Source organism: Tachypleus tridentatus, chromosome 8 (assembly GCF_004210375.1).
Source record: "Tachypleus tridentatus isolate NWPU-2018 chromosome 8, ASM421037v1, whole genome shotgun sequence".
NCBI classification, from domain to species: Eukaryota; Metazoa; Arthropoda; class Merostomata; order Xiphosura; family Limulidae; genus Tachypleus; species Tachypleus tridentatus.
In genome coordinates, this window is record NC_134832.1 from 144,756,010 (window position 1) to 144,890,634 (window position 134,625).

Here is a 134,625-nt window from a genome sequence, read left to right on the forward strand (position 1 = left end):
GTATTTCTACTTTATGATTTCATGTCAGTTGCTTAAACTAATTTAGTATATTTTTTGTTTCTAACAGAGAGAGCTGATTTCTATTTTATGCTGTTTATTTCTCATGTCCTATAATCTTAGCGATAATAAGGTACGTCCGGAATTCTCGTTGTTTTCGCATCAGTTCTTTACAATTCATGAACATTTTTGCTTGAAATAAAGCGTTAATATACATGTTACTACTCTTACAAAGCATAGAATTGTTAGAATTGAATTTATACATTTCTATAGATCACCTGTTTTCTATTTCTGACTTGTTTGTAAATCTTGTGTGTTGTTTAAATTCCCTATTTGTTAATCATGATTCCAATGCTGTGATGTAATGTATTCTCCTTAATTGTTCTTCTATTATGAAAAATTCCTTTTATGAATTTATTTTATCAAACACTCTCTCTCCTCTTTGATTTCGAAAATACTTTTACATTTGTAAGATACCAGTCGTTGGTGTATCATGTTGTATTACGGGAGCTTGGAGGTAAACTGACACCTTGCTCGGTTATGGGCAAATGTTTCCCAAATGAGTGTAATCTGTGTATTTAATTTTGAAATATTTTATAATCGTTTTGTTTATTTTTATGTTCAAGACAACCTCCTGATAGTATTTAATAAATTTAATAGCCTGCAACTGCCTGTTGAATGAAAGGATGCGATGCTATAGCTTCTATACTGATTCTTTCTTTAGGTCATGTAGCTACTTGTATAGTGTCCCATTAAGGTGAACGTAGCCGTGAAATGAAGCTCAGGCTGTGCAAGTTAAAAGCATGTATGGTGATTGGCTGGTGTTGTTACTAGAACTGTGATGTCATCGTATCATTGCAGAGTTTGTAGAGATGGCTAATGTACTTTGTTGAGTTCAGGCAGGTACAGGTTATAGATATATTATTTTACTTTTCTTTTTTTCCAGTGGCAAAATTTGTCTAAACTTTTATGTTGATTTCAGTTTATAATATACGTGCTGTTTTGAAGTTATGTTCAGATACGACCTATTTATCCGGAGTTATTTTAATCGCGATTTATGTTCCTTTAATATGTCTTCTATACTCCAATCAGGTTTATTCTACACGAACATAATACTTCGTAGTTGAGTTCTTTTTCTTTAGGCTTGTAGTTGGTTGTTTCACTTTAGTAAGTAGTCTTTGAAGACATTATCTGGCTTCTAACAAGCTATAATATTGAACTTTTTGAAAATGATTTAACTAATGTGGAGTCTAGTTTATAGGTGACTTTTTTAACTTTATTTATTAAGGAAATATATATTCTCTGAGGAAAGGTGTTTAGGTCTATCCTCATCATGTGTACAGTGCCTGGGAAGTTCGCTTACTAGTTCATTTTTTCTCCAATTTTTGTGAAAATAATTTTTTTGTACTATGTCTAAGTCTATCTGCTATTGATTCCATGTGTGCGTATTTATGCATGAATTCCGATGATATTGTTCTGGGTACTTTATAAGCTGTTGTAAGTAATGTATTTTGTATATTGTATTGTACTTTTGTTCGAAGTTTTTTACTTGCGTTTATCCATGCAGCGGCTGCATAGTCAATGACAGGTCTAATGTATGTTTTATATATTTTTATGATGTTATCTGCCGTTACTCCACTATTTTTACCAGTTAGACCCCAAGCATTGTTTGTTCTTCGCCAAATTTTTGTTCTAATATTATTTATGTGGTTTACCCACGTTAGTTTTGAATCGAATGTAAGTCCTAAAAATTTTACAGATGTGGCAGTCCGAAGGGGTGCTCCATTCATATAGATCCGTGGTTGTGCTTTTTTATATAGTTAACTTAGTGAATACTACTAGTTGTGTTTATTTTGATTCTATATTTTTGACAATATTGAACGATGAAACAGAAAATGTTAAACAAGTTCAGCTTAGTTGCTTATGAAGATTGTTGATGGCCTTTTATAACACGTGTTAGTGATTTACATCTTGTACCATGACTTCCTATAGACGTCCTTGTTTAAAACAATTAATAATAAAAATATTTATAAATTGAATTGGTTCATGTTAATGTCACTGTAACTTTAAACACAAAATAACATAATTTTGATTATTTCTTAGTTCTTTTAGTAATCGTATATAACACAGAAATAAGTTAAATTCAAACCTCTACCTATTATATTATGTTTGTGAAATTTCAACTTTTATTTCTCCAGTCTTATATATTTCACACTCAGAGACAAGTATTAAAGTTAAGTTGTACACTGCCGTGATTCACAAACTTCACATAATAAACTACACAAACATTTAGATTGTATACTGAGGCCAATAAAATAAATACTAAAAAATTAAAGCAATTTTTTATTATTTGTATAAAAAACATAAATAGTGAAATTAAACAATATCTTATAATAATAAAAGTTAAGAACATTTATAAAACAGCAGGACAAAAACATCATATTTAAATAGTTACTCTACTGATAAACCTTCAGTATTTTAGGTCTCCACTGCTTTAAAATTCTTGTTACTAACTAAACAAATGCAATATTACCTTCTGAAGAGAATATTTATTTCCACAGATTTACTTATAATATGACTCCTATCTGATACTAGTACTCAGTGGGTTTTACATGAAACTTTTCAACCATACCATTCTGTAAAAAGCTGCTCTAAGAGTCAAGATGGTTTGAATATGTTTCTAGTAAATATATAATAAGGACATGATTCCAGGATTCATGAACCATCTGAGTAGAAAATAATCAATGATACATTTCACAACAAAACACGCTCTCTTTCCTACAAGTAATACTTTTCAAGAGATGTCACTCGTAAACATCTTGAATGTATAAATTACCACGTACATGTAACACTGTATATCACAGATTTCTTTGTCTTTAGAAAAAATATGATTTAACACATGTGATGATAAGAAACAAGAAAAAAATTAATTACAATGGTTCTCCCTAACCATGAATACCCTGAATAATTATTATGGTTCTCCCTAACCATGGATACCCTGAATAACTGAAGACAAATATTACAATTAGTTAAGAAGGAAAGTATATACACTTACAAATTTCTTTATGCCATCAGAAACTGCAGCAGAATAATACAGAAAAAAAACAAAACAATATTTTACATCCAGTGAAATGATAACCCACAGCACAAAAACTATCATAAAAAAACCTAGGTTTTGATATAAAAATAAACACATCTAAATAGTAAACTGAATTAAATCCAAATGTGGCAAGAGCCCATATAATTGATCACTACCCATACCTTTCTAACAAGATGACCTTGGTTTGAATCAACTTGTGTCACTATATGCATTTCTTTTCAAGACTTCCTAATAAAACAGTCACAAAGCTAATTTGTAATTAGTGACTACCATAGTATAAAACTTAAAAAATGGACAATTAATGGTTAAATAAGTGATACTAACTACAATGATTTGTTTTTTGAATTTCACATGAACTACCTGTCCCTAACTTTGAAGTGATAAGACTAAATGGAAGACAGCTAGCCAACACCACTTGTCATCAGCTCTTGTTATGAATAATAAAGTCCACAGATCCACAGTCTGGAAAGCTAACTACTTGGCACCAAAATAATGATTGGTGTCAAGTTGCAATATTTTATCACAAATACTTAATTCTTGTAGATTTTACCTTACAAACAAAAATAACTACCACTTCAAAAACACTAAATCTTAAGTATATAATAGTTGCATTATGTAAAACTCACAAGATATAATTAACTCATTAAACACACACAACTCTTTAGTTTTAGGTATAAAAAATATTGTGTAAATCATTAAATTTTTTTTACTCAACAACCGATAATAATTAAATAAGATTTCATTTACATTATTTATAATGATGTTTAACTGTAAGTCCTTATGTTTTATTAAGGTGATTATAGTTTATAATTTGTTTGCTTCACACAACACACTTGAACTGTAGTCCCCCCTCTCCACTGTGTATCCTATTGCTTGCTTTCACCAAACACTTCATATTGCTAAAGTGTATCTCTAGTGTGTATTTTTTTATGTTTTCTGAAGTTTGTATCAAACACAAATTCTTTATTACACACCATACAACTGTATGGTTTCTCCCCAGTGTGTAATCTCTCATGTTTCTTCAAGTAACTCTTTGTCCCAAATTCTTTGCAACAGATTTCACAGCTGTATGGTTTCTCCCCTGTGTGTACACTCTCATGTTTCTTCAGGTAGGTACTTTTTCCAAAATTTTTCCCACAGATTTCACAGCTGTATGGTTTCTCTCCAGTGTGTATTCTTTCATGGTTTTTTACTTCACTTTTCCTTCCAAACGTTTTGCCACATACTATACAGCTGTATGGTTTCTCCCCAAAATGTATTATCTCATGGCTTTTTAGTTCATGTTTTGTTACAAATTCTTTGCCACATCTAACACAACTGTATGGTTTTTCCCCACTGTGTATCCTCCTGTGTATTTTAAGGTCACCATTTCTTGCAAATTGTTTTTTACATATTACACAAACATAAGGCTTCTCTCCAGTGTGTATTCTTTGATGCATTTTCAACTTATTATTTGTTCCAAATTGTTTTTTACATATTACACAACTGTATGGTTTCTCCCCAGTATGAATCCTGTGATGTATTTTTAGGTAACTATTTCTTCCAAATTGTTTTTGACATATTTCACAACTGTATGGTTTTTCTCCAGTGTGTATTCTCTGGTGTGTCTTCACTTGATACTTTCTTCCAAATTTTTTTCCACACACTTTACAAATGTATGGCTTCTCCCCAGTATGTATTCTCTCATGTGTTTTTAGGTCACTCTTTGTTCCAAATCTTTTGCCACAAACAAAACAACTGTTCGGTTTTTCTCCAGTATGTATTCTTTCATGTATTTTTAATTCACTATTTGTGCCAAATTTTTTTAAACATACTGTACAACTGTAAGGTTTTTCTCCAGTGTGTATCCTTTCATGCTTTTTTAGGTTACCTTTTCTTCCAAATTCCTTGCCACACACTACACAAACATATGGTTTCTCTCCAGTATGTATTTTCTGATGTATTTTTAAATTACTATTTGTTCCAAATACCTTTCCACATATTACACAACTGTATGGTTTCTCAGCATTATAAAGTATAACAAACTGTTTTAAGTTTCTTCCAGTTAAATCTGTTTTTCTAAATACATCATTATTTGGTTTTTGAGATCTACTGACTTCTGTTTCCATAAAGGAATCTTCTTGTGTTAAATCATGATCACCAGCAAACTTACTTCCACAAGAGGTACTTACATAGGTCTTTATATCTACAACAAAAAAATATGGATGTTAAATATGCAGTTATTAACCCACACACCACGCATTATTCTGATGAACTTCTGACTTAATACTGATCTAATCCAATCAACTAATAAAATTTAACAATGCAGTTATACACATAAAATAAATGAAAAAATTGAGAAATCTGGAACATAAAATTAAGATACTGCCACAGCATAAAACATTAGAAAAAGTTTTAAGTTCAATATAGCATTCAGAGCATAAAGAGGGGTGTTTATCAGATGGAGGTAACATGCCTCATTTAAAGGAATGGATGAAACTGATGGTTGAATATCACATAATATATTTCATGCTTTGACATTTTATCTTGTTGACCAATAACAATATTTTTACAGTTCAAAATACATGATCAAAAACACTGAATGTGTGAAAAAAAGGTAAGCCCAAAACATTTTTTTTCAGCTTGAAATATGATGGTGGGTCAAACAAAATATGGGGTATAGCTTATTAATGAATTAATATTTGCTGTCAACTTCTTATTAATGTTACAAATGTAGCTACCAGTTTGGTTACCAATTTTGATTTACTTAAATCTACTCATTTTTTTCAAACTCAAGGTGTTTTTGATTACATATCGTGACTTTCTGTCAATATAAACCAACAAACCACAGCCAATAAGATACTGACACTTGACATTAACCAACATTAACTTTAGGATCACAACCATATTATTCAGAACTACTTTAAAGATTCTTTAAAATATGTAGTAGTAGTTGGTAGTTTTCCTAAAGCAGTGTTAATAGCTTCCTTTATAGTAATGCCATGGAATTTAGATTGAATGTTTCTTGTCATCACCCCCATGCAATTAGTACAGCCATTTCAAGCATTATTATTTATGCCACTTGCTTAGGCTAATGCCACATGATGGTAAATGCTCTTCAATTAGAATTTCATAACATTTAGCATTTTTGTGCTTAAATGTTGGCGATGAATAATAATCATCCACCCATATAATTCTTTAGAAAACTTGAGCTAAAACCTGCTAATCTAGTTTGTGTTGCCAAACCAATATTTGCATATCTATATGTATTTTCACCCAAGAGTTTTGCTGCTCAAAATCAATTGTCTTTAATCTGAATGACAAGAAACTAAAAATTATCCCTCTTTACTTTTAGGTAAAGATGTAGTAAAAATTGTAGGTCAATAACTCACAAAACTTTTTGCATAAACATGTGCAAACATTTTGGTCAAAATTAAGCAGTTTTGTTTAATAACTTAGCACATGTGGCTTATATTTGAACCAACTGTGATATCTAATTGTAAGTTGTAAAATCTATAAGTGCACTAAATTTGAAAAGCTTCAGGAATGTTAAGTATGTTTTCCATACTCTTGGTGTGATGAAAAAATAAAATATGAAAAACTTCAATCAAAATTGGAGATTTTATATCTTGTGTATTTTTAATGGATTGCCTTGAATTTATTATGTAAATTAAGGAATCAGTAGAGTTCATCCACTAAAAATATGTGACAGTCTGGATTACCACAATCTGAGATAGAGAAAGAGTAAAATTACAAAACTATCACTCCAGTTAATAACACAGAGCATGGCCTGCAGGTTATTTTGGTAAAATTACAAAACTATCACTCCAGTTAATAACACAGAGCATGGCCTGCAGGTTATTTTGGTAAAATTACAAAACTATCACTCCAGTTAATAACACAGAGCATGGCCTGCAGGTTATTTTGGTAAAATTACAAAACTATCACTCCAGTTAATAACACAGAGCATGGCCTGCAGGTTATTTTGGTAAAATTACAAAACTATCACTCCAGTTAATAACACAGAGCATGGCCTGCAGGTTATTTTGGTAAAATTACAAAACTATCACTCCAGTTAATAACACAGAGCATGGCCTGCAGGTTATTTTGGCTGCACAAAACTCTTTGTGTGGCTTCATCTACATAAAAGTGAAATAAATATACAGAAATGTCAAGATTCTGACAAAATGAAATTGTTTATCAATATCTTATTTATGTTTAGGTCAATAAGCACTTGCATGCAATAGTGGGAGACTGGGGATACAGGATCATCTAAATCTTGGATTCTGGAGAATTGCAGGTGTTTAAAAACAACAACAATAAATTCATGGAAATCAATGGCAGAAGTACATTCTCAGCTTGAAACATTAATCTACAAGTAACTTTCAAAATATTACTCACAATATCTTTATGTAAATATCCAGAAAGATATGAAATATTTTTCAATTATACAGTTTCTTACTGTTTTATTTTGTGCTAACAATAACTATTCTCTCCCTGTCCAATTCCAGCAAAACTTAGTTTCAACTTCTTGTCAGTTTTTATATTTTTATTGTTGCTTCTACAAGGACTGTTTCATGTACTTCAAGTTGATATGAAACTTTTCATGCATGTTTATGGAGTAACAATAAATTATTATAATATTGTAATATTTATTACTCTTCTTTCAAACATGTTGTGAACTGTTCCAGTCTTAGTCTAGTACTGAAAATTACTCCTCATGAAATAAATATCTATATACTTGTATAGAAACATAAACTCTTCTGACGTGCATATTTTTATCCTTCCATGCTCTTATTGACAAAATCTGTTTTAAAAAAATGAGTTCTTACATTAAATTCTGTCTTTTGAATTTACTCTAATAATATGTAACTACTACTAAGTTCTTGAAGAAGCAACTATTTTTATTAAATTGCTTGAGTAGAAGAACAACTGTCTAAATGGCTACCAGTACTTGTATGTAAAAATAACAACATGATATCTTGTAACAGCTGTAAAGTGCTCTGGATAAGGATAATGGCATATGTTAAGAACTAAATAATTTACAGTAATTCCTTTACTTTCTTCATTTTCTTTTCTTGTTTCAACTCCACAGATTTAACATTTTTCTACTTGTTTTTAGCAATTCTTCCCACATTTGAGGATTTAGAAATTAAGTTTTGAAGTAGATTTGGCTTTTCCTTCATGCCTGTCAGCTGATTCTCAGAGGACTTGGACATCTTCCTCCATTTGTTTCATTTGGGCTTTTTTTTATTTTTAATAATTTTTCACCAAGGATCATTTTTGATGAATTTTCTTTTGAACCTCCTTTTATTTGCACTGGCTCTCCAATTTTTTTTTCTGCCTTACATGTGCTGCTGAAAGAAACAGATGTATGGAGTTACTGATGTTAAGCACATCTTCTGTACAAAAAACATGCCCATTAATGATCAGCTATGGCATCAGGAATTACACAGTAAAGTTTCCCACTACCACTGAAAACCCAAACTCAAGTTATAAGCACAATCTTCGCAGTTTCCCAAAAACTTCTACGCTCAGCTTTGTTAGCTATGCAGTCATGAAAGAATATATCTAATTGATCATACTCATGCCTGAAGCTAGATATAAAATGAATATCCATAAAGTGAAATACCATAAAAAATGGCTAAATTCCTTCTAAAGTTCATCATACTTCCTTTCTGAGATGCAGCTTGCTTCAACCAGTAGCTGCAGAACACAGGTAAGTTATTCTGTTGCATGCTTCCTTATTAAAGATGAGGACCCTAGGATCAAGAACATTTACGTTTCTCACCAGAGGGTACTAAAATAGAGACTTCTCTAGCAGTTACCATCTTCAACAAATAAGAATTATAGTTCTACTTGAACTCCAAAAGTTGTTTGTTGGATGCTTGCTTTGAATTCTAATAGAATTCATTCTTTAACAGTCAACTTTCATTTTGGATATACTGATGTGATAACAACAACTTGTAAAAGCTTAAATACAGACGTATCTCTCATTATCACAGGTTTAATGAATGTTTCCATCAGTCCCGTGATCAAAGACATCATGTCATTGTAGAGAAATAATAGCATTGATTTGTCTGTCTGGTAAAGGTTTAGAAACAATTTGACTTGTCTAGCAAACACCAAGAGAAAGAAAAACTTGGTTCTGAAAAAATATATTTAATAACCATCTGGACATGCTTAAACAATCTGTTGATTAGCTCTGTAATTTATCAGATGTTGCTACATTGATATACTATTCAACATTAGGAAGGATTTGAAGTATGCACTCAGCAACCTCAACATTTCAAGTCATCTGTGTCTGCAGAAATCCAGAGGAAAAGTTGTGCAACCTGTCACAGGTAGAAGGTTTCATGATGACCTAGTTTATCTTTAAACAGTCAATGCAGACTTGAAAGAGCATGGTCAGTTTACCAATCTGTTGCTGCACTGCCACCTCTTAATGCATTGTACAGCTGCTCACATTAAGCATATTCTCATTTGCATTTCAATGTTTTCTTACAACATGAAGTAAAGCTTACAATTATCATCAGATCAACTCATGGAGAGCTGCAAAAGATTACTGAAGCCCAAGTCCCCACAAACTACTTCAAATTTTCCAAAAATGTACTTGGGTCTATGATGACCTATGAATTAGGATGTCAAATATCTGAGTTGGACAAAATTCTCATTCCAAAATACGACGTACACATCTAGCATACTGCTTTATATCTCAATTTTCACACTCTTGTCAAACAATAAAACATATCCTGCCTGTTACTTGGCTTTGCATTTTAGCACAAATAAGAAGTAAGGTGTCATTCCACATGTTGCAAGGCATACTGACAAGTTAGCAGTTAACTGTTGCACTATCTTTAAACATAAACTTAAACATGCTGCTGATGCCTTTATATGACTTGTAAGAACAATCACTAGTGACTACTTTGTCCAATAAATTTTTTACAGCCAAAGCTGTATCTAAACTACCAGAAGACTGCTTGATGTTATTCAGGAAGTCAACAGTTTAACTGTAAAATGAGCACAACAGCTGAATGTTGATAACATTAAGAAATCATCAGTTCTTGAACTTGCTTCTTCATGCTGTTTCAGGTAGTCCTGATGGTTCTTGCCTTCAAAAAATAAATAAATGAAGTTCATTCATTCATTTATGTGTTATAAACAATGTCTGTTTGGATACAGTGCAAGAATGAAATTATTATGTCTAGTCCAGCCTTAATACATATTGAAACTTGAAATTCATTGTTATTTTTATTTAGTGGTTTATTTACCTGTGTAAAGATAAGGATTAAAAAAATACTAACGTAATACATTTAAAAGAGATATTCAAACAAACATTGAGCAAATTGGTGTTTTTTTCTTTCCTTTTCAATTTAGTAATATCTAATTAACCATTATATATATTTTTAAAGAGAATACAGCAGGTATTTAAAAAAATGTGCACCATAAAGTTGGTTTGGGCTCATTGTTTACTTTAAAAGCCCAGTGATTTTTAGGTTTGTGGTTCTAGGTATTGTTAATTTCCCCAGTAGTGATTATTGTTATTTTTCTAATCCCTTAGTTTAAGTTATTCTTTGCAGAACTTATTTTAAATAATCTGTATCACTTGTCCATACATAACAAAATAAAAATAATCACTTGCACTGGAATCTTCAGATAGTCTTTAAAAAATAAATTACAAAAAGCTAGGCTGCTTTAAAAATGGATCAAAATGTGTTATTTGTCATTAATGTTAGAACTTACCTTTAGCTTGGCTTAACAATGCAAATTTTCTCATCACAGATATGTTGATTGGTTTCTTACAAGGAATATAGTAGGCCTTGCTTCTGGTTTTTTTTATCTGATATTTGTACTTTTCTGATTCTAGCTATCTGTCACTGAATACACATTTCTGTAGCATTTTAAACCAGATCTGATTAACTCTCTTAATATGGGTGGGTCAAAGTGTGCATTTCATGATATTTCAAAGAGTTACATTCAAAATTGAATTAAAATACCAACATATACAAATAACCTAGCTATCAAAACACTTTAGGGGTTTTTTTTTTGGTTTTTTTTTAAAGCTTTGGGCCAGAGTAAAAGTATAACATCATACTCAGGTCCATTTCAGGGCTCAGTCCATGCATGGACGAACAAGGAGTTTTTTTTTTTTTTCCATTTAATTTTTTTTTTTTTTGTATTTTCATATATATATATATTTTTTTGTATTTTTTCTCCTTTTTCTCGATTGAGAGAATGCTACTACTACTTGTAGTAACACAAACACTCACACAAAGAAAGTAAGTAATAATTATTATTATTCAATACTTGAATAATAATTCAAAAAGAGAGAAGAAAAATAAAAATAATAATAATGATTAAAAAAAAAGAAAATAATAATTATAAAAATAAAAGAAACAAGGACTAAGTGTCTAGTGCATAGTGGCCAGCTTGTGTTACATTTCTTAAATATATGTTAAAGGGGAGAGGTATTTAGTACCATTTACATCATGTACGTGATATCTGTCGAGATCACACATTAAGTCATTTTGTGCCAATTCTTATTGAAATATTTTAGAGAATTATGCAAGAGTCTTTCAGCTATTGTATCTATGTTTGCATACTTGTGCATGAATGTGGTTGAGGTGCTACGTGGTACTTTGTATGCTGAAGTTAGTACAGAATTTTGTATACGTTGAAGTTTCTGTACATGTGTGGGTGCTATGTTAATCCAGGCAGGCGATGCATATTCTATTGTTGGTCTAATGTACGTTTTGTAGATTTTAAGTATGTTGTCTGGTGATGTTCCTTGGATTTTACCTGAAAGACTTCTTGCATAGTTTGCTCTTTTCCAGATTCTTATCAGTACATTTTAATATGTGGTAGCCACGTTAATTTTGAGTCATAGGTTAGACCTAGAAATTTAGCAGAAGTAGCAGTCAGTAAAAGTGATCCATTCATATAGAGTTTTGGTGGATCTTTTTCAGCTTATTCAGTCTGCTGAATACTATGACTTGGGTTTTGGAATATTAATTTTGATTCTGTATTTCTGGCAGTATTCTTCGATGTTATTTAGGACTGGTTGTAGGTTCGTTGCTGCTATTGACGGAGTGGGGCACTTTTCCAGACTGCTACATCGTCAGCGAACTGCGATGCATAACCTAAATTTAGGTCCGACAGAGGCATATTACTCACGTACATGATAAATAATATAGGCTAACAACCCCTCCCTGCGGGACTCCTGCTTCGAGTGGAAAGGACCCTGAGTGGGCCCCATTTACATTTACTTTACACATTCTGTTATCCAGGAAGTTGGACAGCCAGCGAATAGTTTCCTGGGGTAATGCCATTTCAAGCAATCTATGTCTTAAGCCGTTATGCCACACTGTGTCAAATGCTTTCTCAATGTCGAGAAAGCAAGCTACAGTGCATTCTTTTTTTGTTGAAGCTGTCGGTAATTGATTCTGTAAGTCGAATCAGGTGGTCTGTAGTTTGGCGGTTTTTTCGAAATCTGTTTTGAATTTCTGGTAATTTTGAATTTTCTTCTAAGTAAACTGACAGACGATTACTAATTATCCTCTCTAATACTTTGCCAATACAACTGGTTAAGCTAATCGGGCGGTAGTTGTTTGGTTTATTCGCTGACTTTCCTTCTTTCTGGAACATTAATACTATTGCTTCCTTCCAAGAAACGGGGATATATCCAGCTGATAGTGAGAGATTAAATAACGCTGTTAGGTGTTCATATAATCTCTGAGTGCCTTGTTTTAGGAGGATAGCTTGAATACCATCTTCTCCAGGAGCTTTGTTTTTTGTGTTTTTTAATAGCAGTTACTACTTCTGTAACAGTGATATGTTTTACCAGTTGATGAGTGCTCCAGTCTTTTGTTTTTCTTGGTGTGTAATAGTGTTGACTGGAAATTTAGGTGTAAAATGCTTCTATTTTGGTCAATAAAGTTTGTGACTGTATTATAAAAGTATCTGTTCATGTCTGGTTCATGATGTGTTTTGAACGTGTTTTCTAGGTGTTTTTTAAATATCTCGGCTTTTTCTGTGTTAGTGTATGCTGTTTCTCCATCCAGTTCCAGTGGTGGATATACTGTGTTTGTTGTTCCTGTGTTTGTAAATCTTTTCAAATGTGTCCAGAATTGTTTAGGATCAGTTTTATGATTTAGATCGGAACAGAAGGTGTCCCAGTTTTCTTGTTTCTGTTGTCTGATTAAGTTTCGTATTTTATTTCTTATTGTGTTTATCTGAGTTTTAAGTGTGGGGTTGCGATTTTGAATGTACTGTCTGCGGAGTATACGTCTGTTTTAATTAAGTGTATTATATCTTTATGTGGTTGCCATGAATGAGTTGTTGTGAAGTGTTTTTGTTTCGGTATCGAACTGTTGGCTGCATGTTTTAGACACTCAGAGATGATATGACAGTATGCATCTATATCTGATGCGTCCGCGGCAATATGTAGTGCTTCTGGAGGTAAGGTTTCATTTAATATAGTTTGGAAAACTGGCCAATTAGCTTTTGTAGTTCAGTTGGTCTCTCACTATGATTTTATTTAAGTGGGGGGTGAGATTGAAGATACACCAAACTGGAAGGTGGTCACTATCTATATCGTGACCAACATGAAAATTACGAATTTGCGACTCATATTTGACGAACACAGGCATAGGTCCAGTATTTCACTGGTGCCATGTGCGTACGAGATATGTGTCGGTGTTGCATCGTTTAATAAAGTCATGTTTGATTCGTCCAGAAATTGATAAAGTAATTTGCCATTTGCGTTTGAGCAACGACAGTTGAATGCTATATGTTTACTGTTTAGGTCGCCGATAATAATAAGATTACAGTTGCTATTATACAATATATTCAATAGATTTACATCTAACACGGTACTAGGCGAGCAGTAGATGCCCGCCACAGTAACGTCTGTCTGATTTTGCGTTTTTACATTAATAACTATAGATTCATTACTGGAAGGGATAGTAAGTTCCTGAACTATAAGTTCAGTCTTATACAATAATAAAAGACCTCCATAGTTTATATTTCATACTCCAATTCAGATTTTGAATTGTTAATTCTGACAGGGAATAATTGAACATATTCTCAAACAACATTTGATAGTTTACGTGACACGTTTTCACAGGAAAATACACATCTTTTTGCTTACTAAGCACCCTATAAGATTTATATTTTGCATACATGGTATAATTTTACGTTGTTTCATCACAGCTTTGTTGGTGCAATCACGTATTTGATGACAGGTTCATCTGTAATAAAAGTGTGTCTTTACATTATCGTCTACTTGGGGCCATGCAGAGTTGACTGATGTATACAAATTACTGCATATTTCTGTATACTCTATAAATATATAAGAATAGTGAAATAATAATATTAACTGCATCTGAGTTTCAACAATAGTCTGTTGTGACAGGCTACAAACATTAACCACACCATTACATAAATTGTGTGCTAACATCATTACTCACGATGCTCCTTCCACGAGATCTAGTAGGATGCTTCATTTTGGTATAGTTAAACATTACTGCTACTCTGAACTAAATTCTGAACAGCACAGCCTACATTTTACTTTTCAGTCATTCTTATCAAAATATACCTAAACAAAATTTTTCTTACTTCAAGCTCCCAAAGATGATTTTGCTATTGTATGGTCAGTTTCGCATCAATTTATTGTATTTCTGTACAGTGGGAAATTATGCTGGTAACGTATCAAAAAGCAGTTCCAATTAAAAGCATGTAAATTAACATCAATGAAACCAACTGCTATATTTGAAAAATCTCACAATTTGGTGAATTTTTATTTGGTTTATTTGAATATATATATATTATATATATATGTGCATATAATATTTATCATTAGAATTTCATTACTTGCTTATCTGTTACAATGTTATATTTAGTTCAGTAGCAGTATTTATTTGTTAAACGTATAATTTGTGAGTAATATCCACAATCATAATGATACACGGAATTTTGTTCAACACTAAGTGGCAGCACGATATATTGTTATAAGTGCAAGGTTTGAGGTGAATCTCACTATCTGTTAGTAATGTCATATAATAAAAGAAAGAAGTAAACAGTTTAAAAAACTTCTGAGAAGTACTTAGATTTTTTATATTTGACTTCCATATTTATAATGTTTAACAGATAAAGCAAAATTAAAAACATTTGCCAAACATTTAAACTCTAAACTATTAACACTTCTATCACATGCATGCTTATAAACATGTAAACAGATAATGAACTGTCTGAAACAACAAGTATGAAAATTATTAAAGATTTCTTTTCACCAAAGGTAAAATTTAAAATATAATCTGCTGTAGAAGGCTATCATATTCTTTGGTTTGCCATACCCTCTGCTGTGAACTGCAGTTTTGCCTCTTCAAAGCTCATTAATAAAGGCTGGGCAGCCAAACCAAAGAATACAGTAATCCAAAAGTAAAGTGTGTTATTTCTCACAATATGTTGTAAAAAGCTACTATTACAAAACTGTTTTACAGAAACATTAAAAACAAATCAAAGACAGAGGTATATCTTATTAGCAGTTAGGGTTCAATAAATATTTTAAATCATAATTATTAAAAGTTTAATTAAATGAAAATTCTTCTCTTAACAACCAACATTACTAGTTTTACAATTTATCTCAGGATACGTGTCCTTACCAAATGTACTTCCTGATTCAGAACAAATTTGTTTCAAACCTTGAAATTCCTTTTCTTTCTTCACATTTGTAACCTTGTATTTGGAACTATTCAAATCATTATCATCACTATCACTGAACTTTGAAATAACCATGTTTTGTGGTACATCACCAGGTTGCTCTGTTTTCACTCTCATAAGTATATTCTAAAATCAAATAACATATTCAAATGGTCATTGAAAGCAACAACTTGTGCTGTTATTAAAACAGACAAATATGAAAAAATGTTCTCATATAAACCACGAAGTTCTCAATCTGACATTTCAAAACTAGGAACACATTTCTGAGAAGTGTTTCCACTAACACAGATAATTTATTGACAAAGAAATTGATTTCACTGAGAAAGATTAATAAGATAAAAATTTGGCATGTTTTAAAATGTAAGTTAAATAGGAAAGTATGAAAATATTAAATATTTTTACTACAGTGAATACTAAATGCGTGTGTGAATACTGGCAGTCAACATAAAATTCAAACACCACAATACATTTCAACACTCAGAAACTATTATTCACCTTCATAAGTACATGAGTTCAGTTTTGTCTACAATTCTATAAGGTCTATCCATATACCTGGATTAAAGTGTACATCACATTTTATAAAGATTCATTAAAATTTAATTAAACAACTTTTATTATTAATGGACAACCAAAACCTTTGCCGTAAAATATAAGTTATGATTCAGATTTTCATATTATCTGAGTTTTAATTTCTCAGTTTTAAAAAGAAATATTTAAAAAGTTTTTAATCTACACTTCTTTGTGTCATCTCCTACATCAATTAATAAATATTTGACAAGAACACACCTAAAATTTAATCTTCTACCTTCTTGGTTTGCTGATATATTAATAATATTGTACAATCCACCAGAAAAACCGTCTTTTTATACTCATTGTTGAAATTAAAAGGAAACATTTAAGGAAAGGTTAACAGTCGAAACCATGAATGTAAGAAAAATGAATGTTACAATTTTCCTATACATAAAATATATATTTGACAGGTAATTGTTTCTCCTCACAAAATCACCTATTCTTATTCAGTGCTGCTCTCTATATGCACCTTTTTTCATTATGCATACCATAAGCTTTCTGTTCCCCCCCCCCATTGGAATCACTTGATTCCAGTGTGTCTCTCGTAAATATCATGAGTCACTTTTCCACCAATAGGAGTATAGTATACTCACATGACTCCCTCTATGCACCTCTACCAAACTATCACCAGAAGATGAAAAAGCCAGAAAAGTGAGTGGAGGAAAGGTGGGAAGTGTGGACAGAGGAAAGTACCTATGAAAAATACATTTGTGGTGTAGGAAAATTATAACTTTTGATACGTTACTTTCCTCACAAGATCAGCTAGAATTCCATATTGATTAGAAAGAGGGACTAGTGTGAGGGTAGCATACAAAAGATACCTCCATAGATAAGAGAGTCGGATCTGAAGAGGGGAGCTGCACTGCTTCTGATTAGTTATATTTCTTGCCCATGCAAAAACAATAGAGAAAAGAAGGGCAGAAAAAGGACAGAAGCAGATCCTAGTGGGAGAGAAATGAGGGAGGGTACGTAACTGAACCTTTAAGAGATACATGCAAGTAAATCCCACAAAGCAGAAAAGTTAGGCAAATATAGGATAATCCCCACAGTGTAGGGTAGCTGCAGCATGATGGATTATGCTTGGGAAGTCAGTTACATCCAAAACCTATAACACTGAGAACTAACAATCATGTGGGGTTGTGATAATGATCATATCATCTTCACCTCAAATGTGAGACTGGAGGAAATTTAGAACCACTCCAACCCTAATACATGACACAAGCATTATTTGAGGAATATCTCAACCTGGAACCTAACATACAATATTGAAAGGATGTCTATGTAAACAAAATCTACTCCCCCAATAGCAAAAATGACAAGAATAATTTAATAAGCAATAACATCCACAGACATGTTGGATAGCAAAAGGATAGAACTGGAATAATTCTCCTAACCTCTGCTGTGACCTACAACACAGTGGAGCACAATCAAGGGAGAATAATAGACAACCTTGAACATATGTGATAACTTATGTTAATTGGTTCAATCTAAATCCAAAATTCAGCCATTAGGTATGAACCTCCAGGGGAGCAGGATGAGGGTTGCTAAATGAAGGGGTGATTTGCAATTTGACGACTCACTCCATAATAATTGTATAATACCACTGCCCTACTTTGTACTAAATAATATTGTCTTATTTTATGTGAGTTACATTGAACATGATGCTTCCATGGGTGACCATTCCAGCAGCTTGTAACTGAAAAATGGAAATGACTCTCATATTCCACTAGAAAAAATGGGAATGAGACGGTATTGAAGAGTTTGGAGGAATGTTATGACCAAAGATTGTGTAATGGGTGATCAGGAAACCTTATTTTGGAAAGCAGACCATACCTATTTATTCAATCAAGATATAGCACAGATGGGTAGCTATCCCATTTGCTTTACTCATGAGATCAATGGGTGGTATGATCTAGAATAGGCAAGTTTATGAAGTAACACTGCAAGGTTATTCACTTTTGAGTAATCTTATAGAACAACCCATCTCAATGGTGAGCACTGCATAGCCATGGAATGGAAGGTGCAAATCAAAATAGTTGTACAGTGCAATTTTGAATTGTGGAATGCTTGGCCAGACATTACTTCCCACAGAGCAAAATCCATGTGATGAAGGTAGGAAGAATGGGGCCTAGAAATTAAAGAAAGCATTAATATAAACTTATCCAGTCTTGGAGTTATACCACAGCTTGAAGAACAGCCACATAGGGAAGGCAAATACCAGAGGAAGCCGAAACTGTAACATGATGTAAATAATAGGAGATTAATGTGTTAGATTTTGTCCAAATATCCACTTGCAGGATTTCCTTCAATAGTCAATGAAGATAAGAACCAAGAGAAAAGGTGAGGTGTTTAATTTGATAAGAAGTTACTCTTAACAAATTCCTGTGGAAAAGGGTCAAAATGAATCAAATGATGAACCTAACTGGTGAAAAAGAAATAAATTACCAGTTGAATAAGATTGCCATGGAATAAAGAGTCAGGAATGGGAACCATAGAATGAAGCTATACAGGCAATAAAGAAATGAAAGGCTTGCATTGGACATAGAAGTTTATCTGTATCAGAATGAGGGTAGAAATGAGTGACAGAGGGAAGGGAAATAAGTGAAAAGAAGGATTTACCCTCACATGCCAAGTGCTAGATCAAGACGATCGTAGGGCCTAGGCATCTTTTGTTCATAGGCCCTACCCATTGTATAAGTTAAACCAAAAGTTAGATAAGTTGTAGATATATAAATTATAAATTCTGGTTTGAAATGTAAGTATTTATATGCATATAACACACATTTGCTGTTTATGTGGTTTAATACACTGTCGTTAAATATTGGCTGTATATTTATGAGAATGTGAGTACACAAACTAATGCACATATACAAAAATACATCGTATAACTTAAAGATGTAATAAAGTTTTTACAGTAAATTGTATATTTCATATTTGTATGCTTATTATTTTTTGACCCTCTAAGATTAACTTTTAAGGAAGATTTTCATGGACACAGTTTTTTTAGACACCTAGGCACTGTGCTTATTGTGCCAAATAAATAATCCAGCCCTGCATGTGCCACTGAGGTTTTCAGGAGGAAGGAACAATATGAATAAAGGAGATGATAGGTATGGTAGTAATGTGTGCATGTAACAAGCTGACTTGTTCACCATTAATGACCACAGGCCAAAAGTAAAAGGAAATATGCTTTATGGGAAAGGTGAAACATGGAATGCAAGGAAAGAGGTTTGAACAGAGGTACAGGAAGGAAAAGAAGGAGCAAATTAACATCACACTCTAAAAGAGTAATCATTAGGGAGGATGTTGAATCCAGAAGGAATAGATTAACATAAAAATTACAGATAAAACAAAGACTTTATGGTAATGGAAAAGATGAAAGGTATGGGACAAGGTTGCCAAATAACCAGAAATTAAGCAAAGCAAATAACCACAAATGAAAAGCTATGTCAGAAACAAGGACACATCAGCCACAGTAGGTTGAACAGTTTGAAATCCCTGAGAATGGGGTTGTGTGTAAAAGACTTTCCACTTCCACTGATATACCTCCATGGAAAAATGATATACAGATTGAGCCAAATGGAAGGATATGCAACTGGAGAAACCCAATCTCTTTGCCAAGGACTGGACAAAAACCAGGCATTAAGGAGAGTATAAACTGTTGGGTGTAGAATTGGTGACTTGAGTTATTGAAGAAGACTGTGAAATAAGGGAAGCAATACAGGAGGAAATGACTGGAGTTGGTGCCAATGAAAAAAACCACAGATGAACCAGCAAATAGGGAGCTATCAGAAGGACCCAGCACGGAGTGGTGGTATGGATGAAAGAAACCATCCAATGAAGCAATGAGATAAGAGGCTAAACACAGAGGAATTTGTAAGACCAGTCTTGGCTGAAAGAAATAATAGCTAAGGCCTGAAGATGAGGCATCAGAGGCCAAAAGAGGGGTAATTTGTGATTCAGTGTGGTGGCTAATGCATTAGTGTGAGAAAAAACCTGTTAACTGTAAAGCCACTAGAAAACAAGAACATTAAGGGACCAATCCATTGGATAAATCTTATCAGTGTAGGAAAGATTATTTACTCATGAGGTTGAAAGCCCTCAGAACCTGACACACAATTAAACAAATGTTGTGCTTGTGAGCCCAATAGAGGATATCAGAAGTATGAAAACAGAGGGATCCCAACCAGATGCTACCTGAAGGCATGCATCTGTAAATAAATGTAAATATCGATTAGGAGAAGAAAGCAGGATGCCAGGTGATTTATAAATCTTGTCCAACCAACAAAGCAGACTGTCCACTAAGGAAGAGGGAAGTGTAATAGGAGTAGCAAAGGGATCCCAAACAAGGATCCACTGAACATACAGAGTCCACTGTTGGGAATGTACAACCTAGGGGAACTAGAGGTGTCATGGAAGGCCATACCCCCAAAAACAATAGAACCTTGTATGCTGAAAGAGAAGGAGCAAACAGGGCAATGCAAACTAACAATTCCATGAAATGAAGTCGAAGATGAAAAGGTTGGACCTAACTGAGGTGATTGTTGAAAAGGACACCCAGATGTCCAATATGATTAACCAGCCCACCTGACCAGCCATTCGATGAAGCTGATGAGTATGACTGATTGACTTCAATTTGGAAAGGGCCAGAAGAAGTCAATCTTCCACATAATAATGGAAATGCAGCCACAGGGTATGAAGATAAGAAGTAGATGCCTTAATAATCCAACAGAAAACATAAGATATAGAAGCAAACTTGAATGGTAGGATGTAAAACTAATACATCATTCTGTGATGAACAAACCAAAGATATGGATGAAAGGGAACTGTGTGGTAAAATGGGGAAAGTGAACAAAGTAAATGAGGCAGGGTAAATCAATGGCAAGCCTCCAGTCCCTGGTAATTTTGGAACAACAAATAGTTCAAACAGTTTGGAAAAAAACTCAGTAACTGGTTGGGAATAGGTTTGATAGTCTGTTGAATGAGCATGTCCTGAACCACCTCTGACAGATACTGACAAACAAGGTGATCCTGAGATAGAGGGAAGGAAAGAGGCACAGGAGACAAGGGAGGTGCAGGAAGTGGGATCACAAATTCTTCCAATAAAATTTGAAGAACCCAAACATCATTGATGAAAGAGTGCCAATGATAGAAAGAAAGCCAAAAGTCAAACCTCTTACTGGACCAGAGCCTACCAGAGAGTCACCAATACATATTGGCAATGTGATGTGCATCATGAAGAAAAATGACAAGGTTAGAATTGGGAAGGGAAAAATAGGAAACCACACTGGGTGCCACTCTTAGCTCTGACTGAGACAAGTAGGTTATCAAATAGAAATAGGGTAAATTGTTGTTTGAATGCCACCCAAAATTCCAGGATCTTTCACAGCTAAAACATTGGAACAAATGGGCCATATGTAAATCCCAGAGATAAAGTACAGGTTAAGGGCCCTTGATAAGACAGCATCTTGACCAAGAAGGTCCCAACAACAGAGAACCATGTATACAATGCCAGGACCAAAGACAACAAAAATAAAAAACAAAGGTGGAAATAAAAAGGGAGAGGATGTCCCTTAAAATCCCCTCAGGATTTCTGTGAAGAGCCTCAGACAGGAGATGAATAATGAGAAGATATTACCAAGGAATCATAATGGTAAGACATAAACAGGAAAATTGGACCTGGGTTAAACTGAAAGGAGATTCGAGATACACTCAGAAATAAGTAAAACAGAATCCAACAGTTTTGGTCTATATAAGAACAGTTTGTAGAATGATAAGAGAGGGCAGACTGGTCCAAAGACCATGGAGGAAAAGGCATGCTAATGCCATCATTTAACTTGAAGGCAAATTGTCCAGCATGGACTTTAATGTCAGGGGAAGTGAAAAAACAAACAGGATTGGGAAAAATGCTCAAGGAAAGATGTTAGTCATAAGAAATAGGAGTAAGGGTTAGAACATCACATACCTGAGAAACAGAGTTTGAAACAATATGGACGTCCAAACTGTATCCTCAGTAATGGTATGGGAAGGCATGGCAAAACCAGGAGGTAGAAATAAGCAACTGAAGTCTTCATTAGCCTGAACAAGTTCAACATGTTCAGGAGAAAATGAGGCTCGATCTGGAAAAGAGGTTGGCCCATGTAATGTTCAATCTCCCTGTAAATAAACAATGATAAATCTTTGATCAGGTTGCCAATACCCGAGACCTGAGATAAAGAAGCTGTTGAAGATGAAACATCAAAAGTGGTAACATTAACTTTGGAATTCATGCTTCAAAAGTTGACAAAAAGGTGACTACAATAAGATAGATTTAAGATAATTTTAAAGAGAACTGGGTGGTTTATAAAGTGTAACAACTTCATGAAGACAATGTGTCTTAAATTGAAATCAGGTAAAAAAACAAACAAACACATCCAAGCACAAGTGCTGCCAAACAAGAAGTGATAGTTCAGTAGAAGTCATACAGGAATGACTTCCAATATTTAGAACACATTTACTAAAATGAATAAAGAGAAGTGATAGTTCAGTAGAAGTCATACAGGAATGACTTCCAATATTTAGAACACATTTACTAAAATGAATAAAGAGAAGTGATAGTTCAGTAGAAGTCATACAGGAATGACTTCCAATATTTAGAACACATTTACTAAAATGAATAAAGAGAAGTGATAGTTCAGTAGAAGTCATACAGGAATGACTTCCAATATTTAGAACACATTTACTAAAATGAATAAAGAGAAGTGATAGTTCAGTAGAAGTCATACAGGAATGACTTCCAATATTTAGAACACATTTACTAAAATGAATAAAGAGAAGTGATAGTTCAGTAGAAGTCATACAGGAATGACTTCAATATTTAGGACACATTTACTAAAATGAATAAAGAGAAGTGATAGTTCAGTAGAAGTCATACAGGAATGACTTCCAATATTTAGAACACATTTACTAAAATGAATAAAGAGAAGTGATAGTTCAGTAGAAGTCATACAGGAATGACTTCAATATTTAGAACACATTTACTAAAATGAATAAAGAGAAGTGATAGTTCAGTAGAAGTCATACAGGAATGACTTCCAATATTTAGAACACATTTACTAAAATGAATAAAGAGAAGTGATAGTTCAGTAGAAGTCATACAGGAATGACTTCCAATATTTAGAACACATTTACTAAAATGAATAAAGAGAAGTGATAGTTCAGTAGAAGTCATACAGGAATGACTTCCAATATTTAGAACACATTTACTAAAATGAATAAAGAGAAGTGATAGTTCAGTAGAAGTCATACAGGAATGACTTCCAATATTTAGAACACATTTACTAAAATGAATAAAGAGAAGTGATAGTTCAGTAGAAGTCATACAGGAATGACTTCCAATATTTAGAACACATTTACTAAAATGAATAAAGAGAAGTGATAGTTCAGTAGAAGTCATACAGGAATGACTTCCAATATTTAGGACACATTTACTAAAATGAATAAAGAGAAGTGATAGTTCAGTAGAAGTCATACAGGAATGACTTCCAATATTTAGGACACATTTACTAAAATGAATAAAAGCCAGTTTCATCTCATACAAATATTAAATGGAAATTATCAATGCTGCAGATTTATGTATGTGCATATCTGTAAAAAGTGAACATCTGATATGGTAAAACGAGATCAAATAAATAGATTACTTAGGTTTAAAGGTACATTTTGTAAATGATAATTACAATCAGGTGCCCTTTAATGTTTTCAGAATATTAAAATTACATGGATAGATTATTCTATCGGCTGTAAGAATACAACTTCACTGTACACCACAAACTGGTCAACAACATGGAACAGATTACATCACCAGCTGTAAGAATAGAACTTCACTGTACACCACAACTTGGTTCAACAGCATGGAATATATTATCTTCCCAGCTGTAAGAATACAACTTCACCATACATCACAACTTGGTCAACAGTAGGGAACAGATTACCTCACAATTTGTAAAAATAAAACTCCACTGTATATCACAACTTGGTCAACAGTAGGGAACAGATTATCTCACCAGTTGTAAAAATACAACTCTACTGTACACCACAACTTGGTTCAACTGCATTCACATGGAGACCTAGAAAAATGGCAAAGACATTATATCACATGCACTAACTAAAACAGAAACTAGCCTAAACATAGAAAATACTGACAGAAATGTAAGTTCAGTCTAGAAAAGGTAATTCTCAGTAAAATATGCATTATAGTGGTCATGGTCAGACATGTTAATGAACTTGAAGCTTATATGACCATTAAATCTCTGATTATTCCTTGAACAGAAGTGGATATACAAGTCTAATGATGAAGATGCTATATCATATTATATTGAATCAGAGGGTAATACAAGCCTAACAATTTGTAAAGGGTTGAATAAGGAAACACCAGATGTAGAGTGGTATGCATATTTTGGTGATTAGCCCAGAAGCCAGCAAAGATATCCTAACCATTAGAACTGAGATTAATTAGACATTTAATTTTTAATATAATAACCAAAAGAGTACTGGACTTGAAAGATAACAAGCCTTTATTCATAGTAAAATGTCTACTGAATGTCATGGGATAACCAATTAAAATATATAAAGTTTGGACAGCCAGTTGATCAATAGTGCAAAGATGAAAGAAAACTGTGATCAGTACTTCAAGCACTATCACAGAATATTTGGTAAAGAGTTGTTGAGCTAATATATTGCCTTAACTCTTTGAATATGGTTAGGTAAAAGTATATATGTATGTAATGACCTTTTTTTACAACTATATTTAACACTTGGTGTTTTCAGTACTGATGTTTGCTATATAAAGTCATAAATCTTGACCACTGTTCATCTCATTCTTGACTTTTTATCAGCAAAGTCACTTCACACTACATTTCAAAATAGAAAACACTATTCTTCCTACAGCTGACCTGTGAAGCCTATGTGATCCACCACAAAGCTAAAAGCTTTGACCTCAGATTTCATTTTGAGCACCTTAAAACCTCCTTCAGCTTTTAGCAATCCTTAAACATTCATTATTTTTCCCTTCGTAGGTGCAGTTAATTTTGCAGTGCAACACCACCTTATTATGTGTACACAAGTCTCTCAATTTATAAAGTATATTTCGATGAAATTTGGTGAAAGCTTTAAGTAAACACTACATGTGTTTTATATTAAAAAAAGTTTTTTTACTGAATTTCTACTGAAAATTTGTCTGTGTATTTACAAATTCAAGGCAAGCAGAAGCCTCTTGTTCATAAAATGTGAGTCTGAAGACCTGGTGAGTGAAGATGATGTGCAAAAGAGCAAACCACTCTACTAAACACAAAGGGAACTGAAGAACAACACTCCAGGAGCACCCAGAACTAGAAGGCAAAACTGAAGAAAGAAATGTGATACTTGGGCAGAAAAAAAAACACAAAAGTGAGAAGTAGGACTCCATGGTGTAAGTATACATCCAGGACAGATCAAGAAAGGGACTCCAAACTCCTATATATAGGGAGACAAAGAAATATGGGAGTAAACTCCTGGTTGAATAGGCTGCACCCATTGGAGCCTACCCGTTGTGTGGTAAGACTTGAACAGATTAGGCAATATGACTGGACAAGGTGCTTTCCTGAGGATGAGGGAAGTAGATATGTAAAGTGAGCAGAGGGTGGGGAGTCAAAAACCCTCAGAGAGAACCAGTATAAATAACAGAACAGTCATGAAGTACAGCCAAAAGGTCACATACACTAAAACAGTTAAAGAAAGTACTCAGAAGTAAGAAACTAACTAAAACTTTAAAAAGTCTGTTCTATAAAGTGCATAAAATTAACAAACCTGGAAAAACAAAGAAAATCAATAGAAATCATAAAACAATCAGTAATATCCAAGATACAAAACCACTAAAGGGACTGATAAGATAAATGTCCCTCAAACACAGGACTTATAAGACAAATCAAAGAAGCCATAAGACAGAAAACATGAAGATAAAACTCAAACTAAAGAACATTAGAATAAAAAAAGAAAAGACACCCAGTTAACAAAAACATATTTTAATTCAAAATGTTTCCACAATTAATGTGACTAGAAGTAAAGAACTTGTAACTAAATAATATTAACAGTGATAAAAATGTTAAATTTTAAATAAATTTAACACAAGAAACAAATTCCAAATGCATGTTGTAAACTAAAGTAGCCTAGATCATAAAAAAAAAATTATAAAATTTAAAATTACCCCACACTGAGTGAAGGCAGGAATGACCTAAACTATGGAGTGCAAAAATTAGGGCCATATACACAAACTCATGCAAACTCATTGAATGCAAGTTTATTGACAGGGAGTAAGAAATACACACTGAAAAAAACAGATTTCCTGGCAAAAGATCAATACCTATCTTGATATGACAAAAAAAACTGCTGATCAAACGTAAGACTCAAACACCCTATGAACTAGAATCTGTGCATACTCAGTTGGCATTGTCAATTCTAAAAGTGAGGTCTAGTATTATAACTACCATCTCATTATGTGGCATACTGAATTCAAATTCATATAATGATAGTAGAATTCTGAAAATAGAAACATTTAAAAAACAAACAAGTAGAAACAATGGAACTCAAACACAAGAAGTTGAATCTTGAACATGAAACTGATATTAATTTGTCAGCAAACATAATCAAAATTGTTCAGTCACATGGAAAACAAGTAAAAACATAATACATAGGTCACATGTATACACATTTCTGAAGTGATGCAAAAAATTAAGGGTTATAAAAGATTTTTGTGCTGTTAAAAACATTTTCCAATGTCTCGAGGGTAAATGCAGGGCAAGTAGCTGTTAGAAAGAGGAGGTTGTGAAGTTTTAGAAATAATTAGCACCTCATGGATATAACCCCTCCCAGTAATTACTTCCTTTTAAGTACAACTTTTTTACCATGCACGGAACAATTTTACATTGATTTCACCTCCCATAAAAACTTCATAACAAGTGCAACCTATGACCTTGATTTTTGGGAGGAAAGTCAAATCATGACCTCTCTATAATGTCTTCTCTTCATCAATAATGTTACTTATGACAACACATGAATACAGTGTATACAGTATGTAGTAAAGAGGCCACATGACTAGAAAATAGTATTTACAGGTTGGTATGTGTATCTTGGTACCTCAGAGTGTTCAAGTCAAACTCCTTGGTACATATATATAGGTATTATGGTTCAAAACATTCAAGTCTTGAAAGGTATCCAGGAGCAGTCAAAAGCTGTTGTCTGTCTTGATCATGCTCAAAGAATTAAGGTTTATTTTTAAAGTGAATGTAGTATATTTTGAACGAGTAGCCTAGATATTAAGTAACTTGATTAGGAATTACTAGCAGGGTGTGAAGATTATCACCTTACAGTTTGTTGAATGACAGGCTCGACTAATCTGTGCAGTAAGCATGGCTAATGAAATACCTCAAGACACCCAGAAAAGTTGTAAATATCTCAGGCTGAGAACAGGAATTCATTGCGAAGAAAAAGGAGGCTCAAAGATTCACACATAGAAACATGACGTGGACACTGATATCAATCACAGTTGTGATAAAAGTAACAAGATAAATGAAACAGGAATATTAGAGAAATTTTAGTCAATTTGAAATTATTTTAACATAAGATGTTACATTTTATCTAGTATTTGCATTCAGAGAGGATTACCTTATTAGACATCAGCTAGCATCTAAAAATAATTTAGTTCAGATGTTTATTCTTATTTCTTTACAGGTTCTTTTAAATTTGTGGAATGGCCCCTTTTCAGAACTGGGATGAAAGGATCCAATTTTCAAAATCAAGTTTTGGTTCAATCAAGGTATGAAGCTTCAGATGTTTGGTTCTTTGTTTAACACTGGTAAATATGGAATATTCTTTTTTGTGTTCAGTGAATCTGGTTTCTCTTATGTAAAACAATTCTACACAGTTACTACACATTATTTAATAAACTGATATCAAAACTGTGAGCTGAAAACTAACAAACAAAATATTTCTTGATATAATAACTACCAGACCAATGACATTCAAAGAGATTCCATTATCTCTCTAAAACAAATAAAAACGGATGACATTTTATGAAATTTTGTGTCAGTTTGTAATATTTTATACATTTGAAATAAAAATATGACGTGCATATTTATGAAATGAAGGTGATAAAAGAATAGGTTATTTAAACAAACAAATCAATTTTAAATTATCTTTACTGAACTGTTATCAATCATTATCATTATACAGTGTACCAATCTGTTATGTTATCTGTAAAAACCATTATGCTCAACCCTGGAGAACAGCATCTGGCACAGCTTGAACTGTGCCATTTGTTATCTGTTTACTGATCCTTTGAATAACAACTTCCTGTCAGATGCAACTTTTTTATCAATGCAGGTAGGTTGACTGTATTTAAGAGGAACTACTGCATTACGAGGGCTGTTCAAAAAATAAGCGGACTGTTTGAATTGCGCGGCTCCAGTTGGTTCCAGGGGAATCTGCTTGGTGTCGCTAGGTTTGCACAGATCAGCTGATTACGACGCCATTTCCCGATTGCAGATATCTTCATTTGTATTTTAGCTACGCGGTTTTAAGTGAAGTGCGATTTTTTCGTTTGGCGGATTTCAGAATGAATGACCTGAAGGAGCAACGACTTGCTGTGAAATTTTGTGTTAAACTTGGAAAATCTGCGACTGAAACTTTTGCTATGCTTAACACGTCTTACGGTGATGTTGCTATGAAGCGTACGGCATGTTTCAAGTGGCATGAACGTTTTAAGGATGGTCGACAGTCCATTGAAGATGATGAGCGTCCTGGACGTCCTTCCATGTCAACTGACGACCCACACGTCGACAAAATCAACACCCTGGTGCGGGCAAATCGATGTCTGACTGTCAGGGAGCTTGCTGAAGAGTGTGGGATATCAGTTGGATCTTGTTACGAGATTTTGACCGAAAAATTGAAGATGCACCTCGTTGCTGAGAAATTCAGCCCTCAGAACTCGTGAGTTTTTTGCCAAACACTCGATCACTGTTCTTCTCCCCCCCTATTCACCTGACCTTGCTCCTTGCGATTTTTTCTTGTTCCCCAAACTCAAAATACCCTTGAAAGGAAGAAGATTTGAGACGATTCCCAAGATTAAGGCAAATGCAACGAAGGAGCTGGAGGACATTACAAAAGAAGTGTACCAGGACTGTTTCAACAAGTGGAAACACCGTTGGGATAAGTGTGTGCGTTGGGGAGGAGAGTACTTTGAAGGGGTCCCAGACCTGTAACTTCTAAATAAAGTACATTTTGTTTTATGACGTCAGTCCGCGTATTTTTTTTTAACAGACCTCATATAAAATAAACTATTAGCAGAAACCTGTGAACTACCAAAATATAGGTTATAATACGATAAATTATGAACACACAGGGTGTCCAGTGTCTTTTGTTGATGAAAATATAAAATGATTGAAAAAAACGTTTTCTTCCTCTTCCACTTGTCACTCACCATCTCTTATTTTTAATTTCAATTAACACAATGAACAGTTATATCTTTAACATCTTAAACAATGACTAGATGTATTCATGATAATAAATTTAATGACAAAAGTACAATAAATGTAGTATTGATGTCCTTTTTTAGACTTAATATATTGAGTAGTTATATCACAATATTAAACAATTACTAAATGTATGATAATAAAGCCTTTAAAAGAAACAAAATTAATGTTTCATTTCAAAAGATACATATAGTATTTTATCTAAACCATCGTGAACATGCTTAGATGTGTGAGAATATTTTAACAGACAACAATGTAAAAAATAGTTCTTTTGGAGACTTGATATGCTAAACTTACACAATTAGTAATAATATTGTAAAATTCTTAAACAGTGACTAAACATAGTAAAGGCCATCTAAAAAACAGTCACAAGTGAATCAATGATTGTCATTTTTAGGTACAGTGCAAGTCAGAATTGTGGATTTATCTTTTCCAGTTAATGGCCCAGATATCTGACTAGAAGGTCCTGTTTTTTTTTCATCTGAAAACTCTGTACTTTCATTCAACTGTATAGCAGCTGAATCATAGGTGGATGAGTTTAGGACTCTGAGAAAATTTTCAAACAAAAGTGCAACTGACAACAAAACATAAAAAACAATTTGAATTTCATGTCAGGTCACTTTATTGCTTCCCTTGTCCATTTGAAGTTGATACTGTATGGATCCCTCTCCAGTTTTGACACTTATTCCCTTATCCCTAACCACTGCACAATGAAGTACTGTAAAGATGGTCTAATGCTCAGCCAACAAACTTGTATGTGCTTTATAAAGATTTCCTATGGAAGGTCAAGATCTATCTGCATGTCTTTGTAATTCTCTATTCTTCTAAATGAGGTCTTGAATGGTCCATTTAAATCTATTGCTAATTGTTCTGTTTCCTGACCATATTCTGCTACATCCTTGCTGAACACACTGTGCATTGTATGAAGATTACATGTATCTACAACAATGAGATCATTTCATTCTCAATTTGCAGCTATAAGTAGCTTGGAAAATTCTCCAAAGATTGTTTCTTAACATTTGGACCATTGCTACTCAAAACAACAAGGGATTCCAATGGTATGTAATCATCCTCTAATATTTCCACCATGCACTTGGTAACAACTTTCCACCTGCATAACAGAAAAACAATGGGCTTGTAATGTTTGTACCAGACTTCATTACAGATTGGAGATTAGTATCTTAAGAAATCCACTTGTTTCTTTACTCTTGCTTGAGTTGTTTCATCATACTGCAATGAGGAAGAAGTATTTGAATTTCATACATAATATCAAAGAAAAAGTAAAAACAGGACCAAAATCATCTAATAGTAGGCAAGATGACTCTCTTTTGCTCCTATTTAAACTGCCATTGGGCATTTGAACATTGCTTTGAAAGTTTCGACAATACAATCACTAGCTCTGAAACATACTTTGGATGATGTACATTTTTCTGCCCAGATAACTAAAACACACAAGGTACAGGGCAAGTCACAATTGTGGATTTATGTTTTACAGTCAATGGCTCAAATATCTGACTAGAAGGTCCTGCTTTTTTTCACTTGCAAACTCTGTATTATCATTCAATTGTATAGAAGATGAATCGCAGTTTGACTAGTTTGAAACTGTTTAAAATTTTTCAAATAGAGGGATAACTGACAACAAAGAACAACATCTTGACTTTCATGTCAGGTTGCCTTATTGTTTCCCTTAACCTCTTGAAGTTGATATACTCTATGGCATTACCTTTGGGTCCTGTACTTTAGAAGTTCATATGTCATGCTACACATGCCTCTGTTCATGTGCCTACAGGGTGCATAATTCTTCCCATGATTCCTAGAATGTGCACATTTTACTGTTGTCATGACAGTAAAAACTGCAATGTTGAGCTACCCTTGTATGGCATCATTTTAATGTATACTGACTAACAGACAACACGCTACTGTATAGGGTGCAAATGGTTAAAACAGGTAACCACTCCAAATGGCCTTTGACACCCCATTTAGGGAAACAAGTAAATATTAAAATGTTAGTTTGCCATGAAAATTTTCTAAAACAGCATCAGTTGTTGGATATACTACCTGGATCCATTCAGATCAAGGAGACTGTTCTCACATTTTAATTGACTGTGTTTTTGGCAGAACATCTATAGACATGATTCTGATAATAAATTAATCATCATGGTAAAATGTAGTATTAAGAACTATTGTGCTATTAACTGAAACATTGTTAGTTTTGAAGGAAGGAATGTTCAGAATATTAATGAATGCTGGGTACATGTAAACTAGAGCAACCTATCCAAATGTTTTTCAAAGAAATGTTGGACAGTGTCTTAAAATATAAATGTAGTCTTAAAAACTTTCCTAACTTTTTTTCTGCAACATCTTTACATAACGTCACTTTTCTTTGAATATTTCTCGCTTGTCTAATTTTGTAAATATAGAAATTTCTGTAAAATACAAGGACAAATACAACATATGGGAAAGAAAAGGCATTTCTGTGAAATACAGAAGTACTTGATGACCTGAACATAAAGTGGATTTTTAACAAGATTGTTTTATGAAACTAAGTAACTTCCTTCAGCTGTCACTACAAAACCTTATCAGTGATCACATACAAAACAAGAGAGGTCCTCTAGATATTACAACCTACTCATTTTATTGTAATAAAAATTCTATACATATTGTTCATCTACAATTTACCTCAGTCTTCACTGTTACTTCACTACACTTCTCTTCTTGTTCCTCTTTTGTAACACTTGAGTTCAAAATGACACATGAAGATCTTTCTTCTAAGGATTCAGTTTCTGCTGTAGCTAGTAATATAAATAATGTATATTTGTCTGGAACAACCAGACTGAATGCTATTATTCATCACTAAGCAACAATAAAAGTTCACATAATGTAATTACACATCAAAATGTGGGAGTTTAGAGATGTTCTTGCTAAGCAAATCTCTCAAATAATCTCTAGTTCAAAGTCAATATTTCCCCTCATGACATTCCATTATACATACTCACAAACATTAAAGACGCTCGAGACTGAATACACAGGTGTCTCCTATCATAGGAAAAACTGTTACAGCGTCTGATAAAATTAGCAAGTTTCATGTATTAATTAATATCATTAATTAAAATATTTGTTTTGACCACCATAATTCTTTTACCACTGAGCATTTATAAAATTTGTACACTAATCCTTTGGAATTCATCAACATCTCTCAAAAACAAACTAAAAATGTGAAATAAGGCCATTAAAACTGTTTTTGTTGCCTATTTTAAATTTCAAAACAACATGACACAAACATGAAAATTTTTAATTTGTAAACTATTGTTCAGTCCTGTAGTTTTAATATTCGAATGACAATTATGTTAACTCATAAAAAAAATTATAAAGTGAAAATACAATGCACTTCTAATGTAAATATTATTGTATGTAAATTACTGAAATCCAAAGTTTTTATATTAACATGCCCTTCATCATGTACAAAAAACACCTATGTGTAGTAATTCTACTCGCTTGTTTGTTGTTAACTTTGTGTAACTTGTATTTAATTCACCTTGAGTTCTCTTTCTTAACAAAACTAGATAAACAGAGCTATATGAAATCTTCACACATTAATCACACTTAAGGGTACAGTGAAAATACTGTTTTTAAAATTTTGTAGGTTGTCTTTGGACTGCTAAACTTATTTATCTACTGAGTAGTAGTGCAAATGGTTAAAACATGTAACCCATCCACGTGACATTTAGCTCCCTTTGGGAGTTCACAAAATGAAGGCAGTAATACAATTCACAATGGAAATAGAACCTAACCCACTGGTAAATAAACAACTAGAAGAACATTCGATTCTTTGTGAATGTGTAATCAGCAATACAACAAAACATGCATACACTGAGCTTTGTATTACTAACCTGACAACAAATCATGCCAGGGAAGACCATACAATAAAGTGGAATGATACTAATGAATATATATACATAAATTACAAATGAGAAAAAAGCAACAAACATTTTACATTAACCTAACTGATAACATAATCATTGAGCCCAGCATAGAGATCAGCAAAACTTAGATATTCAACTTGAAAACATCCAAAGTTAGTTCGTTAAATTTCTAATCAAGAAGGCCATAAATGAGTGGATAATTCACCAGCCTCTCTATTAAGATGATCCAGAATCAAATCTTGGATATAACCAGCCCAGAAATAGTTCATTGGCGATTTATCTGTAAACAACTGCAAATTCACAAATAAAATGTTGAATAAACACTACTATTTAATAAGTTATAATAAAAACAATTTGAAAAAATCTAACTAATTAATATTATCAATAAATAGTGGTATACACTAATAACTACTTGAAACAGAATTTCTATTTTCATGGAGGAAAACATGATCTTCAAACTGACCAGATTTCAATAAAATACCAATGAAAATATTTGGTTTAACAAATTCTTCATAAATATGATGCAAGCTGGAGAAAAGCTGAAAACTTAGTGCTTTAACTAACTTGTGTTCTCGGTATGTTTACAGTATGTAATACTATAACCTTAATCAATCTGATATATGATGAACACTGTGTAAACTACTGTATACATACAATATAAAATATTAATACCTACAGTATAACACAAACTGATGAATATTTATTCAGATTACTCAAAAGTTGATAATATTAAAAAATACCATCAACTGCCAATACCTGTTTATCATAATACCTGATATAGTACTGCTATCTAGGAATCAGGAGTTATAATTTTCTGAAACTGAAAATGTATTTCCAATAGAAACTCACTTCAGGTTCACAAGATTAACTATTTTTGTTTAGTGCTACCCTCTACATGCAAACTTTTTTTTTTCACATGCCAAAATCCTTCTACTTCCCCATACTCTCATGCAAATCATCCTGTGTCACCTTCTCACTAATAGGAATGTGACACACTCACATGATGCTTGTGATTCCCCTTACACCCCTCTACTGAACTATCACTTCAAAGTTGGACAGAAGACGTCAGAACTGAAGAAACGTGGTGAGGAAAAGAGAGAAGTACGAATAGGTAAATATTTATCAAAAATACATTTTCGATATCAGAAAATTATAGCTTTCAATATGGCACTCACCTCCTCTAATAAAATTAGCTAAAAGCCCACACTGAGGAGTGACAGGTTTGAGGGAATGGTTGAAATACTCCCCATATGCATCTAAAGAATAACCTTGGAAATGAGAAATTTAGATCTAAAGATGGTAACTGCACAGCTCCTGAGTCAGGTATACTCTTTACCCAGCTGTGGAACATATAGATAAGGGTAAGATATAAGGGTGGAAAATGAGAGGTGCACATATTAAGTGATTCTAACCATAGAAATATACTGAAACTCAATTCCACAATGACAAAGGTGGATAAACAAAGGATGTACTTCTAGGTGTAAAAATAGTTAAGGCACAGCAGACCATATTCCAGAGGTCAACTACATCCAAAACACGCCTGCAGGGTACTGACATTAGCACAAGGATATGATGAAAATAATACCATCTTAGCTTTAGACCCAAGAACTGGGGGATTGAGAACCACTCCAATTCCCATGTATGACCCATGAGGATTGGCTCTGAGCTACTGATACAGGAACTTGACATCCAGCACTGAAAGAATATTTATTGCTTGCAATGAACTCCTCCAACCATGTAATAGGTTGTAACAATCTATATGACAATAACATCCCTGTAAAAAGAGAGGATAAGAGATAGCCAAGGACAGAACTAGAACAATGTAACCCACAACACAAACAGAGGAAATCAAGAGAGGATGGCATGTTTATGAAGCAAAATATTACAAGGTCATGAACCTATAAGTGATCTTGCAGAACATACTATCTTAGCAGTGAGCATACAAAGCTATGGAAGATGATAAAGCCCAAGTCAGCATGGTTAGACAGTGCAGAATTCAAGTTAAAGAACACCTGATCCATGGGGTGTAACACAAATGCAGGAAAGTACAAACTGTTCTGAAGTCCATGTGGTGCAACATGTTAATCCCCTCACTTAATTATGAGGAAAAGTGATCAGCATGAACTTGAATATCACATGAGGAAGAAAAAGAAATAAAAATGGCTGGGAAGGTTGTTCATACAATAAGGAAGGAAAAGTGCATAAGGAACAAGGTAAAGGATAAAATATGACAAACCTGAGACACAAAACCCATAAATAATGTGTTATATCTAGTAGACTTACTGGGTTGGGAATAAGAAGGAAAAGAAACTTATTTTAAAAAACAACCACTTCATAAGGAAACAAAGTTGAACATAAAGCATTAAACAAATAAATGAGTCCATCAATTCATTCAAACCCAAGTGCTACCAAACAAGAAGTGATAGTTCAGTAGAGTGTGTAGAGGGAATTATGTGAGCATGTCATACTCCTATTGTTGATAAGGTGATGAATGATGACTTGCATGAGAAACATGCTGGAATCTTCCAATTCTAATAGGGGAAGCAGAAGGTTTGTGGCATGCATAAAGAAATACCTTGCATATAAAGAATCTCACTGAACAAGAATAGGTGATCTTGTGAGGAGGATAAGTATTGTATCAGAAAACCCATTTCTATCAGTATTACAAGTAGAGCCAACCACCATTACCTTTAGCTATAGCATCTACTACAGTGCTCATATCTTGAAGTCTGACAGTCATGAAAACAGCAGAATACCAACATATGAAGCTTCTCCTCCACTATACCATCATCTGAGAGTCCCACTCATGCCAATATCACACACACAAGAACGTCAAATTCCAGAAAACAAAACATGAACTTCACCAATACAATTAAAACAGAGCATGGATTATTTTTCTTACCAGAGACTTGATTTCACACTATAGTAACAAGCAGATAAGGAAGAGGTAGTTAGACACTGCTCAACATCTGAATACCAAAAGCTATAACAACAAGTTAATAAGGAACAGTAAGATATCCCTCAACAACTGGATACAACAGTTGAATGCAACAAGTTGATAAGGCACAAACATTTAAATGACAACCAGAAAAAAATATGACAGTCAATAGTGAGAAGATGAGAAGGAAGGAGCAGATAAATGTTCCTCAGCAACTAGGTGTGATAGAATATGGTGATAAACTGATAAGATATGAACATGGTTGTATCCAACAACTGCTGCTTCTACTAAAATGAAAAAAAAATATCTGCTACTGTTCCTGTACATCTGCAAATTGTAATTCTGTGACAACAGCCTATTTATAGAAAGCTGTACAAAAGGAGAGGAACAACACTGGTATTTTCTGAAGAAGACTGGTATCATGGAAATAGTAGTGAAGATTCATTGTTCAAAAATGATGAGAAACAGAGTAATATTACAGAGAAAAAAATTGTAATGTGTCATATTCAATCATTATAATTAAACTTTGCACATTTAGCTTCATGGGAAGTAACACACGCACACAATGGCTCAAAACATCCATATTATGTAAAAATAAAGCTTCCAACAAATAAACATCTCAAAAGCACTCCCTTCACTATATACAATGTACACATGATAAAAAGCTAATATCAAAAGTGATACAGTAATATCTATCAAAGAAAATGACATATATATATATATATATATACAGCAAGATAAATAAGACACAAGAACTGCTATAAAAAGAAAAATTTGAATATAGTTCAAGATGATTACCACAATTTAAATAAGATCATAATTACTGAAACTCAAAACCTTCACACAGCTTTACTACATATCCAAATGAAAATGTAGACCTTATATTAGATAAATACAACAGATAACAGAGTATCTGCTCAAAAACACCCATTAAAGAGTAATATTGAATCTTTTATTAACTATGTAGATGTAAATTAATACAACAAGACTGGACACGAAGGTGTTAAACAAAGTTCACAAACTTTAATATACATTAAACACAAATATACCAAGTGGGTACTTTCCTGAATATTATACATGATAAACCATTAGTCTACATGAATACCTACAAGATCTTGTTAAAATTATATTCACTCAAGATGAGATTTGGACAAACTTACTAAATTTAAAATTCCTTGGTATGCAAAAAAATCTCACACTTACCCAGAGTGACTGGTACTAATCACATGACTGGTCACTCTTGCTATAATTTAGGTAGAACCATAATTTCTAGATATCACCTGAATAATCTCTGAGGGACACTGTTGTTGACATTTTTTACTCAATTTATAGTATTGGGCAATTTTCTTACAAGGGAGTAACAGTTATTATCCACTAGTTGAGTTGTTCCCATGGGTTGCACAAACATATGAATAAAATATTGAATGTCCTCAACACAACATAGAGCATGTATCAACTTATCTACAGTTCTCCAGTCTCATCTCCCACGTGACTTATTGTGCTTTTGTCACAGAAACACATGTATGCTCTACCTTCCCACCATAACCCAGACTTTCTTGTTAACAGTAATGCTGTTAACATTTCTACAAATTTGCAATCAACATCAATTATGATGCAAGTACTTCCAATAACAATAAAACTTCTCAAAGTTCTCTGAAAGCCTTATTCTAGTTTTCAGGATGATCCCATGGCTGCATTGTCAGCCCTTACTATTCAATACGTTTGGGCAATTACTGCTGACAGATTGTTTACTGGTATCCCTGAAAAGTTTTATGATTGTGCAGACTCTTTGTTTGTGAAATTGTTTCCCAAGATTTAATAAGTTTTTGTTTCTTTGCAGTTTTTAAATTTCACACAAAACTACAAGAGGGCGATCTGTCTCTAATTTAGCAGTGTAAGACTAGAGGGACGGTAGGAAGGTAGCTAGTCATTACCACCCACCACCAGCTCTTGGGCTGCTCTTTTACTAACAATTAGTGGGACTGACTTTCACATTATAACCCCCCATGGCTGAAAGGATTAGTATATTTGGTATAACAGGGATTTGAACCTGCAATCCTCAGATTACAAGTCAAGCACTCTAACAATCTAACCATGCTGGGCCACAAGTTTCAATAAGATCACTTTTTTCACAGGCATAGCAAGAACATCTCTTAGCCTTAACTGTGAAAAAGCTTCTTATAGTTTTATTTAATTTTCCTCTAAGTTAGGTTCTATTGCATAGTTTGAAACAATTTCTATCACAACTGATTCAGTACTTTAATCTGCAGTTCTTCCACATTATCCTAATAATCAGTTTATTGCTCACACTTTTTAGAAACAAGCAATATATGAACAGATACACTATTTCATTTCTTGACTCTCAGATTGGTCAATGGAGTAGGGGATTGCCATAGTCTTTAGTTTCATCCATTGTTAGTGTCTGCACTTTTGCACTGTGATTTGTCTTGTTTAAAGACTTTTGTAGAAGTGACTAACTTAGTCTGAACGTAGCTTATCGGTTATTTGTTCACATCGTAAGCAAAGTTAAATTAGTTCTACTACATTAAAACTACTGGCACGAGTGAACCAATAAATAAATTTTAAAATGCTGAATATCAGAGCATGACCTGAGTTAGTAAGATATGGATGGACACTCAAATTATTTTAAGAATTTAATAAAGGCCAATGAGAAATAAAGCTTTTGTGTCGAAGGGAGCTAGCTTACCTGTAAGCAGAAGCCACAAATTAACAATGTTAGTTAAGAAAATAAATTTATATTCATGATATTGTCCAGTGTCCTGCTTCCACATTGTTCATTAACTTTTCATAATAATGAAATGTACTTCATGATGTGAAAAACCCACTCAAAGTAAAAATGTATCTGAGGATGACTGGTATGGTTCTAAAAGCAGATAAAGGCAATGCTATGGTCATAATGAAAACAAATGAATACATTCAACATATGAACATCTTATCAGATACAAACAAATATAAATTAATACACACAAATCCAATAAAAATACATGCAAACCAATTAAACAAAATGCAACAACAAATGAAACAAAAAACCAATACAATCTCACAAACCTGATTGTCTGCTATGACCAATGTCGGCCTATGAATTATCAAACTATAACCTTGGTTAATACATAGTGTGGGTATTATCTAAATATGTAAAATCAGCCAAGCTCCTTTCTCAAAGATTCTTTTAACATTAAATCTATTCTTAATCAACTAAATCATAAAGTCTTAATAGCCAGTTTTGATGCACCCTCTCTCTTCACAGAAGTCCCAACCAGTGAAGCCTCAACCATACTAGCAATCCTGAGATACAAATGTAATGTACTAATGATAAATTGACCACTTAGTTGCCACTATGCACCATGTGCAGTTTGTGACTCCTGTATCACCTGTGGTTTCCATAATTATTACCAATATTGTCAAGATAAAATAATTAGCACAACAATCATCACAAATCAAGTAGATTTATATATGTATCTATACAAACACACACAGACACTTAAGCGCTTTAAATTGTTCACAATTCTTTAAGTATTTTTACTCCTGAAAAAAAAAAAACTACTCCAGTTTCTCAAACGTTTTAAGTTTGGCCCCTTTCCTTCTCTGTAATATACTTTGCCTATCTTTCCAAAACATTCAACTCATTTAAACTGTTATATATATTTATATATGCATCTATGTACAGCCAGTGATGACAATATAAACTTGGCTGAAAATTTTCCTGATGACTTTCACTCCTCCCCCAAATTTAGTCATGCCACTTAACAGAACACTAACTATTTGAAAGTGCTCCAGTTTCTGGTTCTTTTGAAATCTGTGTTCAATACTCTTTATACTTACATGCAAGTAATGAAAATGTCTCTTCATTTTTCATCAATTTGATATCCAACAAAGCATCTTGCTCTCCATCCAAAAAATATTCATCCTTCACCTTTAATACTTCCATGGTTTCAACATTTGTGGTTAGACTGCAAAGAAACAAGTTAGTAACTGGAACTTGCATCACATTTAAAGTTATTACAAAGCCTTTACAAAAACGAATCTAAACTTTTATTATTGTAAAACTTTCATATCAACTAACTGACTTTGTTTTTCAGCTCTAAAAGATGTTACAATCCTAGTTCTCTTATAATTTGAACTCCTTTTAAAATATAGCCCAGACAATTCTTGTAAAACTTTTAAATATGTATAAATGTGTACATCATAGCTGTTGAGTGTGGTTTTACCCTTAAAAGACATACTTTAAACATAAAAGGACACTATCAGAATTACTGATATACTATGTGTGTGTGTGTGCACCAACATAATTTAAAAAATACAATGTAACAGCTGCCACAACTTCTATATTGGAGACAAGCAGAAAAATGGAAACTAGATTCCAAGAAAAAAACCAAAAAACTTCACACATTTATAAACACTGCAAACCAAATAAACACAACATAACCATATAAAATTGCCAGATACTAAGTATGGAAACAAACAAACAAATGCAAAATCAATGAAGCCCTACTTATAAAACAACTAAAACCAAAATTAAACCAATGCAAGGGAACACCTTTACATCTACAATAATTAATAACCTAACATCCACCTACAACATCTCCTACAATCCCATACCCACTTATACTCTCATCCATACTGCATGTGTCTGGCAAGAGCCACTTTCAAACTCTCTCTTTCTTAATCTGAAGAAATGTCAAAATGTTGTTCTGCTCTTATCAATAAAAGTGTTAATATCCATACCAGCTGTTCTGAGATACAATTTTATTTCAAGTGGGTTTCTTGTTATCAAGAAGATGTATCTGACTGCTCTAGGTCTCAAATGATGTAGCATATTTATTAAACATAAAGGAAACAAATACAAATATCTATCAACTTTATAATACCATAAAAAGCTGTGGTCACTCTAGCTAATCTTACTAATTTCTCCATGTTTCATTCCTCATGTTCAGATTAATGATGCAAATTTAAAAAAGAAATAGAGAAACTAGAGCAAAGGAAAATACTTTGATATCCACTTTTCAAGGTACATATACAACAATTCTTACTGAAACACTGCCCAAAACAGATTATTCTGGGGAAGTTTTAATTATTCTGAACTACATACACAATTTATGAAGAGTAATATGGTCTATTTATCAGAATTCTTAATAAACTATGATTCATATGACTAAATATGCAGTTTCATATGCAAATCTTCCTGCATACAATAAAGCATAACAATAATTCTAGCTTACAAGTCTAATAAATCTGTTTCAACTAAAATTAAAGGTATGATTTTTCACTGATATGGAAGGCTAACAAAATGTTTATACAAACCAGAAAAAAAAATCATTTTATTTGTCTAACCGTTTTAAAGATAGCTAAACAAACTCTACCATAACTTCTAGTGCTAAAATGTTATAATTATTAATAATTCATCCTGTTTTAATTGTTAAATATTTTACATTCACACCATTGAAATATCACATGTTAAAAGAAGTATTATATAGCCAATTATTATAACACTTTACACAACTTACAAGTTTGTAACTTACAATGGCTACAAAATTGTCAGTTAGTGATTTTTTTGCACGAGGCTATAAGGTAGAAAAGTGTCTTGAAATATAAAATATAATGACTTAATTATTAGAAGCAAGATATAATATTATGGAAAAGGAATAAACTAAGCTGTAAATATCTTATAAAATTTTTCTTAGATTTTTCTACATCCACAAATGTGTTAATGAAGTTACGCATAACAACAGCATCCAATACCCATGATAAATATATAAGTCAAGTTAACAGATCAATAGTGTTTAGGCTCATAACAACTGATTTCTTATGACATAGCAATAAATAGTAACATCATATTTTATCTCTCTGACATACAACTAGTTCTGAAATAACACAGTTCTACACAATGACTTTATTTTACCTTTAGTAAACTGTTTACCTATCACAGAACAAGATAATGATCTGATAACACTTGAAATACAACAATGAAGCTCTTTCCATGAAAAAAACCAAAATAGTAAAATTAATTGGATTAGACATCAGAAATTACTAAGTAATAACAGTAACAACTATCATATGAAAATAAATTTTGTTTATGGATAGGGAATCATAAAATAATTGTAATCAATGTAGTATTAGTACTTACTTTGTTTTTTACATTTATTTACAAACCCTACAAGTAAATGACTTAATCTTCATTCATTTTACGTACGACAATTTGGTCTTAGTTTCTGGATAGTGTTCACTCATACAAGTTATACAGTAGCAATGAACTAACAACACACTAATTTAATCACACGGTCCAAATTACCAACAAGCCCATTTAATACAACTGGGTAGAAACCGATATAACTTCAGTCAACTACTTCTTTACTTCATATGCGTATAAATGTTTATAAAGCCAGCACCTATAATTTATACACGTTATTAACGCTGTAACTTGTAAGTACTACTTACAATTATGCAAGTGCTTTCAAACCAACAGTAAGGTAACAACAGATTCATGTATAATTTTGTGAGGTGGCGAATTCCACTTTTATTTCTTTTATAGTTTTGTTTAATATTCATTTATTATTCCTTCTATCCTTTGGTTCAACTATAAAGTTCTGATTATATTAAAGCGCTAACTCACCTTCGAACATCTGTCTATTCTTTTGCATAACAATTGTCATTGTGAAATTTAAGGTCCAGTTTGTCACTATGTAAACGAAGTTGCAGTTTCGGTAACATTTGTTACAAATGTTATCGGAAATAATAATATTTGTTTCACCAATCGAACTGTCTAATTCACTTTGCATGAAATCGCATGTTTCTCCACACTGATTGCCAATGCAGCTTGCCAATTTGCTATTTTTAACAGTTGAACTTTCTGAATGTTTTAAGAATTTCTGCGGACCGGTTGTTGCTTGAGTTTCATAGCCTAATTTTTCTTTTGGTGGGGGTTTATCTCTGTAGGCATTCCATCGGAACAAACGTGCACTTTTTTCGGTTAATAGCTTTAATCCATTAAGTTTTGTTGCTTCATCTGATGGCATAGAATAAAATTTAAACGGGATTAAAAAAGCACAATCTTTATGTAATTGTCTGTGTATTTCACAGTTAGACTCCTTTCATATGTTCAGTTTGCGGCGATTATTTGAACAACCACTAACTGGACAAGAACTACCTCCTTCTTTTTTATATTTTACAGCAGTATCCATATTGATTATAAAAACAAAAACGTAAGAATAAAAGTGTTTTAATTACAACACGTAAGTTATCTTTCACTCTTACTATGGCTGACGCACCAGGTGTTAGATTAATGGCAACGCTCATGTAAATTAATCATACGTGAATAAATGTATCGATGCAACTCTGGGATACTCCCGGCAAATTCGAGAGGATTGGTAAGTCTAGTGTTGCATGCCAATTAATGAAATGTAAAAAATATCAGTTTTGAATGATATAAATGGCGAAAAGAGAAAATCCTGTTCTTTCAAAGTATTCGTTGTGAATTTGTTTAAAGGGTGCTCTTAAATTTAGTATTGAAGTTTGGCAGGCATGTGACCCAAATCACGTGATACGTTTTGAACATGATACTAGAGTCTATATTCCATAGTACCCTGATATATCACATATTAAATAAACTCATGAGTTGAAAGTGCGATAAACTGTCAATTACCTTTTCACTAGCATTAACTGAGAATGTTAAGAATCTGCAGGGCGAACATCGACTGTGATAACTGCATAAGCAGAACTAGCAGGGTTGCAAAGCGACCAGTATATTTTGCCAGCCGGATTATTTTCCGACGTCATAAGAGGTGCAGCCACATTTCTACCTTCACGACTTCCTTTTTTCGATTACTTGGGGTGTCTGAAATTTGCCAGTGTTTGTTGTCGCCCGTCTCTTCTGTGGTGATATGATATGAGAAAACGTAGCAGGAATATTTGGCTTGTTTGTTTTGAATTTCGCGCAAAGCTACACGAGGGCTATCTGCGCTAGCCGTCCTTAATTTAGAAGTGTAAGACTAGAGGGAAGGCAGCTAATCATCACCATCCACTGCCAACTCTTGGGCTACTCCTTTACCAATGAATTGTGGAATTGACCATCATATTATAACGCCCCCATGGCTAAAAGGGTGAACATGTTTGGTGCAACAAGGATTTGAACCCACGACCCTCAGATTACTTGTCGAATGCTTTAACCACCTGGCCGAAAATACAGTGAAATGTGCAATGCATATTTAAGTCATATACTCGTGATCATCAGAATGCAAAATCTTTACAATGAAGATAAAATACTTTGTATTTGAAGGATTTTCATCAATACTTTTCTGATAGAGAGTTCATTGTTCGAATGGATAATACATTACTGAAATTGTTTGACAAACCTTAAAAACTCCAAAGCAACGTTTAATAGCTCAGGTTGAAAATACATAAATGCAGATGACTTGACTTACCAAACAGTGAGACCCTTCCATTCATTGAATGTTCTAATAATACATATAGTAGGATAGTTGAAACCAATTCTGCCAGAATAAGTTACACAATAAGAAATTCAATTGGCAGATGTATGCCATAAATAACATTTTGGGAGCAATAAAGAAGAGCATTATTATGACCTAGGTCTAGCATAGGTGCTCCTTGATGTACAACAATGTAAAACATTATCCAGACTGACAAATATAGCTTGAATTTATGGAATCTATGGCTCTTGCATGAGCAGTTATGAATGTAGGAAAGTGCATTGTATGATTGTTATTAACAACAACAAAGAAAAGTTTTCAGCCTGATTTACAATTAGTGGTTTTCAGAATTCTGATGTATGAGATTCTCTGAATTTTACATAACAAAGACTGCAGAGCACCAAAGTGTAACCCTTACTTGTTCTTATGTTTGATGGTGGTTCTTTTAGCCTCTTTCAATTTGATTATTTTATTGCTGGTGTGAACAGTATGACATGTTTCACTGCAAAAAAAAAATGCTGGCTCTGTTTAGTTAAATTTTAAAAATGAATATTGGTTCTTTGCAGCAACAGCCCTGTAAATGTTTAGTGCACTCCCAGGGACATAATTATACAACCTTTGTTGAATATACTTGTAATCAATATTTAGCTCACAAAGGTGGCTGAGACTTACCTGTTCTCTGTAGTAATGGTGTATTACCTTCCACACATAGCTAATATCACACAGTTTCCATAAAAATATGTGAAATGGTTAAAGTCTTGAATAATTACGGCATATAGGTTTTACACATCAACAGTGAAAGGCTACCATATCACGGAAGAGGTAAAAAACTAAAATAGTGTGTTTTTGGTATGTGCGAACAGCATGAAAGGCTCTTGGCAATAGCTGGAATACAACTACTCTTGTGTTCTGAGGAGTTCGTCTATTAACATAGAAGTTACAGCAGTTAATATGCATGCTAAAGTACACCACACATATCAACCAGTTGCACCTGTACATCACCAATAAACTTCTGGTGAGCTGACATGAACAATAAACAATAGACAATGTAGTGGAGTTATATGAGGTCTAAGTAACTGTTTCATTCCAATCCAACTCTAAATATGAGAAGAAAAGAGATGAGAGTATTTATCTCACTTCTTGGTCTTCATGGTTGGTTCATCATATCATTATGTGGATTGTGGCTTGAACAGTGTCAAGAGTATTATGTATATGGGCTTGCGATTCTTCTACAGTAGGTGTCTTGACATGTTAGAAATAAGTTTGAGTAATTAATAGACAGCACGCGCAATCCACTTGTTTTAAAATAATATATTTAAAACAAGTGAAATGTATGCACAAAAACTCTTTATACTATAGGATATCACAGTGATATCAAAAACTTTAAATAATTCTTTTTTTGCCAAAAGTCCACACAGGCTAGTTCAGTTAGTTTAGAACCCAATTGAAAAGACGAGTTATTATTTTCTATCTCTTATTCTCACTATACAATTTGTAATAGCTTTACTAATGTCACCCTATAGGTGACACTAGTTATACCTCGAACTTTAAATACTTGTCTCCTTTTCGTCGAAGTCTGCACAAACGAGTTCAATTACTGTAGAACACCTTTTTACGAGACAAATTATTTTCCTTCTCTCTGTTAAACAGTGAAAGTTACTTTAAAACATCACCTGTAACAGTTAATCACTCATGTGTCGGCTAACTTCGTGTTTTATATCCTTTCTGACTGAATTTCACTTTACCTTTTCTCTACATACTTGTACTCACAAGTGAGTTAATATAGCAAATTTACTGAGACCTTGAACTTTCTATAAACTATGTGAGTGGTGCTATAGTGTAATAATACTCATAAAAATAACAAGAAAAATAATGAGGATTCGAGTAACTTGGTGTCAACACTACTACATCAACTGAACCGTATACACAACATACGACTCTTTCTGAGTTTCACACCAAAACTTCAAGCAACTATTGCCTTTAAAATAATTATCTCCAACTCTCTTGCTATGAAAAGTAAATAATCATTAAACATTAAATAACCTAATAACTTAATATTTGCAATGTACAGTCTTGTATATCCAAGAAACAGGTGCATTTATTCAGATGTCAAATTAAACCACTTTGATTATATACAGACTGATACCATTACACTAACTTTATAAACTTTCAAACTAATATTTTGCATCTGAATTGATTTAGGGTTGTTGCTGCAGTAAGAGGGTGAAATACTTATGCAGTTGAGAATGTTAAAATTATATTTGAAAATTTAACCTACTTATATAATGTCAGCATTTTCTACGTTTTTCAGTTTGGAGTACATTATATAGATTCTAAATATAAATTCCCATTTGCAAATTTCATTATTGCAAGCTGAGATAAATAGATAAAAGTGAAATTTTTGCAGGGGTGAATACTTTTGCAAGGCAGTGTATAATTTTTTCCTGGTATTTGGTATATTTTATGTTAAAAGACAGTCTGGTATAATAATATATTGAATTCTTTGTTGAAATGTTGGATGACTGTGTAGCTTAAAAATTTTTGAGAGCAAGAGAAAGTTGCAGTCCTTGGAGAGAGTTAGAATTTTAAATTTATGGGTTTTCAAGTTAAATTGGTTATTGCTTGCTATCGAGTCAGAAGTAGGAAGTGGCAGAATGTGGTGTATGAATATAATATATTTGTATTTATTTGTGACATTACATTATTTTATATATGCACATCATAACTCAGATAACAGTAAGAAAAAGAAAAGTTAGGCCCAATGACAACACAAGAGTCACGGACCTTGATGTGCATTTCACACTGCGTTGAAGTAGATATGTTGCAAGAACTAGACCAGATACAAGTTTATACAAATAACAAATATTTAAAATAATTGTCACAAGCTATACTGCAAATAAAAATACATTACCATATAAAACCCAATGGGCAAGTAATTATGTGTTTATGACTGATAATTGGTAAAGAAGACTACTAGAAAATAAGATGCTCTTGTCAGTGCATGTAAGTCTTCTAGTAAGTTCAACTGAATGAGATAAAACAAAAGATAACAGAAACTAACCCAAAGTTACATATAACATTAGTTTGAACTATACAAATACTAGTGTGAGATGGAAGATCTTACCCAGATTGCAGCCATAAAGCTTCCAAAACACTTCAACCTTAATCAATGGAGTCAGTGCTACACTTTAAATTCATCCATGTTTAATGTGTACAAATGCTACGTTCTAAGGTGTATGTTGGAAGAATAAAAACAACTTGAAATAAAATGTACTTTCATGTGTTGCTCAAACTCTTAACCTAACATTGAAAATAAAGGTATAAAGAAAATATCTTCAGTTTATGTCAAATACTAGAACACAACTATAACTGCACCATATAAGTAAAAACAAGCACACAAACTGTATTTGTAGTACATCTGCCATGATTAGAACTGTTTGTTTCATGTCCAGTCTTTATTTCATTCATTTTCATGACTCTGTTATTCAGAGTTATAACATTACTTCATGATAGGCACCTTCATTGAATATAACTGTTTACTTCTAATTCCCTTTATTCATCTTCACATGTCTGTATACATTATAAGCATGAATTTCTAGTTCTAGTACTGTCTTTATTACAGGTACTTCTGAAACTTTGCCCCACTAATTTTAACTGCACCCTTCATCAATTTAAGTACAATGATGAAATTACCTGTTTGGTCCTGTGTAAGCATTGTCTTGCTTCCAGTCATCTTTGAGCTTCAGCACTGTCACAAGTAAGACAAATTTGTTTTCACCAATTTGGACAAAACGTTTTTGTTCTCTCCATCATTCATCTTGCTTTGTAAACTTTTGTATCAGTAATGATCCACTGTAAGTTTCTAAAATTTTTCTTTCAGCTTTCAGGATTATGTTTTAACCAATATATTATTCCATTCATCCATGAAGCATTCACTCACTATTCCTCAGCTACCTGAAAAGTTTTCAGTACAATGTTTCCAGATTTAAAGTATAATCATTTTTTTTCTGCATTAAAGGTCAAATGCATGAACTACTTCTCAGTAAAGTATTATTAAGAGGCAGATTCTTCTGAAGCTACTTTGTAACAGTCTGTAAATTTTACCTCTGTAATGCATATTAGTGTATAGAAAACGTACTAATACTAGAAATAAATGGCCTTATAACACCAAAAATGTTTTTTTTTAATTAGATACTCAACATTTTGCTTTACAACTCCTTCGGGAACATTAATTAATTAATTAAATATAAACTAAAGAAGTTCTAAAGTGAAATGTTGAGTGTCTTACGAAATAAACATATTTTGGTGTTATAAGGTTATTTATTTCTAGCACAAATATTACCTCCTTTTTGTAGCAATATGTTTTTGAAGTTCAGACTACTTTTGTGGCCATGAATGAGAAGATTTTAACATTTTAATGTCAGCTAATTATTCAACAGAAGTTTCTTCCCACATTTTGTTGTGACTAGACTGTTCTTCAGAAATCTAAGCTGGAATAAATTGAGTATACCTGACATTTCTGAATAAATACTATGGAGTTAGAGGTCCTTTTGATGACACCTTTTAAGAGTTCTATCAAACAGAATGGAGACTCAGAAAAAGTGATTTTGTTCCGATACTGATGGTGTCTTTAGCTACCAACAGATATGAAGGTATCATTCATAAATGTGAGTAAATGTAGGTGTGTTGTTGCTTTGAGTTGTCTTTGACAAATGTCAAAAACTGTTCAACCACTGATTCTTTACAATCTACTGCAGTGCAGGTAACATTGTCAGTTATCTCTATTGCATGTATCTAATGAAAAAGTCTTCATCAGCTCCATCTTCCTCTTCCAACTTCTATGAAAATCTCCTCTTTTCCAAAGTGATGATATAAAAAAGTTTTGATCCCAAACTAAGCAGTTTACTAAGAGGAATTTGGAATTTATTTTCTTGCAATGTGTGTTTGATTCTTTTAGAAACAACTGCATATCTTATATGATAGAACATCATTACCTTCAAGAATTGTGCCTACTCTCATCTTATCTGGCCAGTGTCTAATAAGGAAATCACATTGTTTAAACAACTCCATCTTTCTGTTGTGACCATTACCTAACAAAGAGAACAACCTTTTTTCCACAATCTGACCAGTATATGGAAAGATTACATTGTTTGAAGACTTGAGAGTTACTAATTACAACCTATTGTGGCACAAATTTTAGAGCATTCAAAATTCTTTCATACAAAACCTTTCAACACTAGTATCCTAAGTCATCTGATATATCTTAGTTCTACACTTTATAGAGTTCTCTGTAACATTTCCTAGAAACATTTTTTCTTAGCAGCTCTGGATTGTTTGTTTTGTTTTTGAATTTTGCACAAAGCTACTCGAGGGATATCTGCACCAGAAGCTCTGAAATGCCATCAAATGAAAAGTAAGAATAATTGTTGTGAGAAACCTTCATGATGCAAAAAACTTTTGTTTGTGTGTAACATACTATTTGTTTGTTTCATCCATAGTTACCAAAATTGCCTCCTTCTTTTGAGATACCTGATGAAAAGTATGCTTCATTATAATACTGATACTTGCTGGGAGCATCAGATAGAGTTTTCACAACAAAATGTTTCTGTGTTGTGCCACATTTAGTCATGATTTGCTGTTTAAGTTAAGAGTTTAAAAACAACTCACTTAAATCCAGAGTACACAGCAAGAAATGAATTTTGTAAATATTGTAATATCATTTTACAAAACTAATGTCAGTTTGCACCAACACTTAAATGTAAAGCTCCATGAATAATTCTCCTTCAGCCAAATACCATAAAGCTTAGTCTATGTTATTTTACATGAATATAATACTATACTCAAACTACAATTAAAAGTCTCCAATATCACCTGAAAAAGAGCATTTTAGTCAATATACAGTTAAATATCTCTAAACAGTCCCACAGAAACCAGCAAACCTCAATAAACCAAACAGGTATTCAGTGTATGAAGAAAAGTTCAGAAAAATACACATCAAAGACAAAGATGTAATGGGCACAGTGAATCATGTGAACAATGGTGCAAGCAAAAAAGGTCCATACATGAACCAGCATGGGTGATTACAACAGTGTATTTGTTGGAGCGTCACTTGAGAAAGTTATAAATGTATTGGTTTTTCTGCCATAAAGTGAGGGTAGAGAATAAATATATCATGATTGTGATATACTCTTTCAAGATACTCTTAGGATCTAACCAGGAAGCACAAACTCTAGCAAGGAAACTCATCAAGAAATTTGTTTCAAAATCTGAAGCACTTCACTCAAATCAGAGACAAATTTTTGAGTATACCCTATTTGGGAAAATGTATCAGATCATTGGAATAATAATAAAAAAAGTATAAAAACAACCCTCTATGTATCTTCCCAGTAGCATGGTATAAAGATATAACCAAATACTTTTATGTCAATTATGTACTTATGTGGATGAACATCAGGAAATTTTGGATCAATATTTTCCATTCTTACTAATGTGTTATTGAATGGCAGTACATAAAGCTACAGGTAACATACTGTAACCATTGATGTTTGGGCCAAAGGGCCTTCTGTGATCACATATGGAAGTATCTTAAAGATAATACACAGAGAGGTTAAAAAATACAATTAATATTACAAATGACTAACCAGGAATGATTTAAATCAACACTGATAGATTGGTTGATAAAATTGGATTTCATCAAAGTGACATAATACAGCTGTACAAATCCCTGCCATAATAGAAGACAAACCCCAAAGTTAAGTGGGTGTTAAGAAGGATAATATGTTGTACTGAAAAGAATAAATGATGTGGTTTACATAATCCAGAAAAAACGTTGTTAAAGTCAAAGGTCATACACTGTGTCTTCAAACAGAATGGTAAACTGGATAATTTCAGAGAAATATTTGACAGTGTAAAGTCAAACTGCTGAAGATTCCAGAGGTCAATAAAGTATTCTTTCATCAGTGGTTCCACTCAGTCACCTACCAAAGGAGAAATCCCTCAATGGCAGGACAGCAACTAAACATTAAGGACAAAAAAAAAATCCCATATAGCATTCCTAACCACCAAAAAGACTTGGGCAGTCTAAAGTATTATTTTATTAGTGTTAATATATTTTTTGAGAGCCTTCTTAATCCAATAAGAGGCAGTATTGTAGGCTATATTTTTAGTATTTTAGAGGTTTATTTGCTAGAAGGAATTAGTCATTATGTCATGAAAAAGTGAGTTAGTTAATCAGTAAATCATTGAGATATTCAGTTTAGTCTCAATAAAAGGGTTAGACATTGACAGTTAATGTCTCCATTATTTTGATTTTATTACCCAAACAGGACTTGGTTATTTTCCCCATAAATATCTGGGTCCATATTCTCAGCCAGTACCAACTTCTAATTATTTGCTGTAACCTGTAATGAAGAAGACTTCTGTCAAATAGCATATATATATTTTTGTTATACTTAGTCCAAATATATATGGATCATTTTGTGGTTAACATAAAGATGTACTCGACATAACTGATGTAATATGTTTATTAAAAGAAATATACCTTAAAGGTTATGAACTATGTAATATCTTATAAAATTGTGGTTTCTACAACTTCACATTTCATTATTTTTAACAAAAGTATTTCAGTTATTGTAAAACTAAAAAAAAAGTATAACAAAAAGAGTTAGGTGTTTACAAAGCAATATATGAAATACGTAAAAATTCAATACTTAACAACTGCCCAAGACAGATTAAACACAAAACAAGTTCCAGTGATGCAGCAAAATGATTTTAATGTAATCTATTCAGCCTGTATATTTGATAGAAACTGTGGTATAGAACCACATATCCAAAAGTTCAGTATCAAAATACCATGTTTTCATAGTACCACTATTACAGTTTCTACCTAACTCTTGCTAACAATACAGGCTAATTAATATCATGTTAAACAATGTAAATATTTATTTTTTCTAAAGTATGAATTTAATATGAAAACATGAACTGTGTTACTTTATCTACTTTTTTCACAGATTATTTAAAAGTAAACAGAATAAATTATATGCACATATATATATTTGTATATTATTTAAAGACAGTAAGGGATCTGTTAATCCACTTAGGCAGTCTCACCCAGTTAACTAAATTTTAAAATAAAACATTCAAAACCAACCCATATCATTCCAATATTCATCAAGCCCTCCCTTATGGCTTAAATTAATTGCATCCATGGCACGTGAAGGCACCTTGTCTTAGCTGAAGATAGCTCCTACCTTGAAAAACTATATTTGTGCCCCTGAGTCTTATTATTAAGTCCAAAAACAAATATTCCAATAATACCATTTCCCTCAAAAGTTTCAAAACATCAAAATCAGATCCTCTCTCTTTTTTTCAAGAGAACACAATTTTAAAAACTCTCCCCATTACAAATACCATCCTAGCAGCCAATGTTTTTTTTTTTCAAGTGTATGAAAAATCTTTAAATTGTACAAATCCTATTTTAATTACTTTGTACATCAAATACTGCTTAGTTCCTTACATAAATCTATATATTTGTACATATCTATTAGACAAAACGTCAGTTTTGCGATTCATTTTTATATTTCAATGATCATAAAAACAGAAAATGAATTTAACTCAGTGCAATTAACATCTTTATTCACTCAGTTTAAAATCTGAAAACACTTTATTGTAAAGGCTGTTGCAAATGAAAAATGCTGGGCAAATTACAATCTCCTAATTTATTACAAGTTTCACATTCATAATGATACATGAATAAACTGAATATACTGCGTCACGTATTCCATAGGGCCCTGGTTCACTTTTTCGTTAAAGTGTGGGATTCGATTCCTCTCGGTAGGCTCAGCAGATAGCTCGATGTGGCTTTGTTATAAAAAAAACAAACACACAGAGACTTTTTCGTACTTGTTGTACTACCTAAAAACTGGAATGAAATAAAGAGTGTTTGTGTGTGTTTTCTTATAGCAAAGCTACGTCGAGCTGTCTGCTGAGCCCACCGAGGGGAATCGAACCCCTGATTTTGTGTTGTAAATCCGAAGACATACCGCTGTACTAGCGGGGGCACATGAAATAGCGAACTTAAGAAGAAAGTATGCCAGACTATACCTGCAAATACACAAGTATATAAAATAAAATTTAAAAACAATAAATAGTTATGTTTTGTTTTTTGAATTTCGCACAAAGCTACTCGAGGGCTATCTGTGCTAGCCGTCCCTAATTTAGCAGTGTAAGACTAGAGGGCAGGCAGCTAGTCATCACCACCCACCGCCAACTCTTGGGCTACTCTTTTACCGACTAATAGTGGGATTGACCGTACATTATAACGCCCCCACGGCTGGGAGGGCGAGCATGTTTGGCGCGACTCGGGCGCGAACCCGCGACCCTCAGATTACTAAGTGCACGCCTTAACGCGCTAGGCCATGACAGGCCCCCAAATTTTATCTACTTCTAGAGTTTAAGTTTTGGATTTGTGACAAATGTACAAACAAAAGACACGAGATTCTGAAGTGACCAATTTTTGTGATGAACAAAGGCAAATAAAATATTTTTGGGAAGTTCGAATAAAATAATACATGAAAGCCTTCAGTTTTAGAAGTTTATAATTTTGTAAATTAAAAAAATAAATAAATAAAGTCGTACGAAAAAAAGAGAATATAAGTGAATAGTTAAATATATTAGTACTATTACTAACAATAAGTTACTACTTGTAGGGCCTGGCATGGCCAAACGCGTAAGGCGTGCGACTCGTAATCCGAGTCGCGCTGAACATACTCGCCCTCCCAGCCGTGGGGACGTATAATGTTACGGTCAATCCCACTATTCGTTGGTAAAAGAGTAGCCCAAGAGTTGGCGGTGGGTGGTGATGACTAGCTGCCTGCCCTCTAGTCTTACACTGCTAAATTAGGGACGGCTAGCACAGATAGCCCTCGAGTAGCTTTGTGCGAAATTCTAAAACAAACAAACAAACTACTTGTAGGCAACGCCTACTAACTTTTGCTATGTAGCCTCGATGCGTATGAGGAAAAGGTAATGTGTTTTTTATTGTGTTTTTTTTTTTTTTTTTTTGTAACGCCCAAGTGACAGAGCGGTAGTTTGTGGATCACAATGCTACAAACCGGTTTTCAGTAGTAGTGCCGTACATAGTACAAATAACTCTTGGTGTAGCATTGCGCTTAACTATAAAAATAAAAAAAAATTGTGCGTTGTCTTCTTAACATTCTTGTATATAACATTAAATAGTGAGTTTTAATTTTAATGTAATAAATAACCAAATGTTAAAGTATATTTATAATAAATGAAAATTTTGCTTGATAAATTCACTTAACATGAACTCCCAGTGGAGCACCGGTATATCTGTAGACTTACAACTCTGGAAACCCGGTTTCGATATCCGTAGTGGGTAAAGCCTAAATGTGTGTGTTTGTGTTGTTTATAGCGTGTGTGTGTTTTCTTATAGCAAAGCCACATCGAGTTATCTGCTGTGTCCACAGAGAGAAATCGAACACCTGATTTTATTGTTGAAAATCAGTAGAGTTACTGTTGTCCCAGAGCGGGACAGAGGCCAGGTAGCTCATTATATATCTTTGTGCTTAATTTAACCATGCATAATATTGGTGCTATTACAAACATAATTGTTTAATTTAGTTTCGCTTGTTTGTTTGTTTGTTTTGAAATTTTGAGCAAAGCTCCTAGAGGGCTATCTGCGCTAGCCATCTCTAATTTAGCAGAGTAAGACTAGAGGGAAGGCAGCTAGTCATCACCACCCACCGCCAACTCTGGGTTACTCTTTTACCAATGAATAATGGGATTTACCATCACATTATAACGCCCCCATGGCTGATAGAGCGAACATGTTTAGTGTGACCAGAATTCGAACCCGCGACTCTCAGATTACGAGTCGAACACCTTAACCCACCTGGGCATGCCGGGCCGCAATTTAGTTTCGCAATAACAAATTTAGTAAATAATATAAAATTAAACAGTTTATACAATATATAATATAATATTTAAATACTTATGATATATGTTTATTGGTAACAAAAAATTAAATAAATAAAAATTTGAAAAAAAAATATGTTTACTGCAAATTAAAATGGTGCAGAAATTGGCAAGTATAACTGTCAAAATCCGAAACTACGGTTGGAATTTCGAACAGGGATAGATGGGCGATTTGATAGCACACTGTTCTTTCCAGTATTGACCCACACAGCCGTCGAGAGTTGCCATGGGCTCCAAGACAGGATTGGTTATATAAACATCGATTATTTGTCATGATACACGAAAAGTTATCTCCCCTATGGAAAGAACGTGATATATAATCTTGTTTAGAATATCTTTCCATTTAGTTGCTTTTGAAAGAATATTCAGTTTGCTAAAAAATGTCTCACGAGTTCGCGCTACTCAGTATAGCATTTCTTACGAAGGCACTTCTCTCATGCACCTTTGAGCATGTCATAAAGTTTCTTCCAACCTACTGTTAGTATCCAACCTCTTGCAGTTTTAATTATAGAAAGTAATGCAACTGCGGTCTTGGCGAGAAGTGAACATAGAAAACAGTGAAAAACTCACCTAATATTACTTCAAATTAGTCAGTCACGTTTACTGTATTTACCTATTTGTAGCAAATACTTTAAAAGACAAATTGAAAAATATTTAGGGTGTTGTAAAGGCCTAACTCAATGTTTTCAGCTGATACACTCTTACCAGTTGAGGTACCAACATCAAAACCATTGAGCATTTGTGGATTTTCGGGTACGTTTTTTGAGCATGTCCCTTCAGTAGTATTTAAGTTTGGCTGTAAGTAGTCAACTTTTCTATAACGTGATACGCCATGAGATTGTAATTGCCTTTCGTATTATTATCATTTGACATTTTATGTCAAGTGATTTGTTTGAAGTAACAACACTTGCTTTTTGTTGATTACTGAGAACAGACCTTGAATGCCAATCGTTGGGCTGATCTTCGCTTTTTGTTTCAAGACGAATAATAAAAAAAGAGTTTATCTTTCTCTATTTTTGGCATATTCTTTCTGCTGTTTAAATTTCTTCTTTTGTCCATTGTATTTATGCTTATATTATTTGTGATATTTCTCAATTGGAAAAGTATTTTAAGCTAAAGCAAAATAAAAAATATTTGAGATATTTAAGTCTTTAGTATATATTCAAACAGGAAACTGAAGTCTAGATTAATATACCTAGAAATACTATTCATAAAACTTCACAAGAGAAAAATAACAAAATCTGTATCAAAGATTCAAGCATTTTCACTCTTTTTTTTGTGTGTGGCAAGAATAAATAATGAAATGGCTCAAAGAAAACAAAATACAATAAAGATATGCATATATATATATATATATATATTACTGTGTGAAATTTTCATATATAATAAATCATACCTTTCTGGCTATTTTAACAAGAATATCGAAAATCTACCAATGAAATGAAAGTCCATTTTATGTACAGTTCAACCAGTTTCTCTTGTTCAAGTGACAGACGACCTGTCATTCGGTTAGAGCGCAAAGTATATGTATCACCTTTTGTAGACTTACATTCAAAATCAAATCTAATTTCATTATCATTGACTTGTATAAACAAGCTTCGTGTTAAAATGTAGATGATAAACCAATATTTTACAAGTTTTAATATCTTAATTTACTAAAAAAAATATTCAAATAAAATTTTAAATTTTTCTTATATGCCAGTCGTGACGTAAGTTCTCTAAATCTTCTGTCTTTGACAACTTACCTACTACCACTTTTTAAGCACAGTCTAACGTAAATTGATAACAGCATATTATGGACATTCCCAGAGAAGTATAATTTTCACACACTTGACCTTCTTTGCCTATGCAGCTATCAGTTAGAAAGCGAGATGCATTTGCCACATAGATCTCTGACATACTCTATTTCAAAACTAACCAATAAATTATGTTGATGTTTTATCTTATCTTATTTCTATCTAACAAAAAGTCAAAGTTTAAAATCTATGTCCCCCATATGGTGTAAAAGACTATCATCTATATGAGCAAAATTTTCACTCAACACTAGCCTTGAATTTGCCACTTACCTTACATTTAACGTGATTCAACTACATCTTCACATGAAGCAAACTTACACCAGTAGGAGCATGACACACTTCTGATGAAAGTTTCTCCCTATATGTTATTCAGCCTTTCCCTCATCTCTTCTTTAGGCATTCTCATGTTCAAATGTTATTGTTCTCTTCCCCTCACCCCCCTCTGGATATAAGGGCTGATGCTAATCAGTTCCAGACACAATTACGTGCATGATCGAGCATCTCCAATCCCAGTAGATTTTAGAATATTTTTGCTTTGGCTTATCACCAAGCAGACTTTCCTGTTCTAGACTCCCAACACTTTGTGTCTTTGATGTAAGTGTGGACATTAATTTGGATTCTCCAGTTAGGTTTTCCCGGGACCAAATTTCAAAACTCCAGCTATCCCTAACCTTTATCCTTAGGTATCTTTGTACCATGCACCTTCTAGATGAGGTTTTTCACCATACTCCTGTTGGATGTTAGGAGGAGATCCATGTTGGTGCATCTATCTTTTTGTCCTTTCGTTCCAAATGTGGTTCCTTTGCTGCTGAGATCTTTTAGGTAGGGATGCATTTTTTGTCTCAAGTTTGCCTACTCATTATCGATCTATGTAGCCTCAAAATGACATCAGGAGGTTTCAGAATGTTGGCTTCTGGTTGAAGTCACTTTACTTATCAACATCCTAGAACTATTGTCCATTTATTGAACTTTGAATTATTTCCTTCTCTCAATTTATGGCAAAATAACCATGATCCATTCCAAAGTGACATGGTGGTATCAGTTCCTATTCCATATATTTATAAACATCAGAACCATTATTTCGGAGACATATTTTTCGCACTTTCCTCATTGTGTGTCATGTTCTTGGTGCCTTCAATCTGGCAACATATCATCTTTCTTGTACAGATCAGATATTCTCCACAGAGTGGTTCCTTGAGGATCAGGTTATCCAGTAGCTGTGCACACAATAGCATTACTCCTCATGTAGATGCATTTGTCACTCAACACAATTTTCAATTACCTCTGTTCTAGTCTTAGGCCCTCACCCCAACATTTGGCTGTGGATCCTCTCAGTCAGGATTAGATCAATCAGTACCGATATGCCTATCCTTCAATCCAACTTCTACTTAGGTTGCTGTTCATCATCTAGCCCACGTCTTGTTGGATACTTCTCATTGCACTTTTCTGGCCAGCAAAGCCCTGGTTTTCTCTTGTCACACTCTCTTCCAACTTTATCCCTGATTCTCTCTTTCTCTCTCCCCACATCTGTCAACCTGTCACTGGTTATACATTTTGTACTTTGCACACACCCCATATTCACGCGTGGCTTTTATTTGGTCCCTTGCAAGGATATTCAGATTATCCACACATGTACTATCCACGTTATTCCATTCCATCAGCCCCTTCCTCACTCATGATTTATCATAAAAAAAATAGTCTTTGTATCATGCGTTCTACCCTTTATAATTAAATGTACCTCATGTCGCAGAATTCCTTATCTGGCTGTTTGATCGAAACTATTCAGTATCTTCTATTGTAGGATATCAGGCAGCCTTATTTAACACTTTTCAATTTATGAGGTATCACAAAGCGCTTTCTTTTTCACTATTTCTCTTATGTTACATTCCTTCCAAACTGAATGATCTCTTCACTATACTATACTGTCAGATTGGGTTCTTAATGTTATTTCCCACACCCTTACTCTTTCTCACTTTAGTCACTTGACTACATGTTTCTCTTACCATCTCTCCCTTAACCATATAAGACTTGGTGCTGTTCTTATATTCGAGTGCTATTAGATCAGACTACACACATCATACATAGATAATCTTGCTCTCATCACACTTCATTCCAATTATACGGTTGAAATTGTTTAAAATTTGAGACGAACTTTTCCAAAAGTATGTAGTTTCAGAAAAATAAAATATTTAATTTTGAATTTTTTCTACTATTTCTAATAGAAATTTGTTATTTAATGTAGTTATTTGCACTTAGACTCTGAATAGTTCACCTGCAAGGTAATTTTCATGTTATGTATGAAGATAGTGTTCTTCATACAGTTTTCACAATTCATGTACATAATCCATAAAACCTAATAAATGAATATCAGAAGTTTTTTAAAGAAATATTCATATTTAATTTTTCCTTTTACTCTACCATATCACTAATTATAGCTATTAACATTAACGTAGTAATGAAATGAAATGATTAAAGTTAAGAAAAAATATAATACCTTTTATCTCTTTGTTCAATAATCTTAAAATACTTTCTATGGGTCATGTGCATAATTTCACATCTTTACGTTTTCACTTATAATTTGTTTCTAGTGTTTTATTTTCCTAGTTTATAGGCCTGGCATGGCCTAGCGCGTTAAGGCGTGCGCTTCGTAATCTGAGGGTCGCGGGTTCGCGCTCGAGTCGCGCCAAACTTGCTCGCCCTCCCAGCCGTGGGGGCGTTATAATGTGACGGTCAATCCCACTATTCGTTGGTAAAAGAGTAGCCCAAGAGTTGGCGGTGGGTGGTGATGACTAGCTGCTTTCCCTCTAGTCATACACTGCTAAATTAGGGACGGCTAGCACAGATAGCCCTCGAGTAGCTTTGTGCGAATTTCCAAAAACCAACCAGAAAACCAATTCTAGTTTATTATTTATCTTTAATGATTTATGTTGACAAATATCAGTTCATGCCTGCAGGCAACATAAGTTTATGATAAACAGAGATACTTTAGCTTCCAGCAAAGTTTTGCATTTGTCTATTTCTTAGACATCAAGAAGTGAGGTGAAGATGAGAAATATTTTAAAAACCATCAATCCTTTCAAATATGAGCATTACATCTAAATAATATGCAATTAACTGAATATAAAAGTAAAACTTAAGTGCAATTTAACTTCAATCAAATTAATATGTGCAAGGTAAGAGAAAATAACCACGTGCTAAAGACACTTATCTCAACAATGGAAGTTGTGGAAATTTGCTTTTCAATTGTAAACTAAGTTATCATTTACATTTCCTGCTAAACTTGAGACATTACATTAAGAAATCTGCTCTTTTTATTGGTTATAAGCATTCCATTCAAGTTAAAGCTGTCACTTAGCAACACTGCTTCTACTTAAAAAATGGGCATGGCTTATATTGAACTTGAGAATTGTTACAAAAGTTTTTCATTGACAATTCCTTGGAATTTGGCTCAAGTTATTAGTAAACAACCTCCATACATTTACTTTGAACGTCTGCATGAAATTTTATCAACATTACACACATTTGTGTCTTCTATATCAACTCTAAGGTTGAAATATTACCACAATGGCATCAAGTGACAACAAAACTAAAGTTTTAATTATTGTTTTAGAAGTTTTTTTTAGAAATAAAGCCTAGATAACATAAAACTATGAATTTTAACATACTATAGTCCCTTGCTGGTACAGCGGTAAGTCTACGGATTTACCACACTAAAATCATGGGTTCGATCTCCTCAGCATATAGCGCGATGTGGCTTTGTTATAAGAAAAACCCAGATCCTAACATGCTAAATAATGCTAATTTCATTAAAATACATTGATAGTAAAGATGTTTAGTTACATTTTGAAAGTAACTCAGTCACATTTTGTGACAGTAAAGGAGGGAATTTAAAAATAGAATCTGGTGTTATAGGTTTTTATACATAGTGTGCACTGTCGGGTTACTAGAGCTAAAACTTACTTTTGGTCTATGAATGTCAGAGTTTCGACATATTCACCACTGACGTTTCATGTACCATTTACCACCATTCTCCTTTATCCAGATCATACCTTTCTTCCTTGAACATTGGTGGCTTATGTGGGGAATAATTCCTTTAAACCCATGTCCCTTCCATCTTTTTCAAATTTATGCACCAGCTCTGATCTCGACAAACTTCATGTCCAGTTCATGCTCTTTATTACAATATCCCTTACAAGGTTTCATTCCATGGTTTTCATTCCCTGAAATCCATCTTCCATCCATTATCATTTTCGTCTTCTACCTTCATGGGTTAAACTTATAAATGTATCAGGCTGGTATGCACCTCTATAATTTAACCATAGTGGGTAGATGCTAGCCAGCGTGAGTGGATGTTCGAATAATTTGACCACCTTGTCAGGTACTGATCAAATAATAGAGTAATACTTGTTCACACAATGTGACCATATTGTCAAAGACAGGTCAGATAATAAAGTAGTAGTTGTTCACAAAACGTGACCTTGTCAAATACTGGTCAGATAATAAAGTAGTAGTTGTTCACAAAACGTGACCTTGTCAAAGACAGGTCAGATAATAAAGTAGTAGTTGTTCACAAAACGTGACCTTGTTAAAGACAGGTCAGATAATAAAGTAGTAGTTGTTCACAAAACGTGACCTTGTCAAAAACTGATCAGATAATAAAGTAGTAGTTGTTCACAAAACGTGACTTTGTCAAAAACTGGTCAGATAATAAAGTAGTAGTTTTTCAAACAATGCGTCCTTGTCAAATACTGGTCAAGTCAAAGAGTAGAAGTTCTAACTTTGAAGGATGTGATATTATCAGATCACAGAGAAGAAATAGTACATCTTTTTAAGACATTGATATTTTAACATACAAAGTGTACAGATTTTTCTAAGAAGATCATAGACATATTTTAGGAAAGTGGTTTCCAGCTCTGATTTGTTAAATTACTTAAACTTGGATCAGATAGTTCACATCTGAATAAAACAATTTGGATTCAGGTCATCAAAGAAATAAACTCATCAGGTGTACGAGGTTCAGTACCATTCATTTATTGTAACTTGCAGTACACATTTTAAACATTAAGATCTGTAAATATATGATAGAAACACAGACTGATTCTTAATTTCATTCTACTTATTTGTGTAATAATAATGCAAAACAGAAGGTCTTCATAAAAATTGCAAGAGAAACTTAGATTTTAAGAAGAATTGTTCATTATAATCATGAAGAACAGACAGTTGTTAGTGTTACTAACTCTACAATGTATTGTAAAGAATTAGGAACTTATATGTGAATATTTTTTTACACTCCTATAGAAGACAATTCAGACGAACAACACAACTACAATTAGTAACATGAATTAATGTTACTTTCGTATTTGTTAGTAGCTGAAGACACTATCAGCATTGGTGCAATTTCACTTTCTCTTGAACTTACAATTTGTTTATAAAACTCTTAAATTGTTTCTTAAAAGAATCCTTTAGTCCACATTTTATATTCAAAAATATTAGGTATGTTCAAGTTGTTCGTGTTTATATTTTTTGAAAAGTAAAATAAACTTATGTTGATTAATTAGCTGTCATGGAAACTTTAGACTCTACTTAATCATTTTTGCAAAAGAAGCCTAAACTTCAGTAATATGCCACCAAAAGCATGCATACACTTGTAAACTGTGTGTAAGTTTTTTTTAGAGGAAGCTGTCTTTTGATAATGACCTGATGAGAAATAGCATCTTTATCCTTTATTATAGTATGAGAATAGTTTAAAAATTAGGATGAATACACTGAAAATGCCTTAAGTCAGTGGTTCTTAACCTTTTTCAGTGTTTGCACCCCTTTCAAATCAGTAATCATTTCTCGCACCCCCTGGAAACTTAAATATAAAAAAAGCTAAAAATACAAAGTTGATGTAATCAAAAAAAATTTTTTTTAATCTTCATACATACAGCATACCTTTTTTCAAGACAAAAATTCAGGGTACATAATGAAAAATTAATTTCAATTTTGTTGATGATGTTTTTATTTAGCCTGTAATGCACAGTAAACTTAGTGACTTCGTTGCTGCTGTTTTTTCTCTATGATGGCATCAAATCTTGGCGTCTTTGTACTGAGTGCCACTCGCATGTCATGTTCAGAATTCAGCCGATGTGAAGTAGACAAGAAAATCCTTGTTCACACAAGTAAGTAGTTGCAAATGGTACCAGCACTTCAAGAGCTTTCTTCGCTAATGCAGGGTATGCTTCCAGCTGAGAAGCCCAGAAGTGTTCCAGCTGACTATTGGTGAACTCCATTTGGATTTCACGATTGTGTCTAAGGTCGATGAGATCTTCCTTGATGCCGCTGACATCTTCCAAATTCTGCATGAAAGGATTCAGGATCCAGTTGTCATAGGTTTGCAGCTCTCCACACGAGAAGTAACCCTCAAATGAAGTACGCAGCATCTGCATATGTTCAACAACTTTTGCAACAAAGTCTGGATGCAGGGTAGAATTTTCTGTGACTGTCTCTTCCAGGCAGGGGAAATTTGCCAAATTCCCCATCTTCACACGCTTTATCCACAAGACAAGTTTTTCTTTGAATGCAGCCAATTTCGCGCTTGCAGTCACAATGTTGAGTCCCCTTCCTTGCAGAGAGAGATTGAGTTCATTGAGAGCTAAAAACACATCAGCCAAATAGGCAAGCATCTGAACAAAACTAGGTTCTTTGAAATATATAGCCAGTTCTTGTACCCTTTCACGGAAAAACTGATGAATTTCTCCTCTCAGTTCAAACACACGAAACAGCACACGACCACATGACAACCACCTCACTTCAGTGTGGTACAAAAGAACAGTGTGTTCCTGACCCATTTCCTCACAAAGTGACTGAAACAATCGATGATTCAAAGCTCGGCTGCGAATAAAGTTTACAACCTTGACACAAATATCCAGAGTTTTCTTGAGATCTGGGGGCAATGTCTTTGCTGCAAGAGAGTGACGATGAAGAAAGCAGTGAGTGATTTTCAGATTAGGAACTTCTTTCCTCATTAATGCAGCAAACCCAGAACGATTGCCCAGCATTGCTGGTGCACCATCTGTACATATTGAACCAATTTTGTCAAGGTGAAGTTCGTTTCTTGAGAAAAATTCTTGTATTTTGTTAAGCACATCTATAGCTTGTGCAGTTGTCTTTAAGGACTGACAGAAAAGGAAACTTTCTTTTTTTTTCTCCTTCACGTAACGAACTACTGCCAATAGCTGACAACAGTTGGATACATCTGTTGATTCATCCACTTGTAGGCTAATCTTAACTGGACTAGCCTTGATGTCAGCTACAACTTGTTCCAGGATGTCAACACTCATGTCGATGATTCGGTTATGGATTACATCATTTGACAAAGACACTTGTTGGAGTTTCTTCTCAGCTTCCTTGCCGAGAACAATCTTTGCCATTTCAAGGGCACATGGCTTGATCAGTTCCTCACCAATTGTATGGGGTTTCTTTGATTTAGCAATCTGGTATGCAACTTCATAAGAAGCACGCAGTAAAGGTTTCTCTGTTGGCGAAAATCCATAAGTCGGCAATGTGCCAACCTGATCAAACCTAGCTCTTTTGACCCTTAATGTCACAATGTCATTTCCTGCATCCCTGCCACCATATTTGTTCTTGAAATGTTCATCAAGCTTTGATGGCTTCAAGTTCGCATTGGAGAAGAGTGTGCTGCACAGGATACACTGTGGACGTTGTGTCCCATCCTTCTCTGTAGTACAGGTGAAACCAAACTTGACATATTCGTCATTCCACTTTCGTTTCTTCGACATACTGCAGACAAATCTGGAAAAGAAACACATTCATGTGTAGGTGTTTTCTTTTTTTTTTATGAATTATCTCTAAAATATGTGATGAAGAGACTGAAATACCTGGTTTAATCAGTAGATTTGTAGGCATGACAATACATTCTATGAAAATATTGTAACGGCTACACTGCTACAGTGATGATGTATGTTATGTAAACAACCCATCGCTCATTTAAATAAATGTGTAGAAAGCAAAATCTGAAATAATACATAACCAATCTTCCACCCTACTGTTATGCATCAGAAAAAACAACAACATTGAAACAGGGAGACCATAACTCACGTGTTGATGGCACAGATGGGTGGTGTGGACTGAGACGTGATGATAACCTCCCTCTCTCTCCGTGTTGCGCACGTGTCCTGTACGCGTCCCTTTCTCGTCTATCCAAATGACATACCCGTTTGTTTACCCTGTATTGGAATCTGATGCAACTTTACCATTTCATTAGGAAATCAGGTTTAGGTTTAACTTTATCTCGGAACACTGCTGAAGCAAAAATGTTTCTTCTTAGGAGAAATATAAAGCATACTCTTATGTAAAAATATAGATTTGCTTTAATTATTCATGGGCATCCTCGCACTCACTATTCTCACTGCCAAGTATGAAAAAGATTATGAGAGCTCTTATTTTTTAAGAGAAAACAATGAAATATTGTAACATTTTCTCGAACGACGACTACTTTATTACACACAGCTTTCTAATAGCCTTCCTCCCAACCATTTCCAAAAATTCAGTGTCCTTCCTAAGGTAAGGAGGCAATGACTGAACACAATACTCTAAATGTAGCATAACAAGTGATATCTACAATGAAATTATAACTACTTCGGACTTGTAAATATATGATATCAGAGACGTTTTCGGAATAAATGCTTCTTTGACAACAAATTTACCAAGTCGAAAATCATGTGAAAGTGAATCCTCTGATTCTATTTATAAAGCAAGTAATATATGTAACCTTCAGCATTTCAATATTAAAGAAAATATGCTCTGCAATCTTACTTAATGATGCTGACCAATTATTGCTTAATTAATATAGGAAACAAACTGTAAAATGTAAAAGAGAAAAGTACACCATACTGAGTAACAAGTTAAAGAAAAATATAATTGAATTATAACAAAATTTGTACTGCATACTGTCCAATATTTGTTTGTTTCTTTTGAATTTCGCGCAAAACTACACGAGAACTATATGCGCTAACCGTCCCTAATTTAGCAGTGTAAGACTAGAGGGAAGGCAGCTAGTCATCACCACCCACCTTGGTCTACTCTTTTATCAACGAATAGTGGGATTGACCGTAACATTATAACGCCCCGACGGCTGAAAGGGCGAGCATGTTTGGTGTAACGGGGATCTGAACTCTCGCCTGTCCAATGAATGATATTATTAACTCATTGTATACTTTTTTACAAAACGACGAAGTTTTCAGTTTGAATAAAATCGACAGTAAAACCCAATACACTGCTTGATATTTCAGCTCGATACCATATACTGTAAACGCGCTCCAAAGTAGTCTGTTTACAATTGCAAACTCCTCGGGTGGACCAGTGATATGTTTATTGACTTACAACGCTAAAATACGAGCCTGGATTCTCCATGTGGACACAGAAGATAATCAAATGTGGTTTTGCTCTCAAACAAACAAATGCAATGCAGTACTAGTTTTCTAACACTCCTATTATACAGCCAGTATTTGTTAATATATCGAACTTTATTCAACTATGTTCTAAAAAACATCTGTGAAATCCTTATCAAAAGTAAATTCATTTATAATCATTTCCGCAATCGAATTTCAAGATCAGTGTTTGGTTGTCATACCCCCTAGTACAAAATGTTATTGAAGTCGCCAGTTCGATAAGTGTTAATGAATTATTAGTTGAATAGTGTCCTGTCTCTAATAAATTTTATTGTGCTAGTGTTTAAATTTGTGAATGTTTTATGAATACACAAATGACGTTTAATTAATTTATTTAAATGACATTATTTTCATAAAGATACAGAGTGTGTTTAAATTTTGTTAGAAATGATTTTCAACTTCCATTGCTTGAAAAAATTAAAATAGTTTTTAAATGAAGTGTACGAGGTCTGTTAAAAAATACGCGGACTGTTTGAATTGCGCGGCTCCAGTTGGTTCCAGGAAAATCCGCTTCGTGCGATTTTTTCGTTTGGCGGATTTCAGAATGAATGACCTGAAGGAGCAACGATTTGCTGCGAAATTTTGTGTTAAACTTGGAAAATCTGCGACTGGAACATTTGCTATGCTTGACACGGCTTACGGTGATGTTGCTATGAATCGTACGGCATGTTTCAAGTGGCATGAACGTTTTAAGGATGGTCGACAGTCCATTGAAGATGATGAGCGTCCTGGACTCCTTTCACGTTAACTGACGACCCACACGTCGACAAAATCAACACTCTGGTGCGGGCAAATCGACGTCTGACTGTCAGGGAGCTTGCTGAAGAGTGTGGGATATCAGTTGAATCTTGTTACGAAATTTTGACCGAAAAATTGAAGATGCACCGCGTTGCTGCGAAATTTGTGCCTCAGAACTCGTGAGTTTTTGGCCAAACACTCGATCACTGTTCTTCCCCACCCCCCTACGCACCTGACCTTGCTCCTTGCAAGGAAGAAGATTTGAGATGATTCCCGAGATTAAGGCAAATGCGACGAAGGAGCTGGAGGACATTACAAAAGAAGCGTACCAGGACTGTTTCAACAAGTGGAAACACCTTTGGGATAAGTGTGTGCGTTGGGGAGGAGAGTACTTTGAAGGGGTCCCAGACCTGTAACTTCTAAATAAAGTACATTTTGTTTTATGACGTCAGTCCGCGTATTTTTTGAACAGCCCTCGTACATCAGCCATAAAATATTTTCATGAATCCAAGTTCTCATTGTTATTATGATTGACAGTTTTTTTTATTTTCGGTTGAAACCCTTGTAACGTATGGGAACAACCAGAGAATATTAGTCCATGTTGGCTGTTTCATTCTCAAAGCTAAACTAAAAACTATTAAATAATAAATAAAAATGTTAAAGCCATTCCTTATCATTCATATAATGATCAAGCTGCGTTGGCGAAAGAAATGAAAAGTATCTCGAAATTAATCTCTCCAAACACTGCATGCAATAAAGTCAGAATTAAGAACTTTTTTATTGTACAGAACAAAATCAACAAACTTTTAACGCTTCCACTTTCCGTATTGACATGTTTTGATAATTGTTTGGGAAGCAAGTTATGCTAATACTGACGTCGACTAACAAATAGCTATTTATAAGCTTAATAAAGTGGTTTTATACTGCGTAGGCTGTTCCCTAAAATAAAACCACGTTATTATTGTTGTTATCGCTGTTTGCCAGTTCACCGTAAAATGTTTGTTCTCGAGGTGGACGGGAAAATGTGGTATGAAATTCCGCAAAGCGTAGACCAGAATACCATTTGAAATATGCGCTAGTTATTCTGCGAATATATATATAAATACACGTAAAGTAGGAATAAACAAATGGATTTAACTATTGAAGGAAAGAACGAAGATGTCAGAATAAAAGAAAATGGTGATTAGATCTCAAACCAATATTTGAATATATATGATAAGGGCTGAGGTTTAAGTTCTTATTCTTTATAAGTTTGTTGGAGATGACGGATTACTGAAAAGAAACATATTAATTATTTAAATGTTATTAATTTAAATAGGAACCATGGCAACAAAATAAAAAGCAAAATGAGGCCTAACTCATATTTGAAGTTGAAACCTATACAGTTCTCTCGTTGTATAATGTTTTTTTTTTTTTTGTGTGTGTTATAATTTATATTTGGCTATGGTAATAATTTAACCAAATATAAGATGTGTATCTATTCCCATAAATGTAACAATGTTTTATCAAACATATAGAAAGTCTAACATTTAATATTGTTAAAACGTAACTCACCTTAATAGCAATACAGTTTTAAAGGTGTTTTACAAATTGTGTTTCATCTGTAAAAGTTACATATTTGATAAGGAAGCACATTATGCTGACAAAATAAAATTAGGCAAACAACAATTTATAAGCATAATGAAGTGATTTAATAATGGCATAACATAATGTTTTAACAAAACATTCATTTTTACTTGTTCAACGTACAGTTGATGAACTGTTTGCTTTATGTCGTGTTTATCAATTTGTTAATAAGTTAAAATGGTATGAAGTCATGTGGTTTGGATTGTACTGTACAAAAGGTTATGCACAGTAATGTAAATATGACATTTTTGTGTGCTGATCTAGTCTTTATAAACAACTGTATGAACATGAAGTAAAGCAGTAATTAATTAGCTAAAGTAATACCAGTTTTTACCGAAATGGGTTATTTATTGGTTGTTTATTACTAATTTGGACCATGTGATTTATTTAGTGTGTTGTTTGCTACTGAAAACAGAGATTTCATATCTACAGTTTTCCAGTATTTTCAATTCGTTTCCACATTCTAATTTGTATAAGTGAACAATGGAAGCAAAGATCAAGTTGTGATTCATAGAGTTAATGAAGATGTTGAGACATTTACATGTAGGAATAAATGTGTAAAAAGTATAATAATTAGTAATACTTCATTGGTTTTCTAGTATTTTATTACTCTCCACCTCTAAGCTAAATGTATTTTCTAATGGTGGCTGTTACTAATTTGTAATTCAACTGTGTAATCTAGTTAATTTTGTGTTTATACAAAAAACTCAATTTCTCTATGTTCAGTGCTTTAAACTTTTTCAGGAAAACAGGTTTCAGAAGCCAAAATCAAGTTGTACAAGAATTGCATTATTTCAGAAATAGCCAAGTGTCAGGGAGATAAAATATGTTTAGTAATTAGTAATTATTGTAGTTTTTAATAACTGAGTTAATAAGATAATAAAAGTTACTATTTTTTAGGTTGACTTGTGTACTTAGTGTGGGTTAGGAGTATGTTGTTAGGGGTAACTTTGGAAATACATATTTGGATGTAGAACACACTAAAACTGTTTGAGAATATTATTACCATCTGAGCTTTTTTCTTGTTGCATAATAACATTAATTAATGAAAGAACAAAACTTGAGGTTATTATTAGTTTGAAGTTTAGAACTCAGTATATTGGTAGTTCTAATAGGGTCATATTTCATTATCATTTTATATCTTGAGGGTAATAAGTTATCATATACATATTACTGTACTAAAATGTGTTTTAATTGTTATGTAAATGATATTTTAAAATGAGTTAAATGTCAGATTGGGATAATGCAGATTTGTATTTGTTGAAGTTTCTGTTATACATTTTAGCATGATTGAAGTTCTAACTGTCAACCTGTTTTTCTATAGTCTAACTACAAGCTTTGACTAGGATGTTAAGATGATGCTGCGATGTAACCATGGAGGTATCAAACATGAAGGTTGAACCTTTTTTTGATGAAAAACATGATGCTTTGTTGAATACCAAACTGATGAAAAATGAAGAAAAAAGATTTACATTATCTACATGTAAGTATATAAAAGTACTTTTAATAATTTATAAAAGTCCTAGAAACTAGAATGTTTTTCAACAGTTGACTGTCTTATTTCAGGTATAAAATGCCTTTCTAAATCTGAAAACTAACAGTCAGTTACTTTAAAGTACTTAAATTTCTGGTTGTTTTGAAATTTACTTTAATTTTTTTGTGATCTTTTGTGCTCATTGTTGGAAATAATTGAAGGTGTAGGTGTAATATGCATTCAGGTGTTACAAACATACTTTGTACTTGCAAGTAATTGGTTAATCTGTCATTAATATATTACATTATTGCAGTAAATAGACAAAAGTAGTAAGGTGGAAACTGAACTACACAATTATCATAAATTTACAAGATCGGGCATTATAAACGGTTATTATCAGAGAGAACGGTTGTTAAGGAATGAAGTGCACATACATGGTTATCACCATGATGTTATAACCAAACAGGCCAGATGATACTGTACTATAATACATTATGTAAGAGCCTATATAGTGAAATAAATATTTAGAAATTTGTTTCGTGTGCTGTAGGATGGACTGCATGTATAGAGATGGTTAATGATAGTATGGGGTTTTTGTCAACCTCAGATAAATATTAAATTACAGCTACATGTTCTGTCTGTTTGTTTTGAAAACAATAGTGCCATATCAGTGTAGGGTTTCTTCTTGACAATTACATTGATATAAGTTTTTAATGACTTTGTAAAAAGATATACAACCAAGAAATATATTGAGGTCCATGTGGATTTTATGTGAGTTGATGAGGTTTAAGCTATTTAGGATAAACAAATGTAGTTTTATGCTACAACTTTCAGTCATTCCTGAAAGAAAAAAGTGGTAATTTAGATTTATTTCTTTTTTTTTGTGTGGTAGTTACAAGATCAGTTAACTAGAACAAGTACATATATAAAGTTAAGGTGTAGGAAATAACAGATAAAATATAAAGTTTTACTAAAATAAATATTTGAAATTTATTTAGGAGGTTTTACAGATTATGCAAATGCAATTTGACTATTTTCAGAGGAAAAAAGTATTTTTAATCTCAACATGAAAGTTACTTTGCACTCTGAGCAGTCCATGCTATGATTCTACATATTTGCAGAAAATTTTCTTATGTAAATACTTTATTAAAAATTCTGATTTTTTGTCTACAAGGGACTCAGAATGTTTACCAAAGGCTTGTAAAATATGTGAAAATAGACACAAAACAATTTAGAAATCATAATATGGAAGCTTCTTCTCCTAAATAAATATGGCCACTTTGATACAATGGAACTGTCAAAATTTTTGTTATAATTTAGATGATATTAAGGCCTTTATTAATTTATATAATCTCATTTGGTTCTCCTTATAAGAGACATTCTTCATACCTGCTGTCCTCTTCTGGCAATTTTATTTGTATAGGAATGACAAGTTGTATGATGGATGTGTTTATGGAAGGGTGGCACTGCTGGATGACCAGCATTCATCCACTATGTCTGTGCCAATCACTATATCACTTGAGACTGTTTTTGTTCATATCTAATTTTTTTTTTTTTACATGTCACAAGGACAGGATTATGATCAGATGGACTTGATCATCTTATTGAACAGTTATATTCTCTCTTCTTAAACTTGGGAGACTTTACATGGTATCCTATCCTTGTACATGGTGAACCCCTGACTGTCAGCAGGCATGGTAAGCACAGGTATGGGTTTGGTTTATCTTTTGCATATTTCCTACTTTTCACAAAGTCATTGCTTCTCAGCAGGTTTGTGCCTATGTCTAACAGGTTAGATGTCAAAGCCAGAAGGAATCTTGGATTAAGTTTGTTACTAGCATCTCTTATACTACCAGTGTTAGGTGACAGGATTTGGAGAGTTATTGGGAAGTATGCTTTCCATCTTCTTTTAATCTTCCTTTCAAATGGCCATGAAGTTTCTGATGTTTAGGGCAACACTGATACTCTTGGTAAATAGTTTTGGCACCCTTCCAGCACTTCTGTTTCCTTCTATGCTTTCATGGCCGTCAAATTATGTGCTGAGCAATCACCACTTTATTTTTGAGCAGATAGTGTCTTTGATAATTTATGCTGGTGGAACTTTGAATTGCTTTGCATTGGTCTGGCAGTATCTCAGTCAAGTTGGGCCTGATGATATTTATTACAAGATGCTGCACCATCTGTCTCCTGCCTTTCTTTTTTTTGGATTGCTTTTTACCAGATATAGCAGAAAGGTGTTTTTCCATATGTGTGTGGTACAAGGCCATACATTGTCATCTCTTTTTTCAAAAGCTAAGAAGAATTAATAGATTCCTTCTAATTATTATCCTCTTTCTTTGCCATTGTCTCTGGAAGGCTTTGGAGAGTATGATTGATTCTCATTTTGTTTGGTTCCTTGAATCAAAAAACTTACTCTTGCTTACTAAATGTGCTCCACCATAGACCACTTTTTTTCTTTTGAAACCTTGATCAGGAAAGCCCTTCTCAAGTGCGATCATCTTATTTGAACCTTCTTTGATCTATGAAGGTTCAGCATTTTTTGAGACCTTCCTTTCTGTGTGTTACATGGCCATTTACTCTTCTTATTCATAATTTGTTATGGGATGGGCATTTCTAAGTCTGTGTGGGTTTAACTTGTCTTGATCTTTCATACAAGAACTTAGAGTACCTCATGGCTATGTCTTGAGTCGCATTGTTCAGTATTAAGATCAATGTTATTACTGAGCAACTTCTTCCTACTGTCATAAACAGTCTTTATGTCAACAACTTCACACTTCCTGTTGGTCATCAGATATGAGGTTTTTGAGCAGCAGCTTGAGACTCCTCTCATTTGCTTATTGGGATGAACCAGAGTAAATGGTTTCATCAATTCTTTATCATTTCTTCTACTTCTCGAGAAGTGGATAGATGTTCCATGTTGAAAATCTGTCATGCTCTTATTAATTCAGGGCCAGACAACAGGTCTGTGGTTCAGTCAGAAATTCTGCCTTGAAAATGTTGGACCATGTACATCACCTGGGGCTTCAACTCTGCACAGGGGATGAAGCACTTCACAAGACAGAGAGTGCACATTGAGTTCTGTGAGTCTTTTCTTTACCTCCAGTGTTGTACCTTTTCTTTTTTGTGCTACAAAGCTTCAATTCTTACCATGGCATCACACCTGGTGTTGTGTCTTACTTCTTCTGTGGGCTTTGCTTTTAATGAATTGGTTTTTTGTCATTCATGTATTTGACTTTTTTAATGGTCAGCCCATTCTGCTGTGACTTTGCTCCATGTCATTTGAGGAGGGAAGAAACTCCTGCTTAAAAGTACTGACATTTCTTTGCTCAACATCATTCAAATCATTCTTCTGTTTCCATTTTTATGGATGGTTTGAAATTATATGACTCTTTGGGCTCCACCAAGTTTGCTGTGGCTCAGCAGTTGCTTATAAGATTTCTTACAGAGATTCTTTATTTTATGCCAAATTGTATGCCATTTCAATTGTCTTGGATCACATAGAAGCAGAGCAGTTCATTAATTGTACAGTGTACATTAACTCTCCTTAGCTCCTTACTGGCCCTGGGATCACATGTTGTGAGCTCTCACCAAGTTCTCTTCAGTATTCAGAAATGACTGTCCCAGTTTTCTTTGTCATCATTTTCGGTTCACTTTTTTTTGGATTCCTGGCCTTGCCAGTATTCATGGGAATGAGCTTGTTGACTCCACTCTTAAGTCCATCTGTTCTGGCATTGTTACAGCCATGCTCATCTATTATGTGGACTACAAACCTTTGCTCAAAGCACTGCAGCTGCTGGATGAGTTGGATTGAACAGTTTCATAACAGGTATTTCCAGATCAAGCCTACTGTTGCTGTTTGGCCAACTAGTCTCTGTAAGGATTGGAGGGATGAAGTTGTATTGTCTAGTCTATGTATTGGCCAATGTTTTCTGGCTCATCATTTTCTTTTGCAGGGGAAAGATTCATCAATGGATGCTCTTTATAACACTCAAGTCAACTGCCTACATCTTGCTTTCATGCTGTTGTTACAATTGTGAGAAACAGTTCCATTTCAGGTATGTTTTTTCAAAGGGTTTATCTCTGATGTTGGACAGTATTGTTTGTGATGATGACATCATCATGACTGATAATTTTAGATATTTATAGGTCATTGGCCTTTTTCATTTTGTTCAGTTTTTGTTTATTACATGGACATTGTTTAATTCTTAGTTTATTTTTATAATTTTTTATAATATATTACTTTTTTGATCTTCTGATGATAGCTTGGTGAGAGTTAGCCTTGTTGCTTTCTGCTATATTACTTCAACCAACCAACCAATGTTATAACCTCATGTTTCAGAAGTATGTCTGCCTGTTTCTAAATAGAATTTTTCCTGAAATTGTATCTGAATATTTATATCTAATGATTTTAACTTTTAGATAAAATTAAGTTTACTGTGAAAAGTCTGTAATTTTGTGTTTTATAATTATTTATGTCTTTGAGATGAAAGATATTGTTCAAGTGTTATTTGTAGAATTTAAATTGAGTAGGGATTAAGGTACATAAAGGTTTTGAATTTCAGTTACTATGATTTTTAAATTGTGGTGAATATCCAGAATTATTTGCAAATCTAGTCTTTATTACAATTCTTCTGCAAGATTAATTTTGATGTGCATAATTTCACTTTGATGTGTATTACAGTATAAACTATGATAGCAGTTTCGTTTCATTATTTGTACATTGTGTATAGTAAATGGAGATGTTTGAATGTTTATTTTTAAAAAAGATGTACTGTATCGTTGACTGTTTTTGAGGAGATATTACATTTTGAGTTATTTAATTATTTCCCTTAAATGTAGATGTATAAGGTTGTTTTTTCATTAAATGGGTAATTATTGACAGTTAAATACACTTTTTTAATATAATGGTTGAATTTGGCACAAAATTTGCAACAGAAGGTGTATTGTACTCATCAGTTATACTCTTCTTTCTTCTTCTAATTAGTTAATAATGATTCTTCATCAATGTGTCCAAGAAATTTGGCTACTTCAGAGAATATTCTGTTAAAGAACATAGAAGACTACCTTTTCCTTCTAGTAGCAGTAGCAACAGTTTCATAAATGTAAATAGTAGTTATGGTTGTCACTTGGTATGATTATGTGTGCATTGTATGTGGTAAAAGTAGTTTTTGAGATGTTTATGTTCTTAGAGTCGTACTTTCTACAGTAGCACACATGGTATAGTACTTTAAAATGCTCACTGTGATATAATTTGAAATAAGGGATATTTTCAGTCATAGTCCTATTTCACTTGAGTTTAAATATATCGAAGGTTTTATTTATGTTATTAGATTGGAACTTAATGTAAGCTAAATACATTTTTGAAAATATTGATTTAGTTTGATCATTAATTCAAATACTCTGTTTCTGTAATCTCCTGTCATTTTAAACATTGGCATTATTTCCCTTGGCATTGTTTTCATGAAATTAGGCTTCTCCAGAGAATATCATGCTAGTGTTGCTGCTTTCCTCTTGTTGGCTTTCCATAAATGTGCTATTATCACAGACTTACATGTTACAGGTGCACATGAACAAAATTATTCTTTTGTTAGTAACAACAACAGTTATTTAAACACAATCAATTTCATCAAATGTTAGTGCATACTTCCATTTTAATTTATTATTAACTAGGCTTTCTTTTGTTCTCTGTAGTGATCTTTATCAAATGTTACTATATACTTCCACTTCTTCATGGGTACTTCAAATTTTGTTATTGAAATTTGACTTTCATTTAGTTCTCCACCACTGTTATCCTCCCAATCTGGGATGTTTCCACCCTCATCTGAACAGGGGGTGTGGGCTTTCATTTCACAGCTATTAGAGTTACTTGTCATGGGGATGAAAGTGACAGTTGATTCCATTCTTCTAGAATGTTATTCCAATTTCCATGTTGTTCCTGGGACAAGGGGAATTTGGTAGACGGTTGTTGTTATTTCTTACCTCAATCCATTCTTTGATGCTCCAAGGTCTTCAGTGATGTCCTTTTTCACACCTGTTGATATTCTTCACCAGGTCTATGGATGTCCAAGTTTGAGGTGGTTGAGGTATTTTTCCATATTTATATAATGAATTCATTTTGAATTTAGCTGTTTCATGTACAAGGACTAGGTTGTACAGTCCAGAGATCTAGCCTTTGGTTTAGTATCAGCACCACATGGCTTCTGCTAGGTTGTACAAGTTTTCACCATGTTTTAAGACCTGCTCAGCCCCCTTCCATTAAGCTTTAGGCTATGAAATTGGTAGTTAAGCTGTTACTTACAGGTATGATTCTATGCACTTGTAGGCTTCCCTAAAATCTCTAATTTTTTGGAATGAGGACACATCTTTTCAGTGGTCTCAGGGTGACTAATGGATCTGGAATTTCAATACACTGAATCTTCCAGTCTCATTAATCAGGAAAAACATCTTAGTAATTGAGTGGTGGTTGGTTTGGGTGAACCCTACCATTAGAGTGTATGTGTATGTATATTTTTACCTACCCTCTGTCCTGAGTTTATCTCTTCACGATTACTTCTCTTCATGTATGCATATTAAAAGTCAGGTAATCCAGGGTATATGAATGAAGGACATATTATGCATCAATAATTTTGATCTTGCTGTCCAACAGGCAAAAGTGCAAGGTCTAAATCTGTTGCACAGGAATATCCTCATGAGAATATTTCCTTAATTTCACAGTGGACTCTTCAATTTCCTGTCATGGAGACATGTTCTTAGGACTGTTTTTGAAAGTTGGTTCTTTCTCTGTGAAGCTTATTCCATATATCAGTTTCCTGACTTGCCATTTTCCTAGGGTGATGAATTTCTTAGATGATTGTTAGTCTCAGCTCTCACTTTCTTCTAATCAAATGGGTTCTTTGTTTTCCAATAGAATTGCTCTCAGTTTGGGCTTGTGAAGACTGCTTTTGCCACTCATTGATACTCTTAGTTACAAGCTTTGGAATGTACAGTACCTCATTTTTAGGCTTTAGTGGTAGATACATTTAGTCCTGATTGGAAGGGATTTCACATCTATGCCTTTCTCCCAATTTATCTGTTACTCAAAGGTCTGGCAATGTTTCAATCCTTTATTTGTGAGGTTTTACTAGCCCCATATTGGCTGGCCTAATCATAATTTCCTCTTCAACAATATCTTCAAGTGAGCCTACCTCTGCATCTTCCTCTTTGGCTATCTTTATCAAGGTATCCACAATCCCACATTCTACATCAAGATTGGTTTGTCTCCTGTAGTTTAGATCAAACAACTTTTTCGACTACTTTAAAGATCTGAACGTTTTGGATGCTCAATGCTATTCAGCAGCCTTCCCAAATAGCTCTTTATGTTACTTATCTGGAATATTAGGGTGGTATTTCATACGTTGTCTTGACAACCATTTCAGACCTTAGCCTCATGTACCATATATCACATTTTACTTAATGGGTAGTTTTGTTGCTGCTGGCATAGGTTGGAGTTGTTGACATATTGTGAGACTTGTTTCTCCCCTTAGGTTTTACTATATCTTAATATATCGTTTCTTTCTAAGTCTCTAGTAATGAGGGAATGGAATACATCCTTCTCCAAAATTCTTTTGCCAGCTATTTCTCACCTCTGCAATTTGTTGTATACTTATCATTTGTTTTGTTCTGTCTCACCCACAGATGTTATGTGACTCACTCTTTCTCCTTTTGTGGTTGTAGTTTTGATTCTATAATCTTTGGAATCCATCAGTTTACCAAGATCTTTCCCAATCTCTTAGAGATAGACTTGTAAATATCCAGATTGCATATTCTGGATTTACAAGTGCCAAGATAGAGGGTGCATTGATGTGGGTAGGGAGATTTGCAAATTAGATATTACCAAGGGCATTTAAATGAGGTATAACAGACTGAAGCACGTGTGGCAGATGCTTAGATAGTAAAGCAGTGTTGACGAATAACTTTAGTGTCAGTAGACATACGTATTACTGGAAATACATTTTCAATTTAAGAAAATATTAACTTTAAATAGGTAGCTGAGAAGACTTTATAGTCAATGTATTTATAAGCAATACCATATAAATTTAGGCATTGGCTAACTTGGCTATAACCCAGGGCCCCACATCCAAAATATTTTGTCTGTATTTGAATTTTTTTTAAGTGACCTTTGTGGATGGGACACCAATTCACACTTTGTCTAGGGCCTCCATTATTTTAATTATGGTGCTGCCTACATGTATAACTAATCTGTCAATATTTATCTATTTTTATCCAAGTTTTATTAGGAAAGAAAACTAGTAGAACAATTAAATACAAGTCAGCAGAATTATCTCACAGATATTTTTTGTGCAAGGTGAAAGACACATTCAAGTGAAATCTTTTTTGATTTCATTAATTTACACATTGTAAGAAGAATAAGTACAAAATTGAATACATGTATTATTTTATGAGATGATACTTTGTTTCTGTACTTAAAATAGCTACATACCTTGTGCATCTGCCTAAGATTTGCATGCCACTAGCCTTGTGCTAATGTTATCCCATCTAAAATTCACAAGTGTAACATGAACTGCACTCATGCAACAAAAGCTCTCCATAAATAGGAATGTAACATATTCTTTATGCACCACTATTCTCATTAAGCATTTGCACTCAAAATAACTAATTTTTTCCTCAGCATTACCTTGTACAGACATTTTGATTTTTCTCTTCATGTTCAGTTTTGCTGAGATTTAAATTTATTAAGAGGAACTTGGATTTAGTTCTACCTAAACTTTTGTTTCAAAAACATTGAAGATTATGAAGAATTTTCAAGCTTGTCTTCTGAGGGTAATGAAGTTACAAACATGGGACCTTTTGTATTATAGCTTCTGGAAGCTTGTTGACTGTTAAGGATGTTGCATCTGTTGCACACTATGTGTTCGGCTTTTTCATGAGTACTGGACCTCCTCCTTTCATTCCCAAATGTCAACATCTATTCACCTCTATATGAGAATGACCAGGAAGGTGATAAAGTTGACTGGCTGTACCCTCCCACCTTGGATTGCTTTGGGTAACAAAGTAACCAGTCAAGGAAAATCCTTACCCTTACAATCTTTTCAGGACATGATTTCTCAGATATGTTACTTTCTTTCTCTTTCATCTGTTTTTTTATTCTTTCGACCCTTCACTTCATGAAACAAATTTTTGGATAACCTTGTCTTTTCTCTTTCACTTGATATTAGGGCTCATGCTGCTGCCTTTCTGAAACTACTCCACCACCCTTAACTACATGTCTCAACCTCCTTATCTTCTTGATTGTTTTGGCCTGGCCAACAGACATTCTTCTTTTCTTTTTCTAGATTCCCAATCTTTGGAATCCTTCTTTGCCTGCTAAGAGAGTGAACCTCATGTCTTCTGCCTTGCTTTCTAATGCTAAGTTTTTCACTTTTTCGTTGTTTTTTCCCTTGCCATTCTCCTGTATTATCTCTCCTCCCTCCATTTTATGTCTGGACCACTTCATCTTGGCTCAGCAGAGTATTTCTGGACTGGTTTTTTTCCTTTTCTTTATTTCCTTGGCCTGTACCATTTCTTCTGCTATGTCTTTCCTTATATGGTTCTTCTGTTTGAAATTTATTAGGTCATGATGTGTTCCTCACTACTGTCCACTTCTTTTTTATGTATGTGATCATTTTGTTCTCCCTTTCTTCATTCAGATGTCTTTGGTGGTATTCCAGATTCAATGGAGATCTGGACCAAAGCTGTCTGGCATCAATACTTGTTATTTTTCTTAGCTTCTCATCTTTCTAAATCATACTTTTTTTTTTTACTCTTGTTTCTCATCTAGATCGGTCTACCACTAACCTTCCCATTCCAGCTTCCAGGCCTTTCTCTTATTCCAACTTGTGAATGTCAGGTTCATTGCTTGTCTTCTTTGCGACAAGCCAGATATTTTCTTATTTTTGTCTATCAGAATTGAGTTTTTCAACTCAGTGTTATTTCTGTTGGCATAGCCTTTGTCTCTTATGCTTTTAATTAAGTAATAAGGGCCTTTGTTTGCCACATTTATGGAATGGGGGCTACAGTTCAACTTTTACATGAATGATTGGCTTTTCCTTCCCACTTCTCAGGAGATGTTCTTGTCTTAGATCTCCTTTCTTCTCTGGGAGGCTGCTCAGTTGGAAGGGTTAAGGGTTTGTCAAACTTTCCAAACCATTTTTTATTGTAGCAAAGTATTTAGCACATCTGGGCATTCTGTTCAGCTGTCATCTCAGTTAGTTTTGACTTTTCTTTCTGTGCTTGCAATATATATAATATACGGTCACTAAATCTCTATCTTTTCACAGATGCTTCCCTTTTAGGGCATATTTTTGAATGAAAACCTGACTTCTGGCATTTGAGCTTATATTCTCTCTATTTGTCAAGCATATTCTCCATGTTCGTCCTTTCCTAGTTGATCATGATCTACTCCAACAATTCCACAGTCATTCCTTATATTAACCATCAAGGAGCACCCATTTCAGTCCTCTTTCCTTTCATGTGTTGGATTGCATCTATTCGGCTTATTCCCATTGGGCTCATTTTATGGCTTGTCTTGTGCTAGGGATTTAGAATATGGTGGTGAATCACCTCTTTCTTCCTATGGAATTATCCTTGCACCAACAGGTGTTTTGTTAAATGTACTTTCATTTGAACACACCCTTCATAGATGACTTTGCTACTCCTCTTAACTCCAGACTTTCTCTTTTCTGGTCCCTAGTAGCTCTTCATCCATTGACTTTTATTGTTGATGCTCTCAGCTAGTACTGATCTCAAATTTTTTATTTGCCAATTTTTCTCTTTGATTTTTCATTCAAGTGGTAAACTAGATATGTGACACTTCTTGTTGGATTCTATAGGTGGCACCATTTTGGCCAGCTCTTTCCTTGTTTCCTCTAATTCTTTGTTTAGTGTCTGGACCTTATCTTCCTTCTCTCAGTATTCTTTCATTTTCATTCAAGGGTATCATTCTTTCATTTTCACATGTGGTATTCTTCTGGTCCATTACTCTTATAGTCAAAGTCTAATTGTATAGCCTTTTTATTATTCTATGCTTTTCACCCTTTCTTTTTATCTACCAACTGAAATGGTAGATTTTTCAGTATTCATCCACTGCTCCATTCATTCCAGACATCCGACTGTAACAATTCTTTCTGCTTCTTCACTTGGTTACTTGGTTTATACCATTACTGGTTATTGGCAGTTTTGTTCAGTACCTTTTACCTTTTCCATTACCATAAGATATTTTCTTCTTCTTTTTTCTCCACTGTTTTTCAGTCCTTCCTTCTTTACTAATTTGCTTTCTTGAATCACATATTGTATGCCTGACTTGGACCTTAACATAATGTTGCATACTAACATACATGTACATTTTTTGCTCTGTATACCACTTTACCACTTTTAACATTTTCTTCTTTCTTGCCTGTGGTTACCATCATTTAGACATATATACACTAGATGTCTCTTGCACTCTACTCTATTCACTAATTCACTTTTTTACTCAGACTGGTCTTTTTTTCCTAAGACTTCATCCTTTTGGAATAATAATTTTTTTTCTTCTATTTCTCACAATTATTATCGTTCAGATATGGACTGTTTTTTATGTCCAGTTTGGGATGTTTGGTGTTACTTGCAATGAACTTTTCTCATTCTGGGTCTCTACCATCATCTTTTTCTACTGTATGATCTCTTTTTCATCTAGAGACCTCTGATCTTGTAAATTTCTCTGGTTGGTGTATTTTCTGGATATTGATTATAGCATAGTTTGTCATTTCTGTTTCATTACCTGTATTGTGCTCTTGCTTCTCGTTTTTGCTGGTCCTTGAAGATTCTCCATGTGGGCATGTGGACAGCTCCTCACACTTTTGTCACTCATTATCTTCATTATCTGCAGAATTTCATCTCTTTTCTGGTCAACATTCTTCAATCAATTCACTGTATTTGAAATGAGTATGTTTTCTTTTGATCTTCCTTTTCAACTGCCAGGTGGCTGATATTGTATCTCAAAATCCACATCAAGCTAGGGTTAATGGAAAGCACTCAGACTACCTGACCTGGTTTCACCAGTGCCCACAGTTGAGATAAGACTTTATGCAAGATCACTAGAGCCCCATGGTATATCAAATTACTTAATCCAGTCTGTACCATTCCGTGGACTATCATGGAAAAACGGGCAGCAAGGAACTGACTGCTTGATTTATTGGCTCACATGTTCTGGATTTTAAAAACAGAATATGCATGTACTGTCTCCAGTGAAAAAAAAGAAACCTTCTTGGAGGTCTCTGGATCTCCCCAATTTGAATTTCTCCTTTTCAAATGGAGGATGAGAAATGTTTGCCACTTACCAGTTCCTAGCCTCTGGAGTAGAGAACCTTAGAGTTCCTCATTAATTGGACTTATTTAACACAGTATGGTGAGGTGCAGAAGTAGCTGTTACCTACTGATTTTATCAGACATTTGAACTCATTCACTCATGAAAAACCAGTTTTTACATTTGACATTATTTTTGTGTCCTTTAAATTTTTGTGCATTTATGAGAGCAAGTAAGATACATTAACTAAGAAAGAAAGGTTATACAATATAAATCAACCCTACTGTTCTTTATCTTCAGATATTGTATCTTCTGGGTGATACTTAAGTGACTATGAGGGATGTGCTTAGCTAGAACATCTCTAAACACCCACACTTTGATCATTTAATTATGTGAACTTTCATTATGAGTTAGTGATGATTGATAATATTCAGTTTTGTTGTCATAGATAAATATACATTATTTATAGGTTTAGTTACTGAAGAAGCTGATTCCTCAGAAGAAAGATATTTACATACCTTTTTGAACTTCAGTGTAACAAAGGAAGAACAAGAAGAGGACCATCATGGAGGAACAGATGAGGCTGAGGTAATTTGTCAACTAAAACCTTTCATAATTTGTTTATTGAAGTGAATTAATTATGTAGTTGTAATTCTTTTTTGAACTTCAGTTGGTTAGTTTATGATAAACAGTGAGGTGTTTGTTCTGACAATGTGAAAAAGTTTCTTCAAGTTAGGTAAAATAATTTAATTAGAAATTCACCATGTTTTTTTGTTATAACATAGGAGATGCAGTCCAAAGGTGTTTGCCACGTTTTATTTTATGCTAATTATTTATGATAATCAAAATGTATTTCAGCTGCAAAATAAAGTTTAAGATATTGGGTCTCACTATTTTTCTGATACACTAACTCTATAATGTGTTTGAATTGAAGAGTGGTTTATTAATTTACCATGATGTTGTAAATAATGTTAAGGATTGGCTTAGGGTTGTTACGTGTGATATGTACTGGAGGCTTTTAAGTGTGAGCTTCTAAGACAATATCACACTTCTCACACACTATGCATGTCACTAGCCTTCAGTGAACTCTCACCTAATCTCATGAATTTTCTTGTAAATTATGCTCCTGCATAATGACCTAATGCAGCAAAATCCTTCCACTAATAGGATTGCTACATGCCTCTATGCACTTCCAGTGTGTTGGGAATTAACACATGATTTATAGGTTTACTATTCCCATCCTGTTGGTTAACTTTCTTTCTCAGTAGTTGGGAATTATTTGTTAGATTTCATCCTTTACTTGATTTTCATTGGGTAGTGCTTTATAATTCCTGAGACATCCTTAACATTTCACTATCCTTGTGGATTTCTTTGTCAAGTTTATTCCCTTTCTTTTGCCTGTGTTTTTTATTATTATTTTTGTTTACTCTATTTCCCACAGTTATTTGGGTTTATCTTGTCTTTTCTCCAGAGCTGCTTGTTATTAGGTTGTATGTTATTTTTTTTCTTATATAGCTCTTTTATCATGCCCAGTTGCCTTGTCCTTTTCATGTTCATTTTGACTTGATGTGTAATCTTATTTCTTTTTCTTTTCTTGATTCCTTGTCTCAGGTATCTGTCTGGCAAGTTTGGCTTCAATATCATGCCTCTTACCTTCTATTTGACTTCTGGTACTCCATTTTGCATCTTTTCTCTATACCTTTCTGTATTCCTTCTTCTAATTCTTACCTTTTATCTGAGGCATTTCTTGTTGCTTCTGATGACATCTGAGGGTTTTTGTTTTCTTCTCTATTTATTCTGTTCCAATTCTACTTTCTCTCTATATACTTTGTTCTACTACTGTTGGACTCTTTGGATTGGATTATTTTCCTTTTTTCTACATCCCTTCCTTCTCCTGTTGCACCTCTTTTATTTTTATTTTTTTTATGTCTAGCTACATTTTTTTATACATTTTCTGTGGTTTTCTCCACCACCTGGTAACTTGCACTGCTATCATAAAACTTCTGTCCTCAATACCTTTCCAGGTTTTTCATTTTTTTGACTATGCTCTCTACTCATATTTCTCTTCTACTCACTTTCTCATTTTGAATTTCAGACCTTCCTTTTTTCATTGTCTTCTTCTACCAGTTGTCTAGTTACATTAATACCCATACCAGTCATTCTGAGATACATTTTTACAGTTGTCTAGTTTCTTACTCATTTTATAAATGATTCGACACATGTACAAATCTTTAGATACTTACCTCTTTTCCTGCTGTTTGTCTCACTTTCTGCTGATAGCTATTTTCAGTTTCTCCACCTCAGTCCTTTCCTTTATTCCTCTTCACTTCCTATTTTGTTTATACCTCCCTCTGTCCTCATCTATAGTATTTTTCACCTAATCTGCAATTGGTTATGGTTAATGTGTTGGACACCATCCTATAGATCTTTCTAGGCTTATCAGTCATTTTCTATACTTACTCCTTTACTTTTATGTTTTCTCAATTGTTGCCCTTCTGTATGACTCAACATTGGCCCTTCTTATATTCCTTGGTTTAATATGGACCTTTACCTACTATATTCATAGCCTGTCACTGATATTCCTTTTCTCAGACTAATTTCTTCTGTTAGTCCATTCTTGAATGTTTCCTGTTATTCTGCTTCTCTTCTCTTCCTGTAGCTACTTGGCTTGGGTGATGTATCCTTGGTCCTATGCCCTTTATCACAAACATTCATTGTTTGGTACCTTTGAATGTTTTTCTTCTTTGGTCTCAACCAAGTTCAATGTATTTTTTGGGCCTACAAGTTATGACACAGATGACCACCAGTTTTTATACTTCTCATTCCCTTCCTATATGTGAAATTAATTTGTTTTCAGGGACTCTGACTTCCCTAGAACTACACATTCATTTATAGACAACAGTTATGGACTTTACAGACCTATGGTTTTCTTGAAATCCTGTTTCTCCTTGTGAATGCCACTGTGTGATTGTCTCTTGGTAATCAGGTCATGTACAGACTGCTTCTTGCACTCTATAATGAGGGTAAGACTTCTGAGATTTTGATGCTGGTTTTGCATTCCCTCCACATTAGTCAGCTTGACCATTTCTCTGTTCTTCAGGTATGCACCTCTTACTGTTGTCACTGATGAATTCACATAGCAATGTTTCACACAGTCTATTATATTATTGTTTCTTACCCCAACCACCTATGAAAATTGCTGTTTTAGGTCCTTTTGTCATTAGGCATTTGACATACAACTATGGGCACATACGGTTAATCTTTTTACATATCATTTGCCAAGAATGTATATTTTTATAGTGGACAACTTCCCTTTTGTCTTCTGTTAATAAAGCGGTCTTTACACCCCAGGTCTTTAATGGAATTTGTTCTCAATTGGTGACACCCTTCTTTAATACATTTGCTACCTTTAATCATTTTGGGCATCCTTCCTTATAGTCTGCTGTTCCTAATTCTTCAGCTCTGTCTGTTGATCTTCACAGTCTGGACTGGTCTCATCTCTTTCTATATGTCCATTCCTGTATTTGTCTCCTCTCCTCTGTTCGTCATGTTTACATTACTTTCCTTCTCAAGTTGTATTCTTGTATCTTTACCCAGCTCAGCCTTGATCATTTGGACTTCCTTTCCTTTTCTTAATTCTCCCTTTTGTTTCACACTTACATTTCTTCTTTATCAAGGGTTAGCTTCACTCCTCCATAATTATGTAATTTTCTCAATCTGTCATCTGTTGTGCTGGGACTTTTCACTTTGTGTTACTCCTCTTGTTGCATTTTTGTCATCTTTCTACCTTCTTTTTATATCAGTGACTTTGGCATGCTTTTTGTCATTAAACTCTGTCACTCCTTTCTTTCTGGTAACCATCATGTGTCCACCTCTCTGCCTTTTTGTCATGACATTTCTTCTTTCCCAGTACCACAAGGTGTTTCTTCTTCACCCAACTCCTCTGCCAGACTGAGTTCTTCAACACTTCCTTTCATATCATTTATTTACTCTAGTTTGTTTTGTTCTCCTTCTTACTTAATGTTACTGATCTTTGGATGTGTACCTTATGGTTGTTTCTTGTACCCTCTTCTTCTCCACTTGTATATTCCTCTTTCCAGTCCAGTCTTTCTTTCCTTTATCTTTAACTGCACAGGATCTTTTCACTGTCTTTTCCTTTTACTGTTGACTGTTGGACTATTTGGTTTGCCTATTTGCAAAACTTCTTTTTCTCCACAGACCCCTTTCCTTCTTCTTTTACTGCTTGGATCTGTAACTCCTTCTGATCTTTTTATCGAGTTGCTAGCAGTCTCTTACATGTTTCATCTTTCTTCTCCTCTTACATCACTTTTTCACTAGCCATAAAATGGTCTCAACACACTATTTAACTGTTATATCTTTTGATGGTTTGTGGCTTCCACAGGGCAAAATTCTTCCATTATCCTGGAAGTGTGACAAACTTAAAATAATACATTAAAAAATATACAAAAACATTTCCTGTAAACACAGGTAACCTTCATGATGTCAGTCAACTCCCTTTATATATCACTTATTCAGTTACACCACTATTCCTGGTTTACCCTAAAAAATAAAGGTCCACTTTGTGAAAGCATTCGGGTTATAGTGTTTTTATTGTTTTATATTTGAGAAAGTTATGCATTGTTTCTCTTTCTGAGCTTCTTTTGTGTTCACAGGATCCCACCAGGCAGCTAACTGGTTGTGCATACCAGGGCTTACTTATATCTTAAAATCCACATCCAGCCAGGATAATATAAAGCACTTATACCATCTGTCCTGGTTTCTTATATCCCCACTGTGGGATGGGTTGTTCTGCTAGATAGTTTGATGTATTCTCATGGAATAAATGTTATAAATTTTTTTTAAATAAAATTTTATGAAAATACATACTGGTTACTTGGTTGGTGCTTGGGACTGAGTTTCCATTGAGAGAGTTTGTAACAGGTTTAATACATACACTGCACCTACATAGTCTTGTTTAGTTAGCTAGACTGTGGGTGCTGACCTGTTGCATTCCAAACATCCTGAAATGACTACTACAACATGTATGAGTATGCAACATGCACATAACAAAGTGTGAAAATATGTAAGTGCCATTTGGTGGGAATTTACAAGATATGAACATTGGATTTGGCTTTGATAAATCAAACTGAAATCTTAGAGCACTTTTAATGTGTTGTGGTAGGTCTTAAAGATAACATACAAAACAAAAGAATGGTTTGCGTGTTTTTCTAAGTAATGAGGAAAGTGATTTTCAAGCAGGGTTGTTTTGATTTATAAATTGTCTCCCGTGTCAGTCCTTTGTATTTGAGGTGTGTGATCCAGCTCAAGCATCATAACACAAATAGATTTTGCTCTAGATACATAGGTTAATTGCTCACATAAATTTTTCTTTATCACTCGCACCATAATTTTAAAATTATGTGCACCTGATGAATTGTATTTTCATGTCACAACTAATATTTACTACACTTTTAGTGTTTTTAAAATGAGAATTACTGGATACTGTCTCGTTCAGCCATGAAACAGAAAGAGAATAGAATTCAGTTGGTTGTGAAGGTAAATATTGGTATGAATCAAACCATGTTGCTGATACATTGATATTGTACCAGCACATCAACAAATTGTCATAAATTATGCATGTGCACAATGTAAGCCTTTGGTCATGTGAAAGCATTTTGAAATTAGGTCAATATTTGTGAGTGAATATGAACAGAGGCCAAATTTACTGGACTTAATTTGTGTTGGCTTTACTTGTGAGTTAATCATTCAGTCCAAGGTCTTCTCTGACAAAGTTTTTTTTAACATGAATAGTTTTATTCAAAGTTCACACCTGGTTTTGGCAACTTTTCCTTATGCTCAAAATGACAGTTGACAAACTCTGGTAAATTTTATGTCAAACTGTTTTATATGACTTGGGTACTATACTGAAAAAGAGGTATACTAATTTCATAACTTGTCTTGAATAAATCAAGTGTGTAGCCTCTCTCTTAAATTTCATGAATGATCTGCCTTTGCTGGTGGAGTAACCTATTCTGTAATCCTCATTCAACATTATTGGCTAGCTGCCATTATTGTTATTCACTTATAAAAGAAACATAAATTCAGATAGGCCTATTTTTGTCAAATGTTGACAATCAAGAGTGAATTTTAAGTTCTTATTAATATTACTAATATTGGTTGTTTAATCAATGAATTTTCTGTCTTACTGAAAACACACCTTAGATACAAATTCCTAGAATTCAAAATATCAGCTTCATATGTATAATCATCATGGTTTACATGTTGGTACTTTTGAATACCTTGTATGTGTTTTCCTGCTTCAGTAATGGTACTAGTTGTTTTCATTGACATTTCGAATGTATGTTTGATTTTAGAACAAACTTGTTAATGTAAAGATAGAGCAACTTCGTGATCTACTACAAGAAGATATTATTTCAACATTCAGTGATGATGAGGACAGTGCTCTGGATGGTTCAAAGTACAGTGTTACAAATGTCAAGAAAGAAAAGGATGATTTGGAACAAACTGGTTCTGAATTAGGAAATACATCTGGTAAGTAAAGATATCCTGCAACGAACAATAAAGTTGTCAGTACTAGTTTAAAGAAGATAGCGTTTTATTTAGTTAATATATTAGTAATAATTTTAAATCCTTAATTAAGAAATATTCATGCTGCTTAGTGGTTAAGTAGATAAAAAACTTATTTAGTTTTTTCCATACATAGATTACAGGAGGTTTTCACTGAGTTACATTCAGAGCTTAAATTACATTATTATCAGGCTATAGAAATAAATTAACTTCATATCAAAATGTAGCCAATAACTCAAATTTAGTATTATATATGTTTTAAGTTATTAATTTTCTAATGTAATAAAAAAAGAATCCTCAGTTTCCTCCAGCATGAAGATGGTGACATTTGTTCCATAGGTCTTCCCCGTTTTTGCTATTTACTACCCTTCTAAGAAGTATGAAATTTAATGTAAATTACTCATTATAATATATTGGTCAGACAAAGCATGATTAGCTATAAAGCTTTCAATCTTATTTGGTTTCAAAGTAATAAACTAGAACATCAGACCCCTCTTGCCATGCTCATTTATCACACTATCTTTCACAAATTGTCAGTAGTTGTTCTTTAGGTTTAATACTGTATTGTTTAAAACTAACAGAAAGCCAAAGTTTTAATATTTTAGACAATGTATTACATTATTTTCTATACAGAGAATTGCATGTTTTGCTTCAAGTTCAAACTTTATTCCCACAGGAAATGCATTCTTGAGCTTAGATGAATTTTAACATCTTTAAAACTGTTATTCAGTTAGAAACCTGGAAAAATATGGTAGTTAAAGGACATTGCCTGCTTTTTACATGTTATTATTCTGTATCCTTAAGTTTTTATTTATTTCAATAAAGAATTATTTAGTGCAGTAGTACCATGAGTGTAGGAAAGTAGGGTTAAGTTTCATCAAGAGTTGACAACAGCAAAAAAAGAAGACCCAGATAAGTACTTTATTTCTTGTTTTTCACGTATATTCTTTATTTATTATTATAATAGTAACTAATAGGATAATCTTAAAACTGTTTAATGAATATTTTCATGACTTTAACTTGAGTGATTTTCCCTTGAAAGCAGGAGCAACACAAGGAACAATTCTTAAATCTCACTGTGAGTTGGAAAACTCGGATTTAAAACATTAAAGAATGTATATATGCAACTGCATTCAATGATGCATCACAGCAAGAATTTGATCACAATCTTTAAAAAATGGTAAATGGACAAGTATAAAAATTATACTTATTTTCCTCTGAGAAGTCATATCTTCACAGGTTGCCTAACAAAAGTTCCATTAATCTCACTGTAATCACTCTTCATAAGCATTATCAACCACCCTTAATGAATCAGATTCTGCTTCATAAGCTGTTACTCTTAAAGATCTATCAGGCCTACTAAGTCTTTATCCCTCCTGCATGCCACAAGATTATTTCATTTTTAGGAATAAACATTTCAATGTCATTGGCATGAAGCATTAAGAGGAGTTGGTCAGTGATATGATTATCTTGCATTGAGCTTCATATGGCTAAAACCATTCTCTGCTTCTAATAAGTTAGCTGACTTCATTTTACGTTCATTTCTCAACAAACTTTGCAAAGCATGTGACCCTTCTCCTCATCAAAACTCAACCATTTGTAATCATTCATTTCTGTAACTTCTCACCCTCTTTTCTTGGTCACATTTTTTGTCTTCCTCATGCTTTCTCCTCACTCAGCTTTGCAGTATTTTGTATATATTGCCACATGATTAAGAATGACTCATTTGATACTAAGACAGTCACACAAATGACCAATCTGTATGTTAGACATTCTTCACAATATGAAACAATGACTATTTATACTCCATAAACAATACAATCAAATTTCATTCATGTCTAACACTACTTGCCTCCTATCACTTTCATCACATTTATACACAATATCCATCCCATTATCATGAGGACTTTAGATTTTTATCACAAAACAGTTAAACAGTGGGTCCATGCAGTTCTACGGCTGACTCAAGACATTTATTTATCCATCATTACATTTTTCTCCTTTCACTTTGATTACATAATAATAACTACCAGTTCACTGTTTTTGGGACATCCACCAAATGACATGTCCATCCTGTCTCTGTCATTCAATATGTATCTATAATTAACCCCAACACTGCCAAAGGACATTTTTATAAACCACTAGACAGAGTAAAATCCTACGTCCTGTCCTCGTATGTTTCTTTATATTTAAGAAGTTTTGAAGAAAATATTGTGTTAAATGAAGGAAATGTTCCAAGCACCTAGCATAGTTTTTTAAACCTGTTTATAACTTAGCTAGAAATACAGTTAAATTATGGTTGTTTTGGGAAATTCTATCGGTTAATATAAGTTTTGTGGTCTAAAACACATATCTGAAAGCATCTTCATTTATTTTATGGGTAACGAACATGGTGAAAAGAAAGCAGTCTTATTAGAGCAGATTCTTGAAGACAAACAGGCCAATAGCAAAGGCAAATGGTAAATTTGCTTTTTTTATGTGTAAAATATATTTACTGTAACTAAAATAAAAAAGTTAGAAATTCATTAGGTTATAATACAGAGACAAAAAATGAAATTAAGACATTTCTTGTGATCTAACTCGTAACTCACACAGAGTGAAGCCCTATGATGTAACTTAAACAAGTTGTTTACATTAACCTATCCTGCTGTAATATACTGTGTTTCCTATTCTGAGAGATGCCTAACAGTACTGTGAAGTAATACAACGGAAAACCACAGGATAAACAAAGACCAAGAGTGGCATTTCATGTCATAAATCAGGGTAATCCTTGGCCAGTAATGCTCTAATGATCTATATAAATCTGGCTGAATAATCATTGTCCAGTCAACAGAGGTTGAACATGGTTAGGATGGTGTGATTGTTTTTTTGTTACATTAATACCCCTTTTTAATATCATATTTCTTCTCTTCCTTTTTTATGTTGTGCTTCATCATGAATATCCATGGATCTGTATGGCTTTTGCTGACATATTCAAAATCTTATCTTGCTTGATTCACCACCCCACCTATACACATAATTTAGGGTTTAGTGATACCTACAAGTATGCTTGTATCTAAATTCAAGAACAATCCCTTTTCTTAGGGAAACCACAGGTTTTTTATCCCCCATTTGTGGACTTTTTCACATTATTTTTCCCCTTTACTAAGGAGTAAAAAAAAGTATTACTTTATGAAAGGAATGTAACAATTTCAAGACCCTTTTGTTCAATTTCTCAGTAACAGGATTCAAATATCTTTTTCTACAAAATTTCTGGGGCTTGCTTTGATGACCTAACAAAATATACACCTAGTCCCCAAGAAAATTAGAAAATGCATGCAACTCTTCAAAGCCTTGAGTACGGTCTAGGATTCCCCACATAAAGCATACCATGCAGCTGAAGTTTTATTAGCATATGTGCACTGCATGGTATTCACTTCCACCTAGCTGGTAAATAAACCATACCAGATTAGAACCAGCTGACTAGCTCAGATGGGGTGTAAGTCTATACACACCATCTTGCCAATGCATCCAGTATTTCAGATAACAGTGAGAAACTGAATCAATAATTGAGAATAACTTCTCAGATAATTCTAAGAATGACTTTGTTGTTCTTGAACTTATGCCATAAATATTATTTATCTTGTAAAGGAAATAACCACTGGCCAATGGCAAACAGACAACCATTAATTTCATGTTATGTATTCCCATAATTTTTCTGCAAAGTAAAATTATAGCTCACATGTTTAGATTTTCTATTTTCTTATTAGTTTTACTAACATTTGTTTTAGATAAAATAATTAAAACAACAGGGCTAGACTAGACTAGGTGGACTATTAGTAGATGTTTCATTATCTTGAGTTGATCATTTTGAGCGAGACAGGAATACATATGAAAGAAGATTTACCAGTAATATATACATGAGCTGACATTTCAGAAGATTATTACTCAAAAAAGGAATACTGGTCATAATTATAGAAAGTTAACTTAGAACAGATAGTATGGTGACTTATTTTGCAAATTAAAGGTGTCTTTCAGCTTTGCAGTACATCATTCTATGAAGTTCTCATTTATTATAAAACAATATTTGTACTTTATCACTAACTTTCAGTGTTATACGTTATTTCCACTGATTTTAGCTCCAAATTTCTTCTATTTTACCATAAGCACATGGCAAGAATTTATGTATTTGCTGTGTTTTGTTTTTCCATTTGATTTTTAAGACCAAGCACAAGTTTCCAGAGTTGAAGTTTTGAACTCACTAGGTATAAGATGTGACAGTTAATTCAAAAAGTGAATGGTTCAGAAAAGTTTAAAAAAAAGAACTTTGTGCATGTACTATTGTTCATTGTTTATCTGTAGTCATCATCAACAAGTTATAAATTTTTATTGTATTTTTTGATGTAATTGAGCAACTAAACTCATTTTACATTGTTTTATATTATTTTTTAACATTTAATCTCTCTATGAATCTTAGTGTTACAAGTAACAAAGGTCTATAGGTCATGGTACAATTCATTCATTTATGGGTTGCTGTTTTACAAAATAAAATAAAATAAAAGTACATCGACCACTTAAACTGCCATCTGACCATCCAAAACACATGTCTGAATGGCTACAAGAAAAGAAGTTAAGTTGGAATATATTGCAAATTAATTTTCAAGATACATCAAGTGTTTTGTTCAGATAATATCAGAGTATGGAGTATCCAGACTACAAAGGGTTGATTTTGTACTTACAGGCAACTGTGGCATCATGGGATATAATAACAAGTAGCTTTTATATCATGATAATGAACTACTCACCATTGTTGTTGTAATGTTTTGTTCAGGTGTACTCAAATAAGATAGGCACATGTTCTGTTGAAATGCATGATATTTTCCCCAAAAGTAAATCATGTTATTATGCTTATAGTTTTTTGTCAAGCTGTTATTGTATTAGCATAACTTTCTTCATTATTCAAGTAAAAAGTTTAGGTAGTGATGCATAAAAGCAAATTAAAACAAATAAGGTATTGTACACTGGTATATTAAGATTTTTATGAAATTTTGGTACCCATTCAGGTGCATTTTTTAACATATATAATACCTAAATCTGTTCCTCCGAGTATGAAAAACAATATGAAAGAATGTGAAAATACAAGAACAAAGACGCTTCTACAATTGTTAAATATATATGTAAAATCTGGTGTTTGTCTTTTTATAAGTTCCAAAAATGGATTTTATGTTATGTTGCTTGGCAACAGAATTATGGTCTGATACTGGTGTTAGTCTATGTCATGAAGTTTAAAATAAAATGTCTCAGCAGTGAAACTGAAAAAATACTTGTTGATTTCTTAATTTAATGTCTGTGTTCATTAAAATGGTGTGATATTTTTTAACATTGTGGATATAATGTGCAAAATAGTTTAATTCAGAAATTATCTAGGTTTAAAACTGAGTTGATATTTGTTTCTGTCATGAAAAGCTTTATGCACTTGGACCTTGGCTATATGATTCTGCAGCATGTCTTCACTTTAGGCTTAATTGCAAAAATGTAATGCCTTAGGCTTATTTGCAACATTATAATAAAGTTAATTAACATTTTATTATTTATATTTTTGTAGTTGTTTTGTGGTTGCTTAGCAACATCATCATATCAAATATAACTTATTAATTATAAATAGCAATGCCTAATAAGGATGGAAACAATAAAACAGTTCAAGAAAGTAACTGTCAATTAGCAAGAGAAAGAAAAAGACCATGAAAGTCAAGAAAGATTAGCAAAAATTAAAATAAATGAAGCACAGGTAAAAATACATTCCATATTAATTATTATTATTAGAATTTTTATAAACGTTATTTATAGAACATAAGAACAGCATGCTAGCAAAACATATATAATTCAGGAATAATATTTAATTAAAGCAAAACTGTGTTTTGTTTTTAAGTAAATGGTTTGAATTAAAATTGATAATTTAAGATGAAAACAGCAGAACAAACAGAAAAAACGAAAGAATAGCATAGACATTGTCAAAACTGAGGGAAAAACAACAAAGATTACACAATAAATGCATTTTAAGAAGAATCAAAAATGATACTTGGGAACAGACTGACAAAAAGATGACACTTGGATGCAGATGGACATGCAAGAAGACAAGCACATAGAAGACATATACAAGGATGAATTATGTTTTATTTTATTTTTAACAATCCCATATATAGTGGTTAGAATTAAAATGATATAATCAGAAATGTCTTGATACAGTTCTTTATGTTTTGAATAATGAAAATGTTGGATCTTAAAACAAAAGTTTTTGTTTTGTGTAAATTTTCACACTTTATTACAATATGAAAAGAAGAAATGGAAACTAAAATGTTTCCTCCCACCTTATGATGGATTTTTAAACTAATATTAAATGTGAATGGCAATACTATTTCAGCTGGGAAACTCTGAGATAGTTATATATTATCTTGATAATTAATGTTAAGATTTAAGTGACAAAGCTGAACATTGAGATAGTTATATATTATCTTGATAATTAATGTTAAGATTTAAGTGACAAAGCTGAACATTGAGATAGTTATATATTATCTTGATAATTAATGTTAAGATTTAAGTGACAAAGCTGAACATTGAGATAGTTATATATTATCTTGATAATTAATGTTAAGATTTAAGTGACAAAGCTGAACATTGAGATAGTTATATATTATCTTGATAATTAATGTTAAGATTTAAGTGACAAAGCTGAACATTGAGATAGTTATATATTATCTTGATAATTAATGTTAAGATTTAAGTGACGAAGCTGAACATTGAGATTGTTATATATTATCTTGATAATTAATGTTAAGATTTAAGTGACAAAGCTGAACATTGAGATAGTTATATATTATCTTGATAATTAATGTTAAGATTTAAGTGACAAAGCTGAACATTAAGATAGTTATATATTATCTTGATAATTAATGTTAAGATTTAAGTGACAAAGCTGATAAGTAAAAAGAGAATGGAAATGGGACTTGAACTAGGACCTCTTAACTAGGTCAGTGCTCTACCATTAATCTACACAAAGATACCTTTCCCATCAGCTCACATTTTTAAAGCTATGATTATGACCACAGTACTACTTTGTGTTGAAAAGTAGTATATTTTAGGATAACTTCTACCTAAAATATACATTTAATGGGAACTGTGTATGTTGATTTCATCATGCAACAATAGTTCTTCAACTATAGGATGAACCTTCTCGAGCAGTGACTCGCTCTAAACACTTGTGCTTGAAGTAAAATATTCTTTTCCTCAACATTGTTTTAAATGGACAAGTTTAAAATTATTACTTATTTACTTGAGATTTGTGATAGTTTTCAAAATTTTAGTTTCTGTCATAATTAATTGTTTCCTTCTTTGCTAAAGAACAAGAAACGTTTTTCCTTATTATCCATCATGAATTCTGACATAACAGTAATTTCTACTTTGTTTTGAATAGTAACACATTACTAAGACAGGACAAGTTGCTATTGGATGCTTGTTGTCTGTGAATAACATGGCAGTTGTTGTTCAAAAAGTTGTGGGTTCCCTAATGTATCCATCTATTTGGCTGAGATTCCTTTTTCTCAGTTTAAACTTCAAACAGGATGATAATGATTTTGACTTACTGTTTCCTTCACCAGAATTTTATTTAGGTAGAGAAAAATCTTCAACATTCTAGTCTCTTTCTCAGTATATCTTCACAGATATGTTCTTTTCTTTCTCTAGTGTTCCTCCTGTTCTTTACTACATGAAACTAGTACTCCAACTTATTTTGTTTTCCCTTTCCCTCCTGATGTTAGACTTGTCTCATGAACAAATGTGCACCTATACTCACATGTTTTATCACCTTTGTCAAGTAGACTCTTTTTGTTTAGTCGTACACCATCCCTTATTTCCATTCCTGGATTCTCAATCTTTGAAATCTCTTTTACCTGCTTAGATGATAGACTATTAAACTTCTAATTCAGTTCCTAGTGCTAGTTTTCTCACCTTTGTTTCTTTCCTACCACCTTCCTATGTTACCTCTCTGTCCCTTCATTTTATTTTTTTTAGATACTTTGTCATACTTCTGAAGGGTTTAGTTCAGCATATGCTACTACTGCTTTCTTGGTTTCACTGCTGTTGGGATTTGTTGAGTTGGGATACTCTCCTGACTAATGTTTGCCTGACTCACTCTTATTTTCATGGTCTTTCCCTCTCTTGGTTTGCTCAATCTACATTTCACCTTTCCATACCTGTTTCATATTTTCTTTTTTCTGCATTACAACATCAAAATCATTACTTATCTTGTTAGGTCTGGTCCCATGGGTGCCCATCTTTTCCTTTTTGCTAGCCTGTGGTCTAATTTTTAACTTGCAGATTGGTTCTTCAGGTCCTCACACATGGTGTGTCTTTCTAATTCTCTTTGTCTTCTCTCTTCTTTTCCAGTTTCCTTTCCTCTTCCCTCTAAGCCTATTTATTTTCAGCATATTTAGAATGCTGCCTTAGATCTCTTGGTGAAAAGTGCCATCAGTAGAACATTTACCCTAGTTTGAGGATATTATTTTCATCTCTTTGTGGTTCTGAAGAAGATCAGGGACTGATGTCTGAGTATTGCTCTGTTGTCTCTTACCTGCCTTATAGTGATCCTGTGGTTCTGAGTGGATCATTTCTATTCCTTTTAGTGGTTATCTTCCTCCCACTCTGTGTATGACTAAAGTCAATTTGTCAGACACTTTTTTTACACATTTGTATTTCCATATTCTTCAGATATTTTCTCCATTTCATTCATTGGAATCAATCTTCTAGTTCCTTGTTCTTCCCATTGGCATTGCCTTTGTTCCTCATATCTTCAGTTGAATTGTGTGAGTATTTTTTTGCCATATTCATAGATTGGGTTGAGATTTCATAATTACCTGAACAGTTGACTTCTTGTTGCTCCTCCTCAAGAGTACTTCTCTTTCACTTACATTTTTCTGCAGGAATCTGCTTGACATATTGTTTCCTACAGTTTTTGGATAGATCCACAGACTTCTCCAATTGATTTATTCTTCCTTGGATGTTGATGCTAAGAGGCTTTTTCATGGTTTTTTGCATCCATTTCATAACCTGTTTAACTCTCTTGAATCTCATTTTCAAAAACCTTTTAACAAGGTCCTTCTAGTAGGCATGTTAATGAATTGTCACAAGTATGTCTCTATTATCTTCATCATCTGGTTGTTTTGTATCTTGCTGGATTTTAACTTTCTCCAGTCGCTGTTCTTCAATCCACAAATTGTCCCTGAGAAAGTTAAGTAAATTTTCTTTTTAATCGCCATCTTCCCTCTTATAGAATCCTAATAGGTGGCAGGTGTTGCCTTCCAGGGTATGCTTATTTCCTAAAATCTGCATTGGACAAAGGCTAACTGTAGCACTCAACAGCCCAGCTGCCCTGGCTATATCACCGCTTACTGTCAAGATGGGGTGTTCCACAAGACCACTAGATGTATCCTTATGATATTATACTTTACTCAGTTGCCCAATTCAGACTGTACCATTCCATGGAATATCATGGAAAAAGCCAGCACCAAGGAAGTGACTGCTTATTTCTTTGGTTTATGCTTGCAAACATTTCAAATAGGTGTTTGCTGTCAGCCATTGCACTGTTTCAGTAAAATACCTTTCAGGCAGGCATCTGATGGAGATCTAATCACTTCTTTCAATCTTCACAACTTGAATTCTTCCCTGTTCTCCAAGTAGACCACAGCAGACCTTTGATACTTACCAGTTCCTAGCTACTAGGAACTATGTACAATATTGTGGCACTATATACATAGTGCAGTCCCTCCCCCCTCAAACATCTCGTGTTGTTCCTCTGCAGCAGGATGGGTTTATCACTTCCATTTCAGACTCTCCAACTGACACACACAATACAGTCTGACTGTACCCAAATTCCACTACTATTCTTCACTGACTGTGTTCAGATGCTTGATTGATCATGCAACACTTGAGGCTGTTTTGTCTTTCTTTCTCATCCTTTAGGATGAAGAGTATATCCCAGTCAAAATGAGATACTGTATCTTATAGGTTTGTTCCTATGAATCTCCTCTTATTGGATGTCATGCTTATTGGGCTTTCTGAAGGGAGGTAAGTCAGAAGTTAGCATTTTTCTTTATTTTTGATAAATACATCTTTGTGGCTTCCAATCCATCCTCCAACTTCTGATGTGCTTTTTGTTTGTCTCATCTAAGAATGAAGTTATTTCAGGTGTAAATACTTGAGAGTAGTTACTGTGCAAAAATATTGTGTCATCCTGTTTTTAGTGGAAGACCATTGATGGTTGATTATATTGTCATGAAGTAGTGCAATTTAGGCTAAATGTGTAATTGTTAGAAGGAATTTAGGTCATAGGCAGTTGTGATATGGATCAAGCTATTTTGTGTGTGGAGGTTTATATAGAAATACATTTTAAGATATAGAAAATGTTAACTTTTGTATGTATGAGTGGGGTCATTTTGACCAAACTTTTTACCACAATATAGTCATCAAATTATACATACTATATCTCTGTTTGCATATTGTGTACTGTCTCAAAATTTTGTCAGCTTGTTTTAAATATTACTAGGCAGTTATACACAGGATATCCAGATTTTTGGATAAAATATCTTTAGTAATAATTTTCTGTGAACTTGTGAAGATTTTACTGTGTCAGTTTTACGGAAAGGTGTTTTAGTTCCAAAAAAAAAATTCATTTTACAGTTTTCATTTGTACTATTTCTAAATCCTTATTGATATCAGTGAACATTAAATGAAAATTTTAAAATATGAAATAAAATTCAAATTTCTTTTTTTTTGCTTGGAATGACTCCATACTGTAACAGGCAAATACAGTTATTTTTCCTAGTAGTCTAAGCTTTCTAACTACCTTTTACATCTGTTTTATGTCAAATGTATTGTTTTCAGTGCTATTAGACATCTCTCAGGCATAGGTAACCCATTTGTGATGATGAGAAACCTACCTGAATTAAAACTGTATCTCAGAACAGCTGGTATTAACACTTTTACTAATAAAGCAGAGAATAATATTTCGACCTTCATAGGTCTTCTTCAGGTAAACAAAGAGGCTTTGTTCTGAGATACATAGGTAACTCAGTATATCACAGTGGGACAGTTTAATATAAACAGTTGGATCGAGTTACATCATGTGGTCCTACACTATATGAGCCAAATGAGAGATCACAAGAAATGTCTCAATTTCATTTTTTTCATCTCAGTATTCTAACTTAATGAATTTATAATTTTTGGATTTTAGCTACAGTAAATAAAATTTACCCATAAAAAAACAAGAAATTTACCATTTTACTTGGCTATTGATTTGTTTGTTTTTAGAACCTGATCTAGCTATTGGCTTGTTTCTCTTCAAGAATCTGCTTCAGTAAATCTACTTTCACCCCACCATGATGGATGTCCATGAAATAAATCGTGTTGCTTTCAGATATGTATTTTAGATCACAAATGGAACAGAGTTTCCCAAAACTACCATAATTTAACTGCCTTTCTTAGCAATAAATAGGTTATACCAATTCTGTTAAGTTCTCAAAGCATTTACTTCATTCTACACTTAATATTTGTTTCCAAAGTTGCAGTTGTTTCTGCTAAAATATAAAGAAATATATAAGGGCAAGAAATTGGATCTTGCTCTGTCTAGTGGTTACAAACATGTCCTTTAGTAATGTTGGAGAGGATTATAGATGTATTTAGAATGACAGTAGGAGAGACAGGATGGGCATGTCATGTGGTGGGTGTCCCATATATAGTGGTATGAGTAAAGCAAAAAGATGGGGTGTTCAAATTTTATATTATTTCTTGGTAATATTTGCAGTATGACACTAATTAGTTGGACACTCAAACTGGGATAATGATAGAAAGACAATCTATAATGGAAATACTAAGCTAAGATATGATAAGTGATGAGGGAAAATGAAGATTGAAATATATTTGAATATTTTCTGTTGAAATTTATAATAATTAAAACTTAGATAATATAATGAAAATATTCCTGATGCCATTTACAGTGACATAAATTGACAATAAAAAATGGTTTAATTAAATTTTGGATGTAACTTTGTAAAATGAAAAGGTCAAATGCATAAGATAACACCATGTAACAAAATTTTTACTCTTTCTTGTTCCTGGACAGAAAGTGTTATTTCCCAATTGCTTATGCCTAAAGTAAATGGAAAAGATCTATTTTTCTCTTCAAACTTTGCTTTTGTGACCTGGGAGCGTATAACAAAAACATGATGGGAGATTATATTTGGGGGCTGATACGTGACAGTGAATTGCATTACTGTCGCAAATCTTAAAAAACTACTCACTTCTAAACATTTTTGTTCATTTTTATATAACTTTAGTATAAATGCATGTAAATATTGATTTATATGTTATTTTATTCAGACCTTATGTAAATGAAAATGTACAAATTTGTCCATTTTTACATAGAAAATAGGTTAATTTCTAAATTTCATTATTCAGGTCACAAAAGCAAAGTTTAAAGGGAATAATGGCCATTTTCTGTACTTTTACAACATAAGCAATTAAGAAATAACACATACTATCCAAGAGCAAAATTTGTGCTACATAGTGTTATTGAAGTATGACCAGACTTACATATTTAATATTTTATCAATGAAAGTTTAATCTTAATGCAATAATGACATTAAATATATAAGTGAAAAAGATAATAATTGAATAGAGACTCCAGGACCACAGTTTGAATCAGTACATTTATTATAACGCTAAGCTCTCCAGGAGTACGTGCCATCAGTACATTTATTATAACGCTAAGCTCTCCAGGAGTACGTGCCATCCCTCTCACTAAGAGCATGATCACTGTACTATATTGTTATAATCAGGAAATTAGTAGGTTGATTTAGTGCCACTCAGCCAGAAATCTTGGAAAAAAGTGTTATATTATTGTAATAATTAATATTAAAAATGACAGAAGTACACCCACATAGAGTGGGTATACCCAAACCTCACATCTCACAATTAAATGAAGTAAATACACATTGCAAAATCAAACTTGACCAACAAAGAGACAGGAAGGTGCAGTCAAGTCAGTCAAACATCATAAATTTCCTTCTGAGTCAATCAAAATTAAGATCATTCATAAAATGAATTTGTAGTATAGTCATAGAATAATTATTAGTAAAAATTAGTTAGATTAATAGCTTCTAATATATAGAAAAGCCAGTGCAGTTTGGTAATACTGCATCCAAACAATGTCTTTTATGTCATAATGTTAATATAAATCTACTTGATGTGAGCCACAGTTGCTGTCTAAACTTCTTTCTTGTTTTTGCTAAAAAGCCTAGTGGTAAGTTCTACAGTACTGTGGTGAAGTAGGTATATAATATTAATTATTATGTTTTTGTGTTACAGGTTTTATAACTTCCAAGGTTTCACAAACTAAGGACAGACCTTATCTTATAATTAAATATAAACAATCATTTACACTGTACATCTGTATGTCTAGTTACTTTGTAAAAACTCATTATTCTTCTGTTGGTGTCTCAGGTTCACATATGCATTCATGAATCATGATACTGAGAAGAAAAATTGACACACAATCACTGGTAATTGTAACCACGAAATAAGTAAAAATGATGTGGTTTATTTGTTATAGAGGAAGAACGTTGTAATTACTTATTAATAAAGTAACTAACCAACAATTACTTGTGTATTAATTCTCTGATTGTGTATTAGTACCTGACATGCAAGCAGTCTCTGGTTAAGTTTTAAAATTATCACTTGTCAGTTTTGTAACACATATCTTTGCATTACCATTGCTGTTCAGAGGCAATGATAGACAGTTAGACATATAAGGATATCAAAGGTTTAATTTGGACTACTTTTAATACTTGGGATTGCTTGTATGAACCTTGGGTCATGTAATGTTGGTTGTGTCTGGTACTTTGAAAAAATTGACAGTACCTGTGTTGTATGTCTTACAGTGACACAGATGACTCTGTCCTGAATTTTTTAAAAGAACAGATAACATATTGATGTAGTTTTATTTTGGGAAAATCTTGACATTTCTAGTTATTTATTTCTTGATCAGGAAATTGAAATGTGTTGCTATTAGTCAACATGTTAAATAATTATAAGCATTTTATGATAATTATCACTTGAAGTAATAAAATAACACAACTTTGAAATGGACCAGTCATTGTGCAACAGTTAACATGATGAATTGTGGTTCATCTGCTATCATGGAAAAATAAATAAATATGGTCATGGGTGTGATATGAGTTAACAGTTAAATCCCACTTTTTGATCTGACAAGAGTTGGCTGTGGGTGATATTGGTTAGCTACCTTTGCTCTAGTCTACTACTTACAAATTATATTTGGCTAGTGTAGTAAGCCTTCATGTAGCTTTGCATAACAAACAGACAAAATATATTAATATTAATCCAGGAATTAATGACTGAAAGTAATCTTGGTTATTCTTGCAGTGCCTGTTCAAACCAAAAACGTTTCTTTGTGTGTGGTCTGTTATCTCCAATTTACAAACATCCCATTTATGTTTTGAATAGTATATGGAAATGAGAAAAAAATTCTTATCTCTCAAATAGTGAGAATATCATCATTTCATCTTCCAAATTTTCTCTCTCTCTCTTTTCTTTTAAAGTGCACAATTATTCTTTCCACTTTGATGATTTTATCATTTGATTGTGTCAGACCGATGTTAGACCTAGGAGTTCATCAAAATAATTTATAGTATATTTTTTTATAACTGTTTTTCACATCCATATATATTTTTTTTAATTTTAGATTTAGCGACCTGTGTGAACACCTCTTCTGGAAATCTATTTGCTGGTTATCATGATTTAATAAGAGAAGATCTCATTATGGAAACAGAAGTCAAGAAATCTTGGAAACCAAACAGTGATTTATTTGGAAAAATGAATTTAGGAGTAAATAACCTGAAACAATCTGTTATGTCTTGTAATGGTGAGAAAAAGTACACTTGTGTACTCTGTGGAAATGTACTTGGAAGAAATAGTAATTTAAAAATTCATCAGAAAATACATACTGGAGAGAAACCATATGGTTGTATGGTGTGTGGAAAAAGGTTCTTAACAAACAGTAAACTAAAAATTCACCAGAGAATACACACTGGAGAAAAGCCATACTGTTGTAAAGTATGTGGTAAAAAATTTGTGTGTAATAGTAACTTAAAAATACATGAGACAATACATACAGGGGAAAAACCATACAGTTGCATAATATGTTTCAAAAGATTTGGAACAAATAGTAAATTAAAAATTCACTTGAGAATACACACTGGAGAAAAACCATACAGTTGTGAAATATGTCAAAACAAGTTTATAGTAAATAGTGACCTAAAGTTACATGAAAATATACACACTGGGGAAAAGTTAAACAGCTGTTTTGTTTGTGACAAAACATTTGGAACAAAGAGTGTCCTAAGAAATCATGAGAGGATACATACTGGAGAAAAACTATACAGTTGTAAAGTGTGTAGTAAGACATTTGTGTCTAATAGTAACTTAAAAAAACATGAGGTAATACACAGTGGGGAAAAACCATATAGTTGTTTAGGATGTGGGAAAGACTTTGTATCAAAACGTGAACTAAAAAGCCACGAGATAATACATATTGGGATAAAACCATATGATTGTGTAGTATGTGGCAAAACATTTGGAAGGAAAAGTTATGTGAAGAGCCATGAGAGAATACACACTGGGGAAAATCCATACAGTTGTGAAATCTGTGGGAAAGAATTTGGTAAAAATACCTACCTAAAAAGACATGAGAGTGTACACAGTGGAAATAAACCATACAGCTGTTTAATCTGTGGCAAAAATTTTGGAATGAAGAGTTACCTGAAAAAACATGAGAAAACACACACTGGGGAGAAACTGTACAGTTGTGTAATCTGTTGCAAAGAATATGGAACAAAGAGTTACCTAAACAAACATCAAAGGTTACATACTGGTGAGAAACCTTACAGTTGTATGGTGTGTAATAAAGAATTTGTGTTTGGTACCAACTTCAGAAAACATCAAAAGATACACACTAGAGTTAAACTTTAACACTGAAATGTGTAGCAAAAGCATTCGGTGGACATACAGTAGAGAGAAGCTGCAGTTGTGTGTTGGAGGTTATAATCATCTTAATAAAACTTTTGAGGATTCATATCTAGAGCAAACAACACAAGTATGAAATGTGTATAGTTACAGTGTACAGTTGTGACAAGGAACAGTCATGATTCATGTGTAAAACCACATCAGTATGTTGTGTTGAAAGTATGTGGAACATCAGGATTACAAATTGGAGATATGACGTATGTGGCCAGGACTGATAAGGTAGCTTTTATTTCGGAACATAAGAGTGTGAAGTGTGTTACTAAGGGTTTTGGGAGACAAAAAAAGAATTTAAATATAATTATACATAATGTAAATAAAACCTTATTTAATGGTTGTTTAATGAATAAATATATCTATGATATAAAATTATTTTTTCACTTAAAACTGAAGTGCTGTATGTATTTAATAACAATTTAAAGTTCACAGATTAGTTCATTATGCCATGTGAGTTTCACATAACACAACTCTTGTATTGAAATATATATGTAAAAACGGCTCATTTGGGTTGAGAAAATATTTTACGTAGAGGAGCAAACAACGTTTCGAGCTTCTTGTATAGTTTGTACTTGAATCATTTGGTATTTGTTTTTTATAACTTAAGCTCACAAAAATTAATTATTTATGAAAAAGTTTTTACAACTGGATACTTATCATTTTCACGGTTAGTAAGTATACAGTGTTCTAACCATTTGGTCATTAATTACAAATCTGTTTTTATCCATTAATCTTCTGCCATCTCAAGGGAGATTGAGACAAGGAACACGTAGCAATTCTAGCCTCAAACTAAGGTCTTGTTAGAGAGATAGGGATAATATACATTTCTCTGGGTTCATGCAGTTTTTGCACTTTGTTCAATCAACCACTTGGATATTGTTTGCTTTTTTAAGTGAGGTACCAAGATTTAGCTTAGTTTTGTGTTAGGTTAGAAGAGTGCTATTAGTTAGCTTTATATAGATTTATTTTTTGACTTGTTGTTGTCTTTTGTATCCAGTTATTTTAGTAATATTGTACTCAACACTGTGATAATTTCCATCATTAAATAATCTGTTGCAGATGGACCTGTGTTATAATCTTGTATATATTTGTTGTACCTTTGAAGTTTTACTCTTGTTGGTGATTTTATTCCACTGATATTTTGAAATTTGTATTTATATGGGTTGATATAGTGGTTTTTGCTCTCCAGTGGTTCTTTATGTTATGAAATGTGCACTGACTGAGATTGTATTGTGATTTTTGGCTTTGTGTAAGTGTTTTACAAATATGTTGTATATTTTGAAAGGACTCTGGGTATGTGGTTCCATATTCATACTTCCTGCATTTTATTTATAATCACCTTCTTCACCAGATATTCAGGGTTTCTCATGTCAAGAAGAGCTATCTTCTGTGATACATATCTTATTGTTTCTGAAAACAAGGTAGATTGTGATGTACATCATTCTTGATGATGAGAAACCCATTTGAAGTAAAAATGTATCTCAGAACAAATGGTATGGGAATTAAAACTTTTACTAATAAAGCAGAGAACAACATTTTGACCTTCCTAGGTCATCCTCAGCTTAACAGTTTGTTTGCCATTGGAGGGTTTAATCAGTAAATAAACCTTCAAGCTGTGATGTTTGTGTCCTAGTGTTCTGAAATATTGTCAACTAGAAAAGTGTCAAAGGCTAAAGATACAGCACAATATAAAAAGAATATTACTGGTATAAAATGGTAACCTTTAATGATTGTCAGGTGTTTGGTAAGGAACAATCTCAGTGTGATTATCTTAATTTTAAATGTATAATTTACCTCCCTACACAGACTAACTATTTTCTTCTTGGAGTCATGCTTTCCTACTTGAGAGACTTTTATGCTACTATCCTTGTGAAACTTCCACCTAAAATTCATATGAAAACTTTTTCCTATCCTCAAGCTGTGGCTATAGATGCCTTCAACCAGGATTGCTCGAACAAGCTCCGTTATGTTTATCCTCCTATCCACTCACTTCATTGGATACTTTCCCTCATCCAATACCACTCCATGCAAAGTTCTTCCAATTACTCTTTACTGATCTACTAAACCATGATTTCCTTGCTTACTCCAGTTACAGTTGTTCCCTCCCTCCTTATTTCCCAACCTCTTTCATCAACCAGTTGCTAATTCTGCAACTGCAGTTCATGTCTTCCATCTTCATGCTTGTCTTTTGTCTGTAACCTATTGAAAAGATCTGGTTTCTTAAGATGGGTAGTGTATCATTTAACTTATTTCATTTGCCCTTCATTTATGACTGTGTATTGGCAGAAATGAAATGTTTTTCACACCTGAGCCCTGGCTCAGGGGATTCCTGCTTCTCATCCAACAGTTGCTGTTGTCTCCATGTTTCTGTCATGGCTGTTAGAAAAGGAATCTTCAGTCTCTTTAATATCTGGGTATCAGGTAGCTTTATCCCATACTTTCTGTTTTTCTTGTTAACATAGGATCTTTTATTTCCCATACCGTAACCTTTTGATCTGTTCTTTTGGGATAAGTTGACTGCCTTGGTGTCCAGTACTTCCAAATTGGGATGTTAATGTTTTACTCGATTCCCTTACTTTACTTCCTTTTGAGTTTGTTGCCTTGTGTTTTTTGTTTCATCTATCCTGTAAGGTGTGTTTCCTTCTCCCCTTGTCTTGCAAGCAGTGGCAGTTGGATGTATTTTACATTCCTTTATTTTTGTATGCAAGATTTGTCTGAACCACCTTCTGAGCATGTAGCTGCCCTTTTCTCCTACTGCTGTCACCTTTCTACCATTTCTGTGTACCAGTGTACAGGATTTAATTTTTATCTTGGCCTCATTTTTCACCATTTCTTGTTGATTTCCTCACATTTTAACTTGATCCTCCTTTTTCACAGGACTCTTCTTATTGGAGTTACTTCTGTGTATCTTGTATCTATGTTTTTTGGGTACCATTTTTCTCAACCTTCCATCGTTTCTTATGTCAATATATAATTTCTTCTGCAGCTATTTTCTACCCTCTTTTATCATTTCCTTCTCACTTCTTGTTTTAATGGATTATCATTATGGTTCTCCATATCCTTGCCTAGGTCCTTATCAAACCTTGAGCAGATGTTTCTTCTGTTCCTAGACACATTAACAGTATTCTTACTTGCTGTAGTTTTTGTTCTTGTTCACTTTTATATGCCCTTGTTTTCTCCCAGTTTCTCATTACTGCATTTCTCTTATCCTTCTTCCTGACTGGTATTCCTCACATTCCATGGCTATGGATGGTGGTCACTTCTTTTCTTCCATATCTTTTTCTGTTTTACTTTCTGGTGCTTATATTGATCCAGAAAGACACTCATATTGTGTCCAATCCGCTCAATGTTTTGTTGCTCTCTTCCCTGTGGTTCCTCTTGCATTCTTGCACACGTGGGATCCAACCTCTATCTGAGACCTCTTTCCTTATCCCATTACAAATTGAAACTGCTAGTTTATAAGTTTTATACACACCTTTCTGAAGACAGATGATAGAATTTTTTCTCAAATCTTTTTTATTCAGTTTTAAATTTTCCCAGTTTCTCTCACCCTTCTGTTCTGCCCATGCCCATGCTGGCATGTGAACTACACACAGTCATTTATCTCACATTAAAACTGCCTTTACCATCAGGCTGTATCATCTTCAGTCGTACACAGACTTTCACCAGTGCATGTTCTTCATTTGATCCTGTAGCTGTAATTGGTGAAGGTATTCATTTGCTTATTACTTCCTCACCTTTCTTTTACATTTCCATCCATCTAGGTGACTAATGTTACCTCATAGGGTATACTTATCCAGAATTCCACATATTAGGCCAGGATAACAAAAAGAGCTCAGATCATCCACCCTGGTTTATTTAGTGCCTCCTATGAGATGGGTATTTTGCAACATCTATTGGTGTTATACTTGTAGTACTTATAAACCTTTTTCCAGTCTAATCCAGACTGTACCAATTCCATGGACTATTATTATTAATAATACCAGCACAAGAGTTGTGCATCTGCCTGCTTCTCTGACTAGCTCTTGTTGGCTTTTAAAAATAAGGTTTCCATAACTCCCCATTTCACTGTCTCCAGTAAAAGACCTTTCCAGATTGAACAACCAATGGGAACCTGGGCATATCTCCATCTCTTTAAGTGAAGCATGGGAGACCCTTACCTCTTACCAGCTTCTAGCTACTGTAATGGTGGAGCATGGAGAATCGTTACTGATTAGGACCTAACAGCTAGTCCTAAAACAAGGAGCCTAAGTGTGCACGAAAGTGGGAAAGGAGTGTTTCCAGAGTGTAGTGTGAATGACCCAACCTCAGTTAAATGCATCTTAATTTTCTAGTGACTTTCAGACATATAGCTCACTTACTCTGTGTTTCTGCTTTTCCTACTTTTGCAAGGATATAATTGCATCAAATATGCTTGCAAAGTAATTTATATTTTTTTTAATATCAGCTGCAATGTATTGCTCGTTAACCCCACAGATTGTGAATGGCCTGTAGACCTAATTTGTTGGTTGAGTGGTGGTTTCTTAAATATATTTATTATCAGCTCTTGGATAGTCATGCACCTATTCTATCCATCATTGCAGCACCTTTCAGGTTTTTTGTTTTTTTCCCTATCCTTCAATCACATTAATAGTATGCCATGGATGAGATGAGACAGTCTCCCACAGATGTGCTCCTAATAAGCACTTACTATAAGGTGTCACACTTCATGGGCTTTTGGTGCTGTCCAAAGAAATCTCTTCTAAGTCATTCCTTCAATAGTTTCTAAAGCATCTCAATGTGGGATTCTAACCAATCTTTGTCCAGAGGCGAGTGATCATATTGGAAGTTTACATTTTCCTCACCTGAAAATGTATTTCCAATAAATATTAACTTCTCTACATGTTCTCACTCTTTCTCAACCACTTTCCTAGTGCTTATTTATTGGTTTCCTCACCAAAGAATGAAAATATTCACAGGTGAATACAGAGGGATCATTTGTGCAAGGAGTTGTGACCCACTCTTCTTGGTGGAGGGTTTTGCTGCATGATACATCAACATACAATAATGCAATTTCTTGTATTTTCACATCAGTTTTAGGTGGGAGTTTCACAAGGCTGGTGACATGTTAGTCTCTCAGGAAGAAAAGCTTAATTTCAAGAGGAAAGTAAGTAATCTTTGAATGTAAGTGAGCATCTATTGAAAATATGTTTTCTGAAATGGAAAACATAACAGAAGTTAATAACTTGTGGAATTCATGCAATATTGCAGACATTAATTAAACAAAGATCAAAACAGTTGTAATCTCGTAAAACTTAATGTGGCCAATCTATTGATCTATTTATTTGATGTGTTGAAGAATACTGGGAGTATGATAATTTTGATTGATTTTGTTCATTCATAATCCATTGTAGATATTATTTTATTGTTTAATTTTACTGGGTTTTTTTCACTTTTTTAGAAACAGTTAAGGGCAAATTTCTGTAATTCTCTCTATATTTCTTTCAGTGCTTTCACTGTAAAATCTAAATGTTTCTATAACATACATGAGCAGTTTGATAATCTCTTGTAGCCTATAAAAATTTTATAATCATAGCAATGTGTAATCAACCTCATTGTTTTTCTTTGTGTGTTGTGTATATTGAGCTGGAGAAATAAAACCAGTAATTTCTTGAACATAACCATATTACTAGTAATTTAACTTTTTTATATTATTTGTGACTACTGACAACTCTAATAGAATAATTAAACTTGTTATGATAATTTTAATTTAATTTTGTAATAGTGCTAATATGAACCAATTCAGTATTCGGTAATGTTTTTATTAATTGTATTAGACAAGGACATGTATAGGAAGGGTTAAGGCTAGGTGGAAATTACAGATACATTTTATGAGATGCTAAATGCACCCCTAATAAACAACTAAGTTGAACATGTTTATCACTTCCTCATTCAAAAGAAAATGCATTCCAGAAATAGTTACTTCCACCAACACTCCAGCAATTACTCAACTGATAGGGTTTCATCTAACCATTGATCTTATTTTTTCTTATTTGCTCCATTATTTTATTCTCCACTTAATTGTCCTTAGCAATATTTGTATCATATCACTCTATACCAACATCAGTGTACCCTCTTATCTTGGTACTGTATGTCAGCACGTCATTCAGATACTATTGTGACTTTTTATTGACAAATCACTCACTACTGGGTTTCTTTGTTGTATGAAAATTGGAGATGCTTTGAGTGTTCTTCATGTTAGCTACTTCATCTCTGTAATATTATATATATATATATTTAAATTTGGGAACCGATATACAGCATGAATTCCCAGATTAATGTACCTGGCATGAGAAAGACTAAGTCTTTCCCATTCCTTCTTTGACATCTAGCATTTCTCACAAATTGGATAGTGGTATTTACTCTTGGTCAAGGCTGTTCATAGTTAGGTGGAGACATACTATTTGTGATGTTTCTCTGAGGCTGCTCTCTCAGGTGATCCTGGACATTCTGATGATTCTTAAGATTTAATTTTTCCACCACCTTCCTTTTCTCATTCAGCTTCTCATGAGACTAATTTGATCAGCCACCTACAGCCCATTTTTTTCAGTCAGTATATCGTGTGATGTTTGGGTTTTTACCTTGTTATTTTTGGATTGGTGCCTTTCTTGATGGTGGAAAGGTCTGAGGGTAAGTACATCTCCTGATATTGTGATTCATGTACTTTAGATTTACTTTTCACTTACGTGAATAGAAAACTTTGCCTGGTTCATCATGTTTGTCAGAATCACATGCATTAACCTTCCACAACTCAGAGAATAGGCCTGCTCCTGAAAATGGGATCAACGTGAATAAATCACAATTTTATAGTATTCATTTGACCCTAACTACAGTGCCAATATATCATCTCTGCACCTTTTCTCAGAAGCCTTTCAATGATTTCCACATCATTTTGATAATGAAATGTGGGACCACTTTTAGTATCCACTTAGGTTTGATTGTTAATGTCCCTAGTTTTTTTGGTAGATATTTTGTTAGGATTTGTTGATTAAAGTTAAGATGTTGCAGGGATTCATCTACATATTGCCACACTCCATGAGTTACATGAGGCTCCTTTTTTCAACCCTTGTTTTTTTTTGGTTATTCCCTAGACTTTTTGGTTTCATAGGTTGATGTGATCTATCTACATTTCTGGGTTTTATACCCATCTGTTTATGATGCCCAAGAAGACAGGAAACTGGCATCTGGTTTTGATTTTTCTGTGTAAATAAATTTGTAGATCCTTTATAGTTCATGATGGTATTGTTCCTGAATCTGTGGTGGTATTTTACACCAGGAATGTGGATGATTGAATACTACTGGCACCATCTCATCAATTGGCAAGGTGTTACACCCAGATACTGCTTTCTAAAACAACCATGGTAAAACTTTTTATCAGAGCATAGACATCTCTATTATCTCCAGTGCAATATATCATAAATCTAGGTATTTTTAACAACATATATATCATCCTAGTTAAATCAACTTCCATCTAGCTCCAAGCTATGAAACAGGCAGTCTAACTCTTACTTATTGTTCTCTCACTGTGTGGATAGTCCTATTTCTTTTGGGGATGTGGACAACACTTGAATTCCTCTTTCCTTTGGAAAGAGCACACATGAGATCCCTTCAGTAATCTCTATACAACCAGTGAATCATGAACAATAATTCACTAGTTTACCCAGTCTCTTTGTTCAGGTTCAACATCTTCAATATTGAGTGGTGATCAGATTGGAATGATACTCAGATCTGTGTTTTTCTGCCACCATCTTGTCCAGTAACATCTTTTTACAAATGCCTTATTTCAAAGATGAGGTGCATATTTCAGTGGTCAGAAATTCTAGGGCTTTAGGATGGACTTCCTTCCACATCAATGTTTTAGACCTTCTTTTTGTTCAAAGTGCAATATATTCAGCTCTGGACTTATTGAAGGGCAAAGCTATCATGCTTCACTCCAACAGTTCTATGGTGGTGTCTTACAATTCCCATCAAGTGGTTACTTGGTACAGTTTTCTCTTTTTTGACCTTGAATTTTCTTTATTAAGCCAACTCCTATCATATCATTCTATTAGCTTATTATGTTCTAGAGGGGATGAATTTGGTGGAGCATTAATTATCTTGACCCAACTAGATCCTTCTGACAGAATAGATGCCTCATTGTAGGGTATTCTATTAGATTTGCTCTTAGTTTGGAATACCAATGATCAGTGCCTTTGCCACTCAGTGGAAAACGTAACTACCAAAGTTTTGTTCTCTAGTACCTCACCCTTGGACATTAGCAATGGATTTAGTCAGAACTAGACAGGATTGCACAGATACCCCTGTCTGCTGATTTGTCTGTTATCCAGAGCCTTAACAGTGATTCATTTAAACTTTCCCACATTCTATCTGGGGCACCAGGTTGGCTGTTTCAACCATGGTTTTGCTTCTTTGGTATCGTAAGGAGTACCTACCACTTCCACTTCCTTTTTGGCTATCTCTGTTGAGGCAACCACAATCTGATATCTACTATCCATCTCAGAAATCATGTATGAAGTAAGGTTATGCAATCCTTTGTACAACATTGGAATTTGAACCCTAAGTTTGCCATGTACCTGTCCCACTTTCTGTTTCACCCCATGAAGGACATTTATCAATATATCAATAATGACATGTGAGGTGGTTGACTCTACTTCATTCAGACATGCCAACCATAGCTTGGTTTTTATCTTGGCTCTTTAATATGGGTTTTATGTTTTTTCACAATTTCCCTGCATAAGGCAGAGTTATTGACAACTTTTAGACAGTTGAAGAAACTGAAATTCTTTGAGTCCTCAATGCTTTCCAGCCTGCTTACATTGTTTTGGGCATTTTGTCCCAAATGACCTTTTCAGTTCTCTAACTGAGATATAAAGGTGGTGTTACATGCTCTTTATTGACATCCATTTGAGCCTTTAGCCTCATGTACTATGTATTGCCTTTACCTTAAGGTTTATATTTTATTGCTGTAGACATTGTTGATCAGGGTTGTTTATACTGCATGGACACAAGATATAGTATCATTCTACCTATAACCTTCTATATCCGGACAGGCCCTTCTTGACTGAGGCACTGGCAGCCAGGGTAGGGTATAAGTCATTTTCACCGATTCATCTAACCTTTATTTCTCACTTTTTTGTTCAGTCAGATCCTGATGATTTATGTCCAGTGAGGGCATTGAGATGTTAGTTTGTCATACTAAAGCTTTAAAAGGTGGTAGATAATGGCTTTTTATTTGTTATGTCCCTTATATTTTCCATAATTTATACACTGTTACCTTGGTGGGATGAGTACAACACTGACACTAGAATCATGTTGCTTATTCTGGGCTCTCTTTGGAAGTGAAGAGAATAATGTGGGGAGACATCTCATCATATTCACCACATTTCTATATCCTTAGCAGACTGCTTGAATTGCCCACTGGAGGACATCATGTTTGCTAGTTGTGGGCCTTCTTTGATACTTTTATGTTCTGTTGTCTGCATGATCTGGCAGTGTTTTCCTCTTGAGGTTTCTGACTTCCCCCTGTTGCTATATTAACTGCATCCACTAAATTATCAAATAGGTGATTATTTTCATTATTAATCTCTTCTTTCTTTTCTGGAGTCCCTTTTTTTTTTGCAGGATTCCACCCTGTGGCAAGTATTAACCATTGAGGTGTGCCATTATCAAACCAGTTCTGCACTAGCAACTACTAAAACAATATACTTTATCTAGGTTTTAACAGGCTCTATAGAAATTAGGTGACCCACAGGACTACCCAGAGGCATGCTAAGTGGCATTGCTATATTATTCTGGATTACCACTCATGGAATATAATGAGTAAAGCACAAGAAGAACTTGCCCTTTCCTGCAAGTCATTGGATTGAATAACTTAAGATTATTTTGCTTCTAAAACTTTAGGGAACTTGGTTCACCAATACTCTTTTTCTAGATCATTGTTCTTCAGAGCTCCCCAGTGCATATTGGAGCTAGGGAGTCCTTACTGAAACTGGTTTCTAGTTACTGTGATGGTGGAAAGAGACTATTCCTCAAGAGTGTTTGAGTGACTTTCCTTTATTCTTGGAGAAGAGGGAAAAGTTGGAGGCCCTTCTAACCAAGTCTCTAGGAGTTTTTTTTTTCCCATTGTAACAGATTCACTGTTACACATTTATTTTAGCATCTGCATTTGTTTCATTTTGATGCATGTGATGTATATTGTTGGATGTGTATTGCACAAGCCCTACTTGTTATCTAAATTTGTAGAAAATTCTCAAGAGTAAGAATCAACAATATTTATCTTATGAAAAATTATTTTGAAGAAACTGATTTAAAAGCTGATCAGAAAATACATACTAGAGAGGAACCATATGGTTATGTAGCATGTGGTAAAAATCTAGAAATAATAATGAACTAAAAATAGACGAGAGGATATGTATTGATATAAAACCATACATTTGTGTAATTTGGGGTAAAGGCTTTCAAACAAATAGTAACTTGAAACAGCATAAGATAATAGACTGTAGAAGCACCATACAATTGTATGGTATTTTTAAAAGTGTAGAAGAAGTAATGAATTAAAAGTACCTGAAAAAATACATACCAGAGGGAAACCACACTTGTTTTGTTTGTGCCTAAACATTTGGGAAAAAGAGCAACTTAAAAACTCATGAGAAATGACATAATGGAGAAAAACCATACAGTTGTGTAATATGTAGAAAAAATATCTGCAAGACATTTTGATCAAAAAAGACATAGGAGGATTCACATTGGTTACAAACTGTACAATTAAGAAATATAACCAATACTAAATAGTGAAGGAAAAGTACATGAGAAAATACATACCAAAAAAAATAACTAACATTTGTTTTGTTTGTTGAAAAACATTTAAAACAATGATTCAATTACAATTTCATTACAGAAGGTAAACTTTACAGCTGTAAAATATCTAATAAAACATTTGTTACCAATAGCAACATAAAGACAACATGAAATAATGCACACTAATAAAGAAAATCATGCTGATATGTAGCGTGTCTTTGTTTGTTGTGAAGTACAAAGATACCACTAAGTCATGTTCTATGCCCACCCTAAGTATAAAATTCTGATTTTTAACATTATAAGCCCTGAGACTTACTGCTGAACCACTGGAGAGGGGCCTCAGTTGTGTAGGCTGTGGTAAATAATTTGGGTCAAAACATAAACCGAAAAGCTATGTAGTATGTCGTGACATTTTTGAATTAATAGTAATGTAAAAGGCCATGAGAGAATAAATAACTTAGACATAAATTATATCACTGTATCATCTTTGGCAAAGAATTTGTAAAAAGAGTTATGTAAAGAAACACTGGATACAAGAGACTTGAGAGAAATTATACAGTGCTGTAAAGTGCAGGAAAAAATGTAATTTCTGGTAACTTCAAAAAACGGCCAAAAATACAAACTAGAAATAAACTCTAGCAAAATACATTCTGCTAAATAATTTTAAAATCAGTACCAGTGGGAAAAATTAACAGTTGTGACAAAGAAATTGGAAGATATTATCACCTTAACCTTGATACTTGGGGTAAACCACATAATTATAAAATACTTACACTGAAAAACTATAACAGTTCAGTGTATGGAAAACAATATGGAACTCTGAAACACCAAAAGGTACAAATTGTATGAAAGACAACTGGGCATGATGTCAGTGACTGGAAATTTTAAGGTTGATCCCCTCTCTCATAAAAATAATAAGTAATGAAACAAGACATTTATGTGTGAATTGTTTTACAAAGGATTTCAATAATAAGTAATGAAACAAGACATTTATGTGTGAATTGTTTTACAAAGGATTTCAATAATAAGTAATGAAACAAGACATTTATGTGTGAATTGTTTTACAAAGGATTTCAGTAATAAGTAATGAAACAAGACATTTATGTGTGAATTGTTTTACAAAGGATTTCAATAATAAGTAATGAAACAAGACATTTATGTGTGAATTGTTTTACAAAGGATTTCAATAATAAGTAATGAAACAAGACATCTATGTGTGAATTGTTTTACAAAGGATTTCAATAATAAGTAATGAAACAAGACATTTATGTCTGAATTGTTTTACAAAGAATTTCAGCGACAGATATTTTAAATGTATTGTATTTATCATTATCAGTGAGACAGTCACTTGTTACAAATAATATTTATTTAAATACCAAGAATGTAGTCGGTGGTATTTTCATATAGATCATAAGCTTGAGAACAATAAGAAATAAGTCAGAGACTTTTAAAGTGACACATAGAACATTTATTAACACAGATAAATATGCTATGTTAATAAGTAGTCACTCTGTTAGTGCAAGTTAAAGAACAAAAGTTCCTATTTCCAACAAACCTTCATAACTTGAGTTATATATGTAAAGAAACTATATACATTTTTTCATGACAGAGATTGATTATGATAGATCTGAGTTATTCAGTTGCTCTTCATGTAGATTTAAATATATCATTCATCCACGAGTGGAATATCTTACTGTATGGCTTGTCACTGTTGTAGCAGATATTGTAGATAATAAATGTTTCGAACAAGAGAAGATTTTGATCAATACTACATTCTGTTTAGGAATGTTGACAGCAGTGTCTTTCATCAGCTGTTCAGGTGATATCTAAAGGATAATTATCTTCAGTACATATATACACAATTTTATCTTGAATTAGTACATATAAATGGTTATCAACTGAAGATATCCAAGCAGAGTGGCAGTCCATTGTGTTTAATATTCAAATTATGTACACACTTTGTGTTCAGTATATTATAAATACTGTGCATTTTGTATTACACTTTGTGCATTCTCATTATTTCATTAGACATTGAATGTCTGTCAGTGTTTGGGTAAGAAAAGTTCATACTTTTGAGGGTCAGGTTTTCTGTGACCTCTTCCTCCTCCCTGTACTTATGTTCTTGATGGATTGGTATTTATAACTGAAGAACTGAATATTATTTTGATCCTTTTCAGGGCAACATCCATGTATTGCGGCTCGTATATAGTGATTATTTTATTCTATCAGCAGAATGGCAAGTTTGTTGGTGGCATTTTTTAAAAATTGTTTAATACATATATATTTTTATTATTATTATTTTTTATTATTTAAAATTTGTATTTTTTCTTTTTTATTTATTTTTATATTTAAAACATAAGTTAACTGGGGAGAGATATTTAGGACTAGCTTCATCATGTATGAGGTACCTGTCTAGTTTGCATAGTAATTCGTTTTTCATCCAATTCTTATTAAAGTACATTATTGTAATATGTAGGAGTCTATCTGGTATGGTTGGTATATTCGAGTATTTGTGAATGAACTGAGATGATATAGTTCTTGGAACTCTGTATGCAGTTGTGAGGAGTGTGTTTTGGATTGTTTGTAGTTTAGTTTTAATTATTTTATTGCTTACAGTTATCCATGCTGGAGCTGCATAATCTATTTCTGGTCTAATATATGTTTTATAGATTTTTAGTATATTGTCTGTAGATGCTCCACTGTTTTTACCAGTTAGACCCCTAGCATAGTTAGTTCTTCACCACACTTTATTTTTAATTTCGTTCACATGATTGATCCAAGTTAGTTTTAAATCATAGGTTAGACCTAAAAATTTTGCAGATGGGGCAATCTGGAGTAGTGTGCTATTCATATATAATTCTGGCTGTTGTTTTTTGTGTTTTGTCAATTTCGTAAAGACTACGAGTTGTGTTTTTGCTGTGTTTATTTTTATTCTATATTTTTGACAGTATCCACTTATTCTATTTAGTTGCGGTTGTATGTTGGTGGCTGCTATCGTGGGTGTTGCGGCACTTTTCCAGACTGCCACATCATCTGCAAACTGTGAAGAGAATCCATGATTCGGATCCCTCAGTGGCATATTGTTTACATACATGATGAAGAGTATAGGGCTAACCACCCCTCCCTTGGGGACACCAGCTTCAGGAGTAAAGTATTTAGAAAATGTTCCTTCAACATTTACTCTATATTTTCTATTTTCCAAAAAGATAGATAAGCAGCGAATAATTCCTCGCGGTAGTTCCATTTCATTCATTCGGAACCTTAGACCATCGTGCCATACAGTGTCGAATGCTTTCTCAATATCAAGGAAGCAAGCGACAATACATTCTTTTTTATTGAAACTATCTATTATGGTTTCAGTTAATCTGATTAGGTGGTCTGTCGTTTGTCTAAATTTCCTAAATCCATTTTGTTCTTTTGGTAATTTTGATGTTATCTCCAAGAATGTGGAGAGTCTATTACTGATTATTCTTTCAAGAATTTTGCCTACACAGCTGGTCAGGCTGATTGGTCGGTAGCTATTAGGTTTATTTGCTGGCTTTCCTTCCTTATGGAACATTAATATATTTGCAAGCTTCCAAGAAACTGGGATGTATCCTGAGGATAGAGATAAGTTAAAAAGAGAATTTAGGTGGTCAAACAATTTCAGAGTGCCCTTTTTTAGAAGGATAACTTGTATTTCATCTTCACCTGGTGCTTTGTTTTTGTGTTTGTTATCGCTTCGAGTAGTTCTTGAAGGGATATTTCATTTGTTAGTAACGTGCTTGTATAATCTGTGTCGGAACATGTATTTGTATCAGTTTAATTATTGTTTAATATGTGATTAGTGACTCTATTGTAGAAATATGTATCCATATCTGGATTAGTGTGAGTTTTAAAAGTATTTTGAAGTTGATCTTTGAAAGCCTTGGCTATTTCTTTATTTGTGTGTGCTATAGTATTATTATGTTCAAGTGGAGGATATTTCTTTGTGTCTGTGTTTTCATTTGTGAGTCTTTTAAGATGTGACCAGAATTTTTTCGGGTCAGTTTTATCATTTAGTTCAGAGCAGTAATTGTCCCATTTATTTTGTTTTTGTTGTTTTATTTGTGTTCTGATGTGATTTCTAATGTTGTTTATTTGCATTTTGGTTTCTCTGTCTCTTGTTATCATGTACTGTCTTCTTAATTGTCTTCGTTTTTTTGATTAGATTGATTATTTCTGCGATGGGTTTACATATGTTGTTTGTTGTTTTATGGTGTTGTTTTGGTATTGTTAACTTGGCTGCTTTCTGAAGGCACTCCGTAATTGTTTGACAGTAATTATCCATTTCGACATGTGTTTTAACTTCTTTTATAACTTTATTAGGTAATAGGTTATCTAATTTCTGTCTGTAATTTTGCCAATCTGCTTTTCTGTAATTAAATTTTTCTTTCCTAAATGTTATATTTTTATCGGGGCGAGATCAAAGACACAATAAATTGGAAGGTGATCACTGTCAACATCTTTTCCCACTTGAAATTTTATTATTTTCTGACTCAGATTATATGTACAGATACACAGGTCTAATATGTCACTGGAGTTGGTGGCATACGCTGTATGTGTAGGGGTGGTATCATTTAATGAAACTATATTGTTATCATCTATGAATTGTAATAGACTTCTACCATTGTAGTTTGAGCTTCGGCATTCAAAGGTAACATTTTTTACTATTTAAGTCACCCATAACTATGGAGTTTTGGTTGTGGGAAAAGATGTTGCTGAGTAATGCTATATCTATTTGTTTATTAGGTGAGCAGTAAATTCCTGCTACGGTTACTTTTGTTTTATTCCTTTGCAGGATATCGACAGTAATATGTTCATTGTTACTGCTCAATTTAATTTATATTACTGAAAGCTCCATTTTGTAGAGCAGCATAATGCCTCTGTTTTCATCATTCTTATTTATTCTGTCTTTTCTTATTGTTGAATAATTTGGTATTTTAAATTATTGTTATTGTATATCAGAGTTTCGCTTACTATTATAATGTGGGGGTTAGTTTCTTGTATTAGGTCTTCGATCTCATGTTTCTTGAAAGCTATTGCACCTTGGATGTTGATATATACTACTGTGAACATTGTGCTGTAAGCATGTATCCAGTAAGTGTTGATATTATGTATGGTATGTATGGTGTGATGTGTTTTTTGGAGATATTAATCAGTAATTCGAAGCAATTGGTTGTCTGGTTTGGTTTTGTGTATTCTGTTACAAATTCTGAAAATATGTTTTTGATTATGGTTGTGAAAAGGCTTGTTTTATCTGGTGTGTTAGTATTCGTTTCTTGGAAGGTGGTGCTGTTTTCTTGTGGCTTTTGTGTTTGTGTTGAGGTATTCTTATCCTGAGTAATAATGTTCTGTTCTTGATTTTCCTTTTAACATTTCTGCATATGTGGTTTTAGTTGTTTTATTAAATTCTGTTGATATGTCTGTTTTTGGTAGTCTGTTTGTATTTGATTGATTCTGTTCTGATGATGGTGTTCTTATCTGATAAATACGTTGTTTTATTTGTTTGTATTTATCACATCCTTTATAATTGGCTGTGTGGGTTTGACCACAGTTACAACATTTGGGTGTTTCTTTATCTTTTTCACACTGGTTAATATGGTGTTTCCCGCCACAGCCGCAGCACCTCGGTGTTGCTAAGCAGGCTGCAGAAACATGTCCATGCCTTTGGCAATTGTAACATTGTGTTACTACTATTGCCGGAGTTTTAAGCTGTTCTACTTGGTATTTTTGATACCAAAGCGTTATTCCATTATTTATTAGTTTTAGAATGTTGTAACTGTCGTCTATGTCTATACGTATAAGATTAGTGGGTGCCTGTGTTTTCTTTGAGATTATTCCCTGTATATTATTATGTGGAATGCCTTGTTCGTCTAAAGCTTGTGTAATTGATTCAAGATTAATGGTCTGGTGAACCCCTCTTACTACAATGGCTTTAGGCTGCGGCTTACTTCCTGGCAGGTGGATTTTAATTTTTCCTGGTTTGAAAGCATCTGCTGGCCACTCCTTTACTAATCTGTTTAGGTCAGCAGCGTCATGTCCTTGAACAATGACACCGCCTCTGGACAGATGCTTGATATTAACAATAGTTACGTGCGGCTTGCAGCGTTTAACCTCTGTCGCAAGTAGGGGTTGGTTGTACTGGCCTGGAATACCTTCTATAATGATTGAGAATTGTGGTGGTTTTGTTTTTTGTGCCATATTGTTACTTATTTTTTGTTCTTTCTGTAATGTTTTATTTTTCTTTTTGATGTGAATGTAATAAAGCCTTTTTAATCTTCGGTGTCTGGCCCACTGTCTGTGGTATTTTTCACAATATTATTTTGAGTGTTTTCGGTAGAATTATCAACATCCACAGCGTTTGTTTTTACTTCTATTTCTTTTACATTGTTAGTTATTTTGTTGTTAATGTTACTTGTAGGGGAAGCTACCTCTACCTCGGTATTAGTAACAACAACTGCTTCTTCATTTTCGGAGTTTTCCGTAGAATTAGTTTAATAATTTTTCTTTTGACTTTTCTTCTTTTTCTTACATTATTTTCGTTTGTTTTATCTGCTGTACTAAGTTCTTTTTTAGCTATAGTACATGGCGATAATAATGGTGAATTAGGTAAATTACTTTTCGATTTGCCACCAACAAGACTTGACTTACTTGTTTTCTGTATATCCTGATCGGCATCGGTACTTTTTTCATCTGCCACAGTTTGTCCTGGTCTGATTTTAGTCTCCAGGTGAGATGGGCCTGGCATGGCCTAGCGCGTTAAGGCTTCGTAATCTGAGGGTCGCGGGTTCGCGCCCGAGTCGCGACAAACATGCTCGCCCTCCCAGCCGTGGGGGGCGTTATAATGTGCGGTCAATCCCACTATTTGTTGGTAAACGAGTAGCCCAAGAGTTGGCGGTGGGTGGTGATGACTAGCTGCCTTCCCTCTAGTCTTACACTGCTAAATTAGGGACGGGTAGCACAGATAGCCCTCGAGTAGCTTTGTGCGAAATTCCAAAACAAACAAACAAACCAGGTGAGATCTTGAACGAGGTTTCCCGCTCTGCTGTCGGTGATTTCTTCAGGTGGCCACCGCTGTAGTAAGGGTCTTTGTAGTCAATCGGACTGGTAACGTGTTATGTATTTTTTCAGCTGTATTAGTTGGGGAAGCCTATCTATTCAAACTTTCCTTTTTTACTTTGAAAGAACATGTCTGTATCTTTCTCACTCTCGCCAACAAAAAACATCCTCATTAGACATTGACTTGGTTAGTAAGTTTGTTTTGAATTTCGCGCAAAGCCACACAAAGGCTATCTGTACTAGCCGTCCCTAATTTAGCAGTGTAAGACTAGAGGGAAGGCAGCGAGTCATCACCAACCACTGCCAACTCTTGGGCTACCCTTTTACCAACGAATAGTGGGATTGATGGTAAATTATAACGCCCCCACGACTGAAAAAGCGAGCATGTTTGGTCCGACGGGAATTCGAACCCGCGACCCTCAGATTACGAGTCGAACGCCTTAACCCCTATCCATGTCGGGCCTTTAGATAACAGTGGTCAAGAGGTTAACTTTAAGGCAGGTATGCCTTAGTTATAATATAATTCAAAATTTACAGGATATTTGGTGATTTTTTTGCGTGTTTATTATTTTATGTTCTTAAAGGGATATTTGAAATCGATGAAAAATGCTTAATTACAAAAAAAAAGTAAGTTTAAGTGTGTTTGGCTGACAGCAAAAAAGGAAATAATCCAAAGTAAGTTTCTTGTTTTTTTATGTACATTTATTATTTGTTGCTATACAAGTAAGTAAAATTACAGATTCGAAATTTAGTCATTCTAAATAAGGTTAATAAGTGGAAAATATTACAATGTCACTTTGGGTATGCTCAATAATCGAACGTATATTACGTCGTTCGGTATGGTATAAATTGCTTGAGCTACACGTTCTTCGTGTAATTTACAGCTTCTGACCAAGTATTATTAGTCGGACGGGTTTGAAAGAGAAATACATATGTATTGCTAATCGTTGTTCCTAACTTAGCGTTTGTCTATAACTACATCATGCTTATGGCGACCGCTTCCCTCACTGCATTGACATGCAAAGCTTAAATTTATTTTTTCAATTGACAAGAGAATAGGCTTGAATAATTTTGATATCTAATTTGTAGGATATTATACATTATATATTATATTATTCATTATGCATTATATTATACATTAAATTGTTACTAATTAATCACACTGTTATCCATCTTTCAAAATGTGACGTACTTAATAAATGAAAATATAGAATTATACTGTTGTTGAACGGCCCTAAGCATGACTGAAATGCTCAAAAAATTACTTTTTGCACATTTTGATAAAAATAGCTCAGAGTTTGGCGTTGAATGAAATCATGAGTGCAACAAAATAAGCCTTCTTAAAGTCCACGAATTAATTTCAATTGATAGAAGAATGGCCCGGCATGGCCAAGCGTGTTAAGGCGTGCGACTCGTAATCTGACGGTTGCGGGTTCGTATCCCAGTCGTGCCAAACATTCTCGCCCTTTCAGCCGTGGGGGCGTTATTATGTGACTGTCAATCCCACTATTCGTTGGTAAAAGAGTAGCCCAAGAGTTGGCGGTGGGTGGTGATGACTAGCTGCCTTCCCTCTAGTCTTACACTGCTAAATTAGGGATGCCTAGCACAGATAACCCATTTCAACAAACGATGCAGTGACAAGGTTGGTGAATTTATTGATGTATTTTCAGATGGCTGATTGGGGTGAACAGTGATGACTTAGCACTATATAGAGACAGTGACGACAACCAATAAAAAAAACTGCGACACCATTTTCCTTGGAGCACTCGGGAGATCACAAGTGCTGAAATACAGTGGATGTTAAAGGGTGGAATCCTACTATTTTTATAGAGTACTCTGACGTCTCTAATAATGATCATCATAAGGAATATACACCAAACTTTTGTTGATTTGAGAATGGCAGATTTAGTGAGTACATTTTTGCCTTCTTTTTTTCTTTTTTTTTTACTGCAAGTGGATGAATTTCTGGATGCTTTAAAAAGTTTCCATTGAATTGACGCCCTGTATCTGGCATCTGGACGCAAACAATTCGAGATGAGTAGTTGAAGCAAATACGTATATGGCTGCTAGTATATGACTAAAGTACAGTTAATAACATGCTTAATAACATGTTATTATGTAGAAATTCTTTGTCAGGCCATTTGTTCCACCAAATGACCCAACTATTTCCAAGAAGTTAGTTTACACTGAAGGAACTGCAATGGGAAATATGTCTGGTTTATTTTGATGGTATTTTGGTGTTTAGCTAGACTTTCTATCCTGCATCTAAGAGCTTGAAAATGATATTCCAGTGGAAATGAAAGGGAAGCTTAAACTAAAACCAAGAAAGTGTTTACTCATAAGAGTTTATTGGTCATATTATGGGGATAGGTGGAGTTTTAAAGTAGCTAGCTAAAATAGCTTTGGTGAGATAGTGTCCTTGGCTTATGATAAGTGAGAAAATTTGAAGTATTCTTAGTCTTGCATCATACTACTGACAAATTGTAGGCAACTTCTCGAAGACAAAAGTACCGTTATTAATTCTCATGAAAACGGAGGCTCATTCTGCAGGTACTCAGGAATATAATCACACTTTCCGATTTTTGAAACCACCTTTATTAAATGCTTTACTGATGGCCTACCCCTGTCAAGACCGTTTCTCTTGGACACCAATGCCAGCGACAAATTCCAGGATTGTGTGATACATATAATCACGTATACTAGATATATGCAAATAGTTTCCAAAAGAAGATATTGTATGACAAAGAAGAGACTACTTGCAATGGTTGTTTTTTGTCAAGCATTATCACCACTAGTTGTGTGGTTGGATATTCCCTATTCAGGTAGACCATGCTGTATTAATGTGCTTAGAAAACTTTAAAAACCTGGGAGGGACGACAGGATGTCAAATAATGGCAGAGCAAAAATATGACTATCGTACTTAATTACAAAGGCTTGTGAACTTGAAATTAAGATTAAACTATCTTCCCACATAACGATACCTTGTCTCTTCATGAAATGTTTCAATTCTGGACACCATTTCTTTCATAGTGAGCACAGACCACAATATGATATTCCAACAATGCTCCATTTAGTGTTCTACTGAAATCTGTGACAAGAAATACTTTGAACTCTGATCAACACAAAGCCTGGAGAACACCAAACTGCAACTCACACTGGTGCTAACAGTTGGTGGCATATTTCTGACAGTAAGTGACTCGAGATGCTAAACCCTAGCATAAGCATCACAAACAAATCAGAAAACAAACTTCAACAGCTAACTGTGTTAATTTATCAAATCAGAAAACAAACTTCAACAGCTAACTGTGTTAATTTGTGAAAACATTTTAAGTATGATGAAAACTTTTACTTCATCTTATCATTCCCAGTCCAATGATTTAGCAGATCAGATGATGCAAACTAAGATGTTTTCAAAATTTCTTAATCCAAAAAGAACGAACAAGGTCAAACACTTTACATTTGTGATGATGCATACAGAATGACAAAAAGATCTACAGGCTGAATCTGATCATGTTCAGACAGGAAGTGTTATTTCATATGAACTTGACATATGAAAACCTCTCTCCTGTATATAGAGTGACTGATATTCAGGAAGGTGGCAAATTGACGGAATAAGTGCTATGACTGGGTGGTAAAAGGACACACGTTTCATTATAATGACGGGGTATGGTTTTCTTACTGTAAAAAAGTAGCTTGGATCCAACTTGATTGATTCATAAATCACACTCTGAATAACTGGATATTTAACGTACGAGTTACAACAAGAACATGTGGAAGACATTGGTAAACTGTACCACAAATAGGTCTTTGGTAACTAGTTTCATCAGGAGTCTAGAGAAGAAAAATAATAAGGCATAAGAGAATGGACACACCTGACAAAGGAGTAGCTGTTTCTTGGTTTATAATGAACGAAATGAGGAAATGCTGGAAATGAAGGCTCAGACCGGTGGTCAAGATGCTGATGTCAGCCTCTAAAATTCTGTTCCATAATTGTGACGGATCCTCAGATTTATGGTAATCAGATAGTCAAATGATTTCTGGTTAAAAAGGAATCACAACTCTTGCTTTCACCTAATTTAATAGTGTTGAAAAGTACTGTAAATGCACTGCATTGTAGAGTTAATGATTGTCACTCTCTTACTGATATACTTATATATAGGATCACAGTGAATAACGTTTATTCTGGTCCACAAGCTTTATAGATTCCGTAAACCACATCATTGATTATTTTCAGCGCAACATATGCCTCTTTCCAACATCTATTTAACTTTCTAGTTTGTCTCTTCTTGTAGTGAGGATTGTTATAACCACATCATGTCACCTTGATAGATTGTTTTGTTTGAATTTCACGCAAAGTTACGCGAGGGCTTTTTTCTGCGCTAGCCGTCTTTAGTCTAACAGTGTATGACTAGAAGGAAGGCAGCTAGTCATCACCACCCACCGCCAACTCTTTAACGAATGATAGTAAGAACTTCTCCTACCTCACACTAGTTACTTGGTGTTAGCCGATTCTGTATAGTCAGTTTTTAATTGGTGTGTAGATACTTCTCTGTATAGTGTGCCTCATGAGAAACTCTTTTGTTGATGAAATAATTTAGACTTTTGTGGTATCATTTTGAGGTTATCTTTGCGCAACAGGTCCAGAATTTTTCATATCCTGTCATAAACACAATCAAAGATTTTCTTTTTTATGATGCCCGACAGCGGTATGTCTGCGAACTTACAACATTAAAAATTGGGTTTTAATACTTGTGGTGTGCAGACCATAGATAACCCAATATGTAACTTTGTGCTTTATCACAAATAAACAAACACTTGTGTGTTTGTCATCAAGCAAATGAATGTGATGTTCCAGGGTGGTTCAGAGAACGAAGAGTCTATGACTCTGAAGTATACAATATGCTTTATATATTCTATACGGTAGCATGATACGTTTCCAAAGACCATTTGAGCTGTTTTTTCCCTACTTGTTTTTCCGACTTGAACCTACTAATATCTGCTTTTAAGATCTAATGTTGAAAATAATTTCAATCCAAATACATCATTTAAGGTATAGTTCTTGTAAGGTGGACAGATAATATGTTTCTTAGTTAGCTCATTTTTCTTCTAATAATTCAATCAAAACCTTGTGCATTCTTCACACTTACAGAAAGTGATGACAAGTACTTGGTTCTGTATCTTCGTGATGACAAGTACTTGGTTCTGTATTTTCGTGATGACAAGTACTTGGTTCTGTATCTTCTCGTTCCTTCGTGTCTTCCATATGTTTAAAAGAGGGAAGGTAGCTGATCATCACCACCCACCATCGAATCTTGGTTTACGCTTTTACCAACTAATTGTATAATTGACCATTACACTAAAACGTCCCTACGACTGAAAGGATGAGCATGTTTTATGTGACGAAGATCCGAACCCGTGATTCTCAGAATACGAGTCGAGTGCCCAAGTTTCGCTTGTTAAGCATTGTTGAACTATACTATAAGCCTTGAAAGATAAAATTGTTATTAACGCTTAGTAATCGGGAAACTACAGATATTTGACAAGGAACATTTATTGATTTCGAACACTACGAACCGTTCAACTTCAGATGTTAGTATTTCTATAAGAACATTGAATATCTTCCTCGGTAAAAAAGTGAGCATGTAAACCTCGTTATGGTAAACAATAAAACACAGAGATAACTAGCACTCCTGTCATGTAAAGTACACCTGTGTATCAATATTAAAGTACTTTGTGCCTTGGGGACCTGATCCGAGGATAAATTATTCAGCTTCAGACCAGATAGAAGATTGATTATTGTTTGTTTTTAATCTTGTTTTGTGTATAAACCAATATTTTAAATAACTCTTTGTAGTAACTGTTATTATAAATTCGAACCTTAAACACCGTTTACTATAAAATATGAAATATTAGAGCCAATTTTGTTTGCACACGTTAACACTACGATGACTCTCATCTGCGACATCAGGACCTTCTCGCACTAGTCCAGACACATTATCACAAAACCAATTCCAGAGTTTAACTGTCCAGTTCACTGATCAGTCAAGAAACTGCCAGACTATAATGAATATATACTATGGAAGCCTGTGTGTGTGTTTCTTATAGCAAAACCACATGGGGCTATGGAAGGCATATCAGGCTTACTTTAAAATAACTTCCAGAATGAATGGGTTGAATAATGAACAATCTATTCTTCTTACTGGTTAATTACAAGAACGTTTACTCACGTTAAACAAGCTTCCAGTTTAGAGCTACAACAACTATTAAGGCTTTTCCAGTTATCTTACCTAGATGCTTCACTAAACAACAAACTAAATAATTAACCACTACTTCTGTATTAAGCTTCTCAGTTCTTAACGATCCATTCGTACTAGATACACATACCATTGATTTTGTAGTGAAAGCAGGTTTTCGCAACATATACTTAAAACAAACAAACAAATATAGGATTGGTTGCGATAGTAAGGCAATAAATAATGAAGGAAGGATGTATACGACTCAAAGAGCTACTAAATAATGTGATAATCCTAAGTTATTTCCATTATTACTCACATGGACAAATGTAAGTTTTGTACAGATCATGCAGCCCCGATATGGATGATGATTTTTCAGAATATAAAAGGCTAAATAGCAGGATTTCCCCAGAAAATTCAAAAGTACAACTTTAACATCATTGGACAGAGTCACAGAAATGCTGCTGCATTATCCTAAAAGTATGCGTTAATGAACAACGTAAATAATATTAAAAAAGGAAGGAAGTGTGGCATAGTAAAGACAACCCACTCGAAATACAGTGAAGTGTGATCTAAGATTAGACATCTACAAGAGATGCTGAAGAACTAATGTGTTCTAACATTGAACTGTTTAATAATCAGGCAGAATAAAACAGTTTGAAACAATTTATTCAGTAAATCAAAAATAGTATAAGAAAATCCTTGTGACAAATAATTTCTGCATTTAGTCTGAAGACAAAGATGCACTTGACAAAGGACTATAATAGATACTTCCACACTTTCTACATTCTGAAGCACTTCGTCATCTCCACTGGACACTTGAGTAATAAGAATATATTAAAGAGAGTAAGAGAATTGGTATGTTAGGTTGAGTGCCAGAGATCTTAAAAGCATTGATGGAGATAGTTCCTATTGACATATTTTATTCTACACTCTATAGTAATAGTGAAAATAAATGCGTCGTGGTTGTGATGAACCATTTCACCAAATGGCTAGAAGCATTTTCTTATCTAACTAAAACACACACACACACACGTACGAAACTTCATCATCGTATCTGTTTCAATATTGGAGTGCTTATAGAAAATTTTCAGGTCAGGAATATAACCTTGAATTAGCCTTTTTTTCACAAGTTGTCAGGTCATTAGAATGAATAAGTTCAGGACAAACAGGCCTTCATTTATCTTTTAATGGCATCATGGAGAGATATAACGATTTGCAGAATGAAATAAGGAAATGTGAGATAAAATCTTTATTGAATAATAATGCATGTCGTCTGTAGCTTCATGCATTATTATTCAATAAAGATGCCACATGACATTGACAGGATTTCTCATTCATTAGTTTTGCTGCATATTCAGTGTAAAGCTATGCTAAGTAACCATACTCCAGATGAAAGCTCATATAGTCCAATGGCATTTTACACAAGTATACTTAACTCTGCAATAAATTAAAACGTCACTATTATGTTAATGCTGGTAAGATTAGATTCCATTGAAATGATATGGTTTGTCTTAAAGTTCTATACCTTTGCAAGCAATGCACATGCATGTGAATTATAGTAAGAATGGGCCAGATGTGCAGTAAAAATTAAAATCTCAAACACACTATAAACAGCGTGTAAACAAGACTTTACAGGACACTTTACACACACTAACAAGCCACCAAAGCACCTGTGAAATTCAGTTGGGTAAAAATAAATTTTACAGAAACCACAAATTTGTAAACCTAACTGACTGACTAAAGTTGTTGAAAGACATATCTCTATCCTATCTACACTACATGCAAATATAGATTCCCACGACTGATAATCATGATAATAAAGGCATTAATAATTACCGTTATGTTCCGCAACTTCGAACTAACGATACACTAGTATCCATATTGTATAATTATATCTCTTTGTAATAGATTAAAGTCTTTGTAGATTCAATTCTGTGTATATCTTTACAAAATTTAATAGTACTTTACTTAATATTACAAGTCTTTAATGTTCAAAAAATTATATTTCTCAGTGAAGTATTTCTAATAAAATAGAGATCTGTACACAAATATATTGAGTAGTTGTTTTGAATAGTCCGTGTATAAAGTAATTTATCTTAAAATTAAAAACACCTTTCCTTATCTAAAAAACATTAAACTTCCTTTGTGTGATTCCTATGACCTCCTAATTACACTTCAAACTTTTTTTCAGTAATACTTGATAGTTTATACGTTATTTTATCTAATCTAACTCAATATGACCGAACTCGTAACCACACACACAAAAATCGAGACTACTCTTTTTTCTTTCTATCATAACTTCATATTATAATATAAAACCGATTTTTTAAATCTTAATTATATCCAAGTTCGTAACAGTATACATCTGTTTATAATTAAATTTTATTGCCCTTCGAACCGTGACTGCGCGATTATAAGTTGTGAATCAGTCGGGTAATGTACAAGTCACGTTGCGCTATCGAGTTACATTACTTCCTGCGCTATTACAACTTGTACAAGCAGCTCACGTACGTTCCCTGTGAAATACCTTATTTTGTATTATTATTTACTTTACTTAATCTAACATCAATTAACCTAAAAAATCCTTATTTTTTATTTCTTATTTGCTTTTATAATTATACATAAAAATAAACAGGAAGTGAAATACTTATTAATCTTTTGCCCCTCGCTATTACAGCGGTAAGTCTACGGATTTACAACGCTGAAACTAGGGGTTCGATTCCCCTCAGTAGGCTGAGTAGATAGTCCGATATGGCTTTGCTATACGAAAACACACACAAATCCTCTTATTTCGGTTGTCCTAGAGAAAAGGCAGTTAGTCATCACCACCCACTGCCAACTCTAAGACTACTCTTTTACCAACGCATAGTGAGAGTGACCGAATGGTATAAATAGTGTGTGTTTGTCTTATAGCAAAGCCACAAAGGGATATCTGCTCAGCCCACCGAGGGGAATCGAACCCCTGATTTTAGCGTTGTAAATCCGGAGACATACCGCTGTACTAGCGGGGGGCTGGTATAAATACAACTTCTATATATATTATATCAAGACCATCGCGATTAAATTATCATAGGTTTGCTCAAGACGAAGTATGTGTAATTCTGAAACGTTCATTTAATTTTATGATGTGTAAATGTCTTGTTGTGGGTCTACTATTCTTTATACGAACATAATTTAAAAAAATAAATAAAATTTTATAAAGACAGTTTAAGATCGATACACACGTAACCTAGCTAACTGTGGTAATAGTCTTAATCTATTAAAACTGAATAACTTAGAAATTAAAACCTTTATCTCAACTTTAGTACAGATTATCATGATTACAGTAATTTAGTTCATATTATCGTAATTACACTAATTTGCCTAAGGAGGGATAAAAGTTTTTTTTCTAAATTTAAAATAACTCATGTTTTATAGTTCTTTCTTGTTTCAAATGCTCTTTGTAGCATTAAAACTTTCTGCATCACAAAAGCAAAGTAGGTTACGCGTACATGAATCCCTACATGTATTTGTAAAACTTTAATATTGTTGTTACACTGTTTTCTTTCCTCTTCATCAGTTATCTTTATGTGCACCAGCAATACCAACAGAGGAATTCGCGAATACTCGATACATATGGGTCGTAATCAAATTAGGTACTGTAATTACCGTGTTTCTCCGAAAATAAGACAGGGCTTATATTAATTTTCACTCCAAAATATGACACTAGGGCTTATTTTCGGGGGATGTCTTATTTTGATATATTAAAAAAATGAAGTTTCAAAGTAAAACTATTAAACTAACCATTTAAAATAAACTATTATTAAACTATTAAACTAACTGATTAATACTTAAACAAACTAGTTAACTAACTATTAAACTAATTAATAAATTATTATTTTTTTATTCCTTTCCTCTTCCTGCCACTCTTAACTAGGGCTTATTTTAAGGGTAGGGCTTATATTAAAACTATCCCCAAAAATCACACTAGGTCTTATTTTATGGGTAGGTCTTATTATCGGAGAAACACGGTATATGTTTAAAGTAGTGCTTCGTTTGTTATGTATATTAATTTCGATACAATAAAAGAGTCATTGGATTCCCAAAGAGAAGAGTTGAGTGAAATAATTAAAACGGTAACATCCATTATTTTTTGTGAGCTTGTCCGAAAA

General features: G+C 33.6%; 3 protein-coding genes and 1 long non-coding RNA gene across 11 annotated transcripts; 2 read left to right on the forward strand and 2 right to left on the reverse strand.

Moving 5' to 3' along the window:
• Positions 1–2,160: 2,160 nt before the first annotated feature.
• Positions 2,161–43,583, reverse strand: LOC143223677 (uncharacterized). 8 transcript variants are annotated; one of them, XM_076451953.1, is made up of 5 exons: positions 43,400–43,583; positions 40,612–40,739; positions 32,587–32,699; positions 15,739–15,922; positions 2,161–5,282 (listed from the first exon to the last, which is right to left on the reverse strand). In XM_076451953.1, exons 2-5 carry the CDS (start codon positions 40,715–40,717, stop codon positions 3,997–3,999), a joined length of 1,689 nt encoding a protein of 562 aa, XP_076308068.1. In that variant the 5' UTR covers positions 40,718–40,739; positions 43,400–43,583; the 3' UTR covers positions 2,161–3,996. The 8 variants fall into 8 exon arrangements, with proteins under 8 accessions (XP_076308068.1, XP_076308066.1, XP_076308065.1 ...); XM_076451951.1 differs by lacking the exon at positions 43,400–43,583 and adding an exon at positions 42,980–43,210 and having other exon boundaries at positions 15,778–15,922; XM_076451950.1 differs by lacking the exon at positions 43,400–43,583 and adding an exon at positions 42,980–43,210.
• A 464-nt stretch (positions 43,584–44,047) lies between these two features.
• On the forward strand, positions 44,048–52,710 carry LOC143223686 (uncharacterized). The gene is made up of 3 exons (XR_013013045.1): positions 44,048–44,153; positions 48,835–48,969; positions 52,538–52,710. It is a non-coding gene; the product is annotated as an uncharacterized LOC143223686 (long non-coding RNA).
• A 9,506-nt stretch (positions 52,711–62,216) lies between these two features.
• On the reverse strand, positions 62,217–65,784 carry LOC143224037 (protein FAM200C-like). The gene is made up of 3 exons (XM_076452500.1): positions 65,239–65,784; positions 64,186–65,151; positions 62,217–62,264 (listed from the first exon to the last, which is right to left on the reverse strand). Exons 1-3 carry the CDS (start codon positions 65,782–65,784, stop codon positions 62,217–62,219), a joined length of 1,560 nt encoding a protein of 519 aa, XP_076308615.1.
• Positions 65,785–69,150: 3,366 nt separating this feature from the next.
• Positions 69,151–106,712, forward strand: LOC143223679 (uncharacterized). Its single transcript, XM_076451958.1, has 5 exons — positions 69,151–69,372; positions 71,144–71,302; positions 84,082–84,200; positions 89,987–90,164; positions 104,989–106,712. The coding sequence occupies exons 2-5, from the start codon at positions 71,194–71,196 to the stop codon at positions 106,272–106,274; spliced, it is 1,692 nt and encodes a 563-aa protein (XP_076308073.1). The 5' UTR covers positions 69,151–69,372; positions 71,144–71,193; the 3' UTR covers positions 106,275–106,712.
• Positions 106,713–134,625: the final 27,913 nt, after the last annotated feature.

Coding starts and splice junctions, on each gene's coding strand:
- LOC143223679 (XM_076451958.1), top strand. CDS start 71,194: ATGGAGGTATCAAACATGAAGGTTGAACCTTTTTTTGATGAAAAACAT. Junction 71,303..84,081: donor AAGATTTACATTATCTACAT/GTAAGTATATAA, acceptor CATTATTTATAG/GTTTAGTTACTGAAGAAGCT. Junction 90,165..104,988: donor TGAATTAGGAAATACATCTG/GTAAGTAAAGAT, acceptor TTTTAATTTTAG/ATTTAGCGACCTGTGTGAAC.
- LOC143224037 (XM_076452500.1), bottom strand. CDS start 65,784: ATGTCGAAGAAACGAAAGTGGAATGACGAATATGTCAAGTTTGGTTTC. Junction 65,152..65,238: donor AAGTGGATGAATCAACAGAT/GTATCCAACTGT, acceptor CAGTCCTTAAAG/ACAACTGCACAAGCTATAGA. Junction 62,265..64,185: donor AGAAAGCTCTTGAAGTGCTG/GTACCATTTGCA, acceptor TAACCCATGAAG/GTAGAAGACGAAAATGATAA.
- LOC143223677 (XM_076451950.1), bottom strand. CDS start 43,017: ATGAGTGAACACTATCCAGAAACTAAGACCAAATTGTC. Junction 40,740..42,979: donor GAAACTAAGACCAAATTGTC/GTACGTAAAATG, acceptor GTTTCTTTGCAG/TCTAACCACAAATGTTGAAA. Junction 5,283..15,738: donor TGAATCAGGAAGTACATTTG/GTAAGGACACGT, acceptor TTTTTGTTGTAG/ATATAAAGACCTATGTAAGT.